The sequence below is a fragment of the Calidris pugnax genome, unplaced genomic scaffold (genome assembly GCF_001431845.1).
Source record: "Calidris pugnax isolate Ruff unplaced genomic scaffold, ASM143184v1 scaffold188, whole genome shotgun sequence".
Classification (NCBI taxonomy): Eukaryota; Metazoa; Chordata; class Aves; order Charadriiformes; family Scolopacidae; genus Calidris; species Calidris pugnax.
In genome coordinates, this window is record NW_015091257.1 from 14867655 (window position 1) to 15011833 (window position 144179).

Sequence of the window (144179 nt, forward strand, 5' to 3'; positions counted from 1 at the left end):
GAGTGAGGTTTCTCTTCAGCAGCAGGAGCACACACCGACACACGCCGAAGCCCTTCTGAAACAGGGTCTCTTTTTAGGGTAGAAAACCACTGAGATTCGAAGATCATGCAAAACCACGGGCAAAAGGAGACACTGGCGCTACCGAGATTACCTTAAGCATCTGTTGGAGGATGGTAAACACTAGTTCAGTGCATCGTCAGATCAACTCATTAATATAAACTTGATTCAGATCAGGTGCAGGCACACGCTTTTGTTTTAGCCCAAGCACAGAATCGACTTTGGTTTTGTATTTTTTCAGTAGCTGCAGGAAGATGGGCGATACCTGATACAGCATCGTTACAAAGGCGCAGGCAGACGATATCTGATCTGGTATAAAGCTTGCCAAAACCATGTCAACATTTTTTTTTTTTTACACAAGTTAATTTAAGCCCCAAAAAGAGCCAGAATCAGCACTCTGTGACATTTCTGACCCAGCTCAGAGTCATAGTGCTGCATTGCCTCTATCATCAAACCCTGGCCTAACAGGATGATGATAGCTCTTCATATTCACTGGATAATGGCTGGAGAGAAAAAGTTTCCTACTGTTGGTGCCTTAAGTAAGTGTACTTCAAAGAAGTGGTCTCAGTTTCCTTATGTCCCCACTACCAGTGTGGGCTGCCAACTTTGGCTTTCTTTCGAACTTTTAGCTGCTGACATTTCTGCTCCTTTTATAGGACTGATCTCTGAGCAGAGTGTTATCTTCTGATCTTCATCTTCTCAACCTTGGCAGGGCTGCTGCAGGTGGGACTGAGGGATCCCCCTTGACAGCTGTAAATCTGGTTGCTGTCTTTGAATGTCTGCAGGGTTCTTCTCGGTTCCTTACCCATTTTTAGACTAGCTCAAACATGAGGAGGAAACTCGCGTGATTCCCATATAAAATAATTTCCCACATCTTCACAAAAACACTTGGATATTTTCATAAGAGAAGCCTATAGAAGTGTGAAATTATTTTTAAATTTAGTAGTAGTGCCTTCCTGATTAACAGGGACTGCAAAAGATTTACTGAACCATATGGCGCAGAAATGCAGTGGCAAGCTGCACTAAATAATGCTTGCTTCCTCTTCACCGTGTTGATATTTTTGTTAACCAGAGCTCAGGGTGAGAAATGGGCAGAGCGAGCTTTAGATTGAGCAAGGCTGAAGTGGGCAGATGCTGTCAACCTGTGCTTTCCCAAAGAAACCTGGGCCAGCTTGGGGGGGGGGCTCAACCAGACAGTGGGCAGTACCAGTTTGGCACACTTCTTACAATACATGGGATAATCACTGTATAGGCAGCTACAGTTTCATTTGCAACATTAGGAAAGTCAAAGTAACAGAAAAAAGATTTGGTTTTATCCCCTACTTCAGCTGGTGTAGTGGTTTGTTGGTTCTCTGTGGGGGGGGGGGGGTCTTAAAACTAAGGAGATACCTCCTTACTCAAAGCAAAAAGTAGTCCAAAGCACCAAGTACAGAGAGCACACCTCTATGTGTGTATGATAAACTTATACAGTACATAAACTAAATTATTAAATGTCATTATTATCCTATTTACTTGAATTCACCTCAGATGGTCTTGATCCAATATATGTTTATCCTGATGGACAGCAGGATGGATACTGTCCTGGTGCATAGTAAGCACACATGGGCCTCGATGATTGGAACTGTGTAGTCTAGGAAAACACGAAGTTAAACACACTTTACTAATTAAATTAATATTCAAAGCAGTGTCTATTAGTAGTTCCACAGCATCATTATTCTCTATCTCTAAATTGTGAAGGCTATTCTGTTGCACAAGACTTGGCAATTACTGCTTATTAAGACTAATTATTTTAATCTATTTCCATGTTTTTTTCTCTAATTAAGCATCATTAGAATAGAGAATAACTTTCATATTCCTTTAATGTTTAATTTAGTAAACATTCCCTTTGGAAAGAGCATGCCTGCGGTTGGCATGCTAAATACTTGGAAATGATGAATAGAAATCACCTGAAATTCAAAGGCAGAAACTAGCCCTCGACAGCAGCCAGATCCTGCCTATCTGTTCTTTCAAGGAGGCACTTCATTTTCCACACAAAACATTACTATCGGAGCTTAACTTCGCTGAACCATACTAATTTCTTTTTTTTTTTTTTTAAAAAAAGTGGATTTCCACTTTAAACTTTCTTTGATCCCTGGCAAAGTCAGACAGAGCAAGGGAGCCCAAGCTGGGCTGGGGAGTGCTGCTTGGGCTTTCCAGTGCTTTCACCACCACAGCAGCCACTGCCCAATGCCTCTTCTCCACTGAGGTGGCCCAGGTAAATCAAATTAAAAGCTCTTTGTAGGGAATGAGTTATCTTGGTTGTCGTACACCGTTCGCTTCGGTGTCTGCAGACAGAGCCTTTAGACGGTCATACTTACAGGGGGAAAAGCATGCTGGAGCAGTGAGAGAGGGTCCGGAGGAGCCAACATCTGCAAAGTCAAGATCCACCATGGAGAACTGCTGTCCAAGGGTAATCATGGTTTTACCAGCCAACCTTTCATAATATGAAAGGTTTCTCTTCTTTCAGCCTGGAGAAGAGAAGGCTCTGGGGAGACCTTATAGCAGCTTTTCAATATCTGAAGGGTGCCTGTAGAAGAGCTGGGGAGGGACTCTTTGCCAGGAAGGGTAATGATAGGACAAGGGGAAACGGTTTTAAATTGGAAGAAAAAAGATTCAGATTAGATCTCAGGAAGAAATTTTTTACTATGAGGGTGGTGAGACACTGGAACAGGTTGCCCAGGGAAGCTGTGGATGCCCCATCACTGGAGGTGTTCAAGGCCAGGCTGGATGGGGCTTTGAGCAACCTGGTCTAGTGGGAGGTGTCCCTGCCCATGGCAGGGGGGTTGGAACTAGATGATCTTTGAGGTCCCTTCCAACCCAAACCATTCTATGATTCTATGAATATCTAAAGGGAAATGTTGCGTTTGTACTTCACTATCTTATTACACCTCCTGATAAGGCTGGCGTGGCTTCATTAACTTTGATCTCTGCTTTTGGTGCAGAGTTTCACATTCATGCTTTCTTCTTCCACTTCTTATCCACTCCTACCCCTTAGCGCAACCAGGCATTTTTTTTCTTTATCAAAATACTTTCACCAAACCACAAAGCGTGTATCCTGTCTTGAAACGAGAGCAAGCTGCCTGATTCTTTGCAAGCATGCTACTCATTTACTTCTAATAATAAAGTCTCTATCATTCAGTGGAACAAAATTAGCTAGACCTCTTAAGTCCCCAGCAAACAAGTGTCAGCTCTTTCTCTTACTTTACAGAAACTGAGATACCGGTGTTAGGGTCAACTCCTGAGGTTACTAGTCAATATAACTTCAAATCTGTAACACCTCATCCAGACAAGGCAAGACTTTGGTCTAGAACAAAGCAAAAATACCCCAAACATTCAGTTGTAAGAACTTTCTTTAACAGCTTTCTGTGGAAGTGTGGTATTTTTTTCAGTCTAAGCTCAGAGCAACAGATAATGATTCTCTCTTTAATTGAGGAAGTAAGTCCTACATTATTTAGCTTTGAAATTTAAGGAAAGCTGTAAAGTAATTGTTTAATTAAAACCCGAAGGAACGTGAGAGGATGACTGATGGCGTGACTTGGCTCCGATAGTATCAACAAATTACTCTTTAAAAAGAGCCTTTAGTGAGGCTGGGCTCTATTGACGTAACGATGCCCCTATGTTTTATTTATGAGATTATCATGACTTTCCTGTAACAACATGTGAAAATGCGCTGTTGCCTCTAGGCGTATGGCCCGTGTAAACTCGGTAGGATTTTGGCAATATACCAGTGCAAACAATCTCAGTGTATGAATTAACACCAACGTGTGACATAAATACAGTAACAGGATTTTGAAAGCAAAGGCTTTGAACCAGGCTTATCACCCAAGAGGCCACAGCAGATGAATTTGAGGAGGCAGGCAGAGGCGCAGAAAGGCTCCATTTCTTCACCTGTGCGAGGGCCTGATTGTGGAAAGGTGACAGAAGGAGAAATTGCAGTGAAACAGCAAGATGAGAAGTCTGAGGAGAGATCAAGTTTCAAAATGTCCAGCTTGCCAGGATGTTGTGGCCGTGACTGATACTAAGTTGTCTTAGGAATTTTAATAGTAATTACATGGTAGTAAATACGTGCATTCTTCAGGGACTGTTACCTTCACCCATCCTGCTTCCCCTCCCGCATTCCATCAACTTATTTATTTGCTAAATCCACCAGCAGTTTCATTTGCTGCAGGACGCTTTCTGCTCAAAAAAACCATCGTGCATTCTTCAGTGACTGTTACCTTCACCCATCCTGCTCCCCCTCCCGCATTCCATCAGCTTATTTATTTGCTAAATCCACCAGCAGTTTCATTTGCTGCAGGACGCTTTCTGCTCAAAAAAACCAGCACTGGCCCAAGAACATCAGCATAAACGAACCTTGTAAAAATGTAGGTTAGAAAGCATTGGCCCAAGAACATCAGTGTAAACGAACCTTGTAAAAATGTAGGTTAGAAACGCAAACTTTTTTTGCCAAAAGGAAAGAAATTCTGATCCAGTCTTCACCTGGGGAAGTTTTACCTGTTTCTGACCAGGATTGTGTTCACTGCCTGTCCCAGCCATGCTTCATTGCTGTCCCCAACACACTGCTCCAGATATTCAGTCTCCAAAAACTCCTCAGACGTCTTGTTTCCCTGCCAGCTGTGGCGTGGGCAGTCTCTGTCCAGGAACTGAGAGAATGAACTCATTCCAGCAGGCAAACACCAGAATTCACTCCTCAGATGTCTTGTTTCCCTGTGTCCAGGAACTGAGAGAATAAACTCATTCCAGCAGGCAAACACCAGAATTCGTGTATTTGAACGGATAAGAGGTTTAAGAAAAGAAAAAGAAGAAAAAGGAAAAAGTGAAAATTTTTTTTGAGATCTCACATCAGGAAAATTAGGAATAACTCCATAACATTTATTGTTATAAACCCCCATAGCTCTTTATATTTAAGGCACTAATAATGATATTCCAGACAATGTTGTCGCATGTATTTCAAAAGAGGGGTTATTCTGAAAAGAAATGTGTGAACATAATGTTAACATGGTGTTACAGATATTGCCCTGATCCTGCTTACTGTGCTGCACATGTACTGAATTTGGTGAGAGTGGCTGTTATTTCTGGAAAAAAATGAGGAAATAGTGTCAGTGTAATTTCCCTGATTGTGAACATCTCTCACACCCATTAATTTTTTTCTGCAGCTCTGTAATTTTACGTTCTTGGGTCTTTTCATGTACAACATCAATCACCTGCAACTGCCGTTGACTTCAAATTCTTCCTTTTAGACACAGCAAGAAGATACAGGTAATAATGAAAAGCTTCTAGTTTGAGCTATTCATATAACTATTTTAAAAACTTACTCTTAGAGCAAGGACTTCATAGATGACACAGCATGTTGCCTACCATTTCCTTCTGGTCACAGAATCTTTCCTGCATCACAGTTTTTTTTTTTTATCTGGAAATCATTACAGCTTGATTTCAGCAGGGATACACATCTATTTTTGTAGAGCTCCCAAGTGAACATCATACACCATAGTTTCCACAGCATTTATTTTGATCCTGAAAATTGCAGGTAATCATCAAACCCACTACTTAAAAACATTACCACCTCGGTCTTGAATCATTAGAAACACTGTCAGACCTATACAAGCTGGAGAACAAACATGGCAACTGAGAAGAAAATAAGCGTCAAAAATTATACTGGTGGTCAAGAAACCATTTCCTTATACTTAATATAATTACTTTAAAAGCTTAAACATTCCTTCTCTTGGTGTTTCTGCCTGCAATTTTAAGGGCTTTTACACTTAACGTGTTGCTTCAACAGACAAGTTAAATTGGCCAGCTGAGTGAACAGTGTCATCTACTCTTCAGCTGTAGGAGATCGTAAGGATAAGATAAATGATGGGATAAAAGAGTGGGGGAGGCAGGAACATTGTGGCTCGTGATGCTCTGGACTGGTATTATTGCCACCAACAACAATAACAAAAATGCACCTGAATATCTTAAGGTTTCTATTATTTTTAAGTGTGTGTATTCTGGAGAGATTGGATGAATTTTAAACCTGTTTTTCTTAAGATTGAAAAGAAAACGCAAAGAAAATTGCATTCAGTAATAGTACACATTATATCTTCCAGATTTTAGCATAGTGGCCCAGCAGTAATAAATTTTTTTAGAATTTAATATTGATACTGAAAACCAACATCCTCAGATATCTGTCAGGTAACTGTACATTATATCTCCCAGATTTTAGCGTAGTGGCCCAGCAGTAATAATTTTTTTAGAATTTAATATTGATACTGAAAACCAACATCCTCAGATACCTGTCAGGTAACTGCCATTATATATATTTGTGCACACTTCCACAGAGGCAGCCACAGGTGAACAACCCTTCTCCATGTTGGTTTTGGAGACCACCAATAGCTCGAACAACATTGCTCTAAAACGAGAAGAGTTTTTCAGTCTCTACCTTAATTCTTGCGTGGGGAGGGAGAGAGGAGGAGGAAGGAATAAGTCCCAGTGGGAGGAGGAGCGGCGTAAAACCAACATCCTCAGATACCTGTCAGGTAACTGCCATTATATATATTTGTGCACACTTCCACAGAGGCAGCACAGGTGAACAACCCTTCTCCATGTTGGTTTTGGAGGCCACCAATAGCTCGAACAACATTGCTCTAAAACGAGAAGAGTTTTTCAGTCTCTACCTTAATTCTTGCGTGGGGAGGGAGAGAGGAGGAGGAAGGAATAAGTCCCAGTGGGAGGAGGAGCGGCGTATCCCCGCTGGTCCCGGTGTGCTGCTTACAGGACAGTCTCTCCCTTGTGCAGGATACGGGCCGTGCCTTAGAGCAAACAAGCAGCAGAACCCCCAGAGCAAACAGTCTTCAGCTCCTGAATATTAAACTGTTTACATTCTCATACAGGGAAAGGACCACAGGTTAAACCTTTATGGGAAGGATGTCTTCTACTAGGGTTTCCAGGCAGCACTGAAGCTCCAGAGGTGTTCTGTGCTCCTGGGCTCCTCTGGCTGGCCCTGACTGATGCTGGAGAAGCATCAGTCACCTCGGGCACGTGGGGCTGTGGAGCAGGAAAAGAGGTGCAGTGCCACACTGCCAATGCCTTACATACAAGCAGGGTGGTGGCTGGGGCACCTGAGCTGTGTACGCTGGCGAGGCCGGGACGGTGGTGAGGTGGGAAGCAGAGGGAGATGCTGCTCTCCTTTGGAGAGGTGGCAGAGGGAAGATCCCCACCCCGCCAGCCCGAGCAGCAGTCTGTGCTATCTCTATTGCTTTCTCCACATATATCATTTGTACAATTACAGGAGAGTGGATGATTTTCCCCACCTTCTATCTCGTTATCACTAGATGAAAATGCAGCCGGGGGGGGTCCAGATCCACCCTTCACTGAGGACATTTTGTTTTGAAATGAACTCACTTGTGGAGCCAGGAGGTCTGCTCAGGGCCTTTGCTGGGGCCCAAGACAAGCTTTGGGTGTCATTTCCCGGGGCAACACCACAGAAAGTGCTGAACCTAAATCAGAGAGCTACTGTGGTGCCCAATTACCCACAGGCACTGCTTATTTACTTATTAGAAACTTACTAATAGTTATACTAGTTATTGAAAACAGATCTGGGAAAGGACAGTAGCAGTCTCTAATTCTTCTTGTTGTGTACAATCCTGTTTTGCAGATCACTTTATAAAAATAATCTGAAAAAAAGTATTTCTATTCCTCCATTTATAAATCCATTTATAAAAATCAGTTCAAGGATCACTGCTCTGCTCTTTTCTTTCCTGCTGCTTCTCACAGTTTGACTCTCCGTGTGCTTTACAGCAGAAGAGCTCTAGGAAGGCCCTGTGTGAATCACTAGTGATCTTTCACCAGTTTCAAGACCACTGACAAATTAAAAGTAAAGCTCATTGAACAGACTTGAATCACAGCAGCAAACGCTGGTACAGTATTGGTATGGACAAGTTACACCATCAAAAGCAAAAAGTAGAAGCAATTTAACCCCTCAGCTAACAGTGCTTGCCCCAGATATTCAGCCAAATTTGCAAAGTTACATCTGAAAGCAAATATAAAGGCAAATATGCAGTATCTTTCTTCATGAATACTCCCTTATCATGCTGCCTTTAATCTTAGTAAATAATTGAGTGGACAAATCACATGAATGATTCAAGAGTTAATGAGATGAACTGTCACCATGGAAAGTATCAATATACTTTGTAATAAAAGTACATTATCTGTTTTAATTTTGACTGAAGTTATGATTAAAAAAAATAATAATAATTTAAAAATTGTAGAATATTTCCCCCCAGTGTTTTACTAGAAAACTAAGAGCAGCTCCAGGCTGGCCTCTTTCTAAGCAGCAGTAGGTGCATGTAGCTTGAAGAGAAGTTCAGCATTTGTGTTACAGGTCCCCTCACAGAACAGCTCTCGCACGCTCAGCAGAATAGTGTCCCCCAGCCACGGCTCCCAAGTTTCCTTTCCCTTGTTTTCATTGCCAAGTAACACCTCAGAGAGCAGAAACAGCTGCAAACTGGCTCCTATGCTGTCACTGGCACCCTGGATGCCAGAGGTTGGAAGCCCTCACCTTAAGGCTCTTCTGCCACCAGCCTGTATTTCTTCTGTGTATTGGCAAGCCCTCAGAAAGCAAATTAGTATATGGCAAAGGAAACAATGGTGACATATTTTGAGGCTCCGACAACCACTCCTTCATTCATTATTACACTCTCCTTCAGAAAACACCTCAGAACAAATTAACATACATGTATTTTTATATTGGTCATATTTTTTTTTTCTGGGAGTAAAAAAGGCTAAGAAACAAGTTAGATTCGTAAATGAAAATGTATTTCACCTTTATACATGCTATACAGGTCATGCAAATACAGAAATCTACAGGTTATACAATGACACCATAATAAAATATAATGTGACATTTGTCAAACACAATGTATCACGGCAAAACAAACTGGTTTTGTTTGTTTATTATTTAGGAAATAGATGAAGGACTACTTTGGAAGACACAGTACCATGCTACAGCTTACTGCACAGTCAAAAGAAAGTGTTTCTTTGAAGTACACTAACATAAATAGAGCTGGATTGGTGTAGGTATGATTTCTTTATACATCGCATATATAATGTCATTGGTTACTTTCCCGTTGCTGGCTTTAAAAAGCACAAGAACGGGGCTACAACTGAGCTCAAGCTATGCTCTGAACTCCCTTATATGTGAAAAAAACAAACAAAAAAGCAAAAAAAAACCCCCACCCCTCCCAAGTTTTCACTTCTTTTGTGTTAAGTGTCCAAAGAGAGTTAAACCCCACCCCTCCCAACTTTTCACTTCTTTTGTGTTAAGTGTCCAAAGAGAGTTGTATTTATAATTTATTCTTATAAGGAACTGGACAGAAGTGTCCTCAAAGCAGCACATGATGTAGCAGAAAGTTTTCATAGTTCACCAACAGAAATAAAGTTAACACTGTATGGCACAGAATGTCTAGCCATTATACATCCTGATGTGAATTCTCCCATACAGATGCTTGCAGACCGTTGCGAGGGCCGTGCTCCCCGTGGCTGTCCCAGCCTTTGTAGTTCTGCTGCAACGTTTGCATATGGTTTTGCTGCTGCCTAAATCTTGTTTTGTTGAGCCTCTAGGAAGCCAAAATACTTTTCCTCATGATAGAAAGCCTGCTGGTACTAATCAAGTGTCTGCATCTTCCAAGATTAACGTGTTATCTCACCCCTCCCCCCCCGACCACTCACTTGGATCTACTACAGCTATACTATATATATGAAGGGATTATACTAGGCATTTTGCCTACTTTGTTTACAGGTGTTACACAAGTATGTTTTTAAACACATAACTGATAGTCGCTCCCAGACTAATTAATATTAACCAGTAAGTGCCACTAGTGACTAAAAGTGTCAACGTAACCATAACGGGATCGCTCCCACACTCCACAGTCAGTAAAAAGACTCTTTTGACTCCAGCAGCCATATATTTTTCAAGCCTTTTCAGCTATAGCTTTGAATTATATACCTGCATAAAACTTGCCAGTAACTCCTTATTAATGACAAAAAAAGATAGGCACAAAACTAAAGTACAGAATATTATTTCCTTTCAATGCACTGTGGGCAAACCTCATCATTATTTACAAGAAAAAAACATCTAAATAGATGTACGATAAAGCTTAAGGAAGAAACATTTCAAAATAAAATGCACAGGTAAAAATCACAGTGAAGTGTTGAGATGAATTTTAAATTAAAAGAAGAAATAAGTGCTTTATTAGCAGCTAAAGCTCAAATCCTAATGCACACTCAGTCTTCCCTGAAACCATCGAGGCTCTAGATCACTGGGTTCTGCCAAAAGCAGACGGTTATTCAACATACTCCCTGGGAAGACAAAGTTCTATTCAGCTCTGATTATTTGAAATCCAGTGTTCAAGGACTGCAGAAGCTTTTTCAAGTGACAAGCTCATATTTTACTGCCAGTAGCATCACAGGGATATATATCCTCCACAAATTGCTACCTCTGTCAATTAAAAAAAAAAAGAGAGAATATAGAGTCAGCTATGCAAGTTTGGTGACTTCAGTTTTGTAATTTAGAATACACTCTCTCTCAAAAAAAAAAAAAAAAAAAAAAATCAGCTGTGGCACTGTACTTTGAAGTTGTCACTAAAGCCTACTATGCTTTTTTCATGTTTGCAGGCTAAGTGATTCTGCACCGTGCTGCAAGTATTTACAGCAGCGGAGAAGAGTAAGCAGCAACAATAACTACCATTTTCGAGGCTGGCTCCACTTTTAACTGTTTTCTGCATGCAAACAGGCTCCAAAGTCTTATAGGAAAGGTATTGTATTAATGAAGAAAAACCAGCAACTCTTCTCACTATATTCTGAATGGATAAAGGAAATGTTTCCATTTACCAGATACAACCTTGGTTGCTATGATACGCTTAGTTTGCATATGATGCCAATTTACAAAGAGCTGCAAATATGAAAGATTATGCTAAATTTAAATATCTAGGAGACCAGCTTTCTTCCTCTCTCCGCATATGTTGTTTACAACTGCAATATTTTTCTGGGAAGCTCATCAGTAATCACAGCAATTTATCATATCTAAGGTGTTTATCACAATACTGTACCTTTATCTGTTCTGCTGAAAAGCGAGATTGTCAACAGATAGAATTAAGCGTATTTTCCTGTCCTGGACTGTTAAATCCCTCAATTAAGTTTTTGTTACAGTCATCTAGGCTAATGGTATCACTGGACATCTTGGAGTATGTAGCTTGGCCTGTGAAATCCAAGAGATCTTCAAGAGCCTTGGAATTACTTGTCCCATTTTGGTCCAAAGAAACACCAGGCATGAGTTCATTCATAGGTGAGTATTCAGGGATAGAGATAAGCTCTTCTTTTGAAACTGGGCTGTAGAAAAGATAAAAAAGAAAAAAAAGATGCAGAGTAAGAGGTGTGTAACTTTTAGTTAATCAACAACCAAATTAATCTTCTGAGTCTCCAAAAACTACTACTTATCTTAAGGCCAACTGCAGCAAGCCTTTACCTAGAGTACATCCCAATCCAAACAGAAAGAGGTTACTCTGTTCAGGATGGAAGGTCGTATCTAATCCATATTCCTTAAAGATTAAGGATTGTGGTAGCTGCGTGATGTGAACATTCATCTCCTAAAAACACATTTCTAGTAGTTTACTCCCAACTCATTATTTCAGTCCCTGTACCATTCCCTTATTTCAATGTTTATTGCATCTCGCAAATTCTCGTCCTGGTTCTGCAAACATTTACCTAAAGCACTCACACTTTACACCTTAAATAAACAGCTATTTCTTATGACCATACGATACACTTCAGACATTAAAAAATCTAGAATTTAATTTAAGAAGTGCTGCTACCAGCTGACACTTTGCTAAGACTAGTAAGGCTAGTGCCTTTTAGTTTGGAGAAGAGAAGGCAGAGGAAGGATTTCACAAGGATTTCTAAAACCTTGAAGGACTGGTGGATAAGTTGAGGGCAAAACTATCTTGCATCAAATCCTGCAACACAAAACCTAGTGGGTGCCCAATGACGAGTAAGAGACTGGGTTTAACACCTATCAAAGAACATAATTTACCTACTGAGACTGCACTATGGGACCTGCTGCCAGACGAGGTCCTGGATGCAAACATTATCAGCAAGTTGAAAAAGGAGTTGGATAAACTCATGGGCAACAGGTCCATCAGCAGGTATTTCAAAGGGCAAGGCAGAGGTGTGACCTCTAACATCCCTATCATAACACTTCTGTGGTGGGCTAAAGTGCTCTCCCTAACTATTTATGCTTATTGATACTCTCTGAGACCAAATAACGGGCCAGATAGATTTGTGGTCTGTCCCACTAGGGTATTTCTGACGTATTTATGTAGATTTACTGGCAATACTGGAAGAGTACGAGAGGTTAAGTTGGCTTGCTGATTAAGAAAGCGCCGTATAAAAATTCCACATTTAAAATTCAGAACTGGTTTTCCCATAGCAGCCATAAATCAACTTCCTTCTTTTCTGCAAGTCCTTCCATCAAAATCCAACAACATTTAATATGCACAAAGTTATTTACCGATTTCCATACCTTTGTTCCAGTTAAATACTTAAAATTCTAAAATAATTGTTTTCTTTATTCTGTTTTTAAGGAGGGAGAAAAGCTCATGCATTGTGGCTATGCAGTCTTGACACAAAAAAAGATGGTGACATCTGACAATATCTGCAGTAGCTACTTTCATAGAACAATCTGAAGGGTTTGGACAAACTTGTATGGAATCCATACGTAAGGACTGAAGGAGGATTTTAGAGCCCTCCCCCTGCTAAAAACATGGGAGTGAGATGAGGTTCTGTTGACTCGTGTCCGAAATCACCAATTTGCCTCTTGGCAGGCGTGGAGTACACCACAGTAGACACCCAACTGCCCCACTGTGGGGTAGGTGAGAAGTAGAGTAATAAAGTATTAACAAATAAACCAGAAACCTTTGTGTGTGTCTAATACGAATCCCACAATTTCTACTGCTAGATACGATCTGTACCTCACATCCATGGACTGAACCTCATCTGTTGAATCCTCCATGCTGTTAGATTTCCCATCAACAGCTTCCAGCTGAATAAGTCCTGGAACTGACTTGAGTCCATTAGCAACTACATCTTGGGAAGGGATTACAGAGGCAGCACTTTCTAAGCTTTTATTTTTCAGGCAGGTTGCCAATCCATTGATATCTATAAAGGAAGGTTAGAAATTATGACAGTAGCAACTTCTTTCTTAAAATAGTTTAAAGAAAAAAAAAATCACAAATGCTTTTAAGTTATATAGCAAGAAGAAAGGGAGACTGACAATGCAGTAGGACTCAGTTCCATCTATGACTCATCATACTATAGTGTCAATCCTCTTTTTCCACTCTAAAATTGCGCTTTATGCTACTTCTTTTAAATCCAAGGAATTAGAAAGAGAATGTATTTTTTATATCATGTACTAAAAGCCTTGGCCTGGGGAAGTAAACAAAATATAGAAAAATGCCAGATATCTATATTTTATTTAATAGTTCTTTAAATATATATGCTTTTTTCATGAAGTCAAATGAAATGTAAGATTTATAGCAATGCTATAAAAAGCTTACAAGCATAGTTGTATTCAAAAACTTTCTACCTACAAAATTTGACGGTAGACTGCAGCAACCAAACCTACTGGCAGACTGGAATCTCTCATTTACAGAAATGCTATGTCAGGTACTAAAATGGAGGAGAAAATTTCTTCTGCTTACGTGGCAAAACAAAGCTAAGTCTCCAGTTTCTAACATTTGTAGCTGACACAAATGTAGCTGTTCTTTTTGAGACAAAAGCAAAGAACCTGTAATAATACACGGTGCTCTGCCTGAGATTACAAAACTCTGAAAAGAACTGTGAAAACAGGTCAGAAAAATATGGCAATTTTTACCTGGCTGGTTGAGAACAAGGGTCTTTGGCTGCTGTTCCACATTCAGAGTTGATGGTATCTCCAGTTTTGGCTCTTCCTTCTGTAATCAAGTAACGAGTCAACTGTGTTAGATGAAGGACTGTGACCTTCAAGGAACTGATTGGATTCCAAACTTGTGAGACTGCCCAGGGCCACAGGGTGGTAAAAAGGCATCAACAGCAAGAGATTTATTTTTTATTCCTTTTTAATTAGGCATAGGATTTATTTTCTTTTTGAAGTAAAAAAAAAACAAAACAAACCATCCTCTGAAAGTAAGTAAAGAAACAGTTTCCTTAGTAGAAAATTTTAAACTAGAGGTGAAAACTTGACTCTGTTGTTTCCTGGCTGGACACAATTGCCTTGTTCTCAGTCCCACATTCCTGTCAGGCTTAACACAGAGGGCTCAGTAAATAATTCACTGGCTGGTACAAAGCAGAAGATACATCAGAGCAAGCAAACATTACAGCTCTGGAGTCTGCAACAATTGCACAAAGCTACGTCTCTGTAGCAGTGGCATAACAATAGCTGTGACACAGTAACAGTCGTTCTCTGTTGGAAATGCAACTAAAATTTGGGTGCAAAGTCTGCCTACTAACATGGAAATACTCAGGTTTAATTTTCACATATGGGTTATAAAACAAAACCAAACCCTACAACTACAGACCGTTCATACCTTTATTTCTGGTGTTTCACTCCTCCTTGTTCTCTTCATTATTTCATCTATTCTCTAGAAATCAAAATAAGGAGGATGAGAGGCAGACAGAGTATTTAACACAAGAGAATGATCAAGGAGAAAAAATTTCTCTACTGTCTTGTCCTCATCCCTGCTTGTCTTGAAAAAGTGGGAACAAGTATGAAAAATAAAGAAAACAAAAGACAGAAAACACCTGAGAGCTGGCTTTCACATACCAGATCTCACAGAACGTGACCATCTCAGGAGATGCAATTTAGAGACAAGCATTTTAATATCAGGTGTTTTTAGTTATGAGTTGAGCTCAGCTCTGGAACAAGATGCTTATTTAAAACCAACAGCTATTATTTTCATCTAGCTGCTTTTCCAACTATTTCCAAAAAGTTCCTTTAAAAAAAGTTCGGCTTTTGGAGATGAAGAGTAAAATGAAAGATCTGAAGTTATTATTGCTGGAAACATGTAAGGCATCACCCTAAAATATTTTTATTTTTTCTTCTTTGTTCATTAATAAAACCCCTTCCAACAAACCACGTCTCTTTGCACTGCTTTGAAAGGAAACTATTTGAGATTTAAAGACACTGGTTTGGTATTCTAAGCTGCAACATGCCTCCAGCTCAGTGGCAAACAGTTAAAAATAACATACTGGAATAACATATATGGAAGCACGACCTTTTATAACCAGAGGTTCTGCAGTTGTTCTCTCTAGATAAAGCTAAGTTATGCAGCTCCAGCCACTTCCTTGTGTGGTAGTGCCCAGCCAAGCCCTGCTGCCTCTGCAGAATGCAACCAGAGACAAGCCAGGTGGGAGAAAACCTCTTTGTTAATCACATTAACTTTCTCAATTAATGCCAGGGAGCTTATTTTGATTAAGTTTTCAAACAGTGTCATTCATGTTCCTCAATAGTCTGTGATGTCCTGGGTTGGGCAGCGATCGACATGTGCCTTGGCGTGCCATTCCCTCTTTGTCTCAGGCATTTAACTTTGTGTGTAGAGGCTGATTCTGTGTTTGTTCAGTACCTACACTAGAAAGTCATTTGCCTTAGGCAATTCCATTGCTACGAATTTTGATGTCCACATTCCCCTAATGTGCAAGTAGCAAATACTAAATTAGGCATAAATATCAGTCTGTATTATTATTTCTAGATACTATTGGGCACATCCTGGGTTATGTATTTAAACAAGAAATGAAATAATTATCTTAAATGAGACGCAAATATCTACCTTCTTCCGCTCCAGTCTTTCTTGCTCAATTTGTTGCATGATTTGTTCCCTTTCAAGACGAAGTTGTTCAGCTGCCTCACGGGCTTTGATTTCTGCTTCTTCCCTCTAATCAAAATGTGTAAAATACGATAAGGCCATTATTTATTTCAGGCAGATTACCACATAATATAAAGTATTTATTTATATGTATATAGAAACATATGTATACACATATATGTATATAAATTTTCACATTTGTGTTCGAGACGGTACCTGTTTCTCAAGTTTGGCTTGGAGCTCTTTTTCTTGCTTTTCTTTTAGCATTTGTTCTTCCTCAGCTTTTCTCCTGGCTTCCTCTTCTGCCTTTTTCCTAGCTGCTTCTTCTTCACGTTTTCTTTCCTCCTCCTTCTTACGAGCCTCTTCCTCCAGACGAAGTCTTTCTTCTTCCGCCTTTCTTTTCTGTTCTTCTCTTTCAAGCCTGCAAAAGATATAACAGTATGTTTAAAAGGTTTCATCTTGTTTAGTGTGAATCTTATTGCATGTGGCATGCAATCAGCAGTAACTGATAATGTATGCATCAATGCACATTTTCATGAAAAATGCGAAGATACAGCAAAGACGTTGAGCACATGCCCAGAATTCAGGTTGCTATGAAACATTTATTCCAACCTTATTTTCACTGCTCCAAATCTTTCCTAGAAATTGTAGTTTCCCTTGAAAAAGAAGGTGTCATCATAAAAAAAGAAAACATTTCCATTCTAATTTCAATTAGAGCTTTACTAATATAAACACCCCTCTTATGTACACACCCAGAATGCTGGTATCAGAAAACAATAATATATAAACACCTCTCTTCTGTACACACCCAGAATGCTGGTATCAGAAAAAAAAAAGCAAGTACTTTTTTCCTTTGTTTCGGCCAACGATAAACAGATTTGATAAGTAGCAGCAAACAACGGCCACAAAACACTAGATCTAGCAGTACACTAAGAACAGTGCGCCTAAATTCCACTTGTGATGTTCCCTGGCCCACTTAGGGACATCATGCTCCTCTGTCACCACACTGAAGAGCTGCTTTGACAACTGATCATTCTTATCCTTGCATATCAGGGATTCAGGAAATATCAAGTTTCCCCTCCCCCTCATGTTTTCAGTAAGAGCAGACAAAGTTGAATCTAGACATGCAGAGTTGGTGGCTAACTATGAGGGGCTTGAAGGAAGGGCATGATTTGTTGACTCTTGCAACCGGTATCCAATGTGGAGAACAACCTAAAAGCTTGCTCCCAGGACCAAGCCAGAATTTCATTGCTCAGACACAGCAACCTTCCTTGTGCCCATGCTCTTTAAGAGCTGGGCAGGGAGTTAAGCTTCAGGTTTATTTGTTGAATGACACAAGCCTTGACATTTAAATCATATACTAACTACTGCAAGACTGTTTCTTTTACTTGAACTCTAGGTAATTTAAAACTGTGTTGAATACTTTTTTACAAAATACTTCAGTATTTGGATGAGTAATAGTTCCTTCAGGCTTCTTAAAGAGGTCAAATTATTATTGTCTACCTTCACTAGTCATAAAGACTGCAAAAGACACTAATTACAGGTTCAAATCGAAAGAAATTAACACTTACATGTAGCTCCCACCTTGATTCTAAAACGACAGTTTCAAGCATCTTGAATGATACAGGTTTAATTTTTAGGTAATAATTTTCACAAATCAACAGAGATACCTCTCCCGTTCTTCTCTTTCCTGTCTCTCCCTTTCTTCTTGCTCTTTTTGCAGGCGGGCCTGTCGTCTTTTTTCAGCTAGAATTTTTGAGGCTTCTTCTGCATCAGTTGTTCCTGCCGTGATCTTCCCTGGGAGAAGATAACCAAGGGTGGAAATTTAGGCAGGGAACTGAGCACCCAGCACATAACACTCGCACAGAGGATAAAACAGTCCTGGTTCATGCTGATATCACACCTACCTTTGCTTTTCAAAAACATACATCAGTGTTTTCAGTAGATAGAATATGGGATAGATAAGGACATATATAGGATATATATATAAGAACATGGGATAGATAAGGAAAATTCCCTGTGGAAAGGGACTTGGGGGTGCTGGTGGACGAGAAGCTGGACATGAGCAGGCAGTGTGCAGCTGCAGCCCAGAAGGCCAATCACATCCTGGGCTGCATCAAAAGATGCGTTGCCAGCAGGTCCAGAGAGGTGATTCTTCTGCTTTACTCTGCTCTGGTGAGACCTCACCTGGAATATTCTGTGCAGGTCTGGAGCCCTCAATATAGGAAAGACATGGACCTGATGGAGCAGGTCCAGAGGAGGGCCATGAGGATGATCAGGGGGTTGGAGCACCACTTGTACGAGGACAGGCTGAGGGAGCTGGGGTTGTTCAGCCTGGAGAAGAGGAGGCTCCGGGGAGACCTAATAGCAGCCTTCCAGTACCTGAAGGGAGCCTACAGGAAGACTGGGGAGAGCCTGTTTAGAAAGGCCTGCAGTGACAGGATGAGGGGAAATGGCTTCAAGCTGGAGGGGAACAGATTTAGATTGCAGATTAGGAGAAAGTTCTTTACTGTGAGGGTGGTGGAGCACTGGAACAGGTTGCCCAGGGAGGTGGTTGAGGCCCCTTCCCTGGAGATATTCAAGGTGAGGCTTGATGAGGCCCTGGGCAACCTGGTCTAGTTGGGGGTGTCCCTGCTGACTGCGGGGAGGTCGGACTAGATGGCCTTTGGAGGTCCCTTCCGGCCTGGACAGTTCTATGATTCTATGATGACATCCTTGGATTTCAACATTTTCACATCCTCATTAACAAGTGTTTTTCATACATGGGTAACCCTGGTTAGAACTATACATTTACTGGTCATAGTATGTATCTTTACACGCTCTCATAAGCCCACAACTGAGCAGCTTCATAAAAAGAACAGCTCATCACTGTTTATAAGCCTCACAGACCCACGATACCCTGCAATTCACGCTTGCAGTAAGACTGACCTTCATTAGTTTCAGTCTTTCCTGCAGAAGGCACATGCTTCTCAGAAGCCACCTGGCCTGCCTCATCGGTGCGTGCTCCTGGGGATTTCTGGTGACTGACGTTTTCTTTCTCCTTGTCTGCTTTCTTTTTAGGAGTCTCCTGGTTGAGATTAGAAGTGGCACGATGCTTCACAGGAGAAGCTGGATATTGTTTGGCGTTTTTAGGAGACTGAGGATAAGTCTTTGCAACTGTCCTGATGAGGGAAAACAAAAATCAAAATGGGCCATATGTTACACAGTTTGGAATCAAACTCCATCTTCACATATATCGCTCCCCTTTCTTGTCTCTGGCTAGATAGGAATATCAGCTGTTTTGCACAACACTGCATAGAAACCACCTGGATGCAAGCAATCAGAACCTGAAATACAGGGAACTGGCATGCAAGGCAAATGATAACAGAAAATTCTCATTTAAAAAGACCAACGTTGTCCTAGTTGTAGGCAAGAGATATAAAATCATGATCTTCCTAAAACAATTATTTTAGTAATGGCCATTTTGTAACAATTTTGTCAACATTCCTGTACTGAATAGTCCTTTCCCAACATTTAAAGCAAAGCTATGGCCACTTTCTCTCTGCAGAGATTATAATGAGTTGCAGTGTGCTACTTTCATCTGAATACTGCCTTGTCAAACATAGTCTTTTTCTAATAGTATCTGTATTTCCAAAATACTACCATATACAAAGGTAAAGCGGGGTACCACAAAGGAGGACAGAACTGACCAAACCATTCTATGGTCAGCTCTGCTGTTTCATCAATTAGTGCTTTAATCAGCATCAACACAACAAACTGAAGGCTCAACTCAGCCCCTGCAACCTTTTACACATCTGCATTTGGGGTGATGGCAACGCAGAGCAGCAACGCTGCCAATCACTCGTTTGGCTGTTGCATACTTTAGGTGAAATGATAACCTTGAAGTCAGTTTTGGGGAAGTAGAAGGGTAAAGATACTTGATATTCACTGAAAAATAGCTGCACATTAAAGAGAATAGATTAGGAGGAAACATAAAACTCCACACAAACACCATGCATTATTTATGTAACACCAGTAACTAGCACTAAATACTTGTAACATTAAGAAAGGCTGGGCTGTGTGACTCAGTAGTATGGAAGTAAAGAGATTGCAATCTTAAAAAAATGATTTATGTGAGTCCCATTAGAATAAATAATCCTACATTAAGGTGAACATTACACATGTAGTTTTAACATTCCCTGTGAATACGTGATTATGATATAAATGTACTATCCCTTATCAAATTTTTTCATCTACACAATAGTTTCGTATACTATAACATGTTTTCTGGACTATGCACTCATTCTGGTAGACCACAAGCATGAAAACATGAACAGTGGCTGAAAAATAATGGACTGGAGTGGCAAGTTTTGTATAGATCTAACTAGAGTATTGTATGGCCAGAGACTATTATAACTGGAACAACATTTGCATTACAGAGCAGACAATAAAAATCAAACGTCTTTCAACTCCCCCCAACCAATGCATGAATTCAGGAGAAGAAAGGGTTCTTTTCCACCATATTATGCTGCATTTGAAAGAGGGTGAGACACCAGAACGCAGGGAGCTCATTCAGAGTACTGCACCACCCGTACTTTCTCACTCCCACTGAAGAGCCATCACAGACTCCAAAAGCCCTTGGGCTGGTGGAAGAGTAGCACCCAAGTAAATTTGAAGTTCAGCTCAGGTACCCTCTGCCTGCAGGCCCAAGAGCTCCCCATCAGCTTGGGTCCTTGCCCTTGGTCCTTCCTTGAAGTATGATGTAGGTAAGCCTGTTCCCGGCCTCCCAGCCTGCCATCCTGACCCGATGTCCTGGCTTGTGCTTGGGGCCTCCTTATTAAGGCCTTTGCTGGCTATCACTGGGCTCTTGGCTAACCCTGGTCACCATCATCAGAACTGCCTTGGTCACTTTGGTCTGCTGCAGAACGGGGTCCTGTGGGTGAGGTCCCTGTCCTCGTCTGCCCTGCTGCCACCCACGGCTCCTGGCTCGCCCTGCCTCGCAGGGCAGCCTGCTCCTGCAGCTCCTTGACAGAAACAGGCTTTGGAAGATGTGGACAGGCAAGTTTTTTTCCAGGTCATGTGAAAAACAGCAATGGGAGAAGCCAATGAGATTGGCTGGTGTTGACCATATCTGTTTAAGCATTTCTCTTTAGGATAAAGATGGACTCCCAGGCCCTCCTAGAGACAAAGGCAGAAATTTCAAGGCCTCACCTACATATGTACATCTTGTGTGTGCCTCACCATTACAGTCATTTCCAACTGCATTTCATAAAAATGTAATGCGTAATAAAGAAGTAAACAACCTTTCTTATACATCTCTGCAGCACAGAGGATGCTTCTTGCTAATCAGACACTTCTTCAAAGCATAGTCCCTTCTCGCTGTCTTTGGTTTGCATTTCCGACTTCACCACACGTTCCTTGCAATACTTTTTATTTAACTTGTTGTGACAGGAGCAGCAAAACAGTCACATAAGTAAGACTGAGTCATTTTCAGTATTAGCACAGAAGTAATTGTTCTCTAATAAAGACATGACAATCAAATTAAAGAGGTTGGCAGGAGGGAGTCCAGTCGTGACAGCTACCCTGGCACTGCGTAGGAATTAGAGCAGACTGGCTACACAACTTACCTGTTGGACTAGAGACATGTGTTGAATCCCATTATTTAAGTAAGGCATCTTTGAACTTTTAGACCTACAGAAATTTTTCCATACAGCTCTTTGGCCAGAATAACAAAAAACATATATTATGCTGCATTCAAAAGAAGATATGGATGCCAGTAGGAAGTATTAAATTAACACTGTTTTTCCTCTTGTATTTAAAACATATTGCCCACTTAGTATCCTTAACATTCCTAGACACAGGCAGAATTGTTACTGGGAAAAAACCCCACTCCTTCTAATAGTATTTAAATTATGCTACTTTTTACCAGACATGGCCAAACTTGACTGTGAAGAGAAAAATGGGATTATTAAGGAAAAATGTACAAATGCCTGCATAGGAGTCTGCTTAGTCTTACAAAATGTTTTATTTTATAAAGATAAAACAAAATGTTTTATCTTTGGGAGAAAAGGGATGTAATGAAACTGCAGTAAGAATGTGGGAACACAAAACCGTGCCTGATGAGGATCAGAGAATTAAGATGACAGCTCTGCAAAACGCAAGAAGTGGAAGCGTGTTGTCTGAAAGTTGGCACATCTCAGTCACTAGAGTTTACAGGGGATCACAGAACTAAAGGAAGGATCTTCTTCCCTCTAGGAGGTCTTAGTTTTCTCCCCTAACCACCCTGTGGTGACACGGGGACAGCAGATTGTAAGAAGTCATTCTTTTCACGACCCCTACATGCACTGCAAGAACCTCTATCAGAACTGAGCACCACTGGTCCTTAATTTACAAGGGCTCTTAGTTAATCAAAAAAGGAATAGCAGGGATAGCCCATACTGCAGAAGAACATCTCGGAGAGAGCACAAGAGGGGTTCTTAGAGTACTTTTGCTAAGCATAGAAAATAAAGTACATGTAGCACATGAGTCAGAGGTCAAAGCCAATTTTGTCCATAAACAGCAAGGGAGAGAACAGCAGGCTTTCTTGAAAAGCCAGGTATGTGACAGGTCTCATCAGTTACAGCAGTTCAGAAGGCTGACTTTAAATCAGAAACCTGCAGCAACACCAGAGCTGCATTATTTTTTTCCCCTGTCTCCCTATTAATTCAACAAAAGCTCTGCTGAAACCACACCGAGGACTTAGACGTTCTCAAGGCTGTTTTCTAAGGTTGCTCTGATCACAAGGTATTCCTGGATTCTGACATTTTTACTCTGATACCTGTAATATTTTCTCAAAAGCAGATTTTTTTTCACTTTCAGTTTTGATCTTTTCTAGCCAGACACAGATTCATTTCTCTTTTGCATACGAGCATAGGTCACATGCCTAGAATATAGGTCACAGAACAGTTATTTTGATAGCTGCATTACTACAGATGTTTTCAAAACCTTGAATTGACCCATTCTCTAGCTAGCTGTGGAAAAAAACCTCAAAATAGTCCTGATCCAACATTCTACCCACTGTTTTTATCTTTCCAAGGCAAAACAAAGATCATCAGTAGTAAATATAGCACATACCAAATAAAATCTAAAACTAGGTCACTGCAGGATATAGAAGCTACTTCAGTGAGGAATTCACCACATGCAGACACATTTCTAATAGGTTGTTTTTAAAACTCCGGGCTTTTTTGTACTAGTCTAGGTTCATATTTCATCGTTATTCTGTAATTTGATTGAGCGTGTACATTTCTGATGTCAAAGTATGTCCCAATGGCTGCAGTGAGATGTCACCCAAAAGCACTACTGAGGTATGGGTTCAGCTAGTGAAATGGTGAGCAAAGCACAGTGACACAGACCAGGAACTGGAATTGAACCAAGAATCACCCCACCAGCAGCGCTGCAGTCCTTTGTCCCTTTCCCCCTGCCCCCTCTTGCCCTCTCATATGAGGTAATGCATTGGCAAAATAATGTAACAGAGAGGTTTGTCAGAGCTTTCCATTTTCATTCACTGGCTTATACTACGGTTTATCTGAAGACACTTAAATCCTACTTCCTTGATTCAGTCAGGTCCCACCGATTTCAAAGGGACTATTTACCCAAAGACACGTGAAGGACACAGGCTTTATTGCTTTGCTGATCTATAAGATAGGACACTTACCTATTCTCAAGGGGATACTGCAAGAATAAACGGATTAATGTATAGATCTTTGAAGACAAAGCATCAAAAAAATTTACCAAAAAACCTGCTATTATTGATCTTGTGAAAGATCTGAAGAACAGGAGCACTTTACACAGTCAGTATCCAATAGCAATTGTAAAAATAAAAGATAATGTCTCAATTATCCCAGCTCTCTAATCCATTAACTTTCATCTTCGTCAGCTGATCCTAACTGGATTCAAAGCAATAGATTTGGGTTTCTTTCTTGTGTGATGTTTCTTAATATATTTACTTTTCAATTATCTTCAAGCTTTGAATTCCTTGTTTGATTTTAATTATTGTTCAACGTGTTTTTATTTTTCCCCCTTTTCTCCTTTTTAAGTCCATATTTGTTCACTCATTTTGTCTTGGATGTTATGTCTTTCGGCTGATCTTTCCTTTCTCAGTAAAATTTGCACCCTCAAACATTTGTATTCTATTTATGTAATTACCACAAATATACTCTGCCATCAATCACTGTCTCTCTTTAGGTTGAAGTTTTGTTGTCTTGTTTCAGTTTTTTTTACTTTTCAGTTACTTTACCGTGATAAAAAGAGCTTTCTAATTAATAAATAATGAAATAACATATAGAGAAAACAAGCAACTACCACCCACAAACCAAGATGACAACGGTGAAGAACTAGTAACTAGAATAATGCCAAGAAAACTTGAATGCCAAGTCACATCCTTTTAAGAAGAAAAATGCATACAGCTCATTATCTTCTAAATCACTGGCCATATCTAATTCTTTCCTCAATAGCTTTCTATGTTAAGGTGCTATGCAGGAGCACCACCTACTAATGTTGTACAATACGTATTCTTATTTCTTCCAGGATATTTTTTTGGCTACATGGTGTGCTGGAAGGAGAAAGATTAAAATCATAAAAGATTGTCAGGTTTGCAAGGAGAATGAGTATTTGTCTACATATTTAGTCACATTAAAATTAAGTTCCACAGTTAATTTGACATGAAAATGTAGGATTATACGATCTAAAGGAAGGTTCCAAAAGCCTGAATACCTATATTTATATCCACTGACCAGCCAGATCGTTATCTGGCATTTGAGTTGGATGAAGACATGCATACCTTTATGTAATAATATAATACGGCAATCAGGATGCCCTTTTTTCATTTTATTTTAGATTTCTGAGGAGAAGTTTTGAGAATGCTGAAGCAAAACTGTCTCTCTGCAATCAGTGATAAACATGGATTTAAACTCTATTTACTATATCTCTCATAAGGTCAAAGAGGGTGTTCTAATTGGGCCATGTTAAGATTAAATGCTCAGTAATACATTTCTAGCTGTGGTCAGAATCAGATTTTCTTGAGGAAGAGAGGGAGGAAAAAAGAAAAAAAGGATAACTGCTGTGACTCACAATCAGAGAGAAACCCACCAGTAGGCTTCTTAATTCCTCCATGTAGCATCTGTTGCTTCCTCTAAAAACAGTCGTTTATATTCCTTATAGGCATGAAAACATTTTGCTATTAAAAAGTTCTCCTAATTTGCACCTTTGGGAAAAGTCTCCATCTTTGCCTAACCTTTTATGGAAATTAATAGTACAAATTAAGACTGGGCATGCTTTTTTCATGAAGCTGTAAACATCTGTTTGTTTCACAAAATCTTTTTCTTTTCTTTTCCCCAGATGTCTCTATGATGAGCTCTACCAACCTTTTCAATGTCTGTCCATCAAGAAGGACTTCACTCTCAGCAATCCATTTCCCACCCACCATTTTGCTCAGCTAAATATATCTCTTGGTATATTTTTAGAGTGGTATCACTTTTATACTGAGTGACTTGAAAGATGCATTCTGAACAGGGAATCTCAGTACTTAGAAATTAATACATATTTTTACAGCTCAAACTTTTCTCTGCACATTTTCTAGTGCCACTAGACAATGATCTGCTCAAAGGTGTAACGGAAAAAAAGCTGGTTGTCATTAACATTTCACATTATTCCATTCTTCACAAAACTTATACAGTCCAGAATCTGACGACATTATATATAATATTGCAAATTTGAGAATTTGTAGCCCTATAACATAAACAAAGAACTGCCATTTCCCAGTTGCATGCAAGGGGTTGTCCAAAACAGAAAGAATGCCCAAAGTTGGATGGTTTCCTGTATTTTGTCTAATACCAAATTCACACACAAAATCATCCTCCGTTAAAGGCTTACGCACTCAGCACTGAACTAGAAAAGGAGAAGCAGCAAAGGAACACCATCTAGTTTTTGAAGCAGAAGAAATTTGTCAGGAAGGGGATCATCAAAACTGATTCAGAATGTGGCCAGGTTAGCTGGGGTTAGCTGGAGGGATGTAAGCAGGATGGAGTTGGGCCCCATCAGCCTGGAACCCGTGACGAGTGGTGCAACACAAACGGGAGTCCCATGGTTTGCCTTTGATGTGGGAAAGGCATTTGAGTTTTGGTAATTGGGCCAGAAGGCCAAAGAGGCTTTTGTGATCTGCTGGTTGGTTGGACTGGTATGTGTTTAAATGGGGAGGTAAGCGTATCTTGATTTAGGATAGTGAGGTTACTTTCATACAAGTGAGAGCTTCAGCCACATCAGCAATAATCTAATGAGGGTATTTGTATGGGCACTATGACCCTGAGGTTATGAGTGTAGAAAGTAAGATTCTTAGTGAACTGGCATTTAACCAACAGCATAAGATACACTTAATGCATCCTAGGACATAAGAGTAATGTGCCATTTTTTAAAAAATGGAAACTACACTTCTTGGGTCACTAAAAGCATATGTGCAAAACGGGTCGGTGGTAATCTCCCTTCCTTCAGCATGTTGCTCCTCCAGGGCAAGGAGGTTTTGAGGATGGGAGAGGTAACAGAGCCACTCCAGCCTCAAGTGTCAGTGGGGCCATTCTCACTTGTGCTACCAGGTTCAGATTAAAAATAAATAAAATCAGACCAAGGGAGATAATTTTCAAGACAGAAGTGAGACTCATAATAGGGTCTAGGAGAAAAAAACCAACCATCACAGAACAAAACAAAGTCGTCAGACAACTACTGTGGACCATGACTACTTTAGCATTCCTCTGCATTTGAGCCAGACTTAATATTCTGTTCTAAGAAAGCTGTGGAAGACACGTTTGCTTAGACTTGTGAGTTACAAGCTGTGGTACATGAACTACAGTTTTGAGAGTCTACAAATGACAACTAAGAAAACCAACTCAATTGCTAGTAAACCCAGATATGCCATAGGTCCACACCTCTGCATGAAAAAAATCCAGCAACCAAAGGCAACAAAGCCAAAGAGATCTGCTAGTAAGCAAAGACTAAACCAATAGTTTAGATGGCACATAGTTTAAAGTATACTTATGGAACCAGATGGTCATGCCAGCAATAGGAAGTGCATATTTTAAATGCTGAAATTTCTAGTTAGTATGTATGTTCTGTGCATTTCTTCACATTAGGCAGAGTTTCTTCAAAAACAAACAAAGCAAAAGCACATTTAAAAATAAATGTTAAATAATACTTCACATGAATTATTAAATGCAATGTGATAACTTCAAAAGGCTGAGAAGTGTCTCTAGTGACTATTAACACAACTCTGTTCTTCTACATCTCTCTCTCTCCATCTGTATATGTGTGTATGTATGACTAAAATTAACTAGATTTTACACAACACTTTAAAGAAAGTTCCTCAAGAATCTGTTTCCTTTATAGGTAACAAGAAGCTCACAGCATATTTGACCACTAATAAGAGAGGCATACTTAGGTGTCGCAGGTGATGCAGATCTTCTGGACATGGCAGCAGGAGAATCAGACCTTCTTAGAGGAGATCCCATGCCTGATGATGAACCAGGTGTTGCGGGTCGCTTCTCCTTCTTTATCTTCTCAGTCTAGAAATACAGTTTACTTTAGTTTCCATAACTAGAACCAATACATCAAAAATAGATTGGATAGCTTTATTAACAAGATTGTGTATAAACAGATTTGTGTAACGCACATTTCAGATAAAAACCTTTTAAACACCAGCTGACAACTGCGGTGCATAGTTTTTATTTTACATAGACATGAAAACAACCAACCATGCTTTGCATGGACATAGTATACAACATAACTGCAGTGCATAGTTTTTACATATTTTACATAGACATGAAAACAATCAACCATGCTTTGCATGGACATAGTATACAAGTAACACCACATTAGAGCCTCTCCAAGAGTTCTTGGGAGGGGTGGTGGCACTGGGTGGAGTTTTCAAAATCATCTATTTGCTCCTGCAGTGCCTCTTAAGGCATGGTCAGGAGCGCACCCAGGCACCTGGCAGTGATGCTGCTGGATCTAACACTGAATCACACCTACACAAATCTTTAGCTTCCAGGTTTGGTTTGCACCCAGGCACCTGGCAGTAATGCTGCTGGATCTAACATTGAATCATACCTAAGAAAGACACTACACAAATCTTTAGCTTCCAGGTTTGGTTCTCTCACTTGCATCTAATTTAGATGGCACAAATCCCCCTAGAATTAACTATTACAAGACACAGGACCTTACATCAGTTTTACAGTCCTAGAATAAATTTTTAAAACACACCTTACATTGTGTAGACTCAGTGAAGGTGAATGACTTGCCTTGGCTTTTCTGGAAACTACAGTGGATCAATAATGCATCTTTTAAGCAAACAGCATTAAAAACGTCCAGAGGAAGAGTTAAGCAATTGGTATAAAACAGGCATTGTCAATACACTTGAGATCCACTTGGCAAGTTTCCGAAATATGCGAAACTTGCTAATTAAACCAGCCAGACAGGATAGTCATACTCAGTAGAGATCATATTCATCATCCTCATTCCCAGAAGTTACAGGCAAGTCTGCGAAACATACACCAGTGCCAGAACTCTCAGTTCCCTGAAAACAAAGGTGCTGCTGTTCCAAATACCAGGAGGAGGAAGATATTAAAACACTGCTAAACAGGAGCAGGAAAGCATCAGATGCATGCAAGGCTTGCTTTCTTACTGTTGTTCCTTATAACAGGGATAGCACTTTATTTTTACGAATGTAAAGGGAAATATAACAACCAGAGGTCACACCAGTTTCCCCAGAAGTGAAATCAAAACCATCACAAACCCACCTGAGTAACTTCACCTGCAGCCGCCCCTTTCATGGCATCGGAAGTGGAGGGTGAAGTTGCCTTCTTTCTGTCGGTGCTTCGGGTGGGGGAAGGCTTGTAGGGAGATTTAAGAGGACTAGCTGGTGCTACACGAGGACAGATATGGAATACTAAAGAGTTATAGTACAATAGCAAGAGCAAAAGGGAGCACAGACAGAGGAAGTAAAGGAGAGGAGAAAACAGCATACTTTTATGTTATAATGTTCAAATGTAGTCTTCAAGGTTTTTTCAGAAATGTTTCAAAAGATGACATTATATAACACATTCAACATGGGCCCATGGTTACTAAAATGCTTCAACTGAAAGTAACATTTTATAGGATTTTTTTTTTTTTTTAAATATCTCTAAAATATCCCTCTCTCACTCATATACCTTTTGAAACATCTGACTGTGACTGATTCTTTTCTCTTCTGAAAAGTCCAGCTTCCTTTGCATAGGACTCCTAGGTACCTTACTTGTTTTTCAAAATAACACTTAATTTAAAAATAAAACAAGCACAAATGCAAACCTAAGCTAAATGCTGCTGTAGGTATTTCAGTTGTTGTTATTTGTGGTAGACATCCGTTTGACTGCAACACATACATTGCAGCTTACAGGGCAACTCTTTCTGGGTATTTTTTCTTCATTTGCAATATGAACAGGATTTTTTTTAAAATGGGGTGTTTTACTCCTTTTTTTGTTCATATTGCCTTCTAAGACAAAACTTTGACATACATGTAGAACAACCAACAGAGTATATGCTTTATCAGTAAGACAGATACTAATTACAACCATGTGACAGTGTATTTCCAATCTTATTCAGCTGAAGTCAAGAAGCATATTGACTTCGGAAAAGCAGTAACTATGCTTAAATGCAAAGGAAGTCACATTTCCTTTTTTAAATTTTTTTATTGGCGGCAGTCCTATAAATTTTTTTATGAAGCCTTTTTGTATGCTTTTAAGTTTGACTGGACCTGTATGTTCTTTGACTTTCCAACAAGTTGGCAAAAGTTCACTGAATATTAAAAAAAATGTTCAGAAACTTAAATGCTGCTTAAGATAAGTATTTTTACTTCAACTGTAAAAAAATATAATCATATGTGGCCAATAGCAACTGTTTGCCTGAATATCTCAACTCAGAGTGACACTAATAACGCATTGTCCTAGAGAAATAGTCTTAAATATTAAGACTCCTAATTTCTAAGCTTACAGCAAATGCAGGAGCAGAGCAATTTTGACCCAAACATAACGACATGAGGCACAGTATGAGCTCTTGAAAAGGGAGGAACCCTCTTCAGGAAACAACTTCTACAGAGAGAAGTACACCACAAATGGGAGCTCTCCCTCAACCTTTTTGCTAGCAATTACTGGCAAAACCATAAATGGCCGCTCCGAGTATCGATGCTGTTTGCAACCCGTGCTACAGCCTGATTGCCTTGCGAGGAAATGGCAAGAGGACGCGGGTTCAGAGAGCTGTTCCCAGAACCAGCTGAGAGGAAAGCAATCTGCAGCCCAAATTGTATCCTTCTCAGACGTGCCAGTGGGCTACTTTAAAGATGCTGCAATGAAGAGAGAGATAAAGCTGGGAGTTTACAAACAAAACGAGCGGGGAAGGACAAAGAAAGTCCCTACTGATTTCTTCAATATCAAATACAACACAGAGAACAACATCTGTAGGCGGCCCCAGCAACTCGCCTCAAAATTTTGAGCAGAATATACTGATCTAATTTCAAGTTGGCTTTTGTTCAGCCTTAGGAGCAGTCGATCCCTGAGCGGTAAGTGAACTGGGGATTTTCTCATGGGCCAAGTGCTGTATGGCAGCGTTTCTGCTTCCAACAGATGCAGCTTTTAATGTACAAACAAGGGAAGTAATTTCAGAGCCGTTCAATACCGATGTCCCTACGTGCTGCAACAAAGTAGTAATGCACAAAGCAAAGCAGGCTTACTTTGTAATTAATTTTTATATCGCTTTGTATTAAAAACGCAGATGCAGGACCTGAGCCTGCTTCAACCATGCCATAGGAAAACACCCATCATAAAGACCATCGGCCTTATATTGTCTAAGCAGTTTTACCCTGAAAAAAATGTTTCCTTTTGCAGACAGGCATTTAGGTGTGGGGTTCGTTTTTAATAAAAGTAAAAAAAAACAACTGTTAAACTTTTGTCCTTGTTTCAGCAAACACTATGACTACATACAGCTTTATAAGCAGGAACTACTCTGCAAGTCAGGCACTTGCCTAAGTACTAGCAGGACTAGAAACACTAGAGTTGTAGATGTTTGCAAAGTAAGAGTTTTATTAGACTGCCATTTAGAGACAGGAATAGTAGCTATCATCCCTAATTTTTAGTTTCTTAAAGCTGAATAATTTCTGGAACTGACACCTTCCTGTCAGTGTCTTTTTTTTTCCACTGAGTATCATTTTGTATGTGTGTATATACACACACGTATATGAAAATATACATACAGTCACACAGTTAAAGGCAAAAGTAATTTAACAGCAAAGAACTGGAACCCTAGTACAAATAATTAAGGCTCAAGAAACACTATGACTACATATAGCTTTATAAGCAGGAACTACTCTGCAAGTCAGGCACTTGCCTAAGTACTAGCAGGACTAGAAACATTAGACTTGTAGATGTTTGCAAAGTAAGAGTTTTATTAGACTGCCATTTAGAGACAGGAATAGTAGCTATCATCCCTAATTTTTAGTTTCTTAAAGCTGAATAATTTCTGGAACTGACACCTTCCTGTCAGTGTCTTTTTTTTTCCACTGAGTATCATTTTGTATGTGTGTATATACACACACGTATATGAAAATATACATACAGTCACACAGTTAAAGGCAAAAGTAATTTAACAGCAAAGAACTGGAACCCTAGTACAAATAATTAAGGCTCAAGTGGTGCACTGGGATTTTTGTTCTACATACTATTTGGGTATGAAAAGGGATGACATTAATATAACAAAGCCTCTGAGAGGTATCAGACACTGGTCTAAAAATCTATTTCTTAAATGAATATATTCAGTTTTCCGTTGGCTTAGGTTTTAGTGGGTTTGTTAATCCTTTTTTTTGTGTGTGTTTTTTAAAAACTATGTTCTTTTTAAAAAGATACTTAGAAAAAGATATTTAAAAGGTAAGAAAGACAAGGTGATGTGTTTTTTTAAGCTTTTAAATACACTGCTATTATGAACAACGTAATTGTTGATTGTGTACTATCATGTAAATTGTCATTTGGTTCATAGTACTCCATTTCTTTCAACTACTCAAATACAACCAAAACCATACCTTAACGGTTTCAGAGTAATTCACATTTTTACCTGGATTATTGTACTGCTCAGAAAGCATTAATGTACTTCTGCTTCTGGCTAAAGATGACTGTGTGGGAGTCAGCAGTCGAGAAACAATAAAGTTTTCCATTGGACTAAGATGCATGCGGTGAGCTGAAGGATGGGAGCAAATAAAATAAAATTTAAAATGCAAAGAAATAAAACAACGTTACATTAAAATAACTGAAACGAAATGATTAAATGATTAAATGAAATGAAAAAAGTCTTGATGTGTTTGAGACTTAAAATCTTTAACAATACTTTTCATTCCCTCTGAAAGAAAAAGGTTTCTAGTTTCTCCATCTTTAAAAATTATCTTCCCATCTTTGCAATAAATATAGTAAGGTTAAGACCGTGTTGCATTTTATCCTTACAGAGGCATGTTCCATTCCGCAAAATGGTTGCTTTCATGACTCAGCATGAAAAAGGTTTGCCTTTTTCCCCGGTAGGAAAGGTAGTAGAAACATTTGGTATAACAGCACAGCTCCTCACTAGCCTGCCAACCGTACTAAGACCGCATTTAAAATCTGCCGTCTCACTGCATTATATAAGACTTATTTATACAGTATGCCTGCATTTCTTCCTACTCCATAAATATAAGCATCAACTATGTAAGGAAGGTTATTTATAGATGTTCCTATTACGTGCATATATATAGACACCTATCACAATAACCTCAAAGCTATTGATGAGTTTTCATTAAACAATTCAGGAATGAAAGTAAATTTACCTTCTCTTTTCATTCCAGAAATAAGCCTTCACTGTCACTTAAGTTAATTTTTTCCTCACTAGAGTTTAAAAAAAAAAAAAAAAAAAAAAAAAAAAAGGAGGGGGGAGGGAAGGAAAAAACCCACATAAAACAAACCAAAAAAAATTCCAAAGAGTTCACAGTGGGGTGACCCCTTCAGTCCTCTCTGTAGTGTTTAGTAACCACTAATCCCGCAAGATGATCATCTTTTGCTGAGCCCCTGATGGATCAGGGTTTCAAATCAAATTAAAGAGCTCTGCAACTCTGGTCACCAGATTGAAGTCTCCCAGGTGGCTCATGGGACGTACTTCTGCCCATGGCACATCCCATGTCTATTGTCGAGCCATGCGTTTGGTTGTTTGCTAGTTTTTCATTATTTGGCTAGAAGACCACAAGATGTACAGTTACGGGAAACTGCTGCAGGTGCCACATTTACTTACAACCCTGTTTGCTGAAGTATCAAAAATTGAAAAAGAATCAGTAAAAAAAACCAACAAAACAACCCACAGCATTTGTTGCTGGCCTAGGATCTCCAGCATGGCAGCACTGTCTTGGGACAGGTTGCAGGACTATTTTATTGTATTAACTTACAGCCCTCCCCCAACGTTTGAGTTCTTTTGAATAACAGACATAAAAGCAAGTTACATAGCTATATGGAGAAGAAGTGCTTTAAGCAGAAGGAGAGTTTGGGTTGGTAGGAGACCAGCATATTCACTTGCCTCTGTCGGGGGAATGTGTTATTGCCGCGGTGGAGGAGGAGAGGCGCTTACTGATTGGCGATTCCATTTGCTTTGGCAGATTCATTGTAGAAGCTGAAAGTTTGTCACACGCTGCAGAGAGACGCATTGAAGATATTTGTATTCACATCACAGTGTTGATAAACTCCCCAAATTAACCTTGCGTTTGTACTCCTGGCCCTTGCCACTGATTGTATCCCTGAATAAGGCACGAGATCAGCTCTTTCTGACAGCTGGAGGACCAGCGTTTTATAAGACATGCTTTGGGATGCAACTTTTCTGCTTGTGAATTTAACACTCCAGTTTTACTACAGCCTGTCTTTTATACTGCCACAGGCAAATAATTATATATCAGGTCTGAACGAGTGAAATCATTCTGACAGAAGATATTCAATACCAGCACAAGCAGAAAGTTACCTAAAGAAAATGAACTGCACACGTGACAACTCTGAACTCCTCATCTCCATTCCCCCTCCCCTTTACTTTCAGTCTGGAAGAGCTGGGGTAGACCTCAGGTATAATTCTATTAGGAAAATGAAATAACCAGCATTTGTGCATTCGCACAATAAGAACTCACTCTTTTTATGACTGATCTGGCACCAGCCATTTGGCATTACCTTTCTGGGCTAGAGAATACTTAAAAAAATAAAAAAAAGAAAGGCTGTTTGGTACTACCCCTAATGCTATCATTTTTCTTCTGAAATACTGATAGAGAAAGCCTGTTTGAGCATAATACCTATGGAAATCTTGCCTATCTTTTATTTATTCAACGGAATGACAGAAAAAATGTTATTCAAATATTACTGGAGTACTAGTATGTGATGATGACTGCATCATGCTCAGAAGCTAAAAGCATAGATCCTTTGTCTCTTTAATTTCAACTAGAGACACATACGTGGCCCTAATTCTGCAGCCCCTAAGTTAGTGCATTCCCTGTTACATCCATCGAAATGTTGCCTCAGCAGGGTCTGCAAGGTTTGCCTCCAACTACTACAGTAAATAATACAATTCTCTTCTTTTTTTAAAAAGCAGACACAATGCTGGCTTGCTGCAAAACACCTGCTGCACATCTGAATCTCTTTGTACATAAGCAACAATCAGTACAAAAATTTGCATGAGCTTGCACAGAAATAATGGTCCTAAGAGATCTTGGGCAGAACAACATTTACTGTGCATTCTGCAATAGTAATATCCAAGCCTAGCTCCTCCTTTGGGGGGGAGAGAAGGAATCTAGTTCTTAAAAGCACAGACTATGCTACAATTTCAAAATGCTAAGCACATTTGCAATCCATGCTTAATTTTGGCATTCTTCCACTTCACAGTCTTTTTATGGGAATAATAATTAAAAAAAAGAAAAACAACAATCCACCAAAAAAACCCTGAACAATATAAAAGAAAACAAAACACAATTGCCTGAACAAAGTAAACTACTTGAGTTTGTTACAAATTCCAGCTTGGCCACAATCCACATCAGGAAGCTGAAAACATAGCGTGGCTGTTTATACCAAATTTGCTTGTTCTTAAAATATTGAAGAAAAAGGCCCTTGAGATGGAAAAAGGGGATTGTTTTGATGAAACACCATCTCCCTAACACATTTCCTCTTATGGTGCAACTGAGTTGGTTTTTTTTTTAAACAGCATCTGCACCTGTGCACGTCCATTAGAACTGTCAAATATATGCGTAATTGTATTTACATACACACACAAACACAGAGTGCCCACAGAATTAACAGAGATGAGAATCTGAGCGGTAGAAGTCTACAGTTAGTGAGAAAACCATGAAATGCCTCTGTGAAACACCATTTCTGTAACACATTTCCTCTTATGGTGTAACTGAGTTGGTTTTTTTTTTTAAACAGCATCTGCACCTGTGCATGAAACACCATCTCCCTAACACATTTCCTCTTATGGTGCAACTGAGTTGGTTTTTTTTTTAAACAGCATCTGCACCTGTGCACGTCCATTAGAACTGTCAAATATATGCGTAATTGTATTTACATACACAGACAAACACAGAGTGCCCACAGAATTAACAGAGATGAGAATCTGAGCGGTAGAAGTCTACAGTTAGTGAGAAAACCATGAAATGCCTCTACTGTGCTGGAATGCGAGGCATGCATTGCTCCACCATGGCAAAATCAAAAGGAAATTAAAAAGACATTTGGTCCACATCACTAAGGGTAATGCTGTCGAGTACCAGACTGAAATAATAAGAAAACAGTGGTTAGGAAGGACAAGATCAGTGGATGGATTACAGTGATTAGAACAGTTATAAACGAGACACAATGGTACTATGATTCTCTGAAATACCATTGAAGGAATCAGCAGGAGCAGTAGAGGTCACAGGGTCTGGAGTAAGGGTGTTGGCAGCTAAACCTAGAACAGGGGGTGGGGTATTTTCTGATTCACCTATACAGCAGAGAAATCAGAGCAAAAAGAGGTGAAAGAAATTACTGCATAAGTTGGGGGAGGCGGAATAAAGCATAAACTGCATCACAAAGACAAACTGGTTTCTTTCTCAAAGTATAAAAGGCTTCTTTTATTATCACATATATTTAATTTCCTGGCTTTTGTAACGGTATATCCTGAAAATTATCATGTGAAACAGTTTACCTTTTTAGAGTTAAGTATACTTACACACTTTTTGAAAGAGAATAACTGTCATATTTCATCATCACCCAAACATGGATATTTTTCCCCATGAAAACAATTTATTCAAACCTGACAAATTTAAATAAATTATATGATTTAAAACAGAAAACATGCGTCTTTTTGAAATATAAAAGCAGTACATGACTGATTATGTAATAAAAAGAATTTGTTGTGAAGCCAAATCAAAAAGAGCAGCAACAAAAAGTATGTGGGGAAAAAACCCAAACTATTTAAAACTGCACATGCTGCATAGTCATCTAGAAATTCCCGTCAGGTTTTTAGAAGTACCAAACAAAAACAGATCATCTTTTGCGAGGCTTAGACAGCACTCACTCCTTTGCTGAATATTAAATTTGCTAACTGTGTGCGTGGGAAGACAATGCGGGGGGAAGAGAATAAGGGACAGAGAACACAAATTTTCATTTCAGCATTTAGCATCCTCCCAGCAGATTCTAGTTACTCTATTAAAACGATCAGCATTCCTAAAGTTAGGAGTGACCTTTCTCCCCAGAAGGTATTAAAGAGAGGAAGCCTGGCAAGCAATTACAAAGCATTTATTCACGCCCCAAGGCAGCAGCCCCTACAGTACCACCCTAACTACAAAATGCATCATCCTCACTATCTCCACAACCTCATGCATTTTGCACTTCAAGATCTGCAATGCAGGCAGCCCTGTTTCACTTACCATCTCTCCCTCCCGAGCCTGCAGCCAGTGCTCCTCCCCACGACCATCGCTTCTGCTTCTGTTCCAGCTGCTGGCTGCGTTCAAGGGACCGACGCATCATGGCTTCTAAACGTTCCTGGTTATATTGGTACAAAACCAGAAACCAGTTCTGAATCACTTCTCTGGGAGCTTTTTTTTTCCCCCCTCCTTCTGAAACCACGCTAAAAAAACACACAGTTCCCCTGTTGCTCAACGCCAGGTGATTACAGGAGCTTGTTTGCAAGACAAGAAAAAGGACCGAGTAAGGAAGGTATCAGCATGCTACCTACCTCCAGATATGTGTATCCTTTGTCTGCAAGCCACTGAGGTCACTACAGAGGCCTAAGTAAATAACACAGGTTGCATCACTGCCTAGCATCTGCTCCTGCTGGTGAGGCTGCTGCTGTGCTCTGGACTTAATTTGTATAAGAATAATGCTCGACAAGCATTAACTCCTTCTTGTCTATGCAGACCTCAGGATTTTTTTTTTCCCCATCCCTTTCTGAGCACAGCTAAATTGCTGCAATGCCAGTGGCTCCTCCTAGCCACGCAGATAAATGATCACTTCAAACCCAAAGTAGGTTACTTTGCAGGATGCCCAATTTATTTATTTATTTTTATAAAAACTCCCTCCTCTTCTTCCGCTACGTTCTTTACAGTCTAGCCATTTAAGAGCTCCTGATTTATTTTTTTCCCCTGTGTATTTTTTTAGTGCATGCCCTGATTGTGCTGTTCTGAGTTTGGTTTGGTTTTTTTTTACCTTCCACCCACATGATCTTGTCTGTGGCTTGATGAATTAGGATTTTCAGATGGGGAAGAACAAAAAGGAGATTTCTTTCCCTCCCCAAATGCTGCTCTACCTTTAACTTACAGCTACATATTATTGCCTTATTCCCTCTCCACCACCTCCCAGCTCTCACTCAGAGACCTCCACTCAGTTTTGTTCCCACCTCCTCCCTCCACTAGTTTCTCAGTGGTTTATTGTTCTGGCCATGATCTCTGCACTTTTCCATTTTCTCCTTTCAAGCAGATAAAAGCTGGTTCTTCCCCACCCACCATTCCATCACCTACCACCCTCTTTCTTTCCTCCTCCCAGTACCTCATTCGCATCTGGCAACTTCTTTCACCCTCACATTTCAGCAGCTCAGCCCCTGCTACTGTGAAAGATGAGTCTACCCTTGCTCCCTCCAACTCCTGCCCCAATGGTTTTAAGCCCTTTGATCCTATTAGCATTTTTGGTCCTATCACTTACTACCTTCGCTATGTCCTTCTGGTCTAGTATAAAACTCTTACTCTATCCACTTCAAACCCTCGATCTGGCAGGTTTCTGTGATTACATTATATCCCCTTCAATTTCTATCAGTCCCCTGCTCTGTCTCCAACACCTTTTGATAGCTCAGATAAACTGTGTGGAAAACCTCTCCTGCATTTCTTGGCCGGATTACTTTCTCTCACTGATTTGACACTTCAGTCTGTGTTTCCTATTCCCCTTCCCTGAGATATTTTACCACAAAATTTCCGTGTTTGTTCAAGCATGACTCCTTCAGTCTCTGCATTAATGTTGAGCCTGTTGTCTTTGATGGAGCTCCTTCAGCAGATCAGACTCTGACATCAGGCACTTCCAGTAACCAGAACTTTTATGCATGTATCTGTAAACTTTGTGTTACCTCCTGGGGCTCTGTCTATGGTCACTGGATTTCTACAACCAGAAGATGATGAGAGGGCATCTGGTGTTATCTGCAATATACGTTTGTCTCTTCCACATCTTTGAAGAATCTCTTCTACTACCATGACTTCCAGTAATTTATTCTGACCTCATTTTTTCCACCTCATCCAACCCTGCTAGCAATTATCCATCAATTTCAACAGAAAGCACTATCTTCTGTCTTTAAGCTCTCTTAATTTTATTACAAATCAGTCGTACCATAAAGAATTCCATTATATTACCCTCTATACAAAGAGTGGAAAAAGGCAATTTTCACATACCCTTTCTATCATTCTCAGCTCTTCTGTCCTTTCAGCCAGGTGACCCACCCTACTGTTACAATTTCTCCTGCCATCTCCAGGAAGATGATCTTTTGGTCATATGCTTTGAGCTCTCACTTCAGTTTTGTCTCCCTTCTATGTCTTAAGCTCACGGTCTATCAAGTAACATCACTCAAAGATCACTGAAAGCAGGCAGCTGCTTCCCTCCCCCCCTTCCACCCCCCACATTTCCCCCCCGCCTTATGTCTAGTTAGTGCCATCAGTGTCCAGGCAGACACGTAAATGCTCTCTTTGCCTCTTCCCTCCTCCTTTCTCTCCCTACAGAGCAAACGAACAAAGCATCACAAAGCTCCAGCACAGCCTCTTCTGCCACAGCACAGAAAAAACCCACAGTTTTGAATACCCTATCACTTCTTGTCCCTACTTTGGGCGTGAAAAGAAAGCAATCTTCCAGACTCTAGAATCCAAAGTCACTCCCCTCTGATTTACTTTGCTACTGTCTTTCTTTCTTTTCTTACTACTTGATGATGCAATTCTCACATTTAAAACCTGTGTGTGCTGGCTTTGTATTTCAAGTTCACGCTTTTTGCCTTTAACTTCCCACCTCCCAACATTAATTTAATTCTGTTTGAGTCCCTTTTCTGTACTTTCTCTTTCCAAACCTCACCTCCTATTTCATCACCAGTTTGTCTCTGCAGTCGCCTTCTTTTAATTACTTTCATCTACTCTGCATTTTACCCCAATACACCTTTCTGCCCACACTCTTTACAAAGGAAAATGACCCTCCCATTTCTTTCTCATTAAAGCATACACTTATACAGAATCTTTCTTCCTTTCCATATCTAATTAATATTTTTATATATTAATAAAAAAAGATAAGATGAAAGCAGTCAAGTTTCAATTATCTGGGTGATTTATGTTTGGTGGTTGTTTTTTTTTTTTAATGCTGCTTGAAGCAAGGACCAGCAATTCTGCAATTTGCAAACCACAGAATACACTTATACCACCTACTATGAAAGTGCTGTTTTAAGAATAAAATGCATGATGAAATAGATTAAAGAAATTAAATGATCTTTCATACATATCTGAAAGCCCATGCTACCTACAATCTGAGGCTGAAATCTTCAATTACATAATGTGGAGAGGATCATTCATTTTCATTTGCAAAGAGTCTTTCATTAAAGCACTACAGAACATAATTATGAAACTTCACGAAGCCCTACAGATACAGCTTAGATAAAGAACAATATGAAGGCCGTTTTTCATAAAGAAGGAATAGTTATTTAAAGAAACATTTTAAGTAAGAACAAAACTAAAAAGCCAAAGAACACAGTAAGACACATGGAAGCATAAACGACTCATACATTAATAATTTGGTCTGCGACAAAAACTAAGCAACAAGACAAAGCACTCCATCAGCAAACAATGTGAAAAAACCCCTCCCTTTCTACGTTACAGATGAAGCACCTTCTTATATCAAACTATCCATGTGATCCTCATTTGGGAACTCTTAACAGCTATAGATAGAGGAAAGAATCTCTGCACTAAAGATAAGAGAGCTTCCACAAAAAACTGTATTGTACAAGCTTTGCATACAGGTTAAATTAAGAATCAGCAAAACCATAAGAAGAGAGCCATCTACTGCCAGGATCTAAAATACACGTTTCTTTCCAAAATCCATAGTTATTCACCTAAGTTTTATTCAGACTAAGCAACAGAACAAGCCTTTTTACTGTCCAAATTAAAGCAAAGCAATACCAAACCAAACGCAAACAAACCAATAATGAGAATACAAGAAAATTGACTGAAGTGCATTCCTTTTTTTTAATATAAAACATGACAGAGATGTGAAAACAAGGAAAAAATCATTTTACAAGTATTATGGCTTAAAATAATTTGTGCGAACAATTCTAAAACAATCTGCCTTATACCTAGAATACAAACATCTAAAAGAGCCCCAAACCCCTCTTCCTCTTTACTTTATGTATTCATCAGCACTCTAAGTAGCCTACTGTTTCCTGATATTGTCAGTTGGCTTTACCTTTTGAGTAGGTCTTCCACATAGCAACAAAAGAGCTCTGTTATTTTCTATCCAAAGAACGCATTAAAAAGCAATACAGTATTTTTAAATTTAACAACCCTTGTGAATAGAATTAATTTCTACTCTCAACCTATTACAATTATGACTGCGTGGAAAGGGAAAATTTATTAAGGGTGTGTGCATCAAAGAACAACATGGGACAAATCAAGGCTCTGTGTTAAGGCACACGGGGAGCTGCAGCAGCAAATAATGGCAAGGGGAGAGCAGAGGATGGCTGGTGGTGTAGGGAGGGCTAAACTCTTCTCCTCATGTCCAGCGCATCGTAATCTCAAAGTTTGTAGCAAAGTTTTTGTATTACTTTTGCAACTGAATTCCACTTAGTATATGAATTGCTAAAGATGTCTGGAAAGCAGTTATTATTTCCATATATTACAATTCAAAAGTTAACTTTGAATTATAATATAATAAGCAATTAACACTACTATATCTCGAGAGTTTTTCCATTCTCTTGTGTTTAAATGCATACCTTTTTATAAATGTAACAAATAGCGCACGTGCACCAAAACATTCTCTCCAATGCTGCAGGATATTATTTTCCATTTAGGAGTTGTTACATCAGTCTTTCAAGTCTGGGTGCTGGATTAGATTTGATGCTGTCTACCAGTAGCAGTTTATTTAAACATTAGTATACTGGTAGCATCGGTACTAGTTTTATCAATTTCCTTTTTAACAGACCCTGATGGTTTTGTTAAAAATGGATCTTTGACTCGATGGATGTTATTCCTCTTATTTGCACTACCATCCTTGATGTGACTGTACAAGAGCAGTAGAAGAACATAGCTTCTGTGGAGACTTCCCAATACCCTGTGTGCAGCTAGACATTTATTTGCAAGGTATTTCCAAGTCACATGGAAGTTCAATATATGGAAAGGGAAAAAATTACTTTAACTACTCAAGGACTAGCTTTGCTGTTATCCAGTCCCAAAGCTACGGGCTACTTGCTATTAAAAGGGACTCTTTAATAGCTTCTGTTGAACAACAGCATGCTTCTTTCTTCAGGGCTCAGTGACTACTTTTACTAAAGGAAGTGGGCAGCTTTAAAAGTAACATGGAGGGAAGGGCAGTGCTACTGAGGACCTCCACAGATTAGAAAAGTGCAGTCAGTATAGACAGGACAATTTTAAGACACATTTATTCGGTTCCTCTCTGAGGAATTGGACATACTTCCACTGTGCTCTGCAACAATCTCCAGCTACCCCAGAGAACCCTGCCAGAAAACCTCTATTCCCATCAACACAGACGTTAAAACCACAATCCCTTATCTGGCACTGTAGAGGGGAGAAAGAAAGCAAAATAAACCAAATTTTAGCTTCCTCCTCTTTGAGAAATCCTTTGCATGCAAAACAGTCAAGCAGAGGATGCTCTGATGTAGGAAGCCAACAAGTCCTCACAGTCTGTTAAGAGCCATTCATCTCAAACTCTTACAGATACAACACAGTATTCTCTAGAGAGATTTATATAATCTGTTCCTATCACAAATACGCTCTGCCTTCTGCTGTGTTAAAAACCAAGGAAAAAAGACTTAAGGAAGATATAAAGAGCAACCAATAAGGCAGAGAGCAAGGAAGAGAATCTGTCTACTTGGCACACCTGATGAGCAGGTTAAATGGGTGCTCCAGTCCCCAGAGAGTGTAAACCAGTGTTAAAAGGAAAAACACCGCGGACATGCTGCAGCACACTGGCTCACTGGCCAAGGCACAACCCCCAACACACACACACGGGTGTGGAAAATACGGGTTTGAAGCTCTTCCAGTAAAGGTGGCCTCAACTGTCCAGAGTGACTCACGAGCAATGAGCAACCTGCAATGCCCAGAGAGTTGCAGCTTCATCACCATCCTTTCTCGGACGTCCACTGCTAGTATGCATACAGGGTTTGGTGGCATCATCAAAAGAGCTGGAGGGGCGGGATTTGGCAGATCCTTTAGCAGAATTCAAGTGGAATTTGAGAAATGAGGGGATGACAAGTAAACATGAAGGGAAGTCAGGAAGTGGTGGTGTCTCCTTTACCCAATTTCCTTCTTCCTTATACTCCCCTGTTCTAAAGATTATTCCAGGATGACAAATAAACATGAAGTCATGAAGTGGTGGTGTCTCCTTTACCCCAATTTCCTTCTTCCCTTATACTCCCCTGTTCTAAAGATTATTCCCCTATGCAGCCTCCCTTCCTTCAGAGGCTCCTCCCACCAGGTCTAATCCATCCCCAAACAAACAAGCATCCTCTCTTCTCCTGTCCTCCTCCCTTCATAGCCTTCTCTCAGGTTCCTCAACCTGAGGGTAGGGGAAGGGAGAAAAGGAAAGGAAAAGGAGCCAGGCTTGGGCCTGCCTTGGATCCCAAAAGGCTTTGGACAATTTAAGCTTGAAGGACCAGCTCAGCGAGCAGAGCTAGGAGTAGTATTCCATCATGACCAAACACTTGGAGGCAGCCCTTCTTGCACCATTAGAGAAGTTTCTCATCACATGTATGGGATGCTGGGGAGCTATAATAGGCTTGCTGATGTTTGGAAGAAACATCACTGTGTGCTCAGCCTCTTATGTCCACCTCTGGTGGCCACTACAGGAGATGGGGCCCCCACTGAACAGACCCTTTGGGTCTGACCTGGCACAGCCTCTCTTATGTCTGGCAACACTGCTCTCATTTCCCCAGCATAGGCAAACCATAGAGGCAGGTAAAGCAGGCAGTTGCCCTCTCTTCCCATACCTCTCCCCTCTCCTGTCCCTCCCCTACCTCTTGTGTAAATTATGAGGAAAGGATTTTGGAAGTTTTTGTACTTGGCACTTTCCCCTACAATCCCCATAAAGAGGATCAATTTTGCTTAGCTACAAGAGGTTATTACAGCAGGAAATATTGGGAAAGGAGCATATCAGGTCAATGATGTTACCACAGGAGGAGATAGACCTCCTACCTTTTATTTCAGTATTTACCATTTTTCTTACTGAAGTCTGAAACAAAAGACATGACAAAATATTTTAAAGTGAATTCTCAGCTATTACGCAGAAGCCACTATCAGTATACGTTACAGTAGAAAGAGGAATGGCAGGATATAATCATCTCTTCAGATTTAAGTGAAAAATCAAACAACAAAAAAATTTTAGTGGACAGCAGGACGTTATTCTGATGCCATACAGGAGTGTTTTACCTCTTTTGCAAAGATATTTTGATCAAAAGATGGGGGGCAGAAAAAAAGGAAGGTTAATAAATGCAGAATTCTAGAGCCTTTTTATCTAGGAGCGAGGGAAATATCTTCCTTCGTATTTTTTTTAAACCACTGCCCCCTTTTCCAAAAATCATTAATTCTTTATCAGTTGCAGCAGTGCTAGTGTTTTCTACAGAATGTCATGTGGAGAGACACACACACACTGCATTCAGAGATCTGCATCAGAAATTGGACTCACTAGAGCAAGAAAGAACCTTAAATGATCTCAGCAGGGAGAGTAGAAGAGAGGAAGGCTATGAAGATGCTTCAAAAGATACGTGATTAATTCTGTTCTGAGCCTGAATTTTAAACCAGCCTAGATTCTGCACTGCTTTAAGTAAGAACTTCTAATTTTATGTTACTGAGGAAAACCAAAACATTTTCATAAACATTAGTTCAGTCTCATGGACAGAAATCAAAACAGTAAGAAAAATCTTGCCATTTTATGCATTCATCTTTAAAAGCTACTTGCTGGAAAGCTGGTGCTTCGTCATCTGACAGTTAGTGTCCCAGATATGTGACCAGAAGTAGATGACTATTCTGTGAGATCAGACAAAAATCGAGAGACAAAAAAGCTTTGGAAAATGTTTTTGATGTACAAGCGGTAGTAAAGTATTTATAGCTGTGGTGACCATGCAGTTGCAGTTCCCAAAGTAATGCCCGTGTCTCTGGACCAAAAAAACCGAAATCAACATTTAATGCATGTCAATATTCAGCTGTTTAATGCTACTGTATAGTTACTCTGCCATACATCTCCCAGCATACCTTACCTCCTCCTCTTTAAGCTTTTGTCTCCGTTTTTCTTCAACAGCTGCTCTCTTCTGCTCCTCTCTCTGCCTCTGTTCCTCCAGTCTTCTCCACCGCTCTTCCATTTGCTTTTCATATTGAAGTTTTGCTCTTCTCTCCTTTTCCAGTATCTGCTGTTCCCTAGCAGCTAAGGCAGAGAAGAAGGTGCGTTTCACTTTATGCAAATTTTCTCCTGCTTTAAAATTATTTAATAACACAACACAAGAGAGTCAAAAAACAAATACAAGTACACAGGGTTTTTGTCCACTGAGATAAAAACATAGTGCACAGAGTGCTGGAATGATTAGTAAATCTAAGTGATTTGCTCAGTAAATAAATCGGGAAGTCCTTTGTACACAAGGTGACAATTTGTGCCCCTTACCTATGTAAAAATAGCATACAGAATAGTTAACAACTATTTTTGTTTACGTTTCAAATCCCTCTGAAGCTTAAAGCCAAATTCTTTTTTTCAGACAAAAAATGCCTTCTTGCACCATTAGAGAAGTTTCTCATCACATGTATGGGATGCTGGGGAGCTATAATAGGCTTGCTGATGTTTGGAAGAAACATCACTGTGTGCTCAGCCTCTTATGTCCACCTCTGGTGGCCACTACAGGAGATGGGGCCCCCACTGAACAGACCCTTTGGGTCTGACCTGGCACAGCCTCTCTTATGTCTGGCAACACTGCTCTCATTTCCCCAGCATAGGCAAACCATAGAGGCAGGTAAAGCAGGCAGTTGCCCTCTCTTCCCATACCTCTCCCCTCTCCTGTCCCTCCCCTACCTCTTGTGTAAATTATGAGGAAAGGATTTTGGAAGTTTTTGTACTTGGCACTTTCCCCTACAATCCCCATAAAGAGGATCAATTTTGCTTAGCTACAAGAGGTTATTACAGCAGGAAATATTGGGAAAGGAGCATATCAGGTCAATGATGTTACCACAGGAGGAGATAGACCTCCTACCTTTTATTTCAGTATTTACCATTTTTCTTACTGAAGTCTGAAACAAAAGACATGACAAAATATTTTAAAGTGAATTCTCAGCTATTACGCAGAAGCCACTATCAGTATACGTTACAGTAGAAAGAGGAATGGCAGGATATAATCTTCTCTTCAGATTTAAGTGAAAAATCAAACAACAAAAAAATTTCAGTGGACAGCAGGACGTTATTCTGATGCCATACAGGAGTGTTTTACCTCTTTTGCAAAGATATTTTGATCAAAAGATGGGGGGCAGAAAAAAAGGAAGGTTAATAAATGCAGAATTCTAGAGCCTTTTTATCTAGGAGCGAGGGAAATATCTTCCTTCGTATTTTTTTTAAACCACTGCCCCCTTTTCCAAAAATCATTAATTCTTTATCAGTTGCAGCAGTGCTAGTGTTTTCTACAGAATGTCATGTGGAGAGACACACACACACTGCATTCAGAGATCTGCATCAGAAATTGGACTCACTAGAGCAAGAAAGAACCTTAAATGATCTCAGCAGGGAGAGTAGAAGAGAGGAAGGCTATGAAGATGCTTCAAAAGATACGTGATTAATTCTGTTCTGAGCCTGAATTTTAAACCAGCCTAGATTCTGCACTGCTTTAAGTAAGAACTTCTAATTTTATGTTACTGAGGAAAACCAAAACATTTTCATAAATATTAGTTCAGTCTCATGGACAGGAAACAAAACAGTATGAAAAATCTGGCCATTTTATGGAATCATTCATCTTTAAAAGCTACTTGCTGGAAAGCTGGTGCTTCATCATTTGACAGTTAGTGTCCCAGATATGTGACCAGAAGTAGATGACTATTCTGTGAGATCAGACAAAAATCAAGAGACAAAAAAGCTTTGGAAAATGTTTTTGATGTAGAAGCGGTAGTAAAGTATTTATAGCTGTGGTGACCATGCAGTTGCAGTTCCCAAAGTAATGCCCGTGTCTCTGGACCAAAAAAACCGAAATCAACATTTAATGCATGTCAATATTCAGCTGTTTAATGCTACTGTATAGTTACTCTGCCATACATCTCCCAGCATACCTTACCTCCTCCTCTTTAAGCTTTTGTCTCCGTTTTTCTTCAACAGCTGCTCTCTTCTGCTCCTCTCTCTGCCTCTGTTCCTCCAGTCTTCTCCACCGCTCTTCCATTTGCTTTTCATATTGAAGTTTTGCTCTTCTCTCCTTTTCCAGTATCTGCTGTTCCCTAGCAGCTAAGGCAGAGAAGAAGGTGCGTTTCACTTTATGCAAATTTTCTCCTGCTTTAAAATTATTTAATAACACAACACAAGAGAATCAAAAAACAAACACAAGTACACAGGGTTTTCATCCACTGAGATAAAAACATAGTGCACAAAGTGCTGGAATGATTAGTAAATCTAAGTGATTTGCTCAGTAAATAAATCGGGAATTCCTTTGTACACAAGGTGACAATTTGTGCCCCTTACCTATGTAAAAATAGTTGTTAACTATTCTGTATGCTATTTTTGTTTACGTTTCAAATCCCTCTGAAGCTTAAAGCCAAATTCTTTTTTTCAGACAAAAAATGTTCCCACTAGGTTTTAAAGTGAATCAGTTATACATGTTGAAGCAAAAGTCCTTGGAATTTCTTTAAAACTGTGCTTCTCATTATGGGGCTGCCTTCAAAATAGACACAAGAAAACAACATACAGTGAATTTTTAATGAAACTTTGAAAATACACCATTCTGTTCGTAATTTGGTGCTACATTGTTATCCTTCTGCATGAAAAAATGTTACTTCTGTTACTGAGGGTTTGCCCAACTGGAGTCATAATCTTCTTCTTGACACATCAGCTTGCTACAGAAATTCAGACTGCAACATTACATACAGGACTGTTGCTTCACATTTCCATAGGAGAACAAGTAGCAGAAGTTAATGTGACAAATCATGAGGAAAAATCCACTTCTCATGCAAGTGTATTCCATAAAAAGGCAGGAAAGAGGAGTTCAGTAAGCATGCCTACATACACACAAGCCTGTAATGTCACATACCAAGACACATACAGCTGATATCAAAGAAGGAATATTCTCACAGTTGCCAGGCTAAGAACTTGAAAGTTAGGGAAAGCCAGAATTAACACTGTTTATACAAGAGCTCGTCCTTCATCCTGCTCACCTACTCAGCCTCACTCTGCTTTCTCAGTTCCTGTTTCCTTGTACAGCAAACTTTCACCCTTCTAACTCTCTCTCGGTATCTTCCCCTCGGTCTTAGGCTCTTGCCCAGCCACCTCAGTTCCCTTTCCTCAGATCAGCCTTCTCCCTCTGCTCCCCAGGCTCTTTAACCACAGCCTGACCTTCAGTCCCTCTTAGCCCCACTCCACCCTCAAGCCTTTGCTTTAGAGCCAAAGTCCCCCTAACACCAGATCCTTTTCCAACAGTTGCATTTCTTTCTCTTGAGTACTGGATCCCCCCAAAATACTTCTTCCTCACATTCAACCTGGTTTACAGAACATGTTTTACCTTATTCTTGTTAGAAATACTGTTGTCTTCTCCCTTTGCCTTATGAAAATTCACTATTCCTCCCCCCACCCAGAACGGGGCAGTACGAGAGGGGTGTCAGTGCTGCAGCTGAGCCTGGACTTGTACGCCTGAAGAATCTGACTTGTCAACAGATAAAGAGTTCCCTCAGAGACAGCAAAGACAAGTGACCAGTCACTCAATGTTAATGACTACTAGTCATGTCAGGTAGAGCAGGTGAAAACAGCATGCTGGAGTTGGTAAAAACCAAAAATAAAGTGACATGTCCAGGTCTTGTGCTAAGATTACCTTCTGAGTAAGTAGGTGAAACCTGGGACTGATTCTGGACAGAGAAGCAAACCATGTCATCATGGACATACATACAATCCTTGTTCCTTAATTTAGGGATGCTAAAACACTGATTAATGAGTTTTGGCTTTGGTTAAAAGTTTATTCCACATTGCTGCGAAGTACCTGCTGGCTGCATACAGATCTGTCCGTTTTGGCTTTGGTAAAAAGTTTATTCCATATTGCTGCAAAGTACCTGCTGGCTGCATACAGATCTGTCCTCCTGGGGAACTCGCTGCTTTTTTCTGAACTTTTAAAATAAATTTGCCACAGACAAACTGTGACCAAAACCCAGAGCTCCCTATTCTAGAAATAGTTTTAACCCTAAAAAAGTATGTTTCCAGAAGGCATGTAGGATGTTTGGAGAAAAGAACACCTTCCAAGTTCCCTGGGCCAACCACTCCCAGATTTTCCAGCTTTCAGTTCCCTTCTCATCTCCTCTTCTGCTTTTTAATTCAAGTCCTTTCCAATCTACTCATCATGTCACTTCTCAGGAGCCAGCAAAGAAAGGATAATCAAGAAGACAGAAGAGATAGTCTGGACTGAGTATACCTGGAAGAGTTGTAAGCTACGACTCAGGCTGGTGCATGCCCCATGCAGACAGAACCTCTGGAGAAATTAAGTACTAAACACCAGCAGATTTTCACAGGAACTACCAAAAGGAATCTTGCTCATCAAACCCAAGGTACTAAAAATGTCAAATCATTGGTCTCTAGCCTCTGGTTTCATCAAGATATGGTCAACAGTTTGTTTGATTTATTTATTGCAAGAAAAACATTCTTCTCACAGATGCCCACGCTGTTTTAGTTGACATTTCTGCAAAAGATATGCCTAGCCTAAATTTTACAAAATCATTTAACACTGACAGTTTCTTCTGATAGGTGTTGTCAGGTAACCTTAAGGAACAGTGCTACTGGCCTTTCTTGTTATTACAATCAGGAAAAATGAAGTTAACTGTTCAACATTTTTAATATACATATATGTATATATAGAAAAATCTAAAACAATGTTGAACAGTTAATTTCATTCATATATATAAATGAAATTAACTGCATATACACAGACCTTATATACATGTCTTTGTGTATCTATTATACATTTTTATATATATTATATATATAGCAATTTCCTCCACATTTCCCTGGAGGTATTAGTAGATTAAAAACAACCGACTATTTAAAAAACTCTGAGATCAATGTTTATGTTATTCAGGAAATGAACTAATAATTTTTCTCATTCACTTGAAAGAGTAATCATTTAAAAACCTATGGAAAAGTATCTGCTTTATGCCATGATTAACAAATCCCTCTCTCTTAATATGGCTATAACTTAATAGACTAAAACTCATACTGTTTCACCAGATCATCCTACATATCATCCTGAGTATTATTCAAGGCTTATTTGGTATTTTTACAAATCAGAATCCTAGCAGTCAATATCTTGCACATAAACCTATATTCAAAAGTACATAAATCAAAGAAGAAAGTCAATTTGTAACTACAAAATAATAAATACTCAAATGGAAATCAAAGAACACACAGATTAATTTATTTATTATAATTTAATTTAAAAGTAGTAGTATAAGGGATAAAGAATAGGAACAGACTGCACCACAACGTTTAAAATTCAGAACAGAAAAAATGTCATGTTGGTAACTTAAGCCTATTAACACATATACATAAATAATACATACACCTCCTGCCATCTTACCAAGGTATTTCTCCCTTTCTTCTCTTCTCTCCTTTGCCAGTCTTTGTCTTTCATCGGTTTTTAGAAATCCATCAATGGCTGAAGTCAGAGAGAAAAGAAAAAAAAGTGTTAAAAAAGCATTAGTAAAACTAAAGAAGCATTAGTAAAACTAAAGAAGCATCAAAAAAACCCTAAAAAAATCCAACAAAAATAAATCATATCTACTGCGTTTAACAACTCCAACAATAAAAGTGATTTTGCACTTGTATGCGGGTGGGTCAAGGAGCTTGGATTTCAATGCATCTTGAGTTCCATCTCCTACCTACTGCTGAGCTCCAAGCACGGTTCCTCGGTGTAAACACCCAACTCCTCTTCCCAGAGCAAACAGGCATGCTGTTAGTGCTCCCTTTAAAACTTAAAACTTTCTTGGGAAAAACCATAAGGATACAATTAAGGTGCATTCATTTTTGTTAGTAACGTCATTTTAAAGTTTTTGGTTAAAAAAAAGGAAGTGGTAGTTCAGGAAAGCAGTAAAAGCAGTATGCAGCTCTCTTACAGTCTGATGTTGAGTCCCAGCCTTCATATTTATGGCTTAACACAGCCCCACAGCTTCCTTGCCCACAGGAAACCACCAGCACCAGCTCATTTCAACAACCAGCAATTAGTGCTGGACGAGGCTACAGCGGCAGCAGCCCTCCTGCCCTCTTTTCCAGGTAGGAAACACTTTGTTTCCTCCTTGAATTGGGACCTAAAAGCAGGTTACTTGTTTGGGAGGAGGTTGCCTAAGGATGTTTTGTACCTGGATCCAGACACCCCAGTTCTTCGCACAGGATGAGCCACCAAAAAGCCCAATATAAGAAGGCAGGTATGCAGAGGTGACACATGATATGCCTCAGGGTCACTTGCCCACATGTCCTGGAATGAGCAGCCAGATGGACCTTAGATGGACCTTCTGCAATACCACAGGTAAAGCTCACCAGTGAGTGACTTGACAGACCAGCTAGAGGATGGTATCCTTTCAAAACAGCTGACAGGACCTCCAGTGCCCTCCTTTCTCTCTTTGTTTTCAGGATCTCCTGGGGTCTTAGTAGGGCTGCAGCGCAAACATCGCACAGCTTACATCCTCTGCAATCATTATTTGGGCTCCCTACCGAGTTACTGGAATTATAATTAAGTCCCCTTCCTTTTTGCTCTAAAAACTTCAGTTGTTAATTTTATCAGATAAATATGAGTGGAGAAGTTACTTAGACTGTAACCCCGACTCTCTTCCTGAGAAGTCCCACTTGCTCCTCTCTGAGGGCATTCTGTCTGCGGGAGCAAAGATTTTGCATAGCAAGTGCCTTTCTGTTGAACACACGGTTCTGTAGGAAGGCTGAAAACCAGCCTCGGTGGTCCCTTGTGACTGCTGAACAGCACAGGTCTCAGCTGTGCCCCATTAGAATAACAGCTTGCTTTTTCCCCAAGCAGCACCTTCAAACACCACCTCTAATCCTCCCTCTGCGCACACAGACGGCGACTACCTGACAGCAGCCAGGCCTCTGGAAAATTGCGATTATAGCTCCCAGCTGGTTAATTACAAATAGAATTTGTGGGTCAAATACAGATCTATTCATTACCAAAGACTCCACAACTAGTCCACTCTTGTTTGTCTGCTTGGCTGCCGTGTACTGTCAGATTTGATAAGGAAGGAGGAGAGAAGAGAAGCCAGCTCAGTAAGGCAAAAGGTTTGCAACTACTTTGAAGGGGCCTGCAATAAGTAGCCAAGAAGGGGAATCCTGTTGTCAGCATAGTTAAATTACAGCTCCAATGGGAAGTTTTTCAGCGATGTGAAAGTCAAAACATCATAAAACCTACAATTTAGGCTAGAAGCAGCCGAGGAGGTGAAATCAAGACTGGATCAAGAGCCCGAAGAGGGAAGACTGAGCTTGGGAGCAAAGTGGAGGCAGGAGAAGGGGAAAGAGGCAAGCAGAGGCAGCAGCTAAGGTCTTCTGCAAGCAAGGGATGTAACTCGGGTGGAGAGGTGGAACCTGAAGTATGGAAACCATGATGGGGATAAGCTGGAGTGATGGGGAGAGGAACAGCAAGACAGTCCATATCTATGGATTATGTTCACAAATTCCTGCACTGACTCTCACCACACTCCTGCTTTCAGCAACTATAAAACCCACTGGCAAAAATACACCCCATTTTGCTTCTCAGTATAATTACAGAAACTTATCTCTACTTTGATTCTCTTTGATACTCTACACGAACATGACTAGCAGAAGTAGATCTAAAAGCTCTGGCCTTGCTCACAACTGCCACAGTCAACCTGAAAAATTGTGCATCAACCTTGGATAGCTTTCTCAAGAGTCTGGATGTCTCAACAACCCCTAAGTAATATTAAAAGATCAAGGCTGTAATGCCAGATACATAAGAAATGAAAATATGTATCAGAATTGAAGCAGTCTGCACAACCCTTATTTTGCTTCATTTTACACATATATTATACATTTTTTCCTTTTAGGTCCCTTCATTTATTCATTGCATAGGATGAACCTCCTCAAGAAGTGAACCAAGTTCAAAGTGATTACAGCTTTTTGCTTAATTTCCTTCTGAAACTGGAAAGTAGGCAGAACTATAATCTGAAGTCTGTCTTGGAGAACAGCACTCCAGACTTAGCTACGTCACAGGTGAAAAAACAAATACACAGAATCGTTGCCCACTACATGTGCAACACATCGATGTGCAAAAAAACGTGTGGAGGAAAATAGTACATGATCTAATAAATAGATTAGGCAGGCATCAAATGCACATGCATGCAACAAGGGTAGTATTAAAATAGCACAGGCATCCTCAGTACTAGCATTTCTGAACACAAGTACTTGACTTCACAAATCAGCATGCCTGCCAAATATCAGAAATTTGCTTGCCTTCAGAAAGTAAATATAGCTTTGAAGGACAGAATAACTATCCCTGGGTAATAAATTGTACCTTGGGATGATTTTTTAAGGCCAAAATTAGTGTATTTATTACACATCCTCATATAAAATACATTATAACTGTAACGGGCACAGCAGTTACCTGTGGCAAGAAACCTGATTAATGACAAGAATTCAAATTGTGTTTGGTAAAGCAGACTGCAAACAGCAAGCTAGCACAGGTAACACTACCATGAAAATAATATTTCATAACACAAACTGCCAGCAGAGGGCAGAACAAGGTTTAAATGAAAAAGAAAACCCCACAGCAAAAGTGCTTTCCCTGTGGTAAGTGACCTCAGGTTAATATTCTGTATACTCAGCTTTATCCTCAGCCTTCCTCATATTTACAGTGCCCCTTAGAAAGGCACGTAGCAGCAAATGACATGCTAATGAGTCAGGATGTAAACACAGGTTTATTGTGCCTTCTCCCAGCCAGAGTAACGAATACACAGAGACACAGGCAGAACGTTCTCTAATATCCCTTTATTCCCAAACTTGCAGAAGAAGGAAACTGTTCAAGTAACAACATCAAAGATTTTACTGTAAAGAAGCACGCACACCCACAAAACTGCTGCTACTTCTACTACTCCTTCTCCCAGCCCTCCCCAAAAGCCCCTTTTACAAAGAGTCCCCACTCTCAAAGGCACGTGTCTAACCGCTGGGCTAAATCCTTAAGATTGTGCCTCATTTTTTGACTGAAGAAGGCCTGCTGCTCCTCTGGGACTATGTTACAACAAGCATTACTGAAGAATAGTGCCGTAACATACCAACTAATGCTGCAGGACTCTTTCAATACTTTAATGTTACTTTGAAATAAATATTCACAGAAGCAAAACCTGACATGTTAATCGCTGCTTCAACCCTTTTTTGACAGGCAAGGTAAACCTATTCCGACTGATGAAACAGGGCCACAACATGTCCACACACACTCTGCTCTGCTCCACATACCGCTTGCGTAAGCTTCTTGGTGGTTGCTTAAGACAGAGAGGAAGGTTGTCCTGTCCCGATGAGACACAAGGCAAGGTCTGTCTTTTGAAATCTGTATTCTGTTTCTGATTGAGAAAACAAGTCCTCCAGCAGGACAATCAGGTTACTGGAAGCTGAGAACTACCAACTGGATGCTTGGACACCTCCTCTCCTGAAATTTGCACCTGAGTAACTGCCAGCGGGTAAGGCCTCCATTCATTTATTTTTATTTTTCTACTTTGCTGTTGAACCCACATACACTTCTGTCCTCTATAATATCCCACAGTATTTGTTTTCACAATGTATCTATATATAGCAGATATCAAAGCCTTTTCTAGCAGGCATCCCAACACAGAAGGAAAGTCAGCTGGGGATATGAGGCCAGCTCTACGTAACAGTGTTCAACACACCTAGACCTTTGGCCATCCTACGTGACCACATTCAACACATTGAGACCTTCGCCCATTCTACATGACACCATCCAACATTTTTAGACCTTTACCACAGTATACATCACCTACACTGTCATTGCTGTGTTGGTGATATTCCCAGTTTGAATGCAGTTCTGCCAATGGCCTTGCCAGGGATGTGGTGAGGTGGACCAGCCCAAGATATCACTGTACTTACACCCACTGTTCCATTGGCAAACTCTGCTGTTTCAAATAATATAATCTCAATCGATAAAATCAAGGCTTTGCTCCCTAAAAACTTGCTTTCTCTCCCTTGAGACTGTTCTTTGAGACAATAAAGAACAGACTTTTCCACCTGCCATTGCTTCCCTCTGGGTACCACTAAATGAAGAAGTGTTATGTTCAAGTTTTCAATTACTGACTCTACTCTGAGGGGGAAAAGGTAGAAAACTGCATGTGACTGTACCTGGATGACACTTTCTATTGGCAAAAGGCACTTTTTCTAAGTTTTAATTACGGTCTATAGCTGAGAGGCTTTTGGGTAGAGTCAACACGCAAACAACATAAGAGCTTTGCAGGTATGTTGAGTAAATTGTAGGGGATTATCCTTTTTGAAAATTGTCTTTTTTAAAGTTTTCTTTGATTAAAAAAGCTGTTTATTGTATTCAACTCGAAAATCTAAATACAAATAATCAGATTTTTTCCAGTTTCAGCTACTCAATTTTATTTTTATGTTTACCAGTCTGGATTTCAAATATAATCAGAAAAGAGAAAAGGGACATTTTCCATTACATCTAATTAAAATACCAAGATGGCTATCTGTTGTTATAAAGATGTCAAGTAGATGAAGTCATTAAAGGCAGGCTCAGTTGCCAAACACAGTGACATTTTAGACACCTCAGGCTAATTGTCCAAGAGGTGGCCTGGCAGATAGGACAGAAAAGCTGTCAGGGACCTGCATGCTCTAGTTCAACAGCTAGGACACAAACTGCCACTAAGTGCCTGCTTTATGTTCATGATCCCCACCCTGAATTTTCAAATTATTTGTTTGAATCAAGAACTTCAGCTGTACACTATACTTACATAAAGACTGCAGTATTAAAATATATCCTACTGGTGTTTTATTTAGGTTTAAGGTGAAATCACTCCATAATGCTGGCCAAATAATTTTAAAATTATGCATAAAGTATATACAGGTCACTTGGTGACCACGTATAACAACAAAAATATGTTAATTGATGGGTTTTGTCAGTGTTAGGTTGACAGTTGGACTAGACGTCCTCAAAGGTCCCTTCCAACCTAGGCAATTCCATGATTCTATGTGGAGGAAAACCTTGCTAAAATATAAAAGGCAGATCTTTTCAGTTCTGCATGAGCCCACAGACACCTAATAGCTCCATGGGATTGTGTGCTTTATGTATAAACAATGTGCACAGACTTAACAGTGCTCCATGGAGACTCCACTATCAGGCAGACACAGCAGAGGCATCTCAAGATCACTCGCAGGAGTGATAAGATTCATTAGCAGAATGTTTTTACTTAGGAAAACACTAGATAAATAATAACACTAGATTAATAAGTCAGTTTACTGATCAGGTCCCTACTAGACAGCCTACCACAAGGTAAACACACACAAAGCAGCGGCACTATGTCAATATGTGTTCTACAATGCCGTTTTATTCACGTGCCTCTGTAATCTCCCCGGCAGAAAGGAGTCCAGAGGCTTAACCAGAGCTTGCCAGTATCTTTCTCCCAGATTTCACATGAACACTTATAGCTGCGTTTTTCAAACTACATCAGACCCCAGACCCATTTGGAATCTGTAGGTAGAATCTTCCATTGCACAAAAAGGGAGGCAAATGGTGGAGATTCAGCTGCAACTTAACCATCGTGTGGTTTTGTTTTGTTTTTTAAACTTCAGTTTCTTCTGAATAAACCCTACATAACTCATGTTTATGAAGACGAAGTTAAATATATGATTTCTAAATTCAGCAGTTACTTTAAAAACTCTGTATTCCTACCTCCATTGACACAGATCCTAATTAATCCTTTCAACCTTACGACAATTGAAAAATTTTGTCTTCAAATGTCTGTATGTACATGAATGCATATTATGCATGAGAAGAACATTTATTGAAGTAGATATGAAAATGTTAATTTTAATTTTGTGTTCTGTAAACTTTTGCTATTCATTAATAGTAATTTTAATAGCAGATGCTGATATACTGGAAAACACAAATTCCATTTCATAACTATTTTTGTATTTCTTGTATGAGTGCAGCTAACTTGAAAACACCTTCAGTAACTTCACATGAAGCTGAAATGAATACTTCTAAAAGTGCTTGAGATTAGGTTGTGTCATTTCTCTGAAAAGTTCATCTTTGTAGAATACATGCAAACACACGCGTGCTGAGTTAACTAACCATTAAATGGTGGACATTATGTCAGATTTTATAGGCTGCAGAATAAAGTCTGTGCAAAGATACTTAAAGATGGTAACTAGGGACAAAGGACAGACCTGCCTCTCCATCCTATGCCAAGAGAGTATATACACTAATAACACTTTCCAAGGCTCTTGATTCACAAGGAGAAAGGAGACAAAAAAGAAGCTACTTTCCTTTTGCTTATTACACATCTTTCATCCAGCAATTACTTATCGATAAGATTATTTCTCCGTTAGAAGACAAGCAGGAAACTATTGATAATTTTAACACAAAATAAAATGTTAATACGGGTAAACATTATATCCAGAGCCTCAGCTTACAGTTCTGGAGTGCTCTAATGCTTGCTTTAAAGTAGCTTCTGCTCCAGAGGCCATCGATCAAAGCAGGCACAGCTCTACTGCTGGCTCCAAAGTAACCTGGCAGGTGGGGACCCAACATCCCACTAGGTTTTAAAGTGAATCAGTTATACATGTTGAAGCAAAAGTCCTTGGAATTTCTTTAAAACTGTGCTTCTCATTATGGGGCTGCCTTCAAAATAGACACAAGAAAACAACATACAGTGAATTTTTAATGAAACTTTGAAAATACACCATTCTGTTCGTAATTTGGTGCTACATTGTTATCCTTCTGCATGAAAAAATGTTACTTCTGTTACTGAGGGTTTGCCCAACTGGAGTCATAATCTTCTTCTTGACACATCAGCTTGCTACAGAAATTCAGACTGCAACATTACATACAGGACTGTTGCTTCACATTTCCATAGGAGAACAAGTAGCAGAAGTTAATGTGACAAATCATGAGGAAAAATCCACTTCTCATGCAAGTGTATTCCATAAAAAGGCAGGAAAGAGGAGTTCAGTAAGCATGCCTACATACACACAAGCCTGTAATGTCACATACCAAGACACATACAGCTGATATCAAAGAAGGAATATTCTCACAGTTGCCAGGCTAAGAACTTGAAAGTTAGGGAAAGCCAGAATTAACACTGTTTATACAAGAGCTCGTCCTTCATCCTGCTCACCTACTCAGCCTCACTCTGCTTTCTCAGTTCCTGTTTCCTTGTACAGCAAACTTTCACCCTTCTAACTCTCTCTCGGTATCTTCCCCTCGGTCTTAGGCTCTTGCCCAGCCACCTCAGCTCCCTTTCCTCAGATCAGCCTTCTCCCTCTGCTCCCCAGGCTCTTTAACCACAGCCTGACCTTCAGTCCCTCTTAGCCCCACTCCACCCTCAAGCCTTTGCTTTAGAGCCAAAGTCCCCCTAACACCAGATCCTTTTCCAACAGTTGCATTTCTTTCTCTTGAGTACTGGATCCCCCCAAAATACTTCTTCCTCACATTCAACCTGGTTTACAGAACATGTTTTACCTTATTCTTGTTAGAAATACTGTTGTCTTCTCCCTTTGCCTTATGAAAATTCACTATTCCTCCCCCCACCCAGAACGGGGCAGTACGAGAGGGGTGTCAGTGCTGCAGCTGAGCCTGGACTTGTACGCCTGAAGAATCTGACTTGTCAACAGATAAAGAGTTCCCTCAGAGACAGCAAAGACAAGTGACCAGTCACTCAATGTTAATGACTACTAGTCATGTCAGGTAGAGCAGGTGAAAACAGCATGCTGGAGTTGGTAAAAACCAAAAATAAAGTGACATGTCCAGGTCTTGTGCTAAGATTACCTTCTGAGTAAGTAGGTGAAACCTGGGACTGATTCTGGACAGAGAAGCAAACCATGTCATCATGGACATACATACAATCCTTGTTCCTTAATTTAGGGATGCTAAAACACTGATTAATGAGTTTTGGCTTTGGTTAAAAGTTTATTCCACATTGCTGCGAAGTACCTGCTGGCTGCATACAGATCTGTCCTCCTGGGGAACTCGCTGCTTTTTTCTGAACTTTTAAAATAAATTTGCCACAGACAAACTGTGACCAAAACCCAGAGCTCCCTATTCTAGAAATAGTTTTAACCCTAAAAAAGTATGTTTCCAGAAGGCATGTAGGATGTTTGGAGAAAAGAACACCTTCCAAGTTCCCTGGGCCAACCACTCCCAGATTTTCCAGCTTTCAGTTCCCTTCTCATCTCCTCTTCTGCTTTTTAATTCAAGTCCTTTCCAATCTACTCATCATGTCACTTCTCAGGAGCCAGCAAAGAAAGGATAATCAAGAAGACAGAAGAGATAGTCTGGACTGAGCATACCTGGAAGAGTTGTAAGCTACAACTCAGGCTGGTGCATGCCCCATGCAGACAGAACCTCTGGAGAAATTAAGTACTAAACACCAGCAGATTTTCACAGGAACTACCAAAAGGAATCTTGCTCATCAAACCCAAGGTACTAAAAATGTCAAATCATTGGTCTCTAGCCTCTGGTTTCATCAAGATATGGTCAACAGTTTGTTTGATTTATTTATTGCAAGAAAAACATTCTTCTCACAGATGCCCACGCTGTTTTAGTTGACATTTCTGCAAAAGATATGCCTAGCCTAAATTTTACAAAATCATTTAACACTGACAGTTTCTTCTGATAGGTGTTGTCAGGTAACCTTAAGGAACAGTGCTACTGGCCTTTCTTGTTATTACAATCAGGAAAAATGAAGTTAACTGTTCAACATTTTTAATATACATATATGTATATATAGAAAAATCTAAAACAATGTTGAACAGTTAATTTCATTCATATATATAAATGAAATTAACTGCATATACACAGACCTTATATACATGTCTTTGTGTATCTATTATACATTTTTATATATATTATATATATAGCAATTTCCTCCACATTTCCCTGGAGGTATTAGTAGATTAAAAACAACCGACTATTTAAAAAACTCTGAGATCAATGTTTATGTTATTCAGGAAATGAACTAATAATTTTTCTCATTCACTTGAAAGAGTAATCATTTAAAAACCTATGGAAAAGTATCTGCTTTATGCCATGATTAACAAATCCCTCTCTCTTAATATGGCTATAACTTAATAGACTAAAACTCATACTGTTTCACCAGATCATCCTACATATCATCCTGAGTATTATTCAAGGCTTATTTGGTATTTTTACAAATCAGAATCCTAGCAGTCAATATCTTGCACATAAACCTATATTCAAAAGTACATAAATCAAAGAAGAAAGTCAATTTGTAACTACAAAATAATAAATACTCAAATGGAAATCAAAGAACACACAGATTAATTTATTTATTATAATTTAATTTAAAAGTAGTAGTATAAGGGATAAAGAATAGGAACAGACTGCACCACAACGTTTAAAATTCAGAACAGAAAAAATGTCATGTTGGTAACTTAAGCCTATTAACACATATACATAAATAATACATACACCTCCTGCCATCTTACCAAGGTATTTCTCCCTTTCTTCTCTTCTCTCCTTTGCCAGTCTTTGTCTTTCATCGGTTTTTAGAAATCCATCAATGGCTGAAGTCAGAGAGAAAAGAAAAAAAAGTGTTAAAAAAGCATTAGTAAAACTAAAGAAGCATTAGTGTTGGACTAGAACCATGATAAAAACCCTAAAAAAATCCAACAAAAATAAATCATATCTACTGCGTTTAACAACTCCAACAATAAAAGTGATTTTGCACTTGTATGCGGGTGGGTCAAGGAGCTTGGATTTCAATGCATCTTGAGTTCCATCTCCTACCTACTGCTGAGCTCCAAGCACGGTTCCTCGGTGTAAACACCCAACTCCTCTTCCCAGAGCAAACAGGCATGCTGTTAGTGCTCCCTTTAAAACTTAAAACTTTCTTGGGAAAAACCATAAGGATACAATTAAGGTGCATTCATTTTTGTTAGTAACGTCATTTTAAAGTTTTTGGTTAAAAAAAAGGAAGTGGTAGTTCAGGAAAGCAGTAAAAGCAGTATGCAGCTCTCTTACAGTCTGATGTTGAGTCCCAGCCTTCATATTTATGGCTTAACACAGCCCCACAGCTTCCTTGCCCACAGGAAACCACCAGCACCAGCTCATTATAACCTCATTTTAAAGTTTTTGGTTAAAAAAAAAGGAAGAGGTAGTTCAGGAAAGCAGTAAAAGCAGTATGGTAACGTCATTTTAAAGTTTTTGGTTAAAAAAAAGGAAGTGGTAGTTCAGGAAAGCAGTAAAAGCAGTATGCAGCTCTCTTACAGTCTGATGTTGAGTCCCAGCCTTCATATTTATGGCTTAACACAGCCCCACAGCTTCCTTGCCCACAGGAAACCACCAGCACCAGCTCATTTCAACAACCAGCAATTAGTGCTGGACGAGGCTACAGCGGCAGCAGCCCTCCTGCCCTCTTTTCCAGGTAGGAAACACTTTGTTTCCTCCTTGAATTGGGACCTAAAAGCAGGTTACTTGTTTGGGAGGAGGTTGCCTAAGGATGTTTTGTACCTGGATCCAGACACCCCAGTTCTTCGCACAGGATGAGCCACCAAAAAGCCCAATATAAGAAGGCAGGTATGCAGAGGTGACACATGATATGCCTCAGGGTCACTTGCCCACATGTCCTGGAATGAGCAGCCAGATGGACCTTAGATGGACCTTCTGCAATACCACAGGTAAAGCTCACCAGTGAGTGACTTGACAGACCAGCTAGAGGATGGTATCCTTTCAAAACAGCTGACAGGACCTCCAGTGCCCTCCTTTCTCTCTTTGTTTTCAGGATCTCCTGGGGTCTTAGCAGGGCTGCAGCGCAAACATCGCACAGCTTACATCCTCTGCAATCATTATTTGGGCTCCCTACCGAGTTACTGGAATTATAATTAAGTCCCCTTCCTTTTTGCTCTAAAAACTTCAGTTGTTAATTTTATCAGATAAATATGAGTGGAGAAGTTACTTAGACTGTAACCCCGACTCTCTTCCTGAGAAGTCCCACTTGCTCCTCTCTGAGGGCATTCTGTCTGCGGGAGCAAAGATTTTGCATAGCAAGTGCCTTTCTGTTGAACACACGGTTCTGTAGGAAGGCTGAAAACCAGCCTCGGTGGTCCCTTGTGACTGCTGAACAGCACAGGCCCCGACTATCTTCCTGAGAAGTCCCACTTGCAGGCTCCTCTCTGAGGGCATTCTGTCTGTGGGAGCAAAGATTTTGCACAGCAAGTGCCTTTCTGTTGAACGCACGGCTCTGTAGGAAGGCTGAAAACCAGCCTTGGTGGTCCCTTGTGACTGCTGAACAGCACAGGTCTCAGCTGTGCCCCATTAGAATAACAGCTTGCTTTTTCCCCAAGCAGCACCTTCAAACACCACCTCTAATCCTCCCTCTGCGCACACAGACGGCGACTACCTGACAGCAGCCAGGCCTCTGGAAAATTGCGATTATAGCTCCCAGCTGGTTAATTACAAATAGAATTTGTGGGTCAAATACAGATCTATTCATTACCAAAGACTCCACAACTAGTCCACTCTTGTTTGTCTGCTTGGCTGCCGTGTACTGTCAGATTTGATAAGGAAGGAGGAGAGAAGAGAAGCCAGCTCAGTAAGGCAAAAGGTTTGCAACTACTTTGAAGGGGCCTGCAATAAGTAGCCAAGAAGGGGAATCCTGTTGTCAGCATAGTTAAATTACAGCTCCAATGGGAAGTTTTTCAGCGATGTGAAAGTCAAAACATCATAAAACCTACAATTTAGGCTAGAAGCAGCCGAGGAGGTGAAATCAAGACTGGATCAAGAGCCCGAAGAGGGAAGACTGAGCTTGGGAGCAAAGTGGAGGCAGGAGAAGGGGAAAGAGGCAAGCAGAGGCAGCAGCTAAGGTCTTCTGCAAGCAAGGGATGTAACTCGGGTGGAGAGGTGGAACCTGAAGTATGGAAACCATGATGGGGATAAGCTGGAGTGATGGGGAGAGGAACAGCAAGACAGTCCATATCTATGGATTATGTTCACAAATTCCTGCACTGACTCTCACCACACTCCTGCTTTCAGCAACTATAAAACCCACTGGCAAAAATACACCCCATTTTGCTTCTCAGTATAATTACAGAAACTTATCTCTACTTTGATTCTCTTTGATACTCTACACGAACATGACTAGCAGAAGTAGATCTAAAAGCTCTGGCCTTGCTCACAACTGCCACAGTCAACCTGAAAAATTGTGCATCAACCTTGGATAGCTTTCTCAAGAGTCTGGATGTCTCAACAACCCCTAAGTAATATTAAAAGATCAAGGCTGTAATGCCAGATACATAAGAAATGAAAATATGTATCAGAATTGAAGCAGTCTGCACAACCCTTATTTTGCTTCATTTTACACATATATTATACATTTTTTCCTTTTAGGTCCCTTCATTTATTCATTGCATAGGATGAACCTCCTCAAGAAGTGAACCAAGTTCAAAGTGATTACAGCTTTTTGCTTAATTTCCTTCTGAAACTGGAAAGTAGGCAGAACTATAATCTGAAGTCTGTCTTGGAGAACAGCACTCCAGACTTAGCTACGTCACAGGTGAAAAAACAAATACACAGAATCGTTGCCCACTACATGTGCAACACATCGATGTGCAAAAAAACGTGTGGAGGAAAATAGTACATGATCTAATAAATAGATTAGGCAGGCATCAAATGCACATGCATGCAACAAGGGTAGTATTAAAATAGCACAGGCATCCTCAGTACTAGCATTTCTGAACACAAGTACTTGACTTCACAAATCAGCATGCCTGCCAAATATCAGAAATTTGCTTGCCTTCAGAAAGTAAATATAGCTTTGAAGGACAGAATAACTATCCCTGGGTAATAAATTGTACCTTGGGATGATTTTTTAAGGCCAAAATTAGTGTATTTATTACACATCCTCATATAAAATACATTATAACTGTAACGGGCACAGCAGTTACCTGTGGCAAGAAACCTGATTAATGACAAGAATTCAAATTGTGTTTGGTAAAGCAGACTGCAAACAGCAAGCTAGCACAGGTAACACTACCATGAAAATAATATTTCATAACACAAACTGCCAGCAGAGGGCAGAACAAGGTTTAAATGAAAAAGAAAACCCCACAGCAAAAGTGCTTTCCCTGTGGTAAGTGACCTCAGGTTAATATTCTGTATACTCAGCTTTATCCTCAGCCTTCCTCATATTTACAGTGCCCCTTAGAAAGGCACGTAGCAGCAAATGACATGCTAATGAGTCAGGATGTAAACACAGGTTTATTGTGCCTTCTCCCAGCCAGAGTAACGAATACACAGAGACACTGGCAGAACGTTCTCTAATATCCCTTTATTCCCAAACTTGCAGAAGAAGGAAACTGTTCAAGTAACAACATCAAAGATTTTACTGTAAAGAAGCACGCACACCCACAAAACTGCTGCTACTTCTACTACTCCTTCTCCCAGCCCTCCCCAAAAGCCCCTTTTACAAAGAGTCCCCACTCTCAAAGGCACGTGTCTAACCGCTGGGCTAAATCCTTAAGATTGTGCCTCATTTTTTGACTGAAGAAGGCCTGCTGCTCCTCTGGGACTATGTTACAACAAGCATTACTGAAGAATAGTGCCGTAACATACCAACTAATGCTGCAGGACTCTTTCAATACTTTAATGTTACTTTGAAATAAATATTCACAGAAGCAAAACCTGACATGTTAATCGCTGCTTCAACCCTTTTTTGACAGGCAAGGTAAACCTATTCCGACTGATGAAACAGGGCCACAACATGTCCACACACACTCTGCTCTGCTCCACATACCGCTTGCGTAAGCTTCTTGGTGGTTGCTTAAGACAGAGAGGAAGGTTGTCCTGTCCCGATGAGACACAAGGCAAGGTCTGTCTTTTGAAATCTGTATTCTGTTTCTGATTGAGAAAACAAGTCCTCCAGCAGGACAATCAGGTTACTGGAAGCTGAGAACTACCAACTGGATGCTTGGACACCTCCTCTCCTGAAATTTGCACCTGAGTAACTGCCAGCGGGTAAGGCCTCCATTCATTTATTTTTATTTTTCTACTTTGCTGTTGAACCCACATACACTTCTGTCCTCTATAATATCCCACAGTATTTGTTTTCACAATGTATCTATATATAGCAGATATCAAAGCCTTTTCTAGCAGGCATCCCAACACAGAAGGAAAGTCAGCTGGGGATATGAGGCCAGCTCTACGTAACAGTGTTCAACACACCTAGACCTTTGGCCATCCTACGTGACCACATTCAACACATTGAGACCTTCGCCCATTCTACATGACACCATCCAACATTTTTAGACCTTTACCACAGTATACATCACCTACACTGTCATTGCTGTGTTGGTGATATTCCCAGTTTGAATGCAGTTCTGCCAATGGCCTTGCCAGGGATGTGGTGAGGTGGACCAGCCCAAGATATCACTGTACTTACACCCACTGTTCCATTGGCAAACTCTGCTGTTTCAAATAATATAATCTCAATCGATAAAATCAAGGCTTTGCTCCCTAAAAACTTGCTTTCTCTCCCTTGAGACTGTTCTTTGAGACAATAAAGAACAGACTTTTCCACCTGCCATTGCTTCCCTCTGGGTACCACTAAATGAAGAAGTGTTATGTTCAAGTTTTCAATTACTGACTCTACTCTGAGGGGGAAAAGGTAGAAAACTGCATGTGACTGTACCTGGATGACACTTTCTATTGGCAAAAGGCACTTTTTCTAAGTTTTAATTACGGTCTATAGCTGAGAGGCTTTTGGGTAGAGTCAACACGCAAACAACATAAGAGCTTTGCAGGTATGTTGAGTAAATTGTAGGGGATTATCCTTTTTGAAAATTGTCTTTTTAAAAGTTTTCTTTGATTAAAAAAGCTGTTTATTGTATTCAACTCAAAAATCTAAATACAAATAATCAGATTTTTTCCAGTTTCAGCTACTCAATTTTATTTTTATGTTTACCAGTCTGGATTTCAAATATAATCAGAAAAGAGAAAAGGGACATTTTCCATTACATCTAATTAAAATACCAAGATGGCTATCTGTTGTTATAAAGATGTCAAGTAGATGAAGTCATTAAAGGCAGGCTCAGTTGCCAAACACAGTGACATTTTAGACACCTCAGGCTAATTGTCCAAGAGGTGGCCTGGCAGATAGGACAGAAAAGCTGTCAGGGACCTGCATGCTCTAGTTCAACAGCTAGGACACAAACTGCCACTAAGTGCCTGCTTTATGTTCATGATCCCCACCCTGAATTTTCAAATTATTTGTTTGAATCAAGAACTTCAGCTGTACACTATACTTACATAAAGACTGCAGTATTAAAATATATCCTACTGGTGTTTTATTTAGGTTTAAGGTGAAATCACTCCATAATGCTGGCCAAATAATTTTAAAATTATGCATAAAGTATATACAGGTCACTTGGTGACCACGTATAACAACAAAAATATGTTAATTGATGGGTTTTGTCAGTGTTAGGTTGACAGTTGGACTAGACGTCCTCAAAGGTCCCTTCCAACCTAGGCAATTCCATGATTCTATGTGGAGGAAAACCTTGCTAAAATATAAAAGGCAGATCTTTTCAGTTCTGCATGAGCCCACAGACACCTAATAGCTCCATGGGATTGTGTGCTTTATGTATAAACAATGTGCACAGACTTAACAGTGCTCCATGGAGACTCCACTATCAGGCAGACACAGCAGAGGCATCTCAAGATCACTCGCAGGAGTGATAAGATTCATTAGCAGAATGTTTTTACTTAGGAAAACACTAGATAAATAATAACACTAGATTAATAAGTCAGTTTACTGATCAGGTCCCTACTAGACAGCCTACCACAAGGTAAACACACACAAAGCAGCGGCACTATGTCAATATGTGTTCTACAATGCCGTTTTATTCACGTGCCTCTGTAATCTCCCCGGCAGAAAGGAGTCCAGAGGCTTAACCAGAGCTTGCCAGTATCTTTCTCCCAGATTTCACATGAACACTTATAGCTGCGTTTTTCAAACTACATCAGACCCCAGACCCATTTGGAATCTGTAGGTAGAATCTTCCATTGCACAAAAAGGGAGGCAAATGGTGGAGATTCAGCTGCAACTTAACCATCGTGTGGTTTTGTTTTGTTTTTTAAACTTCAGTTTCTTCTGAATAAACCCTACATAACTCATGTTTATGAAGACGAAGTTAAATATATGATTTCTAAATTCAGCAGTTACTTTAAAAACTCTGTATTCCTACCTCCATTGACACAGATCCTAATTAATCCTTTCAACCTTACGACAATTGAAAAATTTTGTCTTCAAATGTCTGTATGTACATGAATGCATATTATGCATGAGAAGAACATTTATTGAAGTAGATATGAAAATGTTAATTTTAATTTTGTGTTCTGTAAACTTTTGCTATTCATTAATAGTAATTTTAATAGCAGATGCTGATATACTGGAAAACACAAATTCCATTTCATAACTATTTTTGTATTTCTTGTATGAGTGCAGCTAACTTGAAAACACCTTCAGTAACTTCACATGAAGCTGAAATGAATACTTCTAAAAGTGCTTGAGATTAGGTTGTGTCATTTCTCTGAAAAGTTCATCTTTGTAGAATACATGCAAACACACGCGTGCTGAGTTAACTAACCATTAAATGGTGGACATTATGTCAGATTTTATAGGCTGCAGAATAAAGTCTGTGCAAAGATACTTAAAGATGGTAACTAGGGACAAAGGACAGACCTGCCTCTCCATCCTATGCCAAGAGAGTATATACACTAATAACACTTTCCAAGGCTCTTGATTCACAAGGAGAAAGGAGACAAAAAAGAAGCTACTTTCCTTTTGCTTATTACACATCTTTCATCCAGCAATTACTTATCGATAAGATTATTTCTCCGTTAGAAGACAAGCAGGAAACTATTGATAATTTTAACACAAAATAAAATGTTAATACGGGTAAACATTATATCCAGAGCCTCAGCTTACAGTTCTGGAGTGCTCTAATGCTTGCTTTAAAGTAGCTTCTGCTCCAGAGGCCATCGATCAAAGCAGGCACAGCTCTACTGCTGGCTCCAAAGTAACCTGGCAGGTGGGGACCCAACAAGACATTCATGTCACTCCTGCTCTCGTGCAGGTTTCAAGACTTTTATCTTTTGCAGCAGAAGCAGAACTCAGCATCAAGATATTTCTAATTAAAAAGTCAAGAGTTGACTAACAGCTGTGAAATTAGATAAAAGAAGAAAAGTAGCCAAAAAAAAAAAAAAAAAAGAGGCCTGAAGATTCTCATTAATTTATAGTCATTGTTACTAAAACGTTTAGTCACATTCCTAATTGCAACTGATTGGAGTTACACATTTGCAGTACGATCTAAGTTTATGGACAAGTTCCAGAGCTGTTTTATTAAAACAGGACATTGCACAACATCAGAATCACAACTAGAAATGATTTCTACGACTTGACCTTTAAAATAGTCCAAAGCAGGGCTTTTTAAGGGGGGCTTGGGTTTTGGGTTTTTTGTTGTGAGAATTGAGAGTGTTTTGGGAGGGTTTGGGCTTGGGAGTTTTGTTTGGGGTATTGGGTGTGGGTTTTTTCTCCCAGACCTTGCTTTAAAAAAAAGTTATCCTAGTAAATGTAGAAATCCTCAGTGCAAAAGACAAATAATCAAATTTGAAGATGCACTTATAAATGTGTAGGAAAATTATGGTTTTTAGAATTGATCCTGTCACAACTTTATTACGTTATGAGAAAAAGCCCTCAAGAATATTAACCAAAAATAGTAACATAGCCCTTTCCCCCTTCAGATATCTAAGGACACATGCATTCACAACGCTATCTTGATAACAGATTTATCCTACGCACACACACCCTCTGTCAAAGAAAAGCCATCGTTTTCAAACCTGCTCCCTGAGCAAGTAAATAATCTTGAAATTCTGTGTGGGGGCTAGGGGTATGGGAAATCAAATCAGCCACTTTCTGGAAGTAAAGACTATGCATTCTGGAATGAATAAAGGAAAGGAACAAAGCCAAGTACTGCTTCTAACTCACAATTAACGCTTTGAAACTAAATGGACGTAGGGTTTGCCAAGGAGTAATTGCTGGCACTAGCTGGAATTTGTATACTAAAAACAACAAACAACCCTCCAAACCCCAAAGCTACAAACATTACAAATGAAACAATCTTTTTTTAACAACAGAAAATTTTTCTTCTTTCATTCACTCACTGCATATCTCCTGAATTAGCAACTGTCCCAACATGTATTTAGGATTTATGCACTTACTAACTTGCACAGACTAGTTTCACTGACTTATCAGAACTACTTTGTTAAAACAGAAAAGATGGAAATATCTTGTTGGGATCAGGAAACCCTTGCATGCCCCACCCAAGTCCGAAAAGAGGTCTTTATCACTCACGTACTACCATAATAAATGGAAAATGCATTTGTTGGAAGGAGAGTACCTATACTGTAAACACGGCTTGCCTAGTTCACTGCATCTTATGACCTTCGCAAGAAAAAGCTTCACTGTAAGACAGCAAGCCTCAAGCCATAGTTATTTTGTCCAAGTTACCTAAGGGAAATGTTTTAGGATCACATATATATTTGTTTCTCCATATCAGTGAATTCAACCTGAACAACCTCGTTTTAGAAACATACACAACAAAATGAAAGAAATTCAATATCTTTCCAACAACTTTTGTCACCAACATGAACCAGAAACAAAAGCTTTGCTTCTATAGCATAGTCTAGCACGCTTAAATTCCTCATTAAAAGTGTTTCTGGACTGGCAATGCACATTTACGTGTCAACATCTGTGGATATTATATATTTATTATTAGGTATTAGATAACCAGAGCTCAGTGAAAACTAGCATTTAGCTGAGAGATTCAGCTATTTTTAGGATCAGCAAATGAGATGGAAACTGTAAGTATCCATTTCTCCCACCTCCAGCTAGCTTGTAATCCCCAAATGCACATTAAAACCCGCTTCCTATTCAAGTTAATTGCCTTTGCTGGTGTACGGTACTCGACAGCGATCTTACACTTTGGTGAGTTTACAATTTGCAGTGCTGCGTTGCACTCCCAAATGGCAGCTGAAGTGTGTGAAGACATCAAAAGTGAAGGGAGAGCACAGAACTGCTTTTCCAGACCCAGGTAGCAAGAGCTTTCCTAGAAGTATTTACAGTCACTGCGGTCTTGCACAGCCCCCACGTGGGCAAGGAAATGACCTGCACCTCAGGTGCACTGTTCCTCTCGTTTTACTGTGATTTTTTTTGCTGAAAACAATGAACACTTAACTCAAACCTTTGCAGCAACCTTCAACGCTTGTAATTTGAAGCCAAGGGGTGCAGGAGCCTGCATTTTCAAAGATGGTTATCTGCAGAAAACAGACAGCTTACCCGAAGTGAGCACTCAGAAAAGTTTGACTGCACTGGGCAGTGTTCCTGCCTTCATCCTCAGGCTCTTCAGTGCCACTGGCCTTGCCACCAGGGGAATACTCCCCTTGGCTTTCCCAGCACTGGCACGGAGCAGCTGCAAATCTCCAATTCCAGGTAACTTAGACGTCACAGCACGGCATTTCAGGGGAAGCCCTGTCAGTATCCACACACCCTGCCTTACTGTGTGGTCTCTGCCCGCAGGGCTGGAGAGCAAAGGAGATGTCCATGGGACTCCACAGGAAAGCAACTGCTTCCAGATGGGCCAATTGGTAGAGATAAAAAGAAGTCCTATAATCAAACTCTTAATTAAACTGTATGTCAAAGTATCGGTACAGAAGTGTGACATGGCAAAACTACAGCTTGCTTCTAAACCAACTTCAGCCAGAGAGTGCTCTTCTGAAGCCTTGAGTAAAGACGATGACACAGATTTGTCAGTATATTCTCATTAACTGTCATAAAAAAAAAATTAAGGATAATCACTGAAGAAATTACGCAACAAGGTTACTATCTACAAATAAAGGGCTCACTGGCTCACCAAAGAGGCTTGGTGAACGTGCATTTCAGAGGGTAATTTGTACAGTGTAGCAATGACCTTAAAAAATCCACTGCACTTGTATGTACAGGATGGCTCTGCAGAGTCCTGTTACTAACATTTTTTTCATTTCAGGTCTAATCTAATATAAACCACAATAGAGATATCTGTGCTTTGGGATTTGTTCTGAGTTGTAGAAAAGGTATAGAGAGAGAATGAAGAAAATATATTTGGCTTCTAACAGCGCTTACAGAGACACAAAGTGTTGCCAGAATGCCCTTTATTTCCACAATATGTCTATTTTTTTTTTTTCCTAGACAGTACAAGTAGTTTTTTTAACATTACCTTAATTTCTAACTATACCCTGTCCTCCATTAAGTCAGCGATGATTGAAGATTTTAGGCAGAAGGCTTTAGGGTATTTCTCTTCTGCTCTTTGTGGTAAGCAAAGTGAACATAAAGCATTTAACAAAAGAAGAATCCATTTGCAATTTTCCATTTATGTATCTTTATATATCTATATTAAAAAAAAAAAAGTGTTAATGACTTACTAACATGGCATGCTCCTATCAAGGACTAACCTAAATAACCTCCACTTCACTCTGCCCCTACCTGGTGGATGCTGACACTGCTTATTATTCCACATAGAAGCAGCTACCAGGTATCAGACGTAGAAAGCACATTTTCTCTGTCACTTGATAAAAGCTTCAAAAAAAGAAGCAAAGCTGATTAACCCAGAGCGAACACGATCAAGTGAACTTCATCCCATGTGGACTTGACAATGATTAGGAGCAAGAGTTAAAATGTTGCTTTTATTGTGCTTCACACTAGTAATACTTCCCATTGATTTATTTAAGGGAGAGGAAGAATATCCATTGATTATCAAAACCAAAACAATTTATTCTAAAAACATACATAGTATAGCCCCATAGGGAGGAAAAGCTTTTACAATTAGATGTTTGTATTTAACCTTTTTTCTTGCGTTTTAGTAGGTGTACTATGCCGATGTACTTCATATTAATAACATTATGTATAGACAAGTTATAACTATGTTTCTGGTCAGTTTATCAAAGTATATTCCATACAGCTCCTGCTTTTGGATGCCACAGTGTTGGGCCCTAGATATAATTCTTAATAACTCATATAATTTAGTGGTGGGATCCGAATATCTGCCCTTTTAAATCCAGAACATGAATTTTTGCTCTGGCGCTTATGCCAGATCTTATCTGAGAATCTAATCCTTCTAGGTCTAGGTCCTTCAAGAGCCTAACATGTCCTTGTTGCAACTTCTGCCTGGTTGTCTACCCTCAAAAAAAAAAAAAAAAAAGGATAAAACAGAAGTGAAAATTACCTGCACAAAGCACACTAAGCTGTATGCAAAGTGCTTAAATGATATGCAAAGATGAATGATACACTGAATCCAGGATTCCCAGCACGCTTATGCCAACAGAAAAAAAAAAAAGCCAATTAAAACATAGTGGGTCAGTAAGCTTTTCAGTAAGCACTGCTTAGCACAGAGATCAGGTCCTGTATTCAGGACTTTCTGTCAAAGGTCATCTAAAATTTGGCAGTAGTTTGTCGCAAAAGCTACACAGGATGAGGGGAGACTCCAATTTGCACAGGTATCTCCCAGCCTCTTTTGCAACCTTCATGGCCCAAAGCGAAAGGAGTTGAAAGATGTATTGAAGTCAATAACATGCAATTTTCACTGCCATGAGAAGACTGCCTCTGCCCTAGATCCACTCAAATATAAGGAAGAACTTTTTCACAGTGAGGGTGACAGAGCCCTGGAACAGGCTGCCCAGGGAGGTTGTGGAGTCCCCTTCCTTGGAGATTTTCAAGACCTGCCTGGATGCAGTCCTGAGTAACATGCTCTGACAAGCTCTGGGTGGTCCTGCTTTAGCAGGGGAGTTGGACTAGATGATCTCTATGGTCCCTTCCAACTCTAAAAATTCAGTGAAATTCTGTTGATCCTTTAACCATCTGGAAAAGACTGACTTGATTCAGAACAAAGTCTAACACTGGTATGTAAGTAAATGCTAGAGTTAGTAATTCAACAACAGCATCCAGACACTATTAAAACACTATACAAAACCAGCAGAAATTAATTTGAAATGTTTTAACCAAAAAACACCGTGTTTTTATTGGTCCAAAATTACATATTTCTATTAAAAGGCTTATATGGGTCTTCTAGCACAGTATAAGAAAAGCTACTCGTTTGGTTCAAAGGCAAAATGTGTTTATTATTTTATTCCTTATGCCTCTGATTACAACTCTGGGAATACAACATGACTGCTAGTTGTTGCACCTGAATCTGTAGCACTTTGCACAGCCAGTTTCTGTTCTCATTTGTACGTAAGGGCAGAGCTGGAAATCTGACCCACAGAATCTTATTTTTCTGCTAACTAAAATTCTTCAAGCAATTTGGACAAAAACTCTAATGGGCACTAAAAAAACCTCATTTCCTATGGGGCTGCGCAGAGACACCAGATTCTCTTGTGCCTATCGAGATGGGAGTTTCTATTGAAGCGTTCTTGGAGGTCAGAGCATTTACAATCAACTTCCTCAGAGTGATGAACTTTATGGCATGTAACACGGGTTGCGCTCTTACTGCATTCTGTGGCATCACCATCTGTGCAGGAACATAGCATCCTTTAGATTGTAACTTCTGTCAAATTCAGCTGACGTTGGCTGAGGGCTTCTACAGCTAATTATTGGTGAAAGGAAAGAAGGATGGACAGACAGATAAGTGTGATCCTCTGTGCTTCAGTTACTTTTGAAGAAATACAGACAACCGAATTCTTGAAATTGTGGCCACTTAAAACCCATATCAAAGTCCTTACTCATTTGCACACCTTGAGAAATACAGCACATTCAGTGTATGATGACCCTACATCATTAAGAGTTTTCTGTCTTCAAGGTCCCAGCTGCTCACAATAGGATGGCTTTTGGAAAAAAAGAAAACTCATAACTTAAGAAAATCCATCAAAAATGATGGAAGTTGCTAAAAACAACAAATACAGAAATCTGCATGCCTTTTTTAAGAATGTACTGGTTCAGAGAAAAATTGATAACTCTTCTGCACATTATTTTCTGAATAACTCTCATAGAATAAAGGCAGCTAAAAAAATTAAAGGACACAGTTTAGCCAGAACCCACACATTTAAACACAGTTTAAGTGTTTTAGGAAACAACCATATGATGTTACACTGTACTGATTTTCAGAGCATCTAGTTAACTGCCTGCCATTTAAACTGACAGGCTTGAAGAAAGGCAGAAACAACATATAAAACGAGCACTTTAAAAGAAGCTTAATCCAGTGTCGTGACATTAAACTGCCAAGATAAACTGACCAACGATAATGAAGAATAATTTTCACCGGTAATTTCTTTTGGGTTATTTATAAAAAGCAGAACGAGAAACTATGAGTGCTTGCAGTTTATCAGAACAGCCCTGTTCAGCTGAAAAGCGGATGATAACGGATGAGCTTGAAGAAATTATTTGGATGGAACGTAACAAGCTCTAAAAGGAAACAAAGATAATTACTTGCACAAGCAAACAGCAGCATACTAAGGTCCACAACGATTGCTGAATTCACACTTGCAGTCTTCTCCTGTGGGAGACGCCACACCGAATGCACCAAATCTAATCACGCAGCCAGACTTTTTTTTGGCACACAGATTTTAGTGCTATGACACAGTCTAGTAACACGTGATGTGGATGTGTACATTGGGATAAAAAGAAAGCTCTTCAATAGAGATAAACACATAGTGAATGAGAAAAATTGAAGGTCACACACGCTTGGCAGGCAATACTTGGTTCTAATTGATTTTGAAAACACTTGAATGATGATTTAGCAATTAAATGATCTACTTACAATACAATGTAATTGTACATTTTGGAAGATGAAAGCCAGTTAGCTTAATTTCTAATAATGTGTTTTTGGACTTTGTAAGTCTACAATTAGCCTGTAGATGGGTTAGGTCGTATTTTCTATTTAAAAATTACTTTAAAATTTTCTCTTCATTGTTCCTCCCTCTCCCTCTTTTCTGATATGTCGCAATTGTGGTTTTAATAAAACAATTTACTGGCAGGAAATGTAACCTGACTGACCCTGCAAATAAAACAAACATAGTTTTATTTGGCACAAGAACGTAGGTGTTTACAGTCAAAACTTTGTAGCTTAGCATGCACTTTGGATCAAAAAAAGATAGCAAAATAATCCTGCTTCATTTCTTATAACACCTTGCATGTTATCATCTTTCCCCACCCCGATGTCAACACTAAATCCCAAACTATGTTCTTTCCTACTTGCTTTTTTCTCTTTTCATGCCACAAAACCAGTAAGACAGAAAAATCTAGTTTTATATAGTACATTAGTTATTATGACATTTGTACCAATAAAACTTGCTGTACAGTAATTCCATAGCTGAGTATCTAGTTACAATTCATGCCTTATGTTTGCCCTTAATATCTCACTGGGGTCTTGACTGAGACAACCAGACTGCCCACTTCGCAAAGGCTGCCAGAACTTACAGCTACAAGGCAGAGAGAAAAAAAAAAAAAATTCCTCATTGCAAGAACACCTTCAATTATTTAAAATAATTCCTATTCTGGATCCTACTAACCAAAGTTTTTATTAAAAAAAAAAAAAAAATCTTCTTGGCTATACCATAGGCATAAAGTGACACAATTGTGCAACACAATCATAAAAATACCATAAAATTATCAATGGATTCTTTTTTTTCTTTTCCAGAAACCTACCAATTTAATGTCAATTTAATAAAATTGATAGATTCAAGTTAGACTGTCTTTTCATCACCTTTCTTTTTGTTTGAAATATAGTTACTTAGGATCTACCATATATACAAACATGTCCTCCTGCTATGACTGGAGTAAGAGAAAAAGCTATGTTCTACCTTAGAAGTGACTGGGCTGTAGCAGAAGACGAGTTTCATATGACCAATTGAAATGATCTCCCATGAATCATGCAACGTAAATGAAATTACAAGAGATAAGTAATTGCTAAAGGTATTAAATATTACTTGGAAAACCCTTAATTTATCCTGAATAGAATTTATCCTGTTTACAAACTGCAGACACAGCATGACAGAAAGGGTGAATCCAAAGGAATCTGCATGCAACACAAAAGCCAAGCTGCTTGAAGACCTCAGTAGTCACCACAGAAGCCAAGGTCCAAGCATCTTGATCACCCACATAGTTAACAGTTCTACTGGACAGCCCAAGAATTTTGGGTAAACGCTGAAATTACTTTGCACCTGTCTGTCCCTGAAGGATGGTGCTAGGGAGAAAGGGCAATGCACTACACTATTTCCAACACACAGAACTCTGAATTACTCCTTTGTTTCACGTGGGAGAAGCATAAAAGTGCTCCACTCCATTATGGCACAGGCTGCACAGTATAGCTGAATGGCCCTGTAAAGGAGGAGGACCAGTAAGAGCAGACTTTCTCCCAGGCTCCTTTTTATTTTGTTGCCTTTTACTGCAAAAAAACCTGCACGTTCTTTTCCACTTCTGGCTTCCAGCTTCCAGGAATCACTGAGTGACATCAAACAGGATGATTTTTCACCGCATAAAACAACAACAACAAAAATCCAGTGATAGGGTGTTATCCTACTAGTCCATCCGCTAGATGACAACTGAGTAAAATAATAGCCATGTCAATAGCAAATAACATACCAGGTTTCAGCCATTTTTACACACATCTCCTCAAACTCAACTTTTACGGGAATCGAATTACAATAAAACACCCTTTTGTAGTGATACTTTTCCTTTTTTTTTTTAAATAGAAGCTTATAAAGTGTGAAGTACTTCTAACAAAAATTAAAGTGTTCAAAACTGATATTATTACATTCTTCTATCTTTATCTTAATAAGCCACACGTGCCCACTACCCAAGCCTATGATTATGCTGGGGCAAATACTTTATCCATAAAGATGTTCATAATAAACAATCCTGTTAACACGCAGAAACGGCTGCTGGTGCTCAAGTAACCAGAAGCCAGCAAACCATCCATTTGCTCGCTGCACAGGGGCTGCCAGCTGCGAACAGAAAGGAAGGAAAAGCTCTTCTGTTCCATAATGCACACCCCAAGAAATCAGCAACTGCTCCTGCATAATGGGTGAAAAGTTATCAAAGACAATGTCAGGAAAAGAAAACATTACATAGCTACACAGCGATGTTTTTGAGTTCTGTCCCCTTTCCCCCCTCCCCATCTCTTATATTAATCTCTCTTCTTCTTCCTAAGTTTTAGGATCTACTGCTCATGAACGTTTGCCCAGACTAAATGCTGAGTGTCAACGAGAGTCACCAGGTTTTGAGTGCCGAAACAGAACTAGTTTTATCTTGCCACCTTAAAAAGCAAGTCTAAGAAAGAAGGGTGTCTCAAACATCCATTTGCTGAAGGTCAGATTCCCACCCTATGTAATCCATCAGGGCAGTTCAGCCGAAAAGATCAGAGCTACTTGCCTATTAAAACCTGCAGCAGCTCAAAAAGTCCATTGTGATGTGTCTATCAAAGCGCAGTTAAAGAAGGTCCATGTATTACAGAAAAAAACCAAACAAACCCCAAAGAAGACCCCATACGTAGATGCCACACAACTACAGCAAGCGTTGAAATTGATAAAGGTGGGCCCAGGAGAAATTTTCAAAAGCTTCACTTTGAAAATAGGAAGTATTGAGGATGAAAATGAAATTAGCCTGGTTTGCGAACAACTCTAATTATTAATACCATAATAATTATTAATACCATGCAGATCTAGCCAGATGGGAAACAATATTCTGCATAGTGCAGCTGAGAAAAACAACAGCAGGGAAATAAAATCATTCTTCTTTTCAACTGTAATGCCATAGCTAGTGCTAAAAGTTATTTTCAGAAAACATTCTGCAGGGCTTTCTTTGAAATGAAACGGAAAGTATAGCTTGCTAAGAAGTCTTGCTCATAACAGCCACTGCAGTAGACTGAAACCACAATGATTCTCTTTTCCGTGTTTAAGACAAGCTCTCAAAGATTTTTTCTACAACTACTTACATCATGATAATCTCAAAGACAACATTCCGAAACACTATTTGAAGAGAGCATGTTCCCCCCAACCCTCAGAAATATAAAAAGCGTATCTATATATAGGCCATTCAGTTCCACTCCCAAAATTACTTTTGACAAAGACACCTCCAGCTACTGATACCAGCAATTGAGCTTCCTACCTCTCACTGAAAGCAGATGCAAGCTTTTTCTAAGCACTTTCCATCTTTTAACTCTATGAAAAAAATAATAGGTCAATTACCATGACTTATACAATGCTAACCTCTACAGAAAAATCAGTGAGTAGCACTCCGTAAATATTGTCTTTCTAAGCAAAAATGTGTATACTAGCGACCACATCATTATTTCAAGATTATTTTTCTTGCTGGCAAAGAGTTCCAATTGGAAGTGTTGTCTATTACATGAACAGCCAAAGACTGAATTAGCTCTTATATTTTTTTTTTTGGTCTCCATTTTAGATTGATTTACAGAATTAAGAGTAAACATTAAGATTTAGGAAAAGATTTTTTTTCATGCATGTGTAGATAAATCTATTCACCCCACACACGTATATGGTAGAAGGGGCAAGGACAGAAATTGAAAAATAAATCATAGAAATGTGTTCCAGTTTTCACAAGCCAATTGATAAATAGTAGTGCTGTGTGAACATTTATCTTTTAAAACACCTCTTGTGTTTGTTTATTCACTGGAGATTGCATGGCAGCCTTATTTAACTTTTCTGTCCTTAACACTATTTCCAAGCCAGGATGCTCACCGATTTACAAGGTTATCAGAAAGATCAACAGAAAAACCACTGCCACAACCTCCACTTGCAAGGCAAATCAGGAATGACACCCCCAAACCCCCTTCCCCAGCAGTGCCTAAGCAACTGTCCCCACAGGAGCGGGATTCGCCCGAAAGGGCAGCACCGAGCTCGTTACAGCCACATTAGAAATTTGGTGGTGTACAGAACAATACACACGTTAAGCTTCACTGCTGGTAAGTGTTACCTAGTGTTTATTTTAAGATTTTATTTAGCACAGAAAACAAGTTGTATTTATATACACCTGAGAAATATGGGTGTATATACACAATGCTGCTGAGATGACAATTTGCTGTGACTTGCATCATTACCTGCTTCTACCTTAGTGGAACTGGACTGTAGAGAGTACCAGTATCCTGAGCTCTGCTGTTTCTCCTCATTTTATGTAGTTATCCTCACTCTTAGTTAAAAAGAGAACAAAAAGTGGATCAGGGAGTCTTCTCCCCCCTTCCCCTTCTTTTTTGAAATAATTTAACTCCCACCAAAAACAGCCCCCTGCCTTCAGGCCCTGCCTATGCAAGTACGCCCCTTCTCTGGCATGCCCCATACCTTCCCACAGCTCCTCATAAATCCGTGTAAGATCTTCCCTCCTCTCAAAACCTTAGACCTCAAACAAAAAGCTTTCTGCCACGTCCAACATGCCTCGTGCCTGCAGGCCTGTGGCTTCCAGTACAACTGCCCTCCCTGCACCCCACCACCCTGCATGACCTCCCCTGGTCTGCAAACTGCGAGGCACCGCAAGCAGCTCCACCAGCTTCCTCAGGTCCAAGTCTCTCCCTGGTGCCCAGCCACCCCATACAGAGGGGGAAGGTGGTTTGGACACTTCCATGGTCTTTGTTGGCTGAGGCAACCCACCCCACAGGCTGCTCCAGCGAGCCCAGCCTGGCCTGCCAGCCATACAACAGGCGCTCCTGGCCCAGAGCAGCTCCAGGCCACACAGAGAAACCATATACAGGTTCTCCTTACAAAAATGACACATTAGGTCTTACTTCAGACTTTGGGTTTGGTATCGTGAATAGGTAATTTGCTTGTTGCTTTCGAAAGCTTGTCCTCTGAAGAGCAAGGTTTTGAAATAAAAAGTAAAGCACAGCTTCCTAAGAAGCCTCAGCATAAATTCGTACGGGCTCTTTGCTCATACATATGAGGGATTGGAGGTTCACAGAACTGCAGCACAGCCTGGGCTGGAAGGGACTTCAAAAGATCATCTGGTCCAGCCTCTTCTGGAGCAGGGAGCCCAGGTGAGATTCTCTAGCACCCTGTCCAATTGCATCTTGAAAACCTCCAGTGACGGGGACTTCACCACAGCCCTGGAATTGTTTCAGTGATTATTGTTCTCACTGTAATAAATTTTTCTTTTATCAAGATGAAACCTCTCCTGGTGCAACTTTTAGCTGTTTACTCTTATTTTCTCCACGTGGCTCCTTGTGAAAGGAAAGCCACCGTCCTCTTCGTTGCTACCATTTAAGTACTGGAATACAGTGATGAAGTCCTCCACGATCCTAAGTGCCTCGTCTCCAAAAGAAAGACTAGAGGAACGGAACCCAGTGTCTTGTGCTGCCAGCGTCTGACCCCAAAGACTGATTCTCCATGGCAGGTCAAAGGAAAGAGGCAGGCAAAGGGCCAGGCTGCAGCGTGGATGGAAGAGGCAAAAACGAGAGGTAGATGCTGTTCCTTTCCTGAAGCTACAAGCACAGACCCACAGCAGGGTTCTGGAGTACTGTGAGCATGAGAAAGCAGCCTAGCCAAGCATATCGAAATAATCAGAGGCAACTCTGTGAATTATAAGAAGTCCAAATCTCTCATATCTTGTCATGGTTGTAATGCAACAGAAAAACACATTGCTCAGGGTTTTTTTTAACCATCATTAAAGCAGGACAGACTTAAAGTCACATAAGAGCACTTGTTTCCTTACAGTAGCTTACTAGTCTAGTACTTTTGCCAATTTTATTTACAAGGAGAGTTGCAAGGTTATAAAGCATCATTTCTTCCAATATACCTTACAGTAAGAGTTCCTCCTATTTTCCAACAGAAAAAAAAAAGAATCAATGCAAACAAACGTCACTAAAATATGATTGTTTCAAAGCTGATATTTTATAGAACTTTATCTAGGTGCTCTCTGATAAGAATCAGAAATGTGTTGTACTCAGTTCACTGGGAAGACAGGTCTCTTTCTTTTTTGAGCCAAGCCAGTCCAGAAATATTTCATGAAAAAAATTATTGATGATGTTACAGAACTGGCATATATGTCTATATACAACTTTCAGTACTATTTTAATAATAAAATATTCAATAAAAATAGCATAAATCTAGACATGAGATATAAATCCATCATAAGTTTAAGAATTACTCCAGCTTTCCACTTGTTTTCCTCTGTTTTTTTTTTTAAAAACTACACATCTCTCCTCTGCATCGTCTTTTCTACGTTACCACCCCATGTTCTCCCCCATCATGCAAACTTCACTGCATTTTTATTATTCAGCTACAAAATTAAAACCCGAACTGATCTTAAATCTCACAGAGCTTTTAGAAACCATCTGGTGAGTTTTATGCTCCGAAATTCCTGGCACCATGATTTCCTTATACAAGTAGTATACAGCAACATTTCACTGTCATACTTTCATAAAATCAAGTTCTATTTGATTCTAAAATAAACGTATGCTTCCATTTTTAAACTTTCAACTTCTATCTTAATCAAAATGTATATACCTTAAAGAACAGTAAAGTGGTATGGCAAGTTGGTTACTTTTCAATAAATAATTGTCTTGTAGCTGTAATAGGTAAAGCTATTAAGAGAAAACATTAATACTGCCTCTGCAGGATCAGTTGAGATAGTTTGGCAAAAGGGAATGTGGCAATCAGAAGAACAACTGAAATTTAACTTGAGGTGTTTCGTGCAAGACTTGCCTTATACTTCAGATGTATATAAGCATTGATATTTGACTGCTGAAGGTTCCAGAAATGTGTAAAACTCAAGTTAAAAAAATTTGAAAACAATGTCAGTACAGCAAGCTGCCTTAAAGCAAAGACTGAATGTTAGTTTTTACAAAATACTTCTGATTAGTTCTTAAACTTACCACATATACACACCCCTAACACGAAACAGAAGTTATCTGAATAAGTATTTGGCATGTGCAAATATCCTTGCAATGACCTCACCCGAACTATAAAAACATACTGATTTTTTTATCTAAAAGGATTCAAGGACTCAAGTGCATTATTATGTCCTTCCACAGAGGAATGTCTGATACACATAGATGATGTACTGGGCATCCTTCTTCTTATTACTAAAGTTGGCTTAACTTGTGGTACTACTCAGAATTCTAACTCCATCTGTTTTTATGTTTTCTATGGAAGGTAGAAAGGTGCAGATGACAGTTTGGTTGGGGGTTTTGGTGGGGTTGTTTCTTGGGGTTTCTTGGTGTGTTTTTTTGTTTTGTTATGTTTTTTCCAGAGTACAAGAACTATAACCTCATCTTCAATTGGATCCTCCCCAGTTTGTGCATTGCCTCCACTGACAGAAGAATTCTCAGCTTTTTTCTACTTACACAATGAGCAATTCCAACCTGTATTTTTTCTGAAGCGTTCAGAGAACTTTTTAAGAGAAAAATCACTGATAACAATTTTTGTATAAATGGAAATTAATACAGAATTCAGAAATACTTGAACAATAACAAACCAGTAAGTTTATAACTAAGAAATATTGGCAAATCAACTCACTTTCTCACCCATGGCTAAAGCTGTTTTGGCTTGCCAGCCTCTGAACCCCATTTAAGGAACACTTCTTCCCTTTTTCACCCCACACATATCTGTCTGCAAAGACATTTAATTCTGTAAAGCAACTATTTCTAAGTCCTCAGACAAATCTTTCTGCTTTAAAGCTTTAAAGAACTTATTTGCCACCTATTAAACAGCAACATCTTGTCGTGCTACCCAGACAAAACAACCACGATTTCTGTTTGATACACCACTTTTCAAAGGAAGTCTTTGGGTACCACAGCCACTTCAATGCAATGCTCAGAAACAGAGGGTGACAGGCTTGCTGGAGTACAAAAGCTTTGTAAAGACATTAAAAAAAAAAACCAAAACCACCCAACTTTGCACTGATAAACGGGAGCGGGAGAGGGGAATGGCTCTGGGTCCTCGCGGGCAGGCTGCGGGCTCTTCTTGTCAGCTCTGAGAATTGAGGGAGCAGAACAATTTAGGAAGCTTATTACCGGTTCAGTGAGCAAAATGAGTTAACACACACGTAGCAGAGTCCCGAGTTACAAGCCAATTAAAAGCTTCACAGCATCGCACCACCTCACCGAAAGCGATAGGAGGGAAAACACAGTCAACTTTGCAGTTCTGCTCCCTCTCGATTAATAAGACCAGGAAAAACAACAACAACAACCACCACCACCCACACCACAACAAAAGAGTCCCTACAGTCACTAGTCCTGCACCCATCATTTTGACATAAAAGGATGCCCCAGAGCATCTGTACGCAAAACATACACTCTTTTTTACTTGGTGAATATTATGATTGCCTTAATGTAGCTAATCTGAAGTGAGTCTGCACATAGTCCTTTAAAAAGAAAATCGCTTCTTTGCTAAGGAATGTTTTCATAGCACTAAGCAGCCAATTTCTGAACAAATTCCTTTTTGCAGCGAGTAGTACTAGGTTCTCATCTGTTACATGTAATTATAGCAGAGGAGATCATTTGGATGCTACTGCTTCTACACTACAGCAGCTCCGAATTCAGTAACAAAAATAACTACCATACTTGGGGCATTATTTTCCTGGGCAATAAGGCAATCAAAACCGCGCACGTTTAAGTAGTGATAATCAGCATAGCTATATATCGAGTTAGAACCATAGTAGGGCGAGAAGTAACTGTATTGCTTTCATTTCATGAGGATCCAAGCCAGGGGTGAGGAACTGGGCCAGCTTACAGCAGCTGAGCAAGATGGTATTTTTGATAACTGCCTTCTGGTGCTCAGAATCTAATTTCCGTACAAAAATACCCTTTTTTTTTTTTTGCAAATGGAAGGGATCTTCATTATTTTCTATATATGCTTCAGTCAACAGGCTTGAGGAAGTGTGGATCACACCTATTTGTTTTTCAAGGCGTGGGATACTGATTTGGGCAACAGGACCTCGCCTCAGACTTCAAAATTATTAAAATCTATTTCAAGGTTGATCAAATTATGCAATTTAAAAAAAACAACAACAACAAAACCACCATGAAGTGTCCTCCCTTCTTCCATTATTCATTAAATCAGAAATAGGCAGCTTGACATAAGGCATTCAAGCTGTTACGAAATTCATTTATTTGTAAATGACAAATGAAGCTCCTTCTCAGTATAACAGCTTTTCCCGGGGAGTCAATTTATTTAAAAGAAATTAAGACATCACCATACCAAGACATAATTATGGGATTTTAAATGTAGTTGCAACTTGAAGTACCACAGCTGTGCTTTTAGACTTCTGTAGCAAAAAAAAAAAAAAAAATATTACTAATTGTTACATTGTAAAGCCTACCAGGTTTGCCTCTGGGAGTGTGTGTGGGAGGGGGTCTATATATCCTATAGCTGTATGCCTTGATCCTGCTATGGCATGCACAAGCTAGATTCCCCCTGCTGCCAGGAAGGCTCTGTGCACATGCAGAAATCCATTAATGGCCCTGTGAAACGTATTTAGAAGAATTTATCTATTCGATATAGCATATCAGCAACATGCATCTACACTGCAAGCCTGCTTGGCACCCCAGAAGTAAAGAACACAACGCGACATCATAGTCCCTACGAACAAAATCCACGAATCTAAAACCCCTATCATTCTGTATTTCAATACCAAGGTGATGAGCATTCTGTAGATATCTGATGCAGATTACTCACCCAGCAAGTCTGTCACACACTCAGGCATGGTATTTGAAAATACGAGTTTTTTTTCTAATTACTTTTTAAGGCTTATCAAGAAAATTTTCATCCTACTGTTTTTTTCTAAGGCTTATCAAGAAAATTTTCATCCTACTCACTGTACCAAAATAGCTTGAAGTAGAAACATTTGGCCTTGGGAAAAGAATTACTAAATTGTGTGTGTGCGTAGGTACACACAATCTGGGAAACTCCAGAGTACGCCCAAAACAGCTCCAACCCAGGAGCAGCAGACCTTATTTGGGGATTTCTGTTTTACATTTGCACGTGGGCACAGTGGATCACTCGCCTTCTTTGCCTGCCCTGCAAAGGTGACTGTACACTGGCTCGGCAAGGTGGAGAGGAACCAGAGGGCCACTCCGTGCAGTGGGAATGGAAGGAAAAAGTCAAGGAATGCTTTGAAGGCAGGACACCCCGAGCCGCACGCCCAGCCCCCCGGCACTTCTGCCCCGTGGGCTCTCCCATGCCACGACGGCAAGTCCAATCTGGGGTTTGGCAGATTACAGCTGGGGCAGGCAGCTATGTCTGACACGTGGGAGGGAGGCGACAGTATAGCTCTTTAAAATTAAGAGGTGGGTGTTGACCTGACTAAATCAGGGCATTTCACACCTAAGCCACACAACCTGACAGGCCTGATTTAGTATTTTGCATAATGCTTGAATTTATTGTAAATACAACACTATGCCCGAGCACGACGACAAGCTTCTTTCAAACTAATAAAATCTGTTGTGGTATTTCAACTTTACCAATCTAAACATATACCTTTGCTTAAGAACATCATTGGGTAAATCAAAATGAAGAGCTCAGATGGCTCTACAAGGCAAGGGGAAAGGTCTTTTTCAGGGCAACTGAGATCTATTTTATTGTACATGTTTATCTTTTTTGTAAAGATAACGCTAGTGATGTTTGAGAACACTGAGGAACACGATAATAAAGCATACAGCAGCATGCTCTGTCATCTGCACACAGAAAACCAGACCAAGCTAAATATTTTGGCATATGGAACCTAGAAAAGAAAGAGCATCACTTTGATAGTCTCCAGAGGCAAAAAAAGCTTTTAAAAAGAAAAACAGCAGCAAATAACGTATGTGGGAAGACAAAGTTAAGGCATTATGAAGGTTTAACTACATGCTCTTCAAATTCTAGTTTTTATTCTCTGCAATCGCTCAAGCCCTAGTTCAGAACATTTTACAAAGCCAGTCAATCTTTTCGAGTAATACAGTGAAAATTCCCTTAATGTGCATAACCCAGAGCCCTAGAGGGGTTCAGAGCGCTGTGCCCCTTCTTAAGGGTCAGTTCAGCTCTTTGATGTTGCTGTACTTTAAAGTGTGTTGTTAACAGCAATTCTTTGGTAGATCAAAAAAAGAAGAGCTCAAGAAATAGGCTACAGCATCATGAAATAAAGCCAGATTTATAACGGGCAGAGTAGACTGTACAGCTTTATAGACTAAGGTGAGCCAAAACGAGCATAAAAGCCAAGCCCAAGAAAGCAGGGCAGGCAAAAGGCTTTCTCAGGGCTGTGTAGCGAGACAAATGGGACATACCACAAGGTGGGTGCAAAGTGCTGTTGTCCAGGATGTGGCAAAGCGGGGAAGGCATCCCCCTTTTGCCTTGACTTGCTTGAACGGGCAGTCACCAAACAAGCAAGAAATGCAATCAGGGATGTCAGCATTTTAGACGATGTTTTCCAATCTCATCTGACTGACGGAATAATTAGATGCTAACTTCCACATATCACAGAGATACTTGATGCAAAACCACGATGTCCATCTAATAGACATGCAAGAATGAGATTTCACAAAGAAATTACTTCAAACACAGTTCAAAATTTAAAGAGAGCAAATAGATTTGCAGCACAGCATGCTCTTGATTTGAACTTGAACGCAATACAGCCAAGCATGGAAATGACATGTACGGATTGCTTTCATAGAAAAGAATCATAGAATCATTTAGGATTAAAAAATACCAAGATATTTTCTAGAAAGAGCATTACTGTAGATGTTTTGACTACTAATAAGAACATCACCATCATATTCAAAATCAAACATTTCCTAGCTTCTGGAAAACAGTCGTTTACATTCTCATCTTTATTAAGCCACTCTAGGATTTTAAAGGACAACTTAAAAAATCCCTTTGAACACAAACCAATAAGAAAGAAATTATTTTTCCTATGGAGGATTACACTGATATCTGATTAAAATGGAAAATACTGAACAACAAAAAAAGAGAACAGTCTCTATATAATTAAATTTTCATTCTCAGAAATACTCCTAGTTTTACCATAGATTTAAAATCTCTGCAAGTCTACACTTTGATTATATATTTATGAAATGGAATGATAAATCTGTACTAGGAGAAAAGCACAAGAATACACAGTAGACCTGTAGATTTTACAAGAGACAGTAGGCTTGATAAAGTTTTCCTTGTTGCATAGACTCTGCAGAAAGTTATGAATAGACTTGGGATTTCACTGTGTAAATAATGGCTAAAGACATTTATAAACAGTTAATCTTTTCACATATGCCAAATCCTGGATTGAGTTGAAGTTTTTAAAATTATTTGAAATTATCATCAATAGTTCTAACACAGCCAATAGAATTGTTTCCTAAATATTACACACAATTTATTTTTAGAGAGAAACTAAACGCTATTACAGATCCTTAAATATTGATTTTAAGAGAGGTTTCGCTCTCTTGTACATATTGCACAGACGACCTCCACAGATAACCAGCCTCTGAACGATCATTAACATCACTCGGGACAAAACACTGTTCACATCCAGAGGCAACAGCAGTAACTCGGTGAAGACACAGGGATGAAGCACATGCAGGCGGTCCCAGCAGAGCCCACCCTGACAAGCAGCTTAGGGACTTTCTGTGGGGAAGGCTGTCACCTCCATGTTTGATACAGCATACAGGTCCATCCTCCACAGGCTGGCCCTCCTCCCAATCCAAGATTGCCTTCCCCAGTGCTACTTGATAATTCAAAACACCTTATTGTTTATACTTGCTTCCCACATACATTTGTACCAATGGATGCTGAATTTTATCCACCATTTACCGCTCAGTCACTCGGTATTAAATTTTCTAATAAACTTTAGTGACTCTCTTCACTTGACTATTCTTAACACCTTATCAACAGAAACACCCATCTTGGTTTTCACACGTTTTTCCACATCATTTATGAATTCACCAGATAGTAAACAGCTTTCAAGATGTTTAGGATCTGTGATGAAGGTTCCTACAAATACCTTTCAGAAAAGCCAAGCACACTCCTTCTTATGGATCACTCCATCCAGCAACATTTGCTGACCTCTTGTGAGAAGCCCAACTGGTTTACAAGATACATTTCCTTATAAAAAGCACATAGGCTGTTCTTGGTGTATCATATTTTCTCTATTCAGTTTATGCTTGAAAATTTTGATTTGTCACTCCTCAGTTCTCTAGATCTTTAAAGCCTTTGTATTGAGGCTAATTTCCTCTGGCATCAAATATAATTTAAGCAATAGATTAAACTATATTCCACTGTAAGAAAGACTTGGGTAAGAAGCACCCCCCTTAAACTCCACGCAGAATGCTGATGCAAATAATTAAGGTTCAGTGATACAGCCTTATGTTTCTTGACTGTTCCTTTCACACATGGACTGCTTTGCAACCTGCCACAAAGTCTGGCAGCGTCTGTGTGATGGGGTGGGAGTGGGGTGTTCACTGTCCTTTTTATGCCTTTACCAGTTTGCTCCTCAAAAATATTTATCTTGTAATGTTACTGTTTAACTTTTAACTTTCCAGAGACTATGCTCTCTTCCATGTTCTCATTTGGATATATTTTCCCCTTGTCCTTTTATTTCCAATATCCTCCTTTTCTCTGCTGTTTAGCCATGTTTTAAGGATTCAAAGAAAGTACTATTCTGATAATTTTTTTTCTCTCCCCACAAAGGAAAAAAAAAATGGGTTCTATTCTATTGTAGAAAAAACCTGCACAAAGTCTCTAATATTGGGCTCAGGATTGCACTGTGCATCAGAAGCATGAAATAAAAGGTAGTGGCTGCCCCACAGTGATTATAGTTACAAGGCATTAAAAATTACTTAAGGCAGCCGTGGCAAGAAAACTGGTCAAAACTTAAATACTACCCATATATGTCATATATAGCAAGAAAAAAATAAAAAAGATTTCATATATCCAAGCAGAGTTTTGGAGTGTCAGTAAGAAAAACTCTATAGCTCCTAATGAAAGCAGGATGCAGGATAAGGAGTGCAAAGAGATCTAAACTACTGTCTGCGCTGCTCTGCTTACACAAAGGCTTCCCAAAGCTGAAATCTCTGTCTTACAAGAGGAGAGAATGGTTATTCCAGACAGAAGACATGGTCTGTATGGCTGGAGAACGCCTACAGGCAGAGAGCATCCTGTGCAGCACTGAAAAGCCCTGGTTTTACAGACCTGATATCAGTTACAAAAAAATAATAATAGTTAGGTACCTGAAAGCCTTCACCCATTGCTCCTTCCAGTCTGAGACTCTACCCAGCATCTCCCTTCAAGTTGCTGCTTTTTCAAGAAGAGAAATCTATTCTCTACTTATTCCAATTACGTCTTCCTCTCCAAAGCAGGGGGGTCTACAGCCTGGTAAAAATGTGACCCTCTAATTATAACTGGAAAATAAGCTTACATTCACCAGTAAACACATAATAAGCAATGGAAACATGCACCAAATATCTACGTTTAATAAGTAGAATTAATATAGCAGGTTAAGTTTTAGCCTTTTTTAAATAGACCTATATCATCTACTAATGGAGCAACATATTCTTTTCTCCGAACTCTTCTCATGGCTACCTGAAACTTAGCAATAAAAATATGCTATATGGACCAACAACTTGTATAATCAAAACAAAAGCCTGAAGCTTTCTGATTTTTAATTATTTTTTTTTCAAATCTATGCCCAAACGCATTGCTGAATGCCAGGCTTCGTGGGAATCCTTTTACCTTACAGAGACCTTTCTCAACCAGGGACAGGCAATTCTCATGGTAATGTCCATTCCACATTTCCAATTGCTGTATTGCCAAAAGCTAACACACCACCAACACTATTTGCTTAAGTAGCACGTGTTGCAACCACAATGGTCAAAGGTTATAGCGACATACAGTATATATGAAGCAGTAATGCTGTTTATGATTGAAACAAGGTTCTATTTCAAAGCCGGAAAAGTGAATGTGTGCTTTAAATTTTTTCAGGACACATCAATGTATCTATGAAGAGTGTTCTATGAAATTTGCCTGCCTTCTTAAATGAAGAAGTGATTTAAATGAAGCAATCAACTCAGTGGTGCCAAACCAGACTCTTCTCAGTAGTTGCCAGTGAGAGGACAAGGGGCAATGGGCACAAGTTGGAACAGAAAGGGTTCCACTTGAATATGAGGAAGAACTTTTTCACGGTGAGGGTGACGGAGCCCTGGAACAGGCTGCCCAGGGAGGTTGTGGAGTCCCCTTCTTTGGAGATTTTCAAGACCCACCTGGATGCAGTCCTGAGTAACATGCTCTGACAAGCTCTGGGTGGTCCTGCTTTAGCAGGGGAGTTGGACTAGATCTCTATGGTCCCTTCCAACTCTAAAAATTCAGTGAAAACCAACCACCTTCCAGCTTTATGCTGCCCATAGCACAAGTCACACAGATCAGTAGCAGCTTTCCTTGCCTAGATGGGCAACTCACACACTTGCCATCAGTGCACCAAGGAAGGCAGCAGCTCGATGCAAAATTCTGCCACTGGAAAAGTCTTGTTGGCTTCAACTTTGCGAAAGGTGAAAGGTTTCTGAGAAAGCCCATGGCTGAGCGAAGGCTCCGTGAATTAATACCCAGTAGCAACGCACTCCTGCAGACAGGAGAACGTCAGAGCAGACTGGCACTTAACCTTTGCAACACGCCTGATAAACCCGTAAGCACCTGATAAACCTGTAAGCACCACCTGGCCTCCTGCCCAGGGACACACCAGCAGCAGGTCCCACCCAGTGCACAGGAGGGGTGACCAGCCCTCCTGCGCCTCTCCAGCATGCCTGAAAGCCTGACCAGCCAGAATTAAAGCGACTGGTAAAGCCGTCAGCACCTCATGAACAGTGGATGGCAGCTCACAAATTGATTTCTTAGATACCGGGCAGTCCATTAGGAATAGCTACAGCATCTCCAGTGCTCCAGGGAGGGTGAGACTTATCCTAACTTCAGTTGTCCGAGTACACAGACACCCACCTCTGAGCTGGTAGCTCTCAGCTTCCCCTCATAGAATCATAGAATCATATAGGTTGGAAGGGACCTCAAAGATCACCTAGTCCAACCATCAACCTAACTCTGACAAAAAATAAATAAGAAATAAGCAATAAAAAAAAAAAAAAAATCAATCACTTTCAAAACCAAGCTTCTGAAAACCACGAAGAATTAAAAAACTTACACAAGCTTTACTATCCACCCATGTTCCACTTGAATATGAGGAAGAACTTTTTCACGGTGAGGGTGACGGAGCCCTGGAACAGGCTGCCCAGGGAGGTTGTGGAGTCCCCTTCTTTGGAGATTTTCAAGACCCACCTGGATGCAGTCCTGAGTAACATGCTCTGACAAGCTCTGGGTGGTCCTGCTTTAGCAGGGGAGTTGGACTAGATCTCTATGGTCCCTTCCAACTCTAAAAATTCAGTGAAAACCAACCACCTTCCAGCTTTATGCTGCCCATAGCACAAGTCACACAGATCAGTAGCAGCTTTCCTTGCCTAGATGGGCAACTCACACACTTGCCATCAGTGCACCAAGGAAGGCAGCAGCTCGATGCAAAATTCTGCCACTGGAAAAGTCTTGTTGGCTTCAACTTTGCGAAAGGTGAAAGGTTTCTGAGAAAGCCCATGGCTGAGCGAAGGCTCCGTGAATTAATACCCAGTAGCAACGCACTCCTGCAGACAGGAGAACGTCAGAGCAGACTGGCACTTAACCTTTGCAACACGCCTGATAAACCCGTAAGCACCTGATAAACCTGTAAGCACCACCTGGCCTCCTGCCCAGGGACACACCAGCAGCAGGTCCCACCCAGTGCACAGGAGGGGTGACCAGCCCTCCTGCGCCTCTCCAGCATGCCTGAAAGCCTGACCAGCCAGAATTAAAGCGACTGGTAAAGCCGTCAGCACCTCATGAACAGTGGATGGCAGCTCACAAATTGATTTCTTAGATACCGGGCAGTCCATTAGGAATAGCTACAGCATCTCCAGTGCTCCAGGGAGGGTGAGACTTATCCTAACTTCAGTTGTCCGAGTACACAGACACCCACCTCTGAGCTGGTAGCTCTCAGCTTCCCCTCATAGAATCATAGAATCATATAGGTTGGAAGGGACCTCAAAGATCACCTAGTCCAACCATCAACCTAACTCTGACAAAAAATAAATAAGAAATAAGCAATAAAAAAAAAAAAAAAAATCAATCACTAAACCATATTCTTGAGGACCATGTCAACCCGTCTTCTGAACACCTCCAGGGATGGTGCCTCAACCACTTCCCTGGGCAGCCCATTCCAATGCTGCATAACCCCTTCGTGAAGAAATTTTTCCTAATATCCAGTCTAAACCTCCCCCCTTAAGGCCATTTCCCCTTGTCCTGTCTCCTGTGACTTGGGAGATGAGACTGACCCCCGCTTCTCTACACCCCCCCTTCAGGTAGTTGTAGAGAGTGATAAGGTCTCCCCTCAGCCTCCTCTTCTCCAGGCTGAACAACCCCAGTTCCCTCAGCCTCTCCTCATAAGACTTGTGCTCCAGACCCCTCACCAGCTTCGTTGCCCTTCTCTGGACCCGCTCCAGCACCTCAATGTCTTTTTTGTGTTAAGGGGCCCAAAATTGGACACAGTACTCGAGGTGGGGCCTCACCAGTGCCGAGTACAGGGGGACGATCATCTCTCAGGTCCTACTCACCACACTGTTCCTGATACAGGCCAGGATACCATTGGCCTTCTTGGCCACCTGGGCACACTGCTGGCTCATGTTCAGCCGACAGTCGAACAACACCCCCAGGTCCTTTTCTGCCCGGCAGCTCTCCAGCCACTCTGCCCCCAGCCTGTAGCGCTGCCTGGGGTTGTTGTGACCCAAGTGCAGGACCTGGTACTCGGCCTTATTAAAACTCATCCTGTTGGTCTCAGCCCATCGATCCAGCCTGTCCAGATCCCTCTGCAGAGCCTCTCTACCCTCCAGCAGGTCGACACTGCCATCTCTCACCTTCTGGAGAGCGGAGATACTTCTAGGACCCAACACCTCCTTCTGAGGGAGGAATTTAGAAGCGCCTATTCCACTCTACTTAAAGGGAGCCCAAGACAACCAGCACAGACAGATGTCAGACGAATTCCTGCAGAGCACCTAATTGTGCTCAGTAATGCAATTTGTGCGCTTTCTTGACAGGGAGGCATTAGGGTACACACAGGGATGGGAATGGGAGGATTTTCTACAGGTATTTTCAAAATACCACCTGCCTTCATTTGGCTGCTTACTAACAGCTGAAAAACGATACTGCAAATGTAATAACAGCAAGGCAGGCAGTTTTTATTTAAACATTTTGGGGGGAAAAATTAGCTCAAAACTCTGCATTTTTATTGATGACAAAGGAAGAACATTGGGCAGCAGAACATAGATCCCTACAGGGAAGGGGCATTTAATGGTGAATTTCCAGCTAAGGATCAAAGCCTTCTAGAAGAACACACTAAAATCAGAGTTTCTAACAGATTACACTATCTAAAGCTCGTATTTTTCAGTTCCATTATATATGACTATATCCTGCATCATCAGCCTTTGGGTTCCTAAATGATGGCAGACCTCTTCGCTGTCAGAGGAACAGACCTCCAGGGAACAAAAGAAGAGAATAGCAAGGCTTTAATAAGAATGGAAGAAACACCAGCTAAAGCATCTGAGCAAAGGAACTAAAATATTAGGCATTTAATTTCATAATTATCTCCTTGGACTGCTAGAGAGATGAAACATAGCCTCAAAACCCATTTCATCAAAACTGAAACATTTAAGAAGCAGAATGCCTAAAATAGAAGAAGAGAACCTAGTTTTCGATGTAACACTGAAAATCTGCACTCGATGACATCATTGGCTGTGAAAAACCTGCGTAAATGTTCATTAGCAGGTATCACTCCCCAGAAAAGAGCCTATGTTCAACAGATTAACACAGTAATAGTACCAGCTTTCCAATGTATACTTTCAGGTTCAGCACTTGCTCAGCTCAAACTGAATGCTCAGAGCAGCATGAAATAGACGGCACTCGCGCTCTGTTAACCTCAGAGATAAGAAATAAACCCGAGGAGGGCTCAGAGTTTTCATAGTTTAATGAAAGCACAACAAGAGCAGTGCTTGCAAAAGGTCACTAGGAAAAAACAGCAGTGCAGTAATGCTAACATAAAATGCTCGACCTTTATTTATTCTTAATCCCATTATCCTTTTTCCCCATCACGACAATAAATCCCACTGAACCAAAGGGATGCATGCTATTTTCTTCCTGTGACTACGTGTAAAAGAATTCTGTGAAAATTATAAGTAAATACAGGACACTAAAAGAATTCTTTTATATATATGTGTGTGTGCACAAAAACTGCAAAAATTGAATCTGTAACCAGAGGATGAAAAATAACAGCAAGTATAAAGAAATAACCTTATTGAACTGCCTTTTTCTTTCTGTTTACATGCAGGATGAAAGATTTTTAAGTCAACACATCCAGTAGATGTTCAGTATACAACCTCATACATTGATTTTTTCCAGGATCATCTAACAGGAGCAGGATGCTCCTTTTAGAAAATTTTTTCATAAAAGCAGAGATCTGATTAAAGATAAAAATCAATATGCAAAACTCTTATGTTTCCACATTTATAAATAAATATGTAACAGGACCATGAGAAAAATCAATGAGTTGCTCTCCAATATAATGATGTTCCTTCACAGAATAAGAATATGTATGGACTCTCTTTACTTTTTAATTATTGTACATCATTCTTTATTAAGCATGGGTTTTTCAATTTTAGCCAAGTGTCTGAAAAAAACCCTTCTGTGAAAAAAATACTAGCATCAATACCTTTTGATAAGTAACTTATTAGGAATGGCAGAAACAGCTGGAGAAAAAAGCAGTTTCATCAGCAGAAGAGAATTCCCACAATCCGCACTATTTATCACAGTTAAGTATGTCCATGCCCAGGTGCTTCTAGGATGATTTTCTTTATGTGGACATCTGCACAATGTCTTCATATTAAACTAAACAGTAGTAGGCAAGATCTATTAAAAACAAAAGAACTTGCAAAAATTGTAGTTGAGAGTGGATTTTACACCAGGACTTTTGTCACTCACAGATATTAAAAACAGGGAACAGGAATGCCTTCTTATAACCATCTTTTCTGTGGCCTTCATTTTACACTTGACATAAGAAAATTAAGAGGTATTGCTCAAAAATAGCTTCCTTAAGATTTTCCCCATGCAAACAACAGCTATTCATAAAAGAAATTCAGTCCTCATGACAACAGAGGAGACAAACTTCTGAGGCAAGAAAACATTTGTATTAATCTCTCCAAATGAACAAGCTATACCTGTCTTCTGCAACAGACTGTATCAGCCTTTTAAAAGCATTATAAAAATGTTAAAATGAACAGCAAAAGCTGTTTTTGCAACAGTTGAGGACAGGAGAGAAGATAGATGCAGAAATGGCAAAGAGGTGACACTAAAATTTAAGAAATTCAGGTTATACTTCCATGCATCACCCATGGTATCACAGAATCTTAAAAAACTAACTACACACACACATATTCTTAATCCTGTTGTAAGAAGCATACTAGATAACACACTACAAAATGTTAACACATTGCCTGCTTGTTTATTCCTCCATAATTTTTCAGAGCTTTAACACTAAAATGGTGAGCTTCATTCTCGCTCTTAAGCCAACACCTCCAAAAAACAAAACACCACATCCACCTGCACTTCCAATGTCTCCTCTCCCCACTGCTCCTTTTTTTTTTGTTTGTTTGTTTCGAAATTCAAGCTATTCAAAAAGCTCCATATCCTTCTAGAGGATGAAGTCACAGTCACTGATTAGCAAATGCATCTTCCTTGCAAAACTAAGTAAGACAAGTAGAAAGGGAAACATCAGAGCAAATGTCAAGAGTTAGTGACTTCAACTAATAACGTTTCTTTTACAGTAGAGCACTCAAGCTAGGAGAAAAGAAAAAATAATCAACACATCATGAGAAGGCTTAAGGAAAACAATAGCAATTGCTAATTACTGGCAACATATACATAACTACAGTCATGTCCTGGTAGCATTAGCTACACAAAAGAACATGCTACATGTAAACAAGCATTTCCATTTCTGTAGTTCCCCCACAAAACGTCACTGTCAGCTTCCTACTTTTTTCCCCTCACTGACACTGTTCTTCAGAGAACAGGCAGCCGCACAGAAAAATCACTGAGCAATTTGCCAGAACTTGCCCATGTAAACCTGAAGCAGAGATTTTGTTTGTCTTTTTTCAGAAGATCCTAAAAGCTCCTACATAAAAATGAAGAGTGAATGGATTCCTTCCTTACTACTAGCAGCAAAGCTGTCAATGTTGTGCACACTACCTGGAGTGGTTTGCATTGACTATTTAAGACTTCCAATAGAGTACTGTTAGCACAGGCATAAAAAGAACACTAAGCATCTCAGCTTGGAAGTGTAGACATCACACCTCCTCACCTCCCTGAAACCAAGCCCAAGATGTGCCTTTGTTGTCATTAAAATTCCCTACCTCATCACCTTCCCTAAGCAATCAGGATCCCCAGGGAGGCAACCACCTCCTTGGAACAAGGTTCCTTTTAGAGCTTCTCAAAAAAAAAAAACCAAAACAAAACAAAAAAAACCCAAACCAAAACAAACAAACAAACAAAAACAAAAACAAAAAAACCCCACAGTTTCACACCCGTTACTTCCAACTCTTCCTAAAAATAAAGTGGACTGCTTACACTATTCCTGCCAACATATACCTCTCTGTAGTCTACCCCATGCCTCCACACACGCATACAGTTTAAAATGGTTTTGCATTTCCCCTCTCCACACACATTCTTCTACTACTCTAACCCTCTCAGTCAAATCAAACTAGGACACACCTTGCGGGTAGCTATATTGTAAAAGATGAGACATGAAAGTAGTAAGGGAGATCTCCACCTTTCTGAATAGCTTACCATATCCACTTGGATGAAGTTTCCATCTCCTACACGCAGCTGTGTCATACACAAAAAGCTTCACTCCTCCTGCCTGCAATTTGCTGTTCTGCCAACTGTTTTGAAGAGCACATGCCCTCATGCTGCAAGGAAAGCGCTAAGAGAGCTGCTACCTCCCTATACTTAGCAGGCAGTCTCTGGGAGATGAAAGCGTATACTATTTTCAAAGGAAAAAAAACCTTTTAAGGATATTTTACACAACCTTAATTTCCCCCCTCCCATTTATTTACACTGCCCTGAACTTTTCATGGAGAGGACTAAACCAAGGCTAAATATCACAAACAGTTTTTAAATTATTTTGAAAGCTCTATAAATCTGAAGCTAAGCAGTTGTACATGGCTTCACATACTCCCTTCCTTTCAAATGTCCTGAAAAAACATGCCCTTGGGCACATAAGGCTCTGACAGTGGGTTCCAGTTACGATAAGAAGCACAACTCAGCTAAGTAAGAGAAAAGGTATTTTTTTCAGGTAACTACTGCATATCCTTATCTTAGTAATTTAAATCCTGAAACACTGAATGACAGCACGGATGTGCTAGGAATAGATCTGGTATTTGGTGGTGCTGTAGGTGGCAGCAGGATCTCTTCAACTCTTTCCTAACCCTAAAAACCTCCATACAAATCTTACAGAAAACCAGCAAAGCTGCTACTGCTTTACTGATACAACACATTTGACACAAATTCCTTTCTGCTAAAGAAGTGGTAAAAGCCTACAACAGCAGAGTCCACGCAAGAAGAGCCACAGCAACATGCTTGCCTCCTGCAGTTTAGCTCCAGATGTGCCCACAGCACGGTGCCATAAATCCCACCACATTCAGGATGAAAAATCTAACTCTTGCTAACAGTGTTATGGCTGACATCTTTACTTCCTCCAGGAAGCCAGCAAGCTTGCATCTGACATTCCTCCTTGACAAAGGAAGCTCTCAAAGCAAGGAAAGTGGAGACTGTATCACATTTTCCATGGAACCTAACCAGTGCTGTCATTTATTTCTTCATTTGCTACATAATACAAACAGGTGAGAAACCTAGGTAACAAATCAACTGCAGAATATAAAACAAGAGCCTTGCCTACTGAAATGTACTTAATGGATTTAGAATTTGATAAATATTTAGCAATTTCTGCAAGACAGCCCATTCAAAAATATGCTAGCTGCAGCATTCACACCAAGAAATCTGAGAACTGCATACAACGATGCTACACATCAGTGATTCTCTCTTGGTTTAATTAATTTTTAAAAATCACGGAAGTATGCATCCCGGGCCAAAACACACTGTCAGGAAAGATATGTCAAAAAGTTTTATTGCTTTGGGTTTTTTTCCCACACCAGTTTTACTTCCTTTGCTGATGTGGAATTCTGCCATTACAACTTTAGTTAATAAACCTGCTAATCAGGGTTGCTACATGAGGGGGAAATGAACAAGAGCTCCCATAGTTTTGGGCATAGGCACAAAAAACCAAACCCCATCAATGGTAATACTAGAAGAGCAGCAGTTGCTTATTCCACACTTTGTTCTATATCCCAAGAGATTTGTCTTAACTTCATCTAGGCAATACTTCTTGAAATGTAATAGCAACATCCTACATATCTAGGAACTGGAATACTTTCCAAAGTAAATTAGACATCTGTACTCTTATTCCTTCCCTCTTGACTGGAGCTTATCTAGAACCTGTGCTGAGGTGAACAGAAAGACTCTGAGCAGGGGCTGCCATCCTACAGCACACCTATAGCAAAGTAAAAGATCACAGGTGCCATGACCCCAACTAAAAAAGCTCCCATGCCTCTCTAAGAACAGGAACTTGCTGCTGCCAAGGTCCTCAAGGCTCCTGCATCCACTTCTCCTGTTCTTTTCTCCTCTCCACTTCCACATGTCGTGAACCAGGATGCAGCTCCACCTTCTTCAGATTGATGGGCAAGAAATCTTGCTTGTTTAGACTACAATTGGTTGGTCTAATAAAAAGAGGTTATCTGTCCACAAACCTTGCCTCACTGGAAAAATATGTTCCTTAGATGTACCATTCTTAGCAGAAGGCAACTGACTATGAACCTTCTTGCCAGGACTGATTAGACACCAACCAACTGTGGTCAGATCAAAGTTCAGGGCACACCTGTACAAGAAAAGGCTTTGTTTGATAGTGGCCACAGCAAGTAGTTCTGCTGAAGGCAGAACCTGTATCACCATGCACCCATGCTGAAAGTCAGCACATGCACAGGAATCCTGCACTCTTCCAGAATTTTGTTTCACACGCAGATACAAATCAAAAGATAGAGTCAGGGCTTGAAAAACCTGCCTACCCACAGCAAGTGAAAAGAGGAGAGGGATGAGTAGGTTGATTTGGCTTAAGTAACAGAAGCCAGTAAATATTTTGGAAGGAAAGAGGAGGAGTCAGAGTTGCAGCAAAAAGTCACATCCCTTCCCATGCATGTAAGAGGAAAGACTGGAAAAAGGAAGAGCAGGTGGATGAACACACAAGAAGGATGGCCTTCCTCTATGCCTGAAGTGACAGCAGCAAAAGGAGCAGCTGGCGATGGGACAAGGGAAATTACAGGTACAGCATCACACAGAGCCAACTATACCCACCTTCTCTACCTGAGGACTGATGCTACCAACAAAAAAAATTATCAGTAGAAAATTCATCACCCAAACTGCTTACATGAGAACACAAACGGTATTTGAAATTAAGTTCTTCCAAACAAGCAAGTAAACATTTTGGCATTGTTTCTATCCAGAGGCAAGAGGACTATCTACCTGTAAGAGACAAATGTATTCGTCTTTGCTTTGAGTACCTTCTTACTGATGCTCTGTACATTTCTGAACCAAAAGGAGAAAATCAGACGCCACCAGAAGCTGAAGAGATTCTTGTCCTTGACAAAACATTCAAAGACTCCATATAACGTGCCTGGGTAAACGCAGAACCAGGAGCCAAATCCAGCACCACCTTATCAAAGCAGTGCGAGCTGATGCACAATGACAGAGGTACTCTCTCTACAAACCCAACACCATCAGCCCTTACAAGTTTGTGTAAACTGAATCAAATTTAATTCCCAAAGACCCCAAACTGTATACTCAATGGTTGTCACTCAAGCTCGCCCTACAAATGAGTATGCATATTTACAGATTTCACTGTTCCCTAAAAGAGTATTTAACATCCTCCAGACAATGCTAAAATCACCTTTTTACTGTGTAACACTTAAGAAGAACAAATTTGGCTTATTCTGGGAAGGCATGAAGTAATGGACTAGACTATAATAGCTGGAAACAAAAAAGGGGGGATTAATGTATTCAAATCTAGTTGAAGTTAAAGCTAGCTTTTAGCTGCTGAGCAGTTATTCCATATTCCTGTAACAGTTTTGTTTCTTGGGACTTTTCAGCTATCCAATTTTATAAAGGACCGTACAATATAATCAGCCTAAAAAGTTGCTTCTTGGCATCAGATCCAGCAGTTCTCAGTCATTGAGACTGAACGTCAGAACACAAAAATTACATCTTCCAAGCGCTACCTTATACCATAGGCGTTTTGACCAGAGTTTCTCATGATAGAATCATAGAATGGTTTGAGTTGGAAGGGACCTTAAAGATCATGTTGTTCCAACCCCCCTACCATGTGTGCATTACTAGGAGATACCCGGATTCATTTCAGTGCAAAATAGCCATTAGAAAGCCATCTTGTGGACTTCTGCCCCTCTACCTCTCTGAGTCTATAACTTAAGGAAGTGTATCGTACAGCAACACGTGTTAAGCAATAGCTACTCTGAAGACTAGGAAAACATTCCTCAGCCTATTTTTTTTTGTTACCTTTGATTTTCAAAGAGCTCTTTGATATGGTGATTCTCCATTTCTGAACAGTAATGCCTGAAGCAGAGGTTAAAGAGCATGGAATGCATTTTCTTTTCCTTCCCACCTCTTTTTCCTCCTTGCCTCCCCTGCAGCTGCCACAAGAAAAAATTAAGAGCTACTTTAGCCCCCTGGGTTCCCACTGCAGGAGGCAGGTGGGCTGGTGAGAGGTCGATTCCTGCCAGAGCCTATCTGATGGGCCTTCATGCTTTTCTCTTCCTCCACTCCCAAGGCTGAATGGAGTGGAGTGAGCTCTGCTGGAGCTCAAGAATGGATTAGTGCATTGACTGCAATTATGAAGCTGGAGTGAGGAGCAGGCTAGAGCATGGAAATCATAGAATTGTCTAGGTTGGAAGGGACCTTTAAGATCATCTAGTCCAACCATCAACCTAACCATATATATGTATATATATGATGGAAGATGTATCCAAGTCTTCTGGATACATGTCTAGCTCCTGAAACTGTAATCTGTGGGACACTAGGAAACATATTGTGTGCTTGCTGTGATCTTAAGTCCTACCCTCAATGTCTTCTTCTAGCTGCCACGGATGACAGAGCAGGGAAGGAGATACTGTTGCTCTGACTAAAGTGGCCATCCCTATGACCTCATTGACAGGAGTGAATAGATGAGAATGGAGAAGGAAGAAAACACTGTTAGAGAGAAATATAAAAATTCATCTTATAAAAATTCAAGAGTTAATGTAGCAGGATGTCAGTTTATCAATAGTATGGGTACACTGTTATCAGCAAGTAGGCAAGGGAAGATCTATGTATTGCAGGCTTTTACACCAACAGAGAATTCGGTGGTCTTACAGGAGCACTACTGTGCTATTTTAAACACCTTTTGAATTGCTACATGGCCTGTAAGCTTGTCACTATGCTTTAGGGAGCACGCATCACAAGGAACCTTGGTTGCATGAAGACTTCCTTTACAGTCTTCAGTTTCTCTTCAGCATTACAGACCAGCCATGACAAAAATTGGATTTGAAAGTGGGTGAGCTTGTACTGTGTAACATGACTTTCAGTTCCATTCATATATCTTTTGGGCAACTTCATCACAGATTAAATATATTAAGATTCAAAGACAGGCTACCTATTCTTTTTAAGACGCCCTTTGGCAGTATGAGACTTAAAGGAAGACTGGATACAGGTAGTGACTATAAAAACAGAGATTAGAAAAATCTCAGAGGGAAAACACACTGCAAGGGGGGAATATGCAAAACTACCCTTAAATTATAAGAAGTATTATGAAAAACAAACTCTTTGATTACCTCCACAAGCCTCAAATAATCTGTGCAGGTATTTGTTTCAGATTGTCTTTCAGTTCTGTAACTTGATAACACCACAAAAATTCAAATCTTTCTGCAGAATACTCTCTCTAAACAATCTTGCTCCTATGCATCACTCAAACATTTTCATTCAGTGCCATAACCCAGCCTCAAAGAGCCACGAAACACATCCTGGACCACAACCCTGCAATTCAGCAGTCTTGTCCAGAACCTCATCAAAACCCCATTTATGCCAAAGGAAGGTCACCCATTTATTTCACTGCACCATTAACCACTTCCTATGACTGTCGAAAATTGCCATGTTTACTTACAACCACAGCACTTAGCACTACTAAACCCAGGAAACATAATAGAAATACTTACATCTATTAATAGACCATTAAGCGTACAGGGAAAAGATGCCTTGTGGCTGAAGCACAGTACTAAAAATCAAGAAACTAAGGATAAAAGTAAAACCCTACTCCCTTTTCTCTTTAGCACAGGGAAAGGAGAACCAGCCCATCCATCATTTATTTTGGAAGCCATAATTGGCTTGCTTTTTACCAGCATTTTAAGAGCCCCAACAGCATGTTTCCAGTCCTCTCTCCGAGGTCTCTTTCCCTTGACAAATGAGGGAATGAAAAAGACTGGTGAGAGCAGGTGAGTTGCCACTGGTGGGAAAAGAAAAGCACTTCCCGAAGCGGACCCAGTGCCAAGGGCCAAAGTTTCTCTTCAGCTTTGACAAGCAAGCTCTATCGTGCTATCCCATCACGAGCATCTCCTCCCACCTCCCCACAGCAAGTCTGTCTGTCCAGATGAACCAGATCCTCCTCCCGAGGGAAGGGAAATTAGAAACCCTTACTTAAAATATGTAAAATCACAGTAACAATGTGTGGATAAACACTGCACTATTGTCTTATTTTCCCTTCTGGGACAAAAGAAAAGGCTTTTCTTCTGCAATTTGCCGCACAGCCACCTTAGCAGCATGAGAAAATACTTTTGTTTCATATGACTGGATTTTTTTCAGAGTGAGGTTTATTTTACTCACAGTATAATTACATATTTGAAGTTTATTCTAAGTAAATAAGCAAGGCTAGTTTATTCAGACTGGGGAATTCTTCAAGCTTTCACTGATTTACTGCTTAGGTGAAGAAGCAGAGGTGTTCTCCCTGGCCTGGCAGGGGAAGACCCCTTCAGCACTCCTGCTGTAGTTAACAAACCCAGGCATGCTGCATCGTGTTAGGAAAATCTTCCTTTTTTGATGAAAGCCACATTAAGAATTTCAGTATCCCACCACACCTACAACCAAAATTAATTGCAAAGCAGAAATATTTGCATGAATGTTTTGCTGAAATAAAGAAGAGCTCTTCTAGCTTCTGCCTGGCATGAGACAAGTAATTTGATAATTCATATGGATTGAATCAAGCAAGGCATACTTCCAGATCTTACCTAATTGAAACAAAACCACAATACATCCTCCAGCATCTGGCATTAAAACAGACAAAACAATAGCTATACTATTGTTACTACTATTTTCTTGAGATGCTTTTACGGTAGCATCTACAAACTGATACATGGTATGATGTATTTTTATCCAACACATCCTTTTCCATCCTATCAAAACCTCAGGTAGAAGTGATAAATTCTACAGCCTCATCTTATTTATTAAAATCAAAAGGAAAAAGGAATATCTAAGAGAAACTATTTAACAAAGAAAGGAAGCTAGATTTATGAAACGTCATATACTCTCTTCCAAAATGGTTAATGTTGGATCCATGACGGTGCTAAGGTTACAGGGGATAAAATCCAGTTCTCTTTTTATACAAGTAGATGCATTAATGTGCATGTGAGGCCAACAGGCGCCTGGCTCTGTCATGAAGAACTAACTCAAAAGCCACTCCAGACTAAAAATTCCATTATATCAAACCAAGTTAAAATTTATTAAGTGGACTGGACCTCTTGGAAAGCAAATGCAAGCACACAGGAATGATTTCACAAAACAAATGTAATTACTAGTGAAGGGGTTCACTTCAAAAGCTTGAACAGTTTAATCTATTTTATTACTCAAAGTACAGAAAAAGTTTCCAGATTTTTTGCACACCAGAAGAAAGATCTGAATGCCCAAGATTGCGGCAAATTATTTAGTCTTGTAATGGAAAAAAGAAAGCTGAAAAAAGCTAAATATTATGTGATGCACAGGAAATAATCTCCGTTAAATCACTACAAGAACTTCCGCTCAGCTGTATGTTTTTCAAATTATCCCAACCAATAAAAGCACATATGCATAACACTGAAACACAAAAAGTTGCTGTTTCCACGTTGTAAAAGAATTAATTTAACAAAAGTGAAACATTAATAAGAGAAGTTTGCTACTGGCACCTTTATTTATGCCAAGGAAAAATAACATGAAATCACAGTAAAAGAACAAACTTTAGCACACTGAGAAACAAACAGTTTAAAGCAAAATGACTTCTAAGCAAACAGCTACCATAATGGAACTGTGCAAACCCTGCATAACATCAGGAATACTTCTAGTCATCATTGCTTTGGGCATTCTCACTGAAAAGCAGCTAAAAAGCATAGAGGAGCCTACCTGCTACTTGACTGAAGTTTATGCAAAGATCACAGAAATGCTTTATCAATCTCAGCAAAGTAGACATTTGTTTGCAGCACCTTAATACCACAAGAATGATCAGCTTCCTCTTGATCAAAGGCAAACAGACACAAACACATGAAAGCAGTAGCAAAGACCACCAGATATGCAAGTGTGAAAGAGAAACTGACGTTCCAGAATTTAGGGCAAAAACACTTCCACACAGTTTGATCTGACATTCAGTAAACAACAATGATATATGCAAATAATACAGTAAATGAAAATAAGGACATACTTCACAAGACTTCATATCGCAGAGGAGACAGATATTTAATAGTTAAGGAAAATGAATTATCCACAGTAGCTACACTTTAAGAGTTACAGGAATAAAATGAAGAAGAAAACTAAGATGTGACCAACAGGCATGTTAATATATTAATTCATTACATCTGCAGAGAGCCTGAAACATACATGTGTTAAGTATGTACATACACAGAACACACACGACAATTCAAAAGCAGAAGTAATTCTATATGAAACATTTTGATTACTGTTTAACTACAACAAGAAGCACCGCAAGAGGGACATTGAGGTGCTGGAGCAGGTCCAGAGAAGGGCAACGAAGCTGGTGAGGGGTCTGGAGCACAAGTCTTACGAGGAGAGGCTGAGGGAGCTGGGGTTGTTCAGTCTGGGGAAGAGGAGACTGAGGGGCGACCTTATCGCTCTGTACAAGTACCTGAAAGGAAGCTGTAGAGAGACGGGGGTCGGTCTCTTCTCCCAAGTTACAGATGATAGGACAAGGGGCAATGGCTTCAAATTATGCCAGGGGAAATTCAGGTTAGATATTAGGAAACATTTCTTTACTGAAAGGGTTGTCAGGCACTGGAATGGGCTGCCCAGGGACGTGGTGGAGTCACCATCCCTGGAGGTATTTAAGAAACGTGTAGACATGGTTCTTCAGGGCATGCTCTAGTGCCCAAGATTATTGGTTTGTCGTGGGCTGCTGAGTGGGTGGGTGATGGATTTTTGGTTTGGTTGTTGTTGTGTGTTTAGGTGGTGTGGTGGTTTTGTTTTTTTGTTTTTTTGGTTTTTTTTTGGTTTTTTTGTGGTTGGACTCGATGATCTCTGAGGTCCCTTCCAACCACCACAATTCTGTGATTCTGTGATTCTGTGAAGATCCTTACAACATTCAGACCTGCAGAGAGTGCTGGGTGCTCGCATTTTATGATCTCAACAGTTTCATGATACAAATGAAGAAAACAAAAAAGTGTCATTTGAATGACACACACAAAGTCTGGCAGATGTGTTACAGTATTTTAAATAACATAACACTAATCTTGAGTTTCTTTAATATTTTTTTCCCATTTTAATGGGTAGATAGATTTCCACTCTCCCACTTACCTCTTATCTTTACACCCCCACGCACCATCATCATTCATCATTGTGGAGATAAAACACAGTGAAAGGTATTTCTAAATATCCTATCTAAAGTCAGTCCAGGGTAGTACTATGCTGTAAAATACCTCTGTGACTCGCCAAGATTTCAAGTCACTTTTTCTGTCAATTTGATAAGCAGACCGCTAAATGACTTAAGTAGCACTAATTCACTGGATGGGCTGCTTGAACACAAGTATATTGGGAAAACTAATCTATATCATGTTCTTACATGTGCTAATTCCAACCATAGAAAATATACAGGTAATATATCAAGTTGTGATGGAAATACCAAACACAAGTCAATTATAGCATAGTAACTCAGAAGTTATCTAAATGCCATAAACCATGCCGGTTAAAAAAAAAAAATCTGTTGCAGTACTTTAAGAACTTTGCTTTTGATTACTGCAATAACCTTGGCTGAGCTATAGCATTACTACTCCTTCCATTATTTAAGCATATTATCCAGATTTTCCATCTCAGCCAGTAGAAGAGAATCACAGCAAAGTTAACTTTGGGTGTGTAACACAAGTGTATTTAACATACTCACTGACCCGAATCACTTCACCACAGTACACTGAGTGTCGAGAATAACCTGTCACACACACATCACCTGAAAGGTAACCACATCCAACAGGACCTATAAGATACACAGACCTCACAAAACCTGAAGTTATCAGGCTGAGAACAACCACGAGAGACAATTAAAAGAGGAACATGGAAACAGGGAGGACACATCTTGAGCTAGTGGCTACTCAGTGCAGTTAGCATTCCTATAATTTGCATTAGTTTCCTGATCAGCTGTACTTCCCCCTCCAATTTGTATGATCCAGTTATTTATAAAAATTCTATACAAACAATACTTCAAAAAACAAAACAACACATAACCGGATACAGAACTTAAACCGAGAATAACTGCTTCTAGGATCTGCTCAACAGCTTGAGTCAATTGTAAAGAAAGGGCTGAAAACTGTAATGCCCTGTCAGAGAGCTGGTGCAAAAACCAGATTTCATGAGAAGTAGCCAAGATAAGTGTAACAGAGAAAAGCAAACAAGCTACTCAACAATACTGACACTGGGACCTTCCGGCAGAGGTAAAGCACACATGAAGGAAATAAGGTGGGTTTTTTTATTGCCTGACCAGTCCAGAATTAAGCAGAATTAAGAGCCGTGCTCTTACCCTTCTGTAGCCTTAAAATGCATTTGTAAGTGAATGACAGATATAAATAAGATTTTAAAAGCATTTCCCCTGTGGGTTTTGCTCTGCACACATTAACAGACCAATAACTAAGAAAGTTATAATTTTATTTATTCATGAGACACAAAATAGCCTTACTACATAAATCTCTATATAATATCAACATGCAGGATATATAGTTTCATTTACATTAAATATGTACATGCTCCTTCAATTAACATGTCTAGAAATAATTACCTAATATTAAAAAAGCATCCCTGATGCCTTTCCACTGCTACGGATAGCCTGGCCACCAAAGCAAACAGAGGTATGTGACACTATACAGCAGCAGTAAAGTTTTCAGATGCTTCACTTTCCTGACGTGCATTTCAAATGATATACCTTCCTTTTATTTCTGCAATCTTAGAATTCAAAAGCAACATATTTTTCTTTAGTACAATTTAATGAAACTTAGTTGGAAAGGAATCTGACTTTTCTTTTTTTGAAGAACAGAGGCAAAGTCTGTCAGTGTTATAATATTTAAAATAATAAAACAATAACCTTGAGAGGATTAAGTAGATTAAACTGCTCTGAACTAAACCACATACTTGCAAATAGTAACATCACATGAAAAGCAGCACATGAATTAACCTTGGGGATAAGCAACCTTGAATGTCCATACAGGAGAGGAAATAATATAGTAGAAAAAAAATATATATATACTTTCTATAAATCATTTTGGCTGATAAGAAATCAACTGGAAAAGCACTGCTATCAAGAAGAAAATCCCACACAGTATTTTTAAAGAAATAGACACATGAATTCTTTTCACACAAACTGTTTCTGTGACACACAGACTAAGCTGGCACAACGTGTAATTTTTTCTTAAATCCTTTTCAGGCTGACCAACTTTTCTGTAAGAAGAAAAAATATATCTTTCTCTGGAAACCCAAGTGTTTAATATTTCTGCCTGTCAGAACACACGTTAAGAAAATTTCACCGGACAGCAAAAGGAAAGATGAGAGATTCAATACTGAGCAGCTTGTCCTTCAAATGCTATTTAGTCATTACCATTACTACAGATGGCAGCAGCAGTAACGCCTACATTTTGGTCACCTAACACTCTCCCTGACAAAAAGATTCCTGCGATGTCTTCTCAGGCTGTAGCATCTCTATTGTTTGCTACGTGCCTTTGATTTTTGGCAAAGGGAAACACTTGAGCTCTGCAAATACTGTTTGCTTGTGCCACAGAACTTTGCTCCTTTTTGCAGAATTATAAAACATTGAACAATAGTCTCTTCCCTAATAGTAAAGGGATGCAAATATCTTCCCTTACTGCAGCCTTGTTTGTTACAGCTTGATCTGGGCAGAGAGGCTGAAGTGATGGACACACTAAATCTGGCCCCTCACTTCCACTGCCATCCTAGCAATACCCTCAGCACTGGAGGACCCTAGAGATCAGAACTCAGATGCTGCCAGAGAACTAAAAAGTTTGGGAAGGGGGACGGTGGCAGCAGCTGGGGCAGCACCCTTTGTAGTGGCAACACACTGGGAAGAAGCATTTTACTTTGGGACACAGCGGTAAGATTCTTCCTGTCCCTTTGAATAAGATGAGGACTCCGGGACCAAGAGGTACATAGAAACACATGAATTAAGAGAGCATCAGTTCCACATCCCTGTTAACAATCTGTGTTAGTAGCTGTTGTGACTGCTACAAAATTGGTAAGCTGGGACCCAGAAAAAAAAAGTCTCATTCTCTGCTGCAACAGAGAATCCCATACATATTGCTGTCTGTAAAACACATCACAAACACATAGACAATCTTTTACATCACATTGTATATTATTTTCTAGCAGACAAATCAAATAAAACAACAGATTTGGCTGAGACCGCTCTATTTTGCGGTGCTTAAGCATTAGTGTTCAAATGTTGATACATGACCACAAGTGATTACATCGGTCCATGCCTGCCCATTCTCCACAACACATGACCCATTTGATATCATCTTTAATTACACCACATGCCGTCTTTTCTTTGGATTCCTAATCTCATACAGGGTGAAATCCTGGTCTGCATAATCAGCGAACCTTTTTTGCAACATTTGCCTCTGAAGTTAGAAAGTATAAAGCAGGGAAACAAGAAGAAAAGAAGTCTGGGAAGAATGTGAGTGAATATTGGGCAGAGTTCCTTACGCTTCAGAGAGGAAGGGGAAAAAAAAAGTCAAACAAAAATTCTCAGCACAAATTATTTCTCTTCCTTCTATTCTACATGAAATGTGAAAAAAATGGAGACCCAAGACCTAGAAGTGCTTGACTGCTCAACCGCAACAGCTTACCGTGGGAGCTGCGACTGCCGAGCACTGGCAGAGGGTGAGGAACAGCAAACACAGGCGTTCCCGGCTCCCTCCTTGGCTGCCCACACAGCCTTACCTTAGAGAAGTCAAAGGCTTCATCTTCCCAACCCATAAATTTGGGATAACACCACTTATCTCCCAAAGCAATTGTAAAGCTACTTTTAGAAACTACAGTGGCTTAGGACAAGAGGGAAATTACACCCTCTTTATGCCCCAGGTTTAGATGGTTTGCCATCCACAAAGCCAAGGCCCCCTATCAGATAATTAAGGTAAAAGTATAATGAGCAGTTACCTAACTCCTTAATCACCGCTCACCTCGTGCGTCGAACTGGGGAGAGGTCAGGCGAAGGAAGAGCAGCCAGACCCCACCCCGACACCTACACACGAGGCCAAGAGCAAAGGTCTCGACCACCAACCTTGGCCCAAGCATCACCTGGTGCTGGGGGGCTTCATCCCACGCCAAGCACAGCTCCACCGCGCCTCACACCCGCCCTCGGAAATTAAAAGTTACCTTCACCCAACAACGAGGAGGCACCTTAACAGGAGCCGTGCCTCACGCTGGATACCAGCTCAACCAGTTTGCTGCCCGGGTTGGCCAACCAGCACGGGCAGGCCCGGGCACCGCTGCAAACCAGGTTTATACATCGCTGCCTCCTTCCCTCCCCTCTCTCCGCTCCGGGGCAAACCCAAGCTGCCTCCCTCCCCGGCGGCGCCGCCGGCGGTCGGGGAAATCGCGGCGGCCACGGGCGAGCCCGCCCCGCCGCACAAAAGCCACCTCATGGCAAACACCTCCCGCACCACAAAGGCGGCACCGGCCGGCGGGAGAAGGGGGCGCGACCCGCTCTGCTTCCCCCGTCAGCAGCCGCCAACCGCCGGCTCCCCCCGGCGCCGGCACCCCTGCGGCTCCCGCCGAGGATAACCCGCCTCGTCCCTCACTGGGACCGGGGCCGCCCCCCACCTCCGCGCCCCACCGGCGGCCCCGGGCCCGGCCCGAGATGGCGGCCGGACCCTCCCGCCGTCGCCCCTCCTCAGCGCCGCGCCGGCCGGCACCTGCCGGGCTGGCGAGCGAGCGACCCTCGCCCGCCCGCCCCATGGGGCTCCGGCAGCCCCCGGCCCGGGGCGGGAAAGGACGGGACGGCGCCGTAGGCAACCGAACGGGCAGGCGAGCCGCCGTCCTCCGGCACCTTGCGGGGCCGCAGACTCATCCCGTACCTGTGGCCCGCGGGTAGCTGCGCGCAGCCCCCGGCTCCGCCATCTTCCTCGGCCGGTGGCCACCACCGCCTCCTGCTGCTGCCGCTGCTGCTGCCGCCGGGTCTCCGCTCCTCTCCGCGGCGCCCAGCGGCCGCCGCACAGGCGCACTGCCCGCCCCGCGGTGTCAGGTGCCGCGGGGAGGAGCGGGAGCGGGGCCGGGCACGACGGCCGACGGCAGCTTGGTGCCGCTCGGCGGCGGCTCCTCACCCGGTGCCGCCAGGTGCTGCCGCTGCTCCGCCCCGCGGCGCTGAGGGCGGGGGGAGCCCCGCTGGTGGAGCCTCGCCTCACCTTGGCTCCGACCGTGGCTGAGCCCGGGGAAAGCGGCACTTCAGCCGGCGGGACGGAGAGGGCCGGGCCTGGCTGGGGGGCAGCGGGGTCCCGCCGGCAGGGGAGGCCTTGGCCCTGCGCCCCGGCTGCCCGGCACCTTGCGCTGGGGGCCTGCCCTCCCTCGGGCGAGGCCCTCCTGGTTGACCGGGCGCGATTTAACCGGTCTGTTTTGGAAAGCCAAACGAGGCGCCCTCCCGGCTTCCCTGCTAGGTCCTCCTGGTTATTTTTTTTTCACAGATTTTCCAGATTTTGTGCCTGGAGAAAGGGAGTGGTCCATCCTCCTTGGCTGGCTGGCGGAGCCCACCCGAGGTCATTCCCGCAGCCACAGGCCTGCGGATGGCCCTCAGGGCCGGCCCTTCGGTGGCGGGGGAGAAAGGGAAACATCATCTTTTTTCCTTCCTTTTTTTATTTTTTTTGTTTGTTTTTCCCCTGAACATTTATATGTTAGCAGTTGAAAAACGCCCAAGAAGTTGAACATAACACCTTTTGGGTTTGTTTGACTCCTGCCTTCCCAATTTTTGCTGCTTCTTGACCATGCAAGGTCACTCCACTGCCCCGAAATGTTGCCAGAACCAGTGCTAAATGCCAAAAAACCTTATTGCCACGTCTTCAGTGCCATTTTACCAAACTTGAAGCTGAAGACATGCTTAATCCTCCCACTTTCCATCCTTGGTCCTTCTGTTCTGTTCTTGTTGCCTGGCAGTTATATTCCCATCACAATCTTTAGCTGAAAATACAGATTATAGTCAATATAAGGGAGTGGAGGAGGAAAGTATTCTCCCGATGTGTCTCCCAGTAAATCACTATTTCTTGTTGGGTGCAAATTATTTTGTTGGGGCACTGGTCAACAATTTGTCTTCCATCTATATGTTCAAGTGGTGTCCTCGTGTTTGGGTTCACACACCTCAATAAAAGTTCAACTATATTTAGCATTTGTTGGTGCGTATAGTAACAATTATTCCTAATGTTGCCTTATCAGTGAAAGCCCCTCATTTTCATTGTTTATAACTCTGCCAAATTTTAAAAGTTTCAATAGATATTTTCATGCCAGCTTTAGTTTCTCAGACTAAAATTCTGTCAAGGGGCTCCATGTAAAATCTTTTTACCTGTCTAAAGATGAAATCGTACTTTTTGTTCACGTTACATAAGAAAAATTCTATCTGTCTTACTGTAGCTGTGCCTCCTGATTTCCAGGGGCTCCTTTGGCAACAAACATGAAAGAAGGAAGACTGTCCTTCCTATAATCTTAATTAATCTTTAGCCTACTGGTGCCTGACGAACACACAGGAAGGAACAGCTGGTCTCAGTGCAAGTTACATGGGCTTAGTGCCCAGCGAAAGAAAATGGAAAGGATGAGTTTCCAGGACTGGGAATTAGGAAAGCAGGAATTAGGAATGAATGTAGGGGATATGAAGGGACAGGAAAAGATGGAAGAGCCAGACGCCGAAGAAGGAGATGTGAGGGTATCTGCAGGGAGGGTATTCAGGCAGGAGATGGAGGTTGTGTGGAGAGGGATGGAGAGGACCACAGGAGAATCTGCCCCAGGAGAATCTGCCCCAGGGAATATGAACCCACTAGTGCTAGCTCTCTGGTGGCCATAAAGCCTGTAAGCATAGCATGTCACACAGAGAAATAAGTAGTCTCCTACAACGGTAATCTCCTCTGATAGCTGGTTCACAGCATCACATGTATTCAGACTGGGAATCATGCAGTGAAAAAAAGATTTTAAAGAAAACTTCAGGGAACTATATGGAAAACATTAAAGGTCCAAAGCCAAAAACCTCCCCCATAGTATTGTATGTAGTATGTGATATGCGTCAGTTTTTAAATTACCTTTGCAGAGTGTTTTTTCTGCAAGACTCATTCAATGCAAAGGATGTGTTTAATTAATGTGTAGTTCTTCAATGTTTCTCTTCATTTTAATCATGTAAAGTGGAATCTTTCATGTCATATTCACTGTACATTCTTCAAACCCTGCCTTGAAGGCAGGTTAATTAATTTCCATGATTGCTTTCCTGTGGTACTCTCATAACTCCTTCAAGCATTAATAAATTTAACTTTGTAACAGCCTTCTGAGTTGAAGTAGTACTATTATCATATTTTACACACAGGGAAGAACTAACAGAAGGTCACGTATCTGGAGTTGACCGGAGCTTGTTGTTAGTTCTTTTATGTTGTAGAGGTTGCCAGGTTGCTTTAAAGCAGGGAATACTGGGTTTAATACAGTGTGCATCTACCAGCACCTAAGAAACAAGGACATAACCGTTCTTGCTCAGGTTTGACTTTGGAATACTTTATGGATCTTTAAGTACTAGACATAGTGGATTACTTACAATCTATGAATCTTTGGCTTGCACTTACACCCAGGAATCAATAGCTGACAAGTTGAGAACCCAGGAAAGCAAGGCAGACAGAATGGCTGCCCATGGTATTTCAGTTGGAGCGACTGGCCCAGGGTCACGTGAACACTGCGTGTCAAAGATGGAAAATCCAGTTCTCCCTGGCACTGCTTGCCTGCTTTAACTTCAAGATCACCCTTCCTTTTCTGAAATTCCTGGAGGTCCAGTGCCCCGTTTACCATCTCTCTTATAACTTCTGAATGAGATTGAGTGCTCATAACCAAGTATTTTTACAGACAATACAAATTCATCCAAAGACAAATACTCTCTAAGAGAAATGGAAGATGACTCAGAGTTGTAACACGTATATCAGAAACTGAAGAAAGGTGACAAGTATAACTCGTCATAGGTATTCCTGATCATTGAATTATTAATTTGCCACCTTTAGCATTCCCCTAAAATAGATTATAAATCATAATTTAACTTAAAGAGTTATTGTGAAACCAGGTTTGCCAATGGCAGAAATGCTCATGGATTAATTGGCCAATAAGAAATCTTCCTCACGAGGAATCAGTCTTACATGAAAAATTCCTGGGCACTGAGTCAATAAACTGAGAAGCAGTACGATAATTGAGAAAACCTTTTTTTCTAGTTGCTTGGAACTGTTCTATAAAACACATTAGTGGTGTCAGTCTTGAAGCTAGATATCAACAGCAAAATGGTGCTCTGTTTCAAAACTACAATTTTGAAATCTAAAGTCATTGTGGTATCTCTTAAGGACTTCTACCTTTTAGTCATGAATGTGTTTATAAAAGATAGCTGAATTCGCCCTGGTGAAATGGCTTCAATTTCTATTTGTCTCTCACTGTTTAAGAAGCCATGGGCAGAATATCTGCAGAAATTAAATGAGCTTTTTAAGTTTCCTTGATTGCAGAGCAGGACCAACATGCAGCTCAGTCTGGCAAAGCTTAAACTACATCTGTCTGCTTTATTTTTATGTACTTACATAGCTAAGAAGTGTCACTCAGTGAATAATATCAGCCTAATGTTGAAATCATTTTTAGGATGAATCATAATGGATTGCTTTTGTATTTGTCATTTGGCATGCAGAAAGTGTATTAGTCCTCCTCCACATGAAAACATATATTAAAAAAAAAAAACCTACGTTGTAAAATCACTCATCTTCTACTCCGATATTCTATGCCATATATGATTTTTTATACTCCCCGAATGCCTTGAACTAGGGGCGTATTCTCACTTGCCTGACACATTGATGTTATCTTTTGAAGTTCAGCTGGAGCTTTTTGACTTGGTGTCGCTAATGGTGTCAATCTTCACAAAAATAAATGAAAATGGAGAAGGAGAGGAACTCTCTCATCACCTTGTCCTTCGTTATTTACTGACAGCACAGGCATTTTAAGTCATGTACAAACATAGCCCTGCCTACACACCCTGCTTTACTGAGCACAGTAATGGGATAAACAGTAGTGGAATGCAGCGCAAACCTATTTCACACCTGATTGGAACTGAATATTTTTTTCCCATCAATGCTTCATTGAAAGGGTGATATATATTATTTCTCCAGTTCTCTCATAAATAAGCTCTTCCTTATTTAGCACCAAATACCTGCTCTTCTCCTCCAAGGTTCAAACCCCTGTGAGCCATGAATCTTAAGAGCTGTGTTATTAATTGCGCTGCAGATTGGTGGCCAGGTATCACGGGGGGATCTGAACAAGTTAGATTTTGATGAGTTTTGGATTGCTTTTGATTCTGGGATTAAACTAAAGGTTCTTTACTGCAGTATTAGGCTAAGAAAAGGCAAAAGCTCTGTTAGCTTTTCATGCTTTAACAGGATGTGACACAGTCTTAGCATTCGCTGGGAGAGGCAGGAGAAGATAAGTCTTGCTTAGGAAGGAAAGAATGTCTGCCCTGCAGCCATAGAAACGGTTCTCGGCTTCTCTTCACCACCTGCTGAAGTGATTGATATTTGCCTGAAGGATTTGAAATTATTTGTAATATTTTTGTTTAACTGCACCAGCGTACTTTGCCAGGAAGAAGAACATTCCTTCCCCAGCAGTACATCTCTTCATATCAGGGAAGATTATGTCATATTCATACACGATAGAAGCATGAACAGGAACGTATCTACATGAGATAGATTGGTAATAAACTGTTCTCAAGGCTATGGAATATCGAATCCTAAGATATTTCTACTCTGATTGAATGGCTAAAATAACACTAAACTAATTAAGTTTAGTTATCATTGAATAACAATTATACTGCATCAAATGGCAGTGAGTCAGTAGAGAATTACTTTTTTTAAATTTTTTGCTCAAACTAGCATCCTGCGTATAAGACATTGTCACCTTGAAGGGAAGTCATAGCTACCATGGGAATACAAAACCTCTGGAACACATACCAGGTAGGTCCAAGAAGCCAGGAGGTCTTGAGAATACATAAATTTATGAGTAGTACTGCGTGTGCACAGAGGACTCTGCTTCACACTCACCGTGAGACCGTTTGCAGGCTCTGTGCTCACTCCTTCACATATGACTGGTAAGTCCAGTGCCACAGCCTTTCTGAGCGCTATCCATAAGAGAACTCACTCTGAGAGAGACATAATCATTGGAGGAGAGAAATCAGCATGGTGTAGGCCTGCTTTCGTAACTACCTGTTAAGGAATCTACAACAGACCCAGATGCGACTTGAGAATATACATAATGCTTGCCCAGCATAGGGAAGCAGAAGTTGAATTCTGATTGCTTTTATTTAAAGAGGGAGAAAGAACATTGTAAAGGATGAGGGTTTTGATGCGACTTGAGAATATACATAATACTTGCCCAGCATAGGAAAGCAGAAGATGAATTCTGATTGCTTTTATTTAAAGAGAGAGAAAGAACATTGTAAAGGATGAGGGTTTTATTCACTATCATAATCAATTTTTGTTCTTCCTTAACTTCCACAGACTGCCACTCAAACATAGAAAATGCGTCGCCGGTAACAGTGATTCTGGGGTTGCTTCAAAGCAAGATAAATCAAGCTGTGCCTGTAAATGCTTACAGTCTAAAGGGCTCCTGGTTATTAAAATGAGATCAATAATTTTGAAGCAAGCAGTGTTTGAAAAATGGTTGAGCTGAGCCTCAAATCAATGGATATAAAATATACTGAACATTTTAACACAAAAGGGGAGGGTCAATTGACAAAACTTGTTCCATGAGAAAGAAGTGGATCACAAATAACACAATCTGCCTCAAAACAGAAAAATCAGTAATTTCAGTTTAAAATGTATGAACATTCAACAAAGAAACCTTAGGTATATATGCTAAAAAGATAAAATAACAACTATACAGAAGTCTCGGAGAGATGTACTTAGATATTTGTCATACATTTCAAAACTTGAGTAAACATCAGATGTTAATCAAACATTAACTTACCTTAATTTCACAGGTTAAAGATCACTCCCATATACAATTAAGGATCAATTTTCTGCCTCCCTGCCAGTCCAGCAGAACACGCTGCTTCCTCTAGATTTGAATTTTACAGCTATGCAAACATAGTGAATGCAGTTTGTAAATGTTTACAAATCTCTGCACCCAACATAAGAGAGACCAAAATATAAAATAAAAAGTTCTGGTAATTAGGTGAATAAAAATAGGCATGACATTCTGTGGAAATAATGTAAAGGACAGTACCAAATACATAATGTTTTTTTGCAGTCATTTGTGCATTTTCTGAATTCTAGCTCTTTGACAATTTAGTCTTCCACCCACCGCCTGAAAATCAGCTCTAATTATGTCTAGTATGTATCTTGTAATTTTCTTTTTTTTTTTTTCCTATTGCATATCAGAATGTTCAAAATTTGGTTTGAAATTAAGTTGTGATAATTATGGTAGAAGTTATTTATTCTGCCTTCAAGCTCAATTTGAAGAAACAACCTGATGCAACTAACCCAACTAGTTAGAAGAAATTAGGATGGCAAAAACAGTGTTTCTATTCAATACGAATTCTGCCATTTAAGAATTTCCTTTCATTCCAAATCAGTTAAAAATAATGGAAATTACTTACCTGTAGTTAAAAACTGTGTAAGGACGCTGCATATTTCTTCCTACTCACATGATAAAGTTTTCATAGCACTCTTGCATATCTTGTTCCTGCAGTGTAGTCATCTATTAGCACATCAATGAATAGATAGGTCTTCCAATCTGACAACTTAAACTTTTCAATAGTTATAGAGTTACTAAGGGTACTTCTTTTCTTTTCCAAATGACATGACAGCGATCTACATCCCTTTCTAAAGCCAACCCCCAGGCTCTCTTGGATACTGCAGACTCTCTGATACTTCTGTACAGTATTTTTTCTACCTTTCTCTAAATGATTTTAACTCTAACATGATCCATTTTATACATACCATCCCTTTTCTTTGTCTGAAGTCATCAAACGCTACTTCACCATCTTTATTTTTCTCTTCTATCTTTCCAAAATGATGTGTATACTTCCATCCAGATATTCCAGCCACAGCCGCTAATCCTCCACAGGTTTCTGTACTACACATTCTGACTCAGTTGTTCTGGATCTGTTTTGTTGTGCCAATGTAATAACTTGTCACAGCAAGAGGCTAATTTTTAGTTAGTACTTTCCCACTTCATATTAGCCAGCAAGTGCTCTTATCAGTGTTGGCACTTTCATTCCTCTGACCCTCTGGTATTTCTTTCTCACTAGATTATCATCATGCAGATTAAACGAGCCTTTCTCACTTTGTTCCCTGCTTTTAAATTTAAGCTCTTAGCAATCAAATTAACCTTGATCCCAGTCCAGAACTCAAACTATTTGGCGTATGATCCTCTTCCAAGAATGTTTCCCAGTGGCAGACCAACCCTAAACCTTCCTATAGGGTGATCTATTGGTCTTCACTGTCTAGTTGCATCTCTTCTCTAAGTCTTTCAAGACCAGAAGAACTCCATTCCATTTTTACTCATGTTTGTATTAACCACTTCTAATTTGGTTGTAATTTCAGACATCTTTTCCATGTCTTCTTACTAGCAGACAATTGCAATTTTTCCATATTTGTTCATGAGTCTTGACCTGCTGGAGCAAAAGTGTGCAAAAGTCAGAAAGACAATTTCCTATGTGGTTTAGATTTGCCAAACTAAATAAAATTATTCTCATGTCTGAAATAAACAACTACCATGTGACAGACATAAAAAAAAAAAACCAAAAAGTGTTAGGAACTTAGTGTCAAAATCGAGAAGGCCAAAGCCCATCTGGAGCTGAGACTGCCAAGGGGCACTGGTTGGAACAATGAGATGTGAGAATGCTAATTGGAAAAACAAGTTTAAAGAAAATGGGCTTTTGCTGATGAGGCCCCTAGTGACAACAGGTGTCAATGAAAAAGCTGATGATCTCAGTGCCTTTTTTCTGCCTCTCATCACAGCCAAAGCCAACTGCCAGACTCCTATCTGTATGGGCACAGTTGGGGAAGGAATTGGGCAGCCAGCAATGAAGGAGCAACAGGCTGGAGAAACTGGATGTGTTCAGGTCCATCAGGCTGGATAGGAATCGCCCCAAGCTACTGGAAGACCTGGTGGACCTGAATGGTGAGGCCACGATCAATCTTCATCTTTAAAAAAAGCAAGAAGGAAGACTTGGGAAACTATATGCTAGTCAGCTTCACCTCAGTCAATGGAAAGATCATGGAGCACATAATCAGCAGTAGTCAGCCCAGGAAGGCAAACCATGTTTGATCTGCCTGATTGCCTGCTATCATAAAATGACTGGCTCTGTGGACATGGGCAGAGTGGTGGGTATTAATATACCTTGATTTGAATTATGGCTTTTGACACCACCTTCCCCAGCCTTCCCCTCTGAAAACAGCAGGAGCACGGACTGATCAGACTATTTAGATGAATTGAAAACCGTAGGGGTAACAGTCAAAAACTCAGTATTTGGCTGGTAATCGGTAAAGCACCTTGGGGTCAATACTGGCACTCATATCCAACACCTTCATCAACAACCTGGCTGCAGCCCAGAACTCATTCTCAGCAGATCTACAGATAACACTAAGTTAGGGGAAGTGGCTCCTGGTTCAAACCAGAAGGACCCTGAAAAAATTAAGGGTTGGACAGAGACCTCATGATCCTTTTAAGAAGTATGAAGTTCTGCACCTGGGACAGCTGGAATAACCCCATGCATGGGGAAGTGGCTGGCTAGGTCATAGTCTTGTGGATTACAGCGCACACTGGGTTGAATGTGAACCTGCAACACCCTCTTCTGAAGGAAGCTACGTACTGGGTTAACATTAGAGTTGTGGCCAGCACATAAAGGGAAATTTGCTGATAATTTCTACTTGGTACTGGTGAGGCCATACCTGAAATAATGTTTAGTTTTGGATACCTCTGGTGAAATTAGGAAGAGTTCAGTGAATGGCTACTAAGAAGGCTACTGAGGAGAGGCAGAAGGATCTGGACTTACTTAGTCTGGTATAAAGGAACCTAAAAAGTGACATAACATCAACCTACAACAGTTTGAGGTATTATTAGAAAAGTGGCAGAGCCTTCCTGCTACTGCCAGCTGGTCTAACAAAGAACAATTGTCACAGTTTACAGCTTGGGAGGTTCAGACTGGGCATCAGAAAATAAAATCAACAAGAGGGTAAGTGAGGTGGAGGAATCTCTGTCACTGGGGCTTTTCAAGACTTGGGCAAAACCAAGAGTGACATAATCTAGTGCTGGGCTGGTCCAACTAAAAGACAACCTTCAGAGGTTTTTTTTATGATCTTGCAGCAGGTCTCAGGTCTTCACAACATCTTATTAATAAAGCCCTGTTATTAAAATAATCTATTTATTGACTTGTTTGTTTTCATGAGTAGTGGTAGAAGATTGTCACCTAGCCTGTTTGAAGAGAGAAGATTCAACAGATGGGAAACACCTTGGTGAGTTTCATAACTGAGGCAATACCTCTCATTAACCCACTTTATGCAGTTAGAAGCATAGAACAAGAGACTTCAGCTGAGGAACAGCATTCAAGTCACACTTCTGCTCCACAGCCTTTGTTCCGGTGCCCATTCACCTTTCCAACTCACTTGATTTGTTTCTCTCCCACATTAAAATGTGAATCTAGATTCAGTTGCTCCTTCTGCCATGTCTGTAATTAGCCTTTCTCTGGCCTTTTATTATCAAAGGTTTATCCAACTTCTTTGGTCTGTAGGAAATGCTTTGACATAAATAGACATATTCTGCTGTGAACTGTATTGATTCCATAACATCTCAGCCCAGTAGTTTCCCACACTGCATGATACAGAAAAAAAAAAAAAAAAAAGTGTCTCTTTCTCAATTTCATTAAATTATTTTCCTCCATCAGGAAATACCGAAGATCACAGTTTTCCTCCAAGTCTGTGGACCTTATCACTTAGGAATAAGCTGCATGTGAAAGACAATCACTTCTGAACAAAAAAATAAACTTGCCAGGTTTTTCTGTATAGCCTGACATGATGAAGCAAATAAAATTGCAATAGTCCACTTGACACTTAAATCTCAATACAAAGATAATTTTAAAATTATTATTCTGCCCTCAATACAACTTAGTTATAGAGCATCCTCTGAAGCAGAGGAAATTGGAGTACCTTGACCTATGAACAAAGTCTGCTCCTACTTCTTTAACCCTCTGTGCTGGCCACAGCTAAAACAGCTCTTCTAGCAATCCTGGGTGGTACAGTGGAGAATTTGTTCAAAAGGGGCTGGATCAGTTGGACCTGCATACTTTGGATCTAAAAAGTGGACTTTTGAAATACTTGCAAGAGGCAAGTTGCCATGCATATGAGAACTCACATGTTTTCTATAATCTTAGGCAAATGACAATAAGGTAATTTATAGTCAATATGGTTTTCAAGTGTCACCACCAATAGAACTTGCTTTGCCATATTCAGGGGAACAGTAAGCTGCTTGTCTCCTGTTTAGAGGTGAGGCCACCCTCAGAAGATAATATATATCCATATATTCTACACATCTGAATTCTTTCTTGTATTGTTGGTTTGACCTTGGGTCCAGTATTTTAGGTTTCAGTGGAGAAATGATAGGACATGATGTATCTAAAGGAGAAGAGCAGCCATACTTGGAGAAACTAGAATCAGAAGATACCTGGTGGGATACATATAATGCACTTAGAAGTGCTGAAAAATCAGATATTTTGGTTTATAATATATAAACCAAATATAATGTATAAACCAAATGTATAATGTTCAACAAAGAAATCTGAAATATCTATGCTAAAAAGCTAAAATAGCATAACTTCACAGAAGTTTCACAGAGATGTATTTAGGTAGTTGTACATTTCAAAACTTGAGTAAACATCTGATGTTAATCAAACATTAACTTACCTTTATTTCAAAGGTTAAAGATCACTGTCATGTATAATTAAGGATCAGTTTTCTTCCTCCCTGCAAATCCTGCAATTCACAGAACATGCTGCTTCCTCTAGATTTGAATTCTGCAAGTTATAACACCATGGAGCTGGCTGATGTCATTGTGAGGCCACTCTCGCTGATCTCCTAAAGGTGACAGTGATCAGGGGAGGTTCCTGGGGACTAGGAAAAAGCAAACATCACTGCTCTCTTCAAAAAAGACAAAAAGGAGGATCCAAGAATCTACAGGTCAGGTGGCCTCACCTCAGGGGAGGTGACGTTGCAAATGATTTCCAAACATATTAAGGAGAAGAAGGTGTTGGGGAGTAGTCAGAATTGATTTACAAAGCAAAGATCATGCCTCCTCTATGATGAAACTCTATGAGTGGCTTGGTGGAGGAAGGGAGAGCAGTGGATGATATTTATGTTGACTTGAGCAAGGCTTTCAACACCGTCTCTCATAACATCCTCAGAGACAAACTGATGAAATATGAACCAGATAAATGGACAGTGGGATAGATTGAAAACTAACTGAACTGCCAGGCACAAAGGGTTGTGATCAGTGGTGCAAGATCAAGCTGGAAGCCAGTTACTCATGATCTGCCCCAGGAATTAATATGCCTCAGCATCTTTGTTAATGACCTGGATGATGGGACAGAGTACACCCTTAGCAAGTTTGCAGATGACACAAAACTGGGAGGAGGAGGTGATATATCGGATGGGTGTGCTGCCATTCAAAGGGACCTCAACAGGCTGGAGAAATGGGTCAACAGAATCCTTATGAAGTTCAAGAAAGGGAAATGCCAGGTCCTGCAACTGGGGAGAAAAAGAAAAGTAGCTGAGGGTGTACTAAAACATTTTATCTCACTTCCTTTTTCTTTTGTGGATGTCCAAGCAACAGAAGTCTCCTTTTACCTGCCTTTTGCATTTGTCTTATGCAGATCCAGTAGTACAGTAAAAGCTGGTGCTATTTGAACAACCAGTGACTGTTGTTTCCATTTGTGCATCTGTGATGATTGATAGTTGTCTATTCGGCTACGGAAGAGGTCTTCAACTTTTGACACTTAGAAGACTGAAGACTCTTCTGTCTTAAATATTGCAGATAGAGAACTGTGACTTTTGGGGACTGCTGATACCAAGGCAGTGACAAATGAATAGGACCTTTGAGTAGATCATATAATAGTTTTGGATGGAAGCACCTTTAAATGTAATCTAGTCCAAGGTCCCTGCAATGAGCAGGGACATCTTCAACTAGATCAGGCTGCTCAGAACCCTGTCCAACTTGACCTTGAATGTTTCCAGGGATGGGGCATCTACCACCTCTCTGGGTAACCTGTTCCAATGTTTCACCACCCTCATTGCAAAAAGTGAACTGCATGTTGAAAAAATCTTAGAAGGCCTTAAGCCTTAACTTGATTTTAGCAGAACACCCAATCTAACCTCAAGCACATATAAAATCTGCTGTCTTGTGGAAGATTCTTTATGTGGTTCAGAGATCTGCAGTGACAGTTGAATCTCACTTACTCTCTCAACTGAGTTCAATGGCTACTAACAAAACTAGTTTAAAAAAAACCCACACAGCTGGAAAAAAATTTCAAAAATAATTCACAGGAAGTCCATAAAACATGAGAATTATTTTTTTCCGCCAGAGATCTTCAGATCTATACACCTGTGGTTATGACAGTAACCAGCACCACAGTCTGTGGTGCACTTTTCACTAGAAATACAGGCACATGTGATTGCATTGAAGATAAAAGCTAGTCTAAAAAAAAAGAAAGAAAAAAAAGGGAACCTCTAAATTTTTTATGCAATACCTCCCAGTTGTATTTTTTCACTTCATGCAGATCCTCCACTGAGACAGAGTCACTCAGTTACCTTCAGCAGGGAAGAGAGTCAGGAGTTCTCAGATTCTTGGGATCAAGTTCAAGTCTTGTGATGCAGATCAAATGCTCCAATGGCTCAGCAGTGGACAAAAAAAATCATACTCCAGCTGCAGGTGAGAACACTGTCATATTGACACTACATCCAAAGTACCACGTCCATTTTGGGGCTCCCCAAGCATGAGAAAAAATGAGTGAGTCCAGCACATGACTAACAAGACCACTGAACAGACTGGAGCACATGGCACTGAGGAGAGGCTGAGAGATCTGGGTTTGCTCAGCTTGTAGAAAAGAATGGTGAGGGGAGATATTATTCCTGTCTGCAGCTACATAATTGGGGTGGAGGGGAAGAGAAGGGAGAGACAGACTCTTCTTGATTGCACACTGTGAATGAGCAAGAGGCAAGACACAACTTTGAACACAGAAGATTTCAATGAGATACAAGTAAGTTATTTCTTTTTAACCATGAGGGTGGTCAAACCCTGAAAGAGGTTTCCCAGAGGGGCTGTGGAACCTCCATCCTTGGAAATACTCAAAAAAGCAACAGGACAAAGCTTTGAGCAACCTGCTTTAACTGGACCTGCTTTGCACAGAAGGTTGGATTAGCAACCCCCAGAGGTCCCTTCCAAACGGTGCAATTCTGTGAGTCTAGCAACTGACTAAGGCCATGATTTCCTTAAAGTCTTCAGAGACTGCACTAGCTTACAACAACCTTCATACCTCTGCTGCTCTTCTTGCCTCCCAGTGCATTTCTCCTTCAATGCATTTCTCCTTCAGCTTGGCTGGCACTAATGCAAACTGAACAGGGAAAGACCCAGCTTAAAACAAAGGTTAGCAAAAACTACCACATCCCACCTGAAACTTTTTCTTTTTTTTAAGTACCTTAACTGCTCTGGGATGGTTCAGAATGTGCTGCACACACCATTGCATTGGTACACTATGGCAGAGGTTCAAAATGAGCACTGACCGGGGAAGTAACAAAAGATCATTTATCCAAAAATATTGTCTTGCCAATGGTCAGTTTTAGAATTTTTGCTATTTGAGAAACTTTCATGTTTTAGTAAATGTTGGCTTCCAGTCCTTTTTTGGAATACCAATGCAATATTGTCCTGCCAACACAACTACCCAGAAACAGAGCAACACAAGTACCAACTTCATAAAGTGGTCAATACTCAACTCTATGCTAATAAACATAAAACTAACCTTCAGTACCATCAAGGGACTAATTTCACAATATAACTACAGTGGGACAGCTTTAGTTAAAAAGACTCCCACACTACTGCTAATTCAGTTCAGGCCAAGAGAGAACAAGGTTTCTGTAGCTTCTGGGTTCATATTACTGTGTAATAGTACAACATAATAATATCTGCTGAAGAAATCATATGGATATAGTACTTCACCTACGTAAGCTAGGGGCATTCATTATTGTTACAAAAATATTAAAAACTATGTAAACAGGCAGGAGCCCCTAATTCGATTGTGTGATTGATATGCAAGATGTAGTAGTCCTTTCAGTGTCCATTGGATTTCATTTTCTCATCACGTTCTTCAGTGTGCTCACTGTTAATTGTGCAATCAGTGTTAACTCCCCAAATACTGTGAATGTTCTATCTTGGGGAGTGGTCAGTGGTTTACACCTTGTCTCTTCAGGCACGCATGCATTATCTACCCAAAAGGCTTGGACCAGGGACTGCAGTACACTTAGCCTTTACTTCACAGCACAAAAAAGGAAGTTCTTCAAAACCTGCTCTCCAAAGGCATATTCTCACTGTGCTGTGCCTAGAGATGATTATTTGTGCTGGAGACATTTTTAGATCTAGCACTACTTTCCTCTGTCAAACTGCACAAGCAATCTACAAAAGGGGGAGAATGTGCCCCATCTTCTGCATGCATCTCATACCCAAGTTTTGTTGAGGAATTCAAAGGTAAATACAAAAGGAGAACATAGCTTCCAGTTTTTGGGAAATGAATTCCCTTTTTGCTCCAAATGATAGTCACCAGGTGGATGCCTCTAACAATATAGCCCCTATGCCTTTACCTCATGCAGCTGAATGAAGGACGGTCTTGCAAACTACTAAAAATAGAGGCTGGAAGATCACACAGCCAACTACACCACCACATTTAAGTGTTTTTGTGATGGCACACTGAGCAAAAGTTTGAACAGAGCTTGAGACAGTGTTTCTGCACATCTCAGTGACAGAAGCAGTTCTTGAGAACGCTAAAGGGTTCAGAGAACCCCTGTGCAGCCCTACCACCACAGGTGTTTCTGCTCCATAGCAAATCTCAGCAGGCTGCTAGCAAGCAAGGCAGACACCATTGTACTTCTATGGAGTGTATTAAGATTTGAAGTCTTTTCAGGTGGGGTGGGGAGTGTCCAACGGGAGCCTGGAGAGAGACTCAACTTGGAGCTGAAGGCCTAACACTTTTCTAGTGTGTGAAGAAAATAATTGACCTTGAGGTTTTCTCAGTCCTGAAAGAGGAATATATTTTCCCCTTTGCAACATACTATTCTAAAATGACTCAAATATTCTGCTAGCATATATAGTGCTCTCAATGATTTACAGCTGAGCATTCTAACAGAAGAACAGAATCCAAGAGGAAAATGCTTTTTGACCAAAAAGAACAAATCTTGTGCTGCTGTCTTTAAGCCATGCCACTGAAATATACGATTGTGGTTGAGCACCCACTCCAGATTCCTGATACAGCCCCATTGTGGACATTTGTAGAGTCAAAAATCTGTATTTCCTGACTTTTTCTGAATGACTCTCTTCTTCACTCCCCCTTTCTCTAACTGAAAAGGGAGGGGTTTATCATGACACAGTGAGCTCCAGCTGGCAAATCCTCAAGCTGATAAGTACTGGAAGTGGGAGATCATATAAGCAGAGAAATGTCATTGTATATGACCTGTTTTCTGCATTTTTCTCTATCTGCTTTTGGCTGGTTCAAAAGCAGGATGAGACAGTCCAGACGGTTAGAGAAATATCATTGTATATGACCTGTTTTCTACATTTTTCTCTATCTATCTGCTTTTGGCTGCTTCAAAAGCAGGATGAGACAGTCCAGACGGTCCTTTCAATCTGTCAGAGACTGGATATTTTCACATGTTTATGAAGTGCTCAGTTGATATTGCAAGCGATGAAGTGCACTTACTTAGAGCTCAATTACTTAAGATTAAGACAGGACTAATGGGGAAGTGCAATAGAGTGCAGTGGAGACAGGAGGTGGAACAAGAAACAGAACTTACTTTGTCTGCCACCTCTGAATTTCTTAATCCAGAGGTTAGAATTTACTGGAAAAAGATACAGTGGTGGGGGTGGAAGATCCATGCCCAATACATTTCAAATCTACTTACTGTGCTAGTAATTCCCGTTAGGCACTCCATCTCTTATCACAAGCAATAGACTGTGACTGGAAGAAATAATTTAATCTAACAGAACAGTAAGTAAAGGCTTTAGTACATTAAATGTCAAGATAGCATACCTCCCTAACTGAATTATGGTTAGTAAATTATGTACGCTCTTTGAAGTAGTTGCCATACAAACCAATTTTGAAAATATTTCTGAAAAATATTAATATATGGCTTGATAAAGTATTTTCTAACTATAAGGTTCACATTAAGTTATTTTGAAAGCTAGAGAATTAGCTATGGCATACTGTTACCAAAGATTCCTTGAATAAGCCTGGAGCTCAGCTAAACACCTTCACTTCTGTATGTCTAATACACATATATGCACTCCCCTCAAGGAAAGTATAGCTTTGGGAGAGAGAAGAAATAGTATAAGCTTAGTTAGCCATTGGAAGGAACATTGAGTGTCACCTACTGAACTGTGTGCTTAGGAAAAACAGTAGCTGATGCTCCTACCAAGTTCATCCACTTGGTATGTTGAAGTAAAATAAAAAGAATATTATTTTTTTATAGGAATGACACAGAACGGATAATTATTAAAGCATATTAAAGTATTACAAACAACACTGTGGTGCCACGATAACAATATTTCTCATGACAGTCTCTTGAGAATTCTCAATAACGAGCAGTATGAGAGAACCAATACAATGTGTGGATGGCAAAAAAAATGCAGCTAAAGAAATGCACATGACCACCTGACATTAACTAAGAAATCATGAGTTCAAGGACTTTGTCCCAGAAGAATCAGGTTTTCATAGGGAGATGAAGAGATATTTACTTATTCTTACTGTGCAATATGAATGAAGACTATAAGAACAATTAACTAACATTTTCAACAATTATATGTGCAAATGATGATTAGGTGAATAAAGAAAAAAAATATGAAAAAACTTATTCAATCAAGAGTAAATATTATTTTGAAAACCAGTAATAAGGAAATTACCTGTTTTAAGGAGGTCTTGGGTATTATAGAAGGAAACTATTAGATGCAATACTCTCCTTTCCCCTTTTCATTATTTTAATTTATTTAGAAGATGTCAACCTAGAGAAGTAATCAAAAACAGTTGTGCTATATTCCCAATATAAAGTTGTTGGCTACTTGGCACTCAAGCTTTTTCTTCTAAATGCTTCCCCATGCTCTAAATCAAACACACATCTCCAATGTTTTTTGTTTCTCTAACACCTGCCCAGGTAACTATTGCTGGATTAACCTAAGGTGCCTGGAACAACACATACATATTCAGCTACTGGCTATATTCTTTTCTTTTTCTTAATTAATGTATGTTATTTTCTGCATTATCCTGTATTAAATACTACTGTTAACCTTTTGTAGCCCTAAACACTAACTTTACAGCAGTTTAGTTTAAAACATTTCATGAAGCATGAGATCGCTCTTCCTACCTTTATAGACAAAATGTACACCTGGCAATATAGCATTAATTCAAATTGGGGAGAGCAGGGACAGAGAAGGCGGCTGTTGAGGTTTACAGCATAATTAAATGCAGAGGAGCACTAGCTAATTTCAGCTTTTTCTGCTTTGTTTTCAACAATTGTTTCATTAGTTGATGGTAGAATGACAATACAGTATTTGTTCCACTTGCAGATGGCATACTCACATTTTTAGTGAAACAATCCCTACGCTGGTGCATATTTCCAACACTTTTGTGAAACCAGTGCCCTGTTTTGGGAGGAGGTTTCTGCTCACTCGCCAGTACTCTGGTTCACAGTAGTGATCCCAGCCCACATGACTAGGTTGCAAGTGGCACAAGCTGCTATTAAGGGTGTGGTGCTGACAAGCACAGTGGGACACAGGGTGCCCATTACTTCCCACCCAGTCACTCAAATGGAATACAGTAAGACCGGACAGCCACACCAATGGGTTTTAGGGCATCTTTTAAGATACTTTCAGCTAACAGGGCTGGAAGAACCATCCAACATCTTTATGAATACTAAAATCAATGATTGCACTCATACCTTTTCATTTCCAAATTGGTTGGTGTCATTTAGGTGTGAAGAACGAAATGTTGCATTAAAGCTTTCATAAACCACAGGTTCATGGAGAATAAGATACTGCAGGTCCTTCTGGTTAGGCTACAAGCTGCAGAAGCTTAACCACCACCTCTCCAGAGCTTAAGAAGCTATCCCCCAAATACAGGAGAAACCTACCCCATATGCACAGTAACAACTGATCTGTGGCTTATTCCTTTTTGTTTCTGTTCAGGCTCCTACACTGTGGTCAATGAGCAATAGAGAACTGTGATGTTATATTGCCAATGTGAAGATCCATCTCTATATATGCCATGACACCTTACACAGTTACTTAGCACTGGCTACTTCTGCCATTTTCAGCAAAACTTAAGATCTAGCTGCATATTTTTATTTGCTCAAAACATAAGGGTCCCTGTGTCGGAGCAAGGCTCCCTCTGGTCAGCCACCTGCTGGATCAGTCGATAATTAACATCCCAGACCTATTCCAAAGCAGTTCGACGAGGCAGGTTGGGACAGTCACTGTCCATAGGTTCAGAAGAAGGCAAGGTCTTCCACACCTTTTCAGAGTCTTGGGTTTCTCAGCGAGTCTCCAGGACTACAGCTTCAACCACTGCAGTTTCTGGATACATCTCCAGTTTCAACCATGAGCAGGGGAGATCTTTCTGCTGGATCAGGGAGCAAAAGAGTGAAAATCTTCTCAGAAGTCTCGTTAATGCATCTTTCCCCACCCCCCGCCACTGTCTACTACAATTAGTTTTAAAGCTGTGTAAGTCAGAAGCCGTTTCCTCAAGTGCTCTGCAGCACTTGGCTTTCCTCTCTAAGCACAGAGACCCAACACAGGAACTGCAGGGAGTCCTGTCACTGTCTGGAGGATTGTCACGAAGCTGAATCCTCCTTGACAGCAGGTACCACTGATGGTGGAACGTATATAACCCATGCAGGTCTGGGTGCATCCTCCAGTGTATCTGCTGCTCTTTCCTATATTTACTCTAGAAATAGAAACAGCAGTGTCCATCACATGTTGCTGCCAGCGACAGGCTCACACCTCAGCCCACCCTTACATGCTTGAATCAGCTTGTTCTTTAGGAAGGTGACCTACTTCAAAAACTTTTAAAAGAATATATATTAAGTGTTTCCATTGCTGGCAATAATTATTATTGCAGACACCGGGCACCTCAGAGTCCCTGAAACCCAGTGACAGAAACTCCTACCAAGAAGTGGAGGCAATCTGCTTGCTCTAATCTGCCAAGGTCAGTTTGTTTTTTGCTTGTCTGCTCCCTCCAGAGGCCAAACAGGCAAGGACGTTTTGCTGACGACCTTCCTCAACTGGGAATAAAATTAATTAATTTAACCACAAAGAAGAGTAGGGCTGATTAAGGAATACAGATGCTAGTGACTGCAGAGGAGACTCCAACACCATGCCAGCCTAGAGACACAAACACCAGCCACCCACTTTACCAGGGGGAAGAATGAGTCCCTGCAAAATACCGTATTTCAAAAGAGAATTTACCGGTGGGCAAGTGGTGCCGTAAGTTAAGGCCCTTTAACTGTTACCAAGTCTCTTTCAGCTTCTGATGAAGCTCTCCTTTCTTGAGCTGACAGCCTGGATATAAATAAAACTGCTGTGCAAGTGTCTTCTCTGTCTACAGACACACAGGAAAAAACACAAAGAAAAACTAACTCATAGGACAGACAACAGTGTCTCATCTATATTGTTTTTTTAAAGTGTTTTTTGTGCCACTAAACATCTGAAATAAAGTCCGAAAACATAATTGGTGCAATTAAAACATCCGGATTACAAGTGTGGACCAGGAGCAAAAAAGCACTTGAAAGGAAAAACAAGTCTTCAGATGCTTCTAGTGGTACCCTGCCACTGGTACCTGCCTCCTGGATGGAATTACTACCTGAAGGTACTCGCTATTTTCCACTTTTCTCTCTTTGGTTGAGATCGTATTTTATAAACACAAAGCTGACCTTTGGCTTTAAATTTGATGGGCAAGATATAGCACAAGCGACCTGAATTAACTAATAGCAACTCCAACTCATGCTTGCTGTGATGACAAAAATAATAAAGGAAAGGCATCCTTCCTGCTCACCTCTTCTCCCTCCTTCTCCAAAGGGAAGGGCGTACACAGCCTGAGAAATAAATTCTGAAGGTTCATTGGTTTGTATCCAAATGAGAAAGCATTGTCAACAGCTGCCTTCACGCCAGCTACCTTCACACCAGCCAGCAATGGGCCTCAAGTTTAAAGGGACAAAAAAAGCTGCACTCAGACTGCTCCAAGATTATTTCAGGCTCTCTTCCCGTACATCTTCCAAAAGGCAGTGCTTATTTTAACTTTCAAGTCCTCGCTTCTATAAAATGGTCAAACTACCTATAGGATAGCACAGTGTCATCCACAGACAAAAAGCTAGGCTCCAGTCCTCTAGGGAACCGTATGACACAGTTACTCATGGCCCATGATATTCATGTCCAATAACAGCAAATAATTATGGCTTTGACTGAAGCATGTTCAACCGCTGGATATGTCAAAACCCCAACTCACCTGAAAACAGGACTTACCTTAGAATTGCTGAGGTTAGAAGGGACCTTTCAGATCATTGAATCTGACCATCAGCTTAACGCTGACAAAAACCATCACTAAACCATGTCCTTAAGCACCACATCTATCCATCTTCTAAGTACCTCCAGGGATGGCGATTCCACCACTTCCCTGGGCAGCCTGTTCCAATGTTTGATAGCCCTTTTTCCTGGTAACCACCCTAAACCACCTGGCACAACTTGAGGCTGTTTCCTCTTGTCTGATCACTTGTTACTTAGGAGAAGAGACCAACCCCCACCTCTCTACACACTCCTTTCAGGTGGTAGTAGAGAGCGATAAGGCCTCTCCTCGGCCTCCTTTTCTCCAGACCTTATCACCAGAGGGCCCCAGGAGCAGCAGTCCCAGCATTAGTTCACAGCCTCAACGTGCCACGAGTCCTGGTGGTTCACCCTGAAGAACCTGGTCAGGAGTAGAGTCGGGTCCCACCCCGAGCAGACCGTCACCCTCAGTCACTGGCTCATTTTCATCCATGGACATCCCTCAGATGTCAGGTCACTCACAGCAATCATGGTGCCAGCCTGACCTCTACCAGCTTGTATACTGTACACCAGTTTAAGTGTGTGTGTATCTATCTATATGTGGTACCATATAGATGTACGGTATCATATATATGTATGTCAGTAGCATGTAGTACCACATATATGCATACTAGCATGTACAGTGCACAATCATAGGATACAACCTATCAGCAGGAACAAGCCAATGGCACGGAGCTCAACAATCTTGTGTTACCAGCTCCTCCTCCTCTTGCATAAGGAGAGGAAAGGTTTTTATTATTATTATTTTTTAAAAATCATATACTTTTTTTCCAATTAGCACATCTGGACTGTACCTGCTGAGGATTAGGGTGGAAAAGCATTAGGGCTGTCAAACCAAATGCACAGCTGCCCCTATTATAAGGTGGATAGATGAAGATTTTAACAATGAACAGAAATAATGTTTCAAAGTTTTAATCACAAAGACCACCTCAAAGTGGGAAATGTCATAGTGAACAGGAAGTTCACACTTTAGCTGCAGGAAATTAATGTCTGAATCCTTCCTTTCAATTTTACACTATAGGTAAAAAAGCCAGCATCAGCTCCCAAAGTTAAACAAGAATTATGAAGAATTTATCTAGAAAATACCCTTACAGATGGAGCACCTTTCAAGGCTTTAGTCAGCAATCTTGCCATCCTCCACCTGGCAGCTGCTCCTCTACTGCTGTTCACCCCAACAGGGAAAAGAGAAGCAAGAAGAGACAACATAAAAGCTGCTCGACTGGTCCATGAAAGGAGCTTTAACAGTGGACAGAAAAAACAAAACAGAGTGTATTCACAAAAGGCAACCCAGTCTGGCATAGAAGTAGAAACCAGATGGTGTTGAGCCGGAGCATTAATAAGAAATTCAGTTAAAATAGGAAATTTCCTTAAAAACTCTGCAGAGTTTAGGCTGAGCCAGACACGAACCTGGGAGCAATACAGGTTGGAAGGAATCTCAGGGCAAACCATCACCAATTCTGCCAGGAACAGTTTCACCTGTGTCCCACAGCTGAAGCCTCTCTGCTACAGCAGAGAACTCCAGCACAGTGAAGTAAGTTCCTTTCAAGAGCAGTGTATTCATTTGGGTTTCTCCCTCCCACTGACCACACACTCGACATTTTTCCCACATGTACAACATTGGGTTTTGCAAGTATAACCTACACAAAAGCTGTATCTTCAGTAAATATTCGCTGTAATTTAATCATTAACCTTTCTGCTAGCACAACTGAAAAAGCAGACACTTCCGTACTTGGACCTCAAGATCAGTTTTGAGAGCTTTTAACCGTTTTCAGAGCTGTTCATAGTCAGCTTTAAAACACAGAGGAAAAGAATGAGCCAGGGAATGATTTATAAACCTCATCCTGAAACAACACAGCAGTTATGTTGCTTCACAATTGAACCTTAGGGGCATACAAAGCCAGGAAATTCATATACTTTAACATCAGTGGAGTAGGAATGCTGTATTCCTAGTATTGGTAGTAGCTTTTCCCAATACTTCACAAGTTTTTGCAGCAAATATTTAAATCCCGTGAAACATTTGGCAAAATTACTTAATGCTAAGAAAACGTTACCCCTAGAATAAGATACCAGAACCATGTAAAGAAAATAGAAACTATAATTAAAGGAAAAAGTAAAACGAGAAGGCATTTTCCCAAAAGCTCTAAAAGTTCAAATGTAGCACAGAACTCCTCCTTAAAAATCACGTAAATCAATGAGGCCACTCCATATTTAAAGCCATTTTGTTTTTATCTATTGGGGTAGTCACTTTACATCATACCAAAAAGACTGTATAACGAATACATGTGTCAAGAATCAGATTTTTATGGCACAAAAGATAGTTTTCCATTAACCTGCTTTCAGAGTTGTTAAATACATAATTGAAGACAAAGAAACTAAGGCTATCACAAAATAATATTTGCATGATGATGTTAGTCTTTATTCAGCTTCCTAACTGACTCCTCCAGTCGGAAGGTGGAGAAGAATCTTTCCATTAGTTTGTTTCAGTGATTTATTCTGGATGAAAAGATTCTTTTCCTACGTTTGACACAGATTTATTTTCTCATTTATATTGTTATTCAAAGTTCACGTAAGCTTTAACGTTGTACCTTACAATGTATGGAATTTGAGATTAAAATAAAGCTCTACTCTTAACATAACCTTTTCTATAGTGTAAAAAATATCCTACGCGTTCAACTTATCGAGAATGTTAAGCATTCGCCTTGGGGAAAAAACTATTTTGCGGATTTTTCAGTACAAACCCAACTGTTCATGTTCTGCATTAAGGGATCCCTGTTAAGTTGGGTGCCACCCAGTGTTCATCTTCTGCAACTACAGCTTGGCTGCTGTACTCACAAGCCAGAAGAGCTATGCCTACAAGACAGTTTTTAACAACTGCAAATTTGAGATGCTGCTTACTTTTTCATCCTTACTTCTCCCCTACCCCTCCACTCTGGAAAATTTACATCTTTGAAATAATGAGTGTTTTTTCATTATCAAAATCAGTATAAAAATAGCAGCATGCTACTAGACATGAAAAGCAGATTCATCATGCATTACGAATTTAAATGCAGATTTCTGCCTTCCTTTTATATTATCAAAATCTTTTTAAAGTTAACATCAAGGCAAGGGGTATAAGGACAGACACTGCATAGTATGATTTGATACTAGTCCGAACTGGGTATTTGTATTTAATCAAAATCCATGATAATTACAGGGTAAACAATTTTTATTTCAAAATACAAGTTTAACTGGAATTGTAGTGATGAAAGCAGAAGAGGGAAAAATGCAGTCTTTTACAGCCCATGTCACTGTATCTCACTTACATCCAGAGGTAAAAAGCTCTAATTGGTGAAGAGACAAAATATTTGTGGCGTTTCATTGAACCTTTGTGATAATCCAGCATTATCCATTTCTAAAGAAATATAAATACTTTAAAACAAACATTGAAAATAAATCCTTTTGATGTAACAAACTACACTCTTTACTGAGAATTTTCAGTCTTCTTAAAAGAAAGGGACTTCACCCAAAAAATAATCGAAATATCAATGTAGAACAATCCTTGGAGGAAAAAAGTCGGAATGTAAACCTCTGTTCCAAATTAGATCTGAAAAGCAAAAACATCACATCATGTATTTAATTAAAATGCATTTTTCAACAAGTAACTCAGCTATTTTTACAGTTCAACTGGAGACTTCCTGAACTCAGTACAGTACTTTTTTTGCCTCAGCTCATATCCCACTTTCTTAGCACGTGAACAATTCCTCTCCTCTTGTGTCCCCCCCACCACTGTTAGGATGCTGTAGCTGTGCAGATGAGCAACTCTGCCAATAGAACTATGCATAAATACTACAGCAATGAATTAGCCCACAATTCTCAAAAATGAAAACAAAACCCAGTTTAAGGGTAACTTCTCCAAGCAGTGACTATCCAAATTAACCTGGTGGCAAAATGAATGGTTTTCTAGACATTCTTCTGAGATAAACAACAAAGGAAAGGCTCCACTAACGTCTTTCATGTTAACTATGACCTTGGAAGCCACACTTCATTGTAGGCAAACTAAGATGATCCTCAGAGAGGTTATTCACATTGTATCTCCTTATGTCTTTCCCTTTCTTAAAGTATGATATTAATATTCTATTGCACAGCTGACAGAAGCTTAAAAACAATCACAGCTGCTCGCTTAAATACATGATCCCACACAAAGATCCATTAGTTTGCAAATTTCATTATTTCAGTATTCCTACAGCTACTTATCACTTTGACATCTTACAGCAACTTCATTGTTAAAAGCTTGCAATACTAGAAAGTGTTTCCAGCTTTAGTAAGCTCACCCGCTGACAGGTTCAAAGTGTGATTTTTCAAAAGCCTGAAGAAAAGTTCATCAAAACTTTGATATTTTTACTGTATTTGATCTAAGGCATCATATACCTAGAACCTCAAAAACGTCTCAACAATGTAAGCATTTAAAGGGGATTAGTCATATTACCAACTCAGAGAGAGAAGACTAAAAAGATGAAGAATTAAAACATAATAATATACTTAGAACAGTCTATCCAATTAAGTTAACTCACTGGCTCAGTAAGTTACTACTGATCCTCTCAGCCAGTTGACCCTGCCCACATTCATCTCTCAACTGCAAATAAAGCCCATCGTCTTAGAAAACATTTCACAGCAGATTCTACTTCTGCAATTTGCTGTATAATTTGAATTGTAACAATCTTACTACTGCAATTTAAGAGTGTGCATGGTCAGTTACTATGGCTTAGTGATAAGCAGTAACACAACTGATTGTCACCATCTGTAAATTCAGGATTATGGTTAACTATTAACTATTAAGATGCAGCTTTTTATGATTTTTATGGAAACAAAATGGAGACTTAAATTTTTTTTTTTTAAAAAACCGCAAATCCCTCAGTTACATCTGTAGTTATTATTAGATACTGAGGTTGCTAAAACTACAGAGGAATCAGAAAGGTGAAACCCCCACGTATTCATGCAATTCCCCAACACACCTACGTTAACCTGTGACTGCCCAGAGAGGTGATGGAGTTTCCATCTCTGGAGATGTTCAAAACCTGCTTGGACACATTCCTGTGCAACCTGCTCTAGATGGACCTGCTCTGCCAGGGGGGTTGGATTAGATGATCTCCAGAGGTCCCTTCCAACCCCAAATCATTCTGTGACTGGTGTCCAGTGTAGTTTGCATCAGCAGTTCATGGCTCAGTTGAGGCTGGCTGCAGCTGCCCAACATGGTACAGGAGCTGACCCACCAGTCTTGGTGCCTGCTCCTGGAGAGGTCTTTCTGGCCTACTGTGCAGGGGACGTAAGGAAATCCTACTAGTCTGCTAAACCTTCCTGTTTCATCCACTTTGCCTTCCATCATGAGCTTCTTGTAAGGAGCTTACACTTCAGAGAGCTGTCCTGAGACCTACATTCAGTTCCTCCAACGTGAACATATCCATGTGTGTAGTTGTTGACTCGCGCAACTGCAGCTTCTCACACACGTTATCTATTGATGTACACACACACAGTCATTTGAATGGACGCTGCTACGTAACTCTACCTCTTTGGGGTCAAACGACTTTGATTTTCTTTTAAGCATTGTAAGGGTAATGAGAAGACTGCTCTCCATGTATGTTTTAATAGTATGACACTAAGCATGCTGTTAGCTTAGAGGTCGACTGGATGATGATCGTAGGACAGGAGAGAGAACAGAAAGCTGGCATGGCCTACATCCATACCACTGTCTGAAGCAGTCTCTGCGAAGGCAAGCTATTCTAAACATCAATGTATTATTTTCCTTGCTCTTAAACAATGAAAAATAGCTTATTGCCAAAGATGACAGTTTCAAGCATATGATACAAAATATACATTTACTACTTACGTCATCAATATCTTCATCGTCATCTCCGATATCATCAAACTGGATTTCATCATCATCTCCAGGACCAAATGTGTCTGTTTCATTGATTTTAGCTAAAAAGGAATTACGAGAAGTTGAGGAGGGCACTCACACCGAGTCAAGACAGACTGAATATTCCTGTCCAATATGAACTTTCAAGTGAAAATATTCTTACCATGTTCTGGAAGCTCCCCATATGCTTTCAGACTTCTGGCTTCATCTGCATTGTACTTTAGAATAACATCAGCCTTGTTATCCTAAATAAGAATTTATTAGAATTTATTAGTCATCTATGAAGAAAAAAAGCTCCTTATTAACCTCAGGAGAACTAGTAGCACCTATATTATTTATAGAATAATATCTGAAGTTAAAATACTCATTTGTAGAATATTTTCATTTCTTATAGGCGTTAACTTAACTTTCTCATATTATAAGTAATTTGAGTAGTTTCATGCCTTTGAAATTAATCTTTCTTCAGAGAACACACGCAGTGAGGTGTTTGATGGTCAATCAGAAAGTGTCAAAACTTCCTAGTTTTAAGTAGTTTAATATATACAGTACATGATAGTATCTTAAATGTTTTACAACTCTAACATAGGCTTCAGAAGCAGAATCTATCTTCAAATAACTGAGGACAACACAAACATTCATGAAAAAGCATTTGCCCAATGAAATTTTGACAACTGTTTTTCATTAGCCTTTATATTAGGTAAAATTACGCTACTCCAGTTTTGGAAATTTAAGTAGAAACTAATCACTGATCAATTGGCCTCTTAATGTAAAAGCTTGAACATCAAGGCTCCAAAATTCTGATTACCAAAAATTCAGATTATCACAATAAGGTGTTTGTTGCTTGGCTCAAACTCCCTTATATCACAGGATCCAAGCATCAGGCAGCTACACCTGGAAAAAAAAGGTCAGGTGTGATGCCAGTAAGCACCTTCATTCACAAAATCTCAGTGTGCAATTTAGAACAAGTTGAACCAGAATTTGTCATCTACTCATGACGATCTTCCTGTAATACACGGAAACTGAAAGTCATGATGTAGCATAACTGAATACAAATTCAAACAAAGTTAGATGGGAATTTCCTCATGATACCTGCTACAATTTAACATTAAATAAAACTGTCAGATATTCTTCATCGGCAAATTACACTGAATTTTTACCTGGTAGTCTCTTAAGCCAACCAATATAATATCAGATGTATTTATCCAAACCTGAAAGAGAAAGCATACGGTATGTTGCACGAATTCAGCTGTTATTGTGTAACACAAGAGCCAAACAGCACATTTAGGTTTACTGAGAGATGTGAAACACGTCACTAGAGTCACCATTTTCACTTCCTAACCAGTAAACCAGAAATACCCAATTTCATATTTTAACAGCAAAACCAAGGTCATAAATACTCATAGATATGTTGTTTCACATGTTATGGAGCTATTAATAAGGCAAATCAAACTTCTTTGAAGAGCTTCTAGGCAACAAGGTCATTATTAACTCATAACTTCTGAGAAAACGGAAATGATGCATCAAGCCACCACCCTGTGAGCTGAGCTCCACATGGGCAAAAATGAAAGAAAAATCTGATGAGGAGGGTGATGGCCAAGCACAGTGAAGAGCACAGGAAAAGGAATGGAGCTGTTTCTAGTAACTGACTATGCTAATCAGTCAAACCAAAGGCAGAAGCCTGCAAAACAGGACATGCTAATTTAAATGCACAAGATAGTTCTATCCCACATCAGCTGATTTTTTTTTTTTTTTGGAGATGAAATATATTTCAGTTAAGATTTCCTTTCTTTTAGACACAATGAATAGCTAAGTGATGCTTTCTGTAACAAAAAATGAATTCTGCAGCACTTAGCATTTACCTATGCACATTCTCCATGACCTTCAGCAGTTTATCAGCAGGGAGCTAAGCGGGGCTCACACCGATACCAAGATTCGTGCATTCACTGGTCTCCAAAAAAGGACAGATGGAACAATCCAGAATGAACACAGCAAACATCTGTTTTTATTGAGAACAGACTATCTGAGAGGACTCCTCCGTATCACACACCAGCAGAGGACAGAAAGCTGTTACATCTGACAAGGGCAAGAGGGGACACCGTCCAAAGATGGCAAAGTTAAGACTGCAAACTGGCATCCCTGAAGGTACAAACTTTTGCAGATCACCTTTGGATGAAAGTATTTTGTGAACTGATGAAGTGGACAATGAAACGATGCGTGCCATCAGCACTGAGGTGCCTGTGGGAAGCTATGAAGAAGCTTTCCCAATCCACCCTTATTGAACTATTCTCAAATAAGTCACACAGTGAGCTGTCTACAATGACCCAGTTCCTTCACAGATCAAACTAAGAGCTTTCCCAATCCACCCCTATTGAACTATTCTTAAATAAGTCATGCAGTGAGAAGATGTCTATAATGACCCAGTTCCTTCACAGATCAAACTAAGTGGGGTATCAAACCCTGATTCTTATTGGTTTTGGGAAATAACATACAAAAGAGGTGACTTTGGACAGCCCTTTTACACCTTTATTTTCCTATGCTGGTTGTCAGTCTTCATGTTAACAGAAGCTAAGCACTGATCTAGTCTCAGATATAACACGCTGATTTTCCAAATAGTCATTAAGTTCCTCAACTACAATTAGGGACCTTCTTAATACTTCATATACATATAAACTTCTAGAATACAAAAAAATTCTTAGTTCATATGCAGCCAAAAACTCTCCCCTGAAACACACATATCCAAAGGCAGCCCTTCAACTATGAGCTTCACTCAAGTGTCAAAAGACTGCCTTTTGTTTGTGTTGGCAATACAAAAAGAACAAACTAGTTTGCGACCAAAGAAGTTTAAGATATTAATAACAGTAGAAATATTAATAAGAAGCATGTATAAGAAGAAACATGTAAAGTTTTACAAGTACATATTATGCGTATTAAGTTTTATAAGAAGCTACACATGTAAAGTTTTACAAGTACATATTATGCATAATGCCACTGTTTTCTATTGCAATGCTTCAGAATTACCTTTTTCCTTAGTTTCCCTCTAATATGACATAACCTCTTCACACCATCAAAACATAATGCCTCCAGTCTTCCATTGCCTAACATCTTGATCACCTGGGCATATTCTGAAAGAGACAGTAACACATAGCAAAACTTCTAAACAACTGCAGCTTCATGAAACAACCAGTAACTTTTGCCATTGTAACCAAAATTCGCTGAACCATTTTATCAAACACGAACAGCAGAGGGGAGCTCTGATCAGCCACACAGGCTGCTGATGTATCACAGTTTTCGTTATCATTGTTGATGTTAACACATCATTGTTGATTTTCAAACACTGCTCATTCTCGGTTGTATTCATGTTTTCGTTCCCTCTGAAATGCTTACTACAGATAATTTTAAGAGCTATCACAATCAGATTTTGAAAGTTTATGACAGCCTCATAGCTCCTGTCCTAATGGACAAAAATCTCGTTGCTACCATTAAGGGAAGAGGAGGAAGCAGCACATCCTGTATACCCACACTCTGAATCCCTTCTGCAGAGGCTCCTTGGAAAAAAAAATGCTGTTCTTGAAAGGATGCATTCTAGTGGTCTCAAAAACTGTCTGCATGGCAAGTACCGGGCTTCTGCTGAGAACCGTGAAGCTCCTCTCCAACACCCACCCTCAATCTCTCACCTTGTATTTAATCTCCATCCCTCACTGAATTCCAGAAATCCCTACTGAAGTACATCACACATGCTATTAAAGTTTGCAGTATAATGTATTACCATTTAACTAAAAAAGATAAAGCTTATAAGAATTCTAACATTACTATTATAAAGCTGGTAAGAATTCTAACATTATCTGACTGCCCACTCTAACCCAGGAAAAAAATTTTCTCAATTAGCTGGAGCTGCATTTCAGTATTTTAAAATCCTTCCTTAGTACTCCGACTGCCCATTCTAACTCAGGAAAGAAATTTTCTCAATTAGCTGGAGCTGTATTTCAGTATTTTAAAATCCTTCCTTAGTATCAATCAGATTTTGAAAGTTTATGACAGCCTCATAGCTCCTAGTCACACTCAGAGTTTGAAAGTTTATGACAGCCTCATAGCTCCTGTCCTAATGGACAAAAATCTCGTTGCTACCATTAAGGGAAGAGGAGGAAGCAGCACATCCTGTATACCCACACTCTGAATCCCTTCTGCAGAGGCTCCTTGGAAAAAAAAATGCTGTTCTTGAAAGGATGCATTCTAGTGGTCTCACAAACTGTCTGCATGGCAAGTACCGGGCTTCTGCTGAGAATCGTGAAGCTTCTCTCCAACACCCACCCTCAATCTCTCACCTTGTATTTAATCTCCATCCCTCACTGAATTCCAGAAATCCCTACTGAAGTACATCACACATGCTATTAAAGTTTGCAGTATAATGTATTACCATTTAACTAAAAAAGATAAAGCTTATAAGAATTCTAACATTACTATTATAAAGCTGGTAAGAATTCTAACATTATCTGACTGCCCACTCTAACCCAGGAAAAAAATTTTCTCAATTAGCTGGAGCTGCATTTCAGTATTTTAAAATCCTTCCTTAGTACCAGCTAAATAGTCTAACAAACCACATGAGACTATTGATAACTGAGAATGTTTCATTAAGTAGAGTTTGCTTGGGAGTCGAAAAGGATTTTAAGTTTTATAGGTGCATTAAAATCAACTCATTTTTTCTTACAACTGTCACAGAATATCAAAAAGGGCTTAAAAAATGAGTTCAGCAGTCACTTCTTTTACAGTGACTTAAGTCAGTACTTTTCCTGTGTTTCTAACAAACCAACTGATTAATTGGTCACTGGGCCAGTACTTGCATACACGTGAGCAACCACAAGAATGTGACACACAATCCAGGGCAAGCTGAAAGGGAGGTGAGCTCACTGTCACCAAAAGGCAGGGGCGAGGGGAATCCTAGTCATCACCCTCCAGTTGAACACCTGTGACTTGCTTTACCTGACAACATCCAAACAAGGACCTTACCTATTGCTCCTGTTTTAATAACTTGGACACCTGAACCCAGGAACCGATTCAACCAAACCACCAGAGGACAGCAGAAGAACAATCAGGTGTACGTACTGTTCTGCCAGGTCAGTGACTTCGGAGTGCTCATCGAAGTATCCAAAAAATGTTAACAGTTGGTATAAAACAGAAAGCAGGTCTGTGCATCCAAAAGACAACCAGCAACTACTGGCAACCCCGAGCTACATGAGGTAGCCAGCTGCTTACAGACCCTCACACAGAGCTGCTCAAGGGACGTCTAGGGAATGTTAACACACATACTGTATTATACATGACATCACAATAAGGTCAAGGAGAGGCAAGCTTCATTCTTAAGTGGTGAAGCTACTTAAAGATTCCCTTTTCCTAATGTCTTCCTCCTACACTCAATGTGTCATTTAGAATTCAAATACAACCCCAATAAGAATACCTCTTTTTATTCCACAATACCTTTGTATTTCTCAGGCATCCAGATGTTTTGTTTATCAACTTCCAATATACATCACTTACAATGTTTGAATGAAAACAATGCCATTGCCATACTAGAGTAAAAAACTCACCTTGCCCGTCTTCCTTGAACACCAGTTCTCTTTTTTCTGATTCATTCTCATTCTTACCTCGTCGCCTATTTTTACCTCCTTTGCCTAAATTAAAAGAGGACGGGGGAAAAAACATGTTACTACCTGTGAATACAGTGAATGAAATAATCAGACTTATGGGGATTTCTGTGCTTATTCTCTATATGGCTGTTTAAAGTATCCTATCTAGGTTTTTTTGCTTGCTTTTAACATTTTTAACTCTAGATTTTTAATTGAGTAGTAGCATAGTAATTAGAAGGTTGGAGCCTCCACTATTTAAGATCTCCTGGTTGCTCTAGGGTGACAGCAGCCTTCAAAGGGGATTTGCACAAGATCACCATTTTCAGTTTTTGTGACTGCTGCTCCCAAATACCTCATAACTAATGGTGGGATACCCTTATGCACGTTAGGGATATAAGAATAACTTTAAGGGTTACTGTAGTCCTGCAAACCCTGAAACACTCCAGGGAAAGCTCACACTCCAAGCGAAGATGCCCTTTTTAAAAGGCACACACGTGGCAGCAGGATCAAGCCCTCTCCCATGAAAACGCAGAAAAGCAGACCCTACTGCTTAAAATTAAAAAGAGCTGTTTAAAAGCTGCTGTTCCTTCTCTCTCTCTCACTCCTCCTCCTTTTCCTTTCAAGCAGCGGGCT

General features: G+C 40.1%; 3 protein-coding genes across 3 annotated transcripts; all 3 read right to left on the reverse strand.

The window, feature by feature from the left end:
• Positions 1-9364: 9364 nt before the first annotated feature.
• On the reverse strand, positions 9365-46005 carry MAP7D2 (MAP7 domain containing 2). The gene is made up of 17 exons (XM_014960183.1): positions 45984-46005; positions 45006-45169; positions 36937-37051; positions 35910-36008; positions 33582-33692; positions 32106-32228; positions 28769-28917; positions 27408-27535; positions 18897-19129; positions 17639-17765; positions 16185-16389; positions 15933-16037; positions 14694-14747; positions 14003-14081; positions 13101-13287; positions 11184-11463; positions 9365-10573 (listed from the first exon to the last, which is right to left on the reverse strand). The coding sequence occupies exons 1-16, from the start codon at positions 46003-46005 to the stop codon at positions 11214-11216; spliced, it is 2151 nt and encodes a 716-aa protein (XP_014815669.1). The 3' UTR covers positions 9365-10573; positions 11184-11213.
• Positions 46006-46742: 737 nt separating this feature from the next.
• On the reverse strand, positions 46743-111251 carry LOC106898753 (MAP7 domain-containing protein 2-like). The gene is made up of 4 exons (XM_014960184.1): positions 111017-111251; positions 60650-60727; positions 47044-47212; positions 46743-46818 (listed from the first exon to the last, which is right to left on the reverse strand). The coding sequence occupies exons 1-4, from the start codon at positions 111057-111059 to the stop codon at positions 46743-46745; spliced, it is 366 nt and encodes a 121-aa protein (XP_014815670.1). The 5' UTR covers positions 111060-111251.
• A 22988-nt stretch (positions 111252-134239) lies between these two features.
• Positions 134240-143637, reverse strand: EIF1AX (eukaryotic translation initiation factor 1A, X-linked). Its single transcript, XM_014960365.1, has 6 exons — positions 143508-143637; positions 140944-141047; positions 139083-139133; positions 138089-138170; positions 137896-137987; positions 134240-135615 (listed from the first exon to the last, which is right to left on the reverse strand). Exons 1-6 carry the CDS (start codon positions 143620-143622, stop codon positions 135610-135612), a joined length of 450 nt encoding a protein of 149 aa, XP_014815851.1. The 5' UTR covers positions 143623-143637; the 3' UTR covers positions 134240-135609.
• Between the last annotated feature and the right edge of the window lie 542 nt (positions 143638-144179).

Coding starts and splice junctions, on each gene's coding strand:
- EIF1AX (XM_014960365.1), bottom strand. CDS start 143,622: ATGTTTTTTCCCCCGTCCTCTTTTAATTTAGGCAAAGGAGGTAAAAAT. Junction 141,048..143,507: donor GTTCAAGGAAGACGGGCAAG/GTGAGTTTTTTA, acceptor TGTCTCTTTCAG/AATATGCCCAGGTGATCAAG. Junction 137,988..138,088: donor TGGGGAGCTTCCAGAACATG/GTAAGAATATTT, acceptor ATTCCTTTTTAG/CTAAAATCAATGAAACAGAC.
- LOC106898753 (XM_014960184.1), bottom strand. CDS start 111,059: ATGGCGGAGCCGGGGGCTGCGCGCAGCTACCCGCGGGCCACAG. Junction 47,213..60,649: donor AGAAAGGGAGAAATACCTTG/GTAAGATGGCAG, acceptor TCTCTGCCTTAG/CTGCTAGGGAACAGCAGATA. Junction 46,819..47,043: donor CTTAAAGAGGAGGAGGTAAG/GTATGCTGGGAG, acceptor CTGATCTCACAG/AATAGTCATCTACTTCTGGT.
- MAP7D2 (XM_014960183.1), bottom strand. CDS start 46,005: ATGGTAAATACTGAAATAAAAG. Junction 45,170..45,983: donor GGTAAATACTGAAATAAAAG/GTAGGAGGTCTA, acceptor TCTCTGCCTTAG/CTGCTAGGGAACAGCAGATA. Junction 14,748..15,932: donor AAAGACTGGAGCGGAAGAAG/GTAGATATTTGC, acceptor TTTGATTTCTAG/AGAATAGATGAAATAATGAA.